Source organism: Panonychus citri, unplaced genomic scaffold (genome assembly GCF_014898815.1).
Source record: "Panonychus citri isolate SS breed McGregor unplaced genomic scaffold, ASM1489881v1 Contig00122, whole genome shotgun sequence".
Lineage (NCBI taxonomy): Eukaryota > Metazoa > Arthropoda > Arachnida > Trombidiformes > Tetranychidae > Panonychus > Panonychus citri.
The window spans coordinates 78,616-203,868 of NW_026515527.1; the positions used below are offsets into that span (position 1 = coordinate 78,616).

The 125,253-nt window shown below is 30.5% G+C and overlaps 11 protein-coding genes and 2 long non-coding RNA genes across 22 annotated transcripts in view; 6 read left to right on the plus strand and 7 right to left on the minus strand.

The window, feature by feature from the left end:
* LOC128390515 (peroxidase-like) overlaps positions 1-5,578 on the minus strand; it is a 10,487-nt gene extending 4,909 nt beyond the window's left edge. Inside the window, exons 1-4 of the mRNA XM_053350249.1 lie at positions 5,422-5,578; positions 4,839-5,321; positions 494-626; positions 3-409 (exon numbers count right to left, since the gene is read on the minus strand). Coding sequence (XP_053206224.1) covers positions 3-409; positions 494-626; positions 4,839-5,052 — 754 coding nt within the window. The 5' untranslated portion in view covers positions 5,053-5,321; positions 5,422-5,578. The remainder of the gene's footprint in view (positions 1-2; positions 410-493; positions 627-4,838; positions 5,322-5,421) is intronic.
* Positions 5,579-15,594: 10,016 nt separating this feature from the next.
* Positions 15,595-22,799, minus strand: LOC128390510 (C-Jun-amino-terminal kinase-interacting protein 4-like). Of its 3 annotated transcripts, XM_053350241.1 has the most exons (8): positions 21,771-22,799; positions 20,434-20,838; positions 20,215-20,250; positions 19,727-19,744; positions 19,347-19,609; positions 18,927-19,111; positions 18,779-18,796; positions 15,595-18,672 (listed from the first exon to the last, which is right to left on the minus strand). In XM_053350241.1, the coding sequence occupies exons 1-8, from the start codon at positions 22,297-22,299 to the stop codon at positions 16,509-16,511; spliced, it is 3,618 nt and encodes a 1,205-aa protein (XP_053206216.1). In that variant the 5' UTR covers positions 22,300-22,799; the 3' UTR covers positions 15,595-16,508. The 3 variants fall into 3 exon arrangements, with proteins under 3 accessions (XP_053206216.1, XP_053206218.1, XP_053206217.1); XM_053350243.1 differs by lacking the exon at positions 20,215-20,250; XM_053350242.1 differs by lacking the exon at positions 18,779-18,796 and having other exon boundaries at positions 21,771-22,798.
* Positions 22,800-23,627: 828 nt separating this feature from the next.
* LOC128390508 (26S proteasome regulatory subunit 10B-like) lies at positions 23,628-24,151 on the minus strand. Its single transcript, XM_053350239.1, has one exon. It carries the CDS (start codon positions 24,103-24,105, stop codon positions 23,707-23,709), a length of 399 nt encoding a protein of 132 aa, XP_053206214.1. The 5' UTR covers positions 24,106-24,151; the 3' UTR covers positions 23,628-23,706.
* A 276-nt stretch (positions 24,152-24,427) lies between these two features.
* LOC128390520 (bestrophin-2-like) lies at positions 24,428-30,713 on the minus strand. Of its 4 annotated transcripts, none has more exons than XM_053350254.1 (4): positions 29,722-30,713; positions 29,136-29,274; positions 28,042-28,363; positions 24,428-26,522 (listed from the first exon to the last, which is right to left on the minus strand). In XM_053350254.1, exons 1-4 carry the CDS (start codon positions 29,768-29,770, stop codon positions 24,732-24,734), a joined length of 2,301 nt encoding a protein of 766 aa, XP_053206229.1. In that variant the 5' UTR covers positions 29,771-30,713; the 3' UTR covers positions 24,428-24,731. The 4 variants fall into 4 exon arrangements, with proteins under 4 accessions (XP_053206229.1, XP_053206228.1, XP_053206232.1 ...); XM_053350253.1 differs by having other exon boundaries at positions 24,429-26,522; positions 29,140-29,274; XM_053350257.1 differs by lacking the exon at positions 29,722-30,713 and having other exon boundaries at positions 24,429-26,522; positions 28,042-28,343; positions 29,136-29,273.
* A 635-nt stretch (positions 30,714-31,348) lies between these two features.
* Positions 31,349-37,842, plus strand: LOC128390516 (ionotropic receptor 25a-like). Its single transcript, XM_053350250.1, has 9 exons — positions 31,349-31,434; positions 31,521-31,895; positions 31,981-32,156; positions 32,255-32,308; positions 32,375-32,902; positions 33,524-33,754; positions 33,870-34,744; positions 35,927-36,126; positions 37,003-37,842. The coding sequence occupies exons 1-9, from the start codon at positions 31,368-31,370 to the stop codon at positions 37,479-37,481; spliced, it is 2,985 nt and encodes a 994-aa protein (XP_053206225.1). The 5' UTR covers positions 31,349-31,367; the 3' UTR covers positions 37,482-37,842.
* Positions 37,843-48,951: 11,109 nt separating this feature from the next.
* Positions 48,952-88,228, plus strand: LOC128390537 (uncharacterized). The gene is made up of 8 exons (XM_053350273.1): positions 48,952-50,022; positions 50,303-50,433; positions 50,754-51,114; positions 52,581-52,696; positions 52,766-53,108; positions 68,020-68,081; positions 87,346-87,585; positions 88,105-88,228. Exons 1-8 carry the CDS (start codon positions 49,920-49,922, stop codon positions 88,138-88,140), a joined length of 1,392 nt encoding a protein of 463 aa, XP_053206248.1. The 5' UTR covers positions 48,952-49,919; the 3' UTR covers positions 88,141-88,228.
* Positions 88,229-91,045: 2,817 nt separating this feature from the next.
* On the plus strand, positions 91,046-91,630 carry LOC128390521 (receptor-type tyrosine-protein phosphatase N2-like). Its single transcript, XM_053350258.1, has one exon. It carries the CDS (start codon positions 91,046-91,048, stop codon positions 91,628-91,630), a length of 585 nt encoding a protein of 194 aa, XP_053206233.1.
* A 3,976-nt stretch (positions 91,631-95,606) lies between these two features.
* Positions 95,607-98,884, minus strand: LOC128390541 (uncharacterized). Of its 2 annotated transcripts, XR_008325648.1 has the most exons (4): positions 98,494-98,883; positions 98,064-98,106; positions 96,319-97,910; positions 95,607-95,849 (listed from the first exon to the last, which is right to left on the minus strand). It is a non-coding gene; the product is annotated as an uncharacterized LOC128390541 (long non-coding RNA). The 2 variants fall into 2 exon arrangements; XR_008325647.1 differs by having other exon boundaries at positions 96,319-98,106; positions 98,494-98,884.
* A 231-nt stretch (positions 98,885-99,115) lies between these two features.
* LOC128390540 (uncharacterized) lies at positions 99,116-101,929 on the minus strand. Of its 3 annotated transcripts, none has more exons than XR_008325646.1 (5): positions 101,371-101,929; positions 101,069-101,278; positions 100,573-100,820; positions 99,584-100,278; positions 99,116-99,498 (listed from the first exon to the last, which is right to left on the minus strand). It is a non-coding gene; the product is annotated as an uncharacterized LOC128390540 (long non-coding RNA). The 3 variants fall into 3 exon arrangements; XR_008325645.1 differs by having other exon boundaries at positions 99,601-100,278; positions 100,962-101,278; XR_008325644.1 differs by having other exon boundaries at positions 100,962-101,278.
* Positions 101,930-103,416: 1,487 nt separating this feature from the next.
* On the minus strand, positions 103,417-107,307 carry LOC128390535 (uncharacterized). The gene is made up of 4 exons (XM_053350270.1): positions 105,004-107,307; positions 104,417-104,591; positions 104,233-104,345; positions 103,417-104,156 (listed from the first exon to the last, which is right to left on the minus strand). The coding sequence occupies exons 1-4, from the start codon at positions 107,288-107,290 to the stop codon at positions 103,750-103,752; spliced, it is 2,982 nt and encodes a 993-aa protein (XP_053206245.1). The 5' UTR covers positions 107,291-107,307; the 3' UTR covers positions 103,417-103,749.
* Positions 107,308-108,124: 817 nt separating this feature from the next.
* Positions 108,125-111,865, plus strand: LOC128390536 (V-type proton ATPase 116 kDa subunit a 1-like). 2 transcript variants are annotated; one of them, XM_053350271.1, is made up of 5 exons: positions 108,125-108,806; positions 108,971-109,049; positions 109,161-109,387; positions 109,543-109,631; positions 109,849-111,865. In XM_053350271.1, exons 1-5 carry the CDS (start codon positions 108,690-108,692, stop codon positions 111,863-111,865), a joined length of 2,529 nt encoding a protein of 842 aa, XP_053206246.1. In that variant the 5' UTR covers positions 108,125-108,689. The 2 variants fall into 2 exon arrangements, with proteins under 2 accessions (XP_053206246.1, XP_053206247.1); XM_053350272.1 differs by lacking the exons at positions 108,125-108,806; positions 108,971-109,049 and having other exon boundaries at positions 109,161-109,290.
* A 171-nt stretch (positions 111,866-112,036) lies between these two features.
* On the plus strand, positions 112,037-114,212 carry LOC128390539 (methylenetetrahydrofolate reductase (NADPH)-like). Its single transcript, XM_053350274.1, has one exon. It carries the CDS (start codon positions 112,614-112,616, stop codon positions 113,763-113,765), a length of 1,152 nt encoding a protein of 383 aa, XP_053206249.1. The 5' UTR covers positions 112,037-112,613; the 3' UTR covers positions 113,766-114,212.
* A 6,282-nt stretch (positions 114,213-120,494) lies between these two features.
* On the plus strand, positions 120,495-121,223 carry LOC128390509 (methylenetetrahydrofolate reductase (NADPH)-like). Its single transcript, XM_053350240.1, has one exon. The coding sequence runs from the start codon at positions 120,702-120,704 to the stop codon at positions 121,206-121,208; it is 507 nt and encodes a 168-aa protein (XP_053206215.1). The 5' UTR covers positions 120,495-120,701; the 3' UTR covers positions 121,209-121,223.
* Positions 121,224-125,253: the final 4,030 nt, after the last annotated feature.

Genomic DNA, 125,253 nt, shown 5'->3' on the forward strand with positions numbered 1-125,253 from the left:
ACTTGTTCTTGAACTTGGAGTGAAGGCAATGTCATGGGAAAAAAATTGACCATATTGCATAGTCATGTGGGTGTAAGTTGCAGGGTAGTTTAGATCCCGATGAAGTACAGCTGATAAAACTCTTGGGTTGGGCAGTAAACTTCCGGTCACTGAGATACGAGGAGCTGATAGTCCATCGGCATATGATGGAGGAATCAATCGAGTGAAACAATTGAATGGTGTTCCCCAGCTTGGATTGTGAAGATTATTACATGAACCGTCAGAATTTCTGAATGGTTTATATGGATCACAATGGAAATGTTGATCTTCCTTACAATTGGCTATTGCTTGTCGTGTTTCGGGTGCCACTAGTTCAATACGTGCTAATGCAATTCCAGTTGCAGCGGGTACAATTGGATCATAGGACATACTTTAAATATAGAAAAAGTTATCCAGTTAATCATCTAATTGTGAATCAGAATGAATCGTTTTGAAACAGAACGGAAAAACTTACTTTCGAGCAAGAAGTTTACTCATTTCTTCAAAAACTTCTTGGCGCTTTTCTAAATCATTTCCTCGTTCTAACGTTGTAGTAACTGCTTGATGACGAGTAACAGCTGATTCTTTACTCATATCAGTTATCAAACCTGTTGGAAGAATTAAAAATTTATCATCAATAATCAAATCGAAAAACAAAATCGAAAGTTATTCATTAATAATAATCAAATTAATCAAATATCGAAGCGAAAAAAAAATCAATCCAAGAACCGGAACTACAAAGATTAACTTGATATATATATATCAAGAGATGAAAGATTAATTATCTAATCAGTTAATTATGATAACGATTCATTGAGAGTGAATAAATTTCATCAAATGATTGGAAAAAATTTCCAATCAAAAATGAAACTTGAATTTTCAAAGGTTAATCATGTTAATTAGTGAAACAATTATCCATCTATCTTTTAATTAAGGTGATAGCAAAGACGATGACATGATAATTACACAAGATAAAGGAGCCCACCCATACACGAATATGATTATTAATCAGATAATACAATTAATTAATTCGTGTTAATCCTTAATCCTGTTAATCGATTGAGTGAAAGAAATTGGAATCATTTGAATATAAGTGAAAAGATATTAAGTCGGCGGAGAGAAACAAAAAATCGAGGCCAAAATGTTTCTACTATTATGGTTGTTTGATTTGTATATTTGTTTGTGAATTAAAAATAGCCTCAAGAGGGTTAATCAAAAGTGACCATCATCATCTTGACCATTCACCTAATCAACAGGGCAACAACAATCACAATAACAAACTAATAACGTTGTAATAACATTATTAACTAATAATAGATTCATGATAACTTTGAATGTTTAACTGATGAGACAAGTTGTTTGTTGGACAATTAAATTTAGATGACAATCAATTTTACCAATACAAACCAATTGGTGCTGCTGTTGATTGTTAACAACAATTAACATTTGATAGGGTCAAGTTTAAGTTTATGTCAATTCAATGGATTTAATCAAGAGAGAGAGAGAGAGAGAGAGAGATTATTTAATTCTATTAATCAACAATTAACAATTGATTTAGTATTACAATAAACAAATTGTGTAACAATATAATAATGATAAATTTAAACAACATTTCAATGGTAATCAAATTTAATTGTTAACATTTCTCTCAATGAAATCGGTCAATTTATCAACTGCTATTATTATTTCAATCAATCAGTTCAACGATATTTTCATCATATTGATTGATTATTAATTAATCGAGATTAATTTCAATTACTATTTCATCATCTTTTAATTTTAAATAAATTGTAATATTGATTAAATTTCAATTTCTAATCCTGATTAACATTCTGAATTACAGAATTAAATCTCAATTCAATTTAGATTCTAAATACAAGTTGAATATCATCATCATCTTCATTTTTACATGATCATCATCAGGCTTAACATAATTATCATGATTATTATTACTTTTGATTGTGTTATTAAAATAACCATCATCATCATCATCATTATCATCATGATAATTTACATTAATAGTTAATCAGTTTCAGGTAAAGGTAAGAATTACAAAAAAAAAGTTCCGTTATCATTCATGTTGAATTTAAATGTTTACTTTTTTTCATATTGTTATCTTAATAATGTTGATTGTTGTACAGTTAATTTTAATCTTACCTGTTTATTTAATCAACATGAAAAATAATATGAATCATATGAGATTGGATTAGATTGACCATTGAACTTTTATATTATTATTATTATTACGTTAATATGGTTAATTTTGATTGTGAAAACAAGATCATGGGAAGTAAACATGAATCTTTATCAAAGTAAATTAAATGTAGCAAAAAAAACAATGATGAGGATGAAAAAGAGATGAAGACAAGTAATAATATCCCCACGCATCATCATCATCATCATCATCATCATCATTATCTGATTACACTGAGCAAATACTTGGACATGATGATGGTCCAAATGAGACTCATCTTTATGTTATATATTCAACGTTGAATAAGGTCAAAATTTGAGCATCTTTTTTTTTAATTGTTACCTGTAATTCACAATTTAGGATTAATTAACTGGACTGGACTGTTAATTGCAACTCAATTATCGAAGGTAAAATAATTATTCAATTAACTGGACAACGGAAATGGTTATTAGTTGGATACTTCTAGTTGATGATGAGCAACAATTAACTTTACTCTTTTTTTTATAATTAAACCTTCATTCACCTAAGGGTCAAAATTAATTGTTCTTGTCAAAAAAAATGATATTAATTAATAACCACTAAGGTCATTCAGTGAAAGTGACAATCCAACAGTTAATATCTTTACTAATTCTTTGTGTGTCCTCTATGGACTTGATTGACAATAACTACTAATTAAAGATTCAAGATCTATTAATTAGTATTTGGAAAACTTTGTCCAGTTTTGAGATTCAAGTTCTTGACCAATTGGATCAATTTATCATCTCACTGACCATCTAATGATAACACGTATTTAAATTACCTCTTTATACTTTTTGATATTAATTATTAAAGAATAGAAAAGTTTTAATCGGATTAACTGGATTAAATTTGTTAACGAAAAAAGTTATTCCAAGAAAAGTTAAATTGATACAAAGACAAACAGATTAACAGATTCAAAGGTTGTTGATTGATATTATTTTCTAAATCAAGATTAAGATTAGGATAACAACGATTGATTTACTAATCACTTTGCCAATTGTTTAAATTGTTGTGATTAGGTTTTCAATCACAAACAATGTTAAGTGAGAGACAAAATGATAATGATAATAATAGTGATGAAGATGAATCAAAAATAAACACCTAATACAAAAGAGAGAGAGAGAGAGGATGAAGAAGATGAAACTGAAAATGATGAGGATGAAGATGAAGATGAAGATGAAGATGATGAAAGTATGGCCTACTGTGATAGATTTGGCGAAATCAGTTTTCCAGGTCAATCGGTAGTTGGTACAAATGATTAACAAGGCGTCGATAAGTAATAACAATATTAAGATGGAAATGAGAATATAAAAAATGATGAGAGACTGTTAATACTTTGCCGTAGGAGCTTTAATCATAGGGAAATGATTAAGTAATAATCATGCTGATCAACATGATCAACCGATCAAAAGTGATATATTGACAGATTAATATAACAAGTTGGAAAAGTTAATGAGACACAATTAAAAAAAGTTGATTTTTGCTTTTCTCTTACACATAAGACTAATCGTAATAATTATCGTCGACATCATAATGTCCGAATCGTTTTTGTAGACTGACCTTTAAACCGATTTATATATATACTTATTAATATATATTCTTATTGGATATTATTATTATTATTACCATGATTACTGTTAATTGTAAACTGATTAACATGATTAAGTAATAATCATTTGCTCAAGGGTTTGATTAATTAAATCATTGGGATGATTTGTCTTAATCTTTTTTACTTTCTTTTAATATATTAATATGAATGGAAAAGTATAAAAAAAAAGTTGTTAGTAATTTAAGATTGTGTCTCAATGATTAGTTTTAATTGTGATGCTCATTTTGGATCAAATTAAAAGTTAATTGTGATATAAATTATTCAGACTTTGGGTGTAATTTATTTGATTTTAAAATTTTTTTCTCTCTCTCTCTCTTCAACTTTTCAATTACGATTTTTAACTTTTTAATTTGATTGTTGATTGTTTCAGTCTAGATTTATAATTAGTATGATGATTATGATATTAATTCCTGGTTGATAAACTTGTTGACTTTATTTAATTTGATTGCAATTGAAAAAAAAAAATCTTGAGAATACAATTAGTGGTTAGTTAATTGTTTATCTAAAATTAAATTATTGAGAAAGTTAATTTCTTTTCCCTTTGACATTGATTGATTTTCATTTTAATTGTTGATTAATTTTCCTTGTAATAACTCTTAACCAATTAATCTTGTAAGGTCAATTAGTCAATAAACTAATTGTTTATAATTTAATTGTAATAAAATGATGAAGGTTGTGAATCTTCAAAATGGATCAACAATTAGTAAATCAAATCAAATTAAATTTACAGGAAGAATAAACTTTTCTTCAACAATTAACACAAAATCATCTTTAATTCAAACACTCTTATGATGTATGAATTAATCAACGTAATTTAGCTAATTAATTAATCAACTTGCCATTTAATTTAATTGACACTGATTTTCTAGCTCTCTAATCATCATAATCAGTGAAATATTGAAATTTAATTGTTCTGATTAACGATTGATTTGATTTTCTTAAAATTGGATCAAACTCTTGGATTAAGGTGAGATTATCATGATAGATTAATAGTCTTACCGTCTCTTTCAAGATTGGCCTCGAGTTTACGTCGTTGAACGACAATGTCCTTGGCAAGGTGAAAAGTATCTTCGAGTTGAAGTGGACTGAAAACCGGCGATAAAATGGACTCATCATGATTCTCAGGTGATAATCGACGAGGAAGTAATATTCCGTTAGAAAGAGTAACAGTTAATATTAAACATATGAAACTTGGAGTAAATTGTTGGAACATGTTTGATGTTGGAATTGCACAAACACTTTAAATTGATTCGTAGAGATGTTGTTAATTGTTAGATTGTTATGATGATGATGATGATGGTGATGATGCTTATATGATCCGGCGAGAATTAAATTGAAACACAATTTCGTTGTTTGATTGTAATTAAGACAGAGAGCAAAGAGAGTTACAGTGAATCCTCAGAAGGGAAAAAAAAGATCCAGATTAAAATCTGGTTACAATTCCATAATTGGTCAACATTCACTGATACAATTGGTTAATCTCTATTGGATTAGGAGATAGATTAAAAGAAGAGATTAGAAAATTGTTTATATTAATAACAGAAAAGAACAATTTAATTTACAGTTATAAGTTTTTACTTACGTTTTCGATTCATACTAATGGTCAAACGGTAAAGTCGAAAGTGGACTTGATTCGCGATTGAGTCTGACTATTCTTACAGATCAGTGTGAGAAAGAGGGAGGGGATGATGAAGATGATGAAGATGAGAGAGAAAGAATAAGAAAGAAGAAGAAGAGAGAGAGAGAGAGAAAGGAAGATGACGAAGAGAGGGAGAGAGAGAAAGAGTTGCGGGAGTAAACCAAATTTAGGCTAATTCGAGATGAGGCCAAGAGAAAGCGAACATGATTTTTTTTTCTCTTGAAGGAAAGAGAAAAAGTAAGTAAAAAGATGATGACGAATATGAAGAGAGACTTGTCTTTCTTTTTGGCTCTTTCTTTTTCTCATCACGTGCTAACGAACATGAACCCGTTCGGACAACGAGTCCAACAACAATCATAATATGAACGCCTACTTATTATCTTTAACTTATCTCGTAACCTTTTATTGTTTCATTAATGTTATTCAATTTTGTGAATCACAAACAACAACAAACAACAATTAATAATCAATTCAAAATTAAAGGAAAGTGAAAATTAATCAACAATTAACTCACTTTATCTGATATCATCTTGGATACATTATCACTTGTCCTTTAATTATCATAATTTAATAGCAAATCTTTCGTTTAACTATTTCGAAACAATTTAAATCTCTTAGATAACTTTTCTAATATTATCGTTTAGTTAATCAAATTAACCAAATGATTACAATCAGTTGATAATTTTAAAGGTCTTTTCAGTCATTTAATTGCTCTTCATTAAGAAAACTGTAGCTCATTTGCTGTTCGTACAATCAGATACACTTAATTGTTACCAATTTTCACGAACTATTTCATATCTTAGTGATCAACTTTTCCCCGTTCGAATCTTGATCGAGACCAAGAAAGAAAATGAATTTAATTCCATTGAAATTTTACCATCTACAAGAATCATCGATCACCTTTTCGAACTCTCAATTCTCTGAGTCAACGAAAAGATCTTCTCACCATCATACCAATGGAAAGTTTCTCAATGATCTGAGGTCGAAATCTAATTGTTCATCTTTCCCCACGAATCTCAAACTCTCTCTCTCTCTCTCTGGTTCCTATTTTTACCTGAACTAAAGTTCAACGCAAATTCGATGTTCGGCCTAACGGAACTCGAACCAGGATTTCGAAACCAGCAATCAGATTGAAATTCTCGAAACAAAAAAAAGAAATTAACAATTAAGGAGTAAGTTACTTATTCTTTTTGCTAATTCTAATTTGATTAAGAGATAATCTAACTCATCACTCAGTTAATTATTTCCTTAAACCTTAAGCTCTATTGGACCTGAAGTATTACATACACATCCCAATTAATTAATTGTTACTTATTGTAACTGTTAATTTAAACTGATTACAATTTATTATATTTTCCTTGTTTTAACCCAAAATTAACATTAACATTGGGATATTAAAGGTGTGTGAGCTAAATAACATTCACTTTCACTTCATTAGTTGATTATCATGATAATTATAATAATTTTCAATCCAGTTCATCAATCATGTTCATAATGATAAACAGGTAAGAAACAAAAACTAATCAAAACTTTACAGAAACAAAACTAAATTAATGATGAAACTGATTGAATCTCAATACAGCTAATTGTAAACCCTTGCGGACACATTGAACTAAATTAATAAAAAGTGAAAATTATTTATTATAAATGAGTAAATTGTTGATAATTAACGTTTATCGATCGATATTAACAAATTAAATCAATTCATTATTTTCTTTCTTCTTTTTGATAAACAAGGAGAAAAAGTAATAATAATATTAATTGTAAATATCGATCTTGAACTTATCCACAATTTCACATTTATTTTCACCTTAATTTCTTGGCAACAATCAATCTAATCATCATCATCATCGACACAATCAGTAACCTGATCGTCATTATCGAACTTGTTTTCATCTTGTTCTAACTCGAACTTGACCTTATCCCTTATATATACAAACTAAATTTCCAGGATTAGGATAATCCGGTGTAAATCATTTTTCCTCATCCTCATCGACAATCAATATCCAATTGTAAACAATTAACATCCTAAGATAATAATAGATTGTTAGATAGAATCACCAATCACTTTGAAAATGGTTAATTGTTTCAAATCAAATTTTGATGGATAACTTTGCTTTTCTTGTTGTTGTTGTTGATTAAAACTCAAATCAAATCAAATCAAATTGAAATTGCAATTGATTTGCATTAAACTTCATTGATTTGATTCAGTTTTGATTTTTATCACTCACTTTTTTTTCCCAATCATTTGCTCAGAAGAAGCAAAAAAAATATAATATTAATCAACTACTTTGATCATCATGTTTACCATGAAAAAGTAAATCATTTTAATCATCATTTCATAAGACAATCAGTATGAAGAAAAAAGTTGTTAACATAAACCATGAAATGAATTGCAGGAAGTTTAACTAATCATCTTCATCATCACAATAATAATCATCTTCGAGATGATGATTTGATTTAAAACTTGTAACCAACTTAAATTACCCTAAATTTTTATCTTCATCATTCCTCATCATTTGACCCAATTTCAATTAATATTTTCTCTCCATTTCTATCATCATCATTTTCTCATCATTCACTTTCACCTGATCATCAGCAAGTTCCAATTATTAACCATCATGAAACTGAATTTAGTTACAATTGCAAAGAGAAAGATAGAAAATTATTATCAAATCATTTTCCTTTACAAGATGATAATCATCAATTAAGATTAAGATGCAAACTAATCCATAGACATAAAAAGGATTAACAGATTAACGGATTAAATGAGTTCTAATGAATTTTTTATCACACATCCAATCAAATGGTTTCCGTTGACAATAAGTGATGATGATGATGATTAAATGATGACTGAATCTATTGTTAATTGTTGTCAAATTTTACCTTTTGTTACCACATTAATTGTTAATCATTAAGCAGCTTTGGTTAATCAACAATTACCTTTTTCTCATTAAACTGGATTCCCAAAGGTAAATTAACCCAAATTTTTGACTAGATTATTTTTAACACTTTGTCCTGGTCACTCGGTAAGTTCATCACTGACCTAGCACGTTTTTAGCGTCCTAATCAGCCCAACAAAGTGGACAATTAATGTCACTTATCATGTCCCATATTCACCTTAATCTGTAAACATGAGATGCCCATTAATATGACAATTAACAAAACTCAGCTACAAATTAAATCTGCAACGTTAATTTCATTGAGACAAACAAATATTAATACAAACCTTATGATAAATTGTGTTGAAAAATGTTTAGAAACAATCACAATTAATCAGCTAATTAGATTACAATTAAGATCTTGTTTCCAACGGAAACCCAGCCTATCATCATCATTATCATCATGATTAAGATAATTAATGATAATTTCAATTCTAATTGTAAGCAACAATTTAAAAGGGTGAATCTGATAACCGTTAAGGTAAAACAAATTTCATCAAATTAAATGAAAGGAACAACAAATTTTTTCATTTCATCAAGTTGATCATTTGATTTGATTAATAATCAAATGTTTTGATTACGATTGATGATTGAAAATGACCATCAGCTGATGAGGAAGTTGATAATAAATATTGCATCACTATTTTCTTGACCAATATCTACTTTCATCATTTACAAGTAATCAAGTTAATTACTATCAACATGATGTTGTTGGTTTATGATGATTATCACTTTTGATTTAAATGGTTAAATTATCAAAAGAGTTGATCAAACATTTTTCGAGATTGTTACTTTGTTAATTGTAGCAATTTATTATTACCAATTGAATCTAATTACAATTTCTGATTGTTTTCTTGTTGATTGTTTGTTTGTTTATTTTTTGCTTTTGCCAATTTAAATTGTAAACAATTTAATCTAAATTAAAATTTAAATGGCCAATCAACAATTTAAACAACAATATATATCCAACCAATTAACTGATTGTTACTTTCAACAGTTTATGTAATGATAATATTATTATGGTAACCATTTTGTTTACGATAATTTAAATTGTTACGATAAATAAATCAAATGTCATGAGAAAAAATGATTTAATTGTGATTATATTTGCTCGAGGATAAGTTGATTTAATAACAATTAACGTATCGTATTAATTTTAAATCAACAATTTACCTGGAAGTTATTGATTAACGATTTTGTATCCAAATTAATTAAAACAAAATCCAAATAAAGTGAAAGAGAGAAACTCAATTCAATTGAATTGATTAATTTTGATAAATTTGTTCAGTTAATTAACGATTAGTTTGTTTAAATTCAATTCTCGGGACTTTCTCAACTGATTGTGTTGATTACCGATATGAACAATTAAAACTGCAATTTACTAATCAAGGTAAATGTCCAATATTTTGTATACTTGCTTTTTGATGGTTTTATCATTTTCTCACTTTAATTCAACAATTAATCATTTTATCAACTAATCCAATCAGTAAAATCGATATTGATTGTGATTAATTAATCACAATAATTGTTTTTGTCTCACAATAATTAACTTGAGGTTAATTATGAGAGGCGTTAATCCATCGCACCGATTGACCATGTAAACCTTTAATAATGCTGATCATAAATTCACAATTAAATCAATGAACTTGGTGATTTATCAGATAATTAGATTGAACAATTAACATTTAAATGGGGAAAAAGTTTCACTCGATTTTCAAGAGTACCTAAAGTTCAGGCCTCGAACTCAACGATTCGTGAGGATTTTTTTCCCTGTTGTAAAAAAGTTAAACGATCACAATTACAATTACAATCACAATTAGAATTGTAATTTGATAAATTGTTTCAATTTTTAGAATTAGAGTTTTTTTTCTTTAATTATAATCAAATTTGATTGTTTGAATTAAGATCAAGATTGAAGATTGTTAAATTCTTGTAGGAAAAACAGTATCATAAATGTTTCAGTTTCAACTGAATATTCATCATGTTTATCTCATTTGGAGTTTCAGATTACAATTATATCTTCATGATAATGATGATGAACATCATCATCCTGATTCCAACTTTTGAATCTATTCTTGAAAAGATAAATTATCTTCTCATTTCCTTTAATGATAATCATCTAAATCACAATAATCATCATCATCATCATCTTCATTTGATTCTGATTTTTTTTGTTGTTCAGGCTCATCTGAAACTCAATCCGTTTCCAATTTGCTAACAATTTAAATGATAACAATCAAATTAACCGTTAATTTTATACAAAAACAAAATGATTACAGGTAATCAATATTATCGTCAATGTTTCATTGATTAATTGTGATCTAGATTTTGTTTACCGTTTATTTTTCCCGCGATTTAAATTGTTGTTGTGAAACTTTTTCATTGAATAATCAGTTAGTTGATTGTTCAATTGATTGATTTTGATTAATTTTGTGATAATTATCACCTTTCCAAATCAAAATCTAACCTTAATTAACGACAAAATCAACAAGTTAATCCAATAGTAATTTATGATTTTAATGTTACAATTAACTTTTACTTTTTTCTCCTGATAGTTAATTATAATTTACCACTAGATTGGTTCAACTGTTAATCAACAATCAAAGTCCCAATAATATGATTTACTAATTGTCAGTTTACTACAATGTATACATAATACGTTAATCATGAAAACGGATCAGGTAAATTAACATAATCGCAATTAATTTATGACGATTAACAAAAAAATCATCAAATTAAGAAGAAAAATTTATTAATTTTATCGGAAAAATTGGAAATTAGTTAATCACTGATGGTTTCCTTTGCCTTATAAACACAATTTAGCCCTGGGATATATTGCTCTTAATCACAATTAACTGTTAATTTACATTAAATATTTTCTCTCTTCTACATTAGTTAATTTAATTGCCACTACAATTAACCAACAATTGGACAGTTAAAACATTTCCTTTCCGATGAAAATTTTTGATAAACTTTTCTTTTTTTTCTTACATTTGATTTGCTGTTAATTACAATCATTAAAAAACGTTGATTGTTTAACCCTAAATTAGTTAGTTGAGGCTCAAAGTTAATTGTGATCAAATACACAACCAAAATTTAACCTTCACAATTAAATAACAGTTATACAATTTGACCTTAATCTCCCTTTCAATTTTTTTACACCAAATAAATGTAATCAACAAATTGTGATCACAATGATTGTTGCAAAGTGAATTAAACACAATTAAATCTAATCATCATCGACATCATCATCATCATCATAGTCATTTACTTCATCTAATTGGTTTGGTAAATGATGTTATTATCACTGTTAACATGATTATTATTATTATCGTTGTTGTTATTAACTGTTGGTGACCAGAAGCAATTGGTCATTAATCATGTAACTGTCCAGTTTTCTGTAGTTAAATTGTTGTTAAATCCATTGATTGTTTACAATCAACAACATTGAAAGTTAATTAATCATTAATTTACTTTCCTCTCTCTCTCAATATCCTTATCTAGTTGCTGAATTAACTGAATTGAAATGAAAAGTTCAATCTTAATCTAATTGTTGATTAGCCTCAAGTCAGATTAATTTCAATTATCACAATCAAAATTTATTATCAAATAATTTTCTACTCCATTATATCAATATATTTAATCACGATTAAGTAATTTTAAATTTGATTAACCGGAAACAATAACAAAACTTTTAATTAATTAATATTTTCCCTAATTATCTTAAATTGTTGCTGTTCGTCAATTTAATTGTAATTAGCTGAACAATTTTAACTCTGATCAACTTTACGATATTTGAAATAATTGATTTTGATTTGTTTTTTCCTAATTCTAATTAATTATTACAATTCCATCTAGATTATTATTAATATGATTCGAGTTGATTAACTGCTTCACAATTTGATCTTAATTACATTTCTCTTTCTCAATTGATAAGGTTAATTGTAATCTCGATTTGTTTGTTAAAGTTTTTGTATTTTTCCAACAATTAGCATGATTAAATGATAGTGATTAAGATTAAGATAATCACATTGATCATGATACAGTTTTGTTTTTCATTAATTATTGTCTTATCATTGACTTGATGGTTAATTTGATTTGGTTATCTTGTTAATTGTTAATCAACCAGAAAAAAAAATCATGTAAACACTTTTTTTTGTTGTTGATCAACTATTGATATAATTAAACGATAATTAATCACAGACAATTACGGAAGTGTCTCTTTAATTTGATTTGATTAACACTGATTAGTTTTAGCCATCTAATCATCCCAATGATAATCAACCAATTTCAATATGAACCAAATTGTGACAAGTAAATTGATTAGAAATGGTGATCAGAGACCAACAACAACAATTAACTTTAACGATTAATCAAGATTTCTAGATTTGTTGAAAAACCATCAACAATTAACAAATTGCCATCTTATAATAATCTTTATGAGATGTTGAAATCTTAATTGTTATTCAAAAGAAAACAATTTTTTTTTTGTTACATTCAAATGATAACTGGATTAACTTAATTAAATTAATATAATTTAATGTTAACCTGTGAGCTGAATAATAAATTGTTGATTTTAAAGATTTGTTTCAAAGAGCCTTAATTGTTGATACAATTAAACATCTTACACTAAGATTATCTAACAATTAAAAATGATTACCTTGAATAGTTAACAGTTAACTTTAATTGTGACCATTTAAATTGTTCCCAATCAACATAATAATCTAATTTGTTTTCAATGAAATGTCATGAAAAAAAAAAAATTTGTAAACAGTTACGTTGATTGTTGGATTCAGACAAATCAATTGGATTGATCTAATTGTGAATTATTTTCTGTATTCAAATAAAGTTCATGTTAATCATTGAGTTTAACGATTAATGATTAATTATGTGTTGATTAGATTTCTCATCAGGATTTTGATTAACGTTGATTCAGTTAACACTAATCAACTCAGTTGGTTAGCAATTTAGTTTATCTTTTATTTAATTTTTTTTCTAATCTCACCAACAGTCAACAATCAGACAATTTACCATTTAAATCAATTGATTAACGGAATTGACAACTTGACCACAATTTCCGGTTGATCACAATTAGTTTCTGTTGGAAATTATTAATCATTCATGTTGAACAAACTTTTCAACTTAATTACTAAATCGAAGCTAATTAGTCAGGATATTAACTCAAGTAGTTCAGGGGAAATGGTTGAAAACTCAATGAGATGAAAGGTAAAGTTCATCAGACTAGTTTCTCATCTTCTAAGGTGAATGGTCAGTCAGCTCTTGACCCCCAGGAAATGATTCAGTGGACTGAAAAGTTCATATCTCTCAACTGAATTTACGAAAACTCGATTCCAATTGTACCGTTATTTTTATTTCGACCAATAAAAAAAATCGATCCTCATTATTATTGATCGAATATCAATTTGTCGACAAAAATTCTGTTAAAATAATTAATAATTCTGATGGAAATCAAGATGATTATCTAATCATGATTATATCAGTTAAATCATGATGATCATAAACTATTCAATTTTCACACAATTTAAACTAAATCAAATCGTTCGTATGCTTGAACATGAATCAACCATCTAATTATTATTTCCAATAAAATAATCTTAATCATGTTCATCTTAATGAGGATGATGATGATCATCTCAATGAATATTAATACAATTCATTTAATCAGTTAATTAAATTCACCAACAATCATTCATTTCTCATAATCATTAAAATGGATTTTTTTTTCTTCTTCTTTCAAGTAACTGGATCAATCTAATTATACATCTAATCTTAATCCAATTGAGTTAACCCGATAGATGTTTCAACTTTAAATCCAGTGCTGAGGTTTTATTGGATTATCATTGGTTTTAAAATGATAATATTATGTCTTGGAAACTTTTCTTAATCAGTTTTATTTGTTGTTGATTAACTGTTGATTGAAATTACTGATGACAATTAAACTTTATCATATCAACCATTTGATAAACATAACATTTGATTACCCGACAATATATAAGTTAACAATTAAGGTTAACCTCAAGAAAGTTAATTATTTACAGTTATCTTTAAATAACGGTAACGAAATGACAACATTGATTAATCAGAATGATAACAATATAATTAACTGATTTTCCATCATTTTGGAAACTTTGATTGTTTTTCTGTTAGTTAATCTTTTATTTTCTTCTAATTGTAATTATTTTCTTCTTATATTATTAATCGTGATGAATGGTGAACTATCAGAATAATAGAATTGTAATAAAAATATTTGTTATTATTTCGTTAACTTCGTGGTAACTATTTTTGGGAACAATTTAGTTATAACGGTAAATCCCTTTGACGAGAATTTGTTAATCGTTACTCTCCCTTGGAACTTGAGTTCTCATCATTATCATCATTATCATCATCATCATCATCATCTTGTTGATCACCTTTTCCACCTCAAGTAATTAAGTATCAACAGTAATTGATAGTTGATGTTCAAGTAAGAAGATGAAGATGATTGATCATGAATTTCATGGTAAAAGATAATCATACCAATCAAAGTTCATCTCTTTAATTGTTTTCTTCAGGGTATTCAAACTTTTCCACCTTTGGACATGACTGAATACATCGTTCTCTCGTTTGTCAACATCGCGAAAAAATTTCTAATGGTCAGTATATTTACGTAAATCAATCAGCTGGTCAGTGGTAATTGAGGAGAGGAAAAAAAAATGGAAAATTAATCAAGATGAAAAACTAAACTTTCTATTCATTAACATTGAACTTTTCAGTTGATATTCATCCTCTTTATTTCATCATTTCCGTCACCTTTTTCACCACGATGACCATTGTCCGAATCGCAATTAGTTAACTTGTAACAAATTAACGGTTTAATCAATGTCATAATGGTTCTCATTGACTCTATCATTTTAATAAGTTAATGGTTTTCACTTAAATCACTCTAAAGATATGGTTCATTTTCCCACAAGCTTTTCAGTTGCTTTGAGTATTAATTTGAGTGAGAAAACAAAAGTTTCTGATGAAAACATTGATATATGAAACTGACCATTAACTGACCATTAAAACGAGACTTGAATAACCATAGTTTCAAATTGTCCTCTAATCGTTTCAACGTTAATCATGAAGCGAAATCAAAGTTGTGATAAACAATCAAACAACAAACGCAAAACGATACAAAGTACATGTTAAAGTTTAATTGTTCTCGATGATTATTTAAATTGTAATTGAAAATGTTATCGTATTAAACATTGAATCAAAGTAATTTGATCAAGTTTAAATTTAACAATTGTCATTAACTTTTATCTTGTTGGCCTTAATCATATATATATAAATTAATAATCGTTAGAGTTAATATATAATCAATACAAACAATTATCATGCTTCTTTGGTGAAAATTGCACATTAATGTCGAGGATTAATTGTCCAGAAAAAAAAAGTTAATAACAATGTAAACAATTAAGAAAGGAAAAGTTTCCAATTGAATTAAACAATCAAAGGTAAAATTTTGATTAAAGAATAGAGAGAAATTAAGTTGTCGCTTTTTACAGTTAATTGTGTTTCTCTTTTTCTTTCAATTAGTTAAAACATGTTCAATTTATTTGTGATGTTTAATTGTCACATTTCAATCAATCATTTTAATCAGAATATGAGTCCAGTTCATATTTATGTATATTGTAATTACAACAATTATATTACTTTGAAGTAATTAGACTAATCTGTAAGATTAAAAGATTAGCCTATTATATTGTGTTTTGTTGTAATATTACAATTGTTGTTGATTGATTGGGAATGTGAATTAACTAATCACAATTACAATATATATGTATTTATATTAAATATGTATAAGCAAAAGGGATATTGGTTGAGAGGGTAAAGAGTAATTAAGATAAAATTAAATTTACATTCAATAGTCGTTAAGTTCAATTGTCTTGGTAATTGAATTTAACTCAATTAAGATTCTGTTTGATTTTTCTGTACAACAATTAAACAGAAAAAGAGAGTACAGTTAAGAGATGATGAAGGAAGAAAAAAAAGAAACAAATTATCATTTCTTCATGTGGAAATTGAATAAAAATTGTTTCAACTTCATGAGTTCAATTCCCAAACAATCAGGTGAGATCGATCACCTTTCGATAATGAACTTGCTTCATCTTCAGGATTCAATCGGAAATCAATGTAACCTTCACCTCCGCTCATGATTAAATTTTTGGACATTATGAAAAATTTAACTGAATCTTTGTGTCCATGGTAAGATAATTGATTTTGTGACGGATTACATTTGGGAATGAAAGTGGCAATCGAAATGGGACCAGAGTCACTTTCAGAGACTAGGGTGGTTGTAGATGATGTTGTTGTTGTACTCGAATCATTTTGACCACCACCAGTGGATTTATGTGAATTGCTGGTTAATCCATTACCAGAGGTACTTGAAATTGATCCACCGTTGGTTGAATTAACTTTATCACAGGGTATACTGAGGATAACACCGTTACCTGTTCCTATCCAGAGGCGATTGTTACTCGCTTTAAGTGCCGTTACTCTGATGAAACTGAAAGCTTTCGAGGATAACATTTTGGACACGTAGGGTTCAATATCGACATCTTGAAGATGCTGGTATGGTTTAAGTGCTGAATAAAGACGTAACGTTGAATCTAAACGGATACTGCACCAAACACCGTCACCCATTGCTGCAAGTTGACGGACTTGTGTTTCTTTACGAGGATGGACAGTTAAAGTGTGAATGATTTTCAATCCATTTGGGTCAAGAATATGAACCATGTTACGATATCCAAGCCATACACAAGTTTTAGTTACTTCCATACATCGGATGCTATAAGAAGCGGTGGTCGGAGGATTAGATGAACCAGGGGAAGAGGTTCCTGGAGTTGTATTCTTATTAGAGTTATCAGCTGATAGTTGATTTGTTTGACTCATATCGATAATCAGATATTTGGTAAAATCCCAATGACCATTCGTTGGTGAGCGTACAAATATACAACACTGACCATTAGCTAGGGCAACAAATACACGACCTCTAAAATGGACAATGTGAAGAATTGAATCAGGAAGTTTAACACTATAAATACAATGAGACCATTGAGCGAGACCTGAGTGAACATAAAGAACACAATTCTGTCCTCCAAGCCACATTGTCGGTAAACATGTTGACATTGGTTGGTAAACTGTCACAGTCGATGCTTGATTATCTCCAGGAGCGGATGGTGAAGGTGGTTCAGTATAAGCGACATAATCGGTTAACTTTTCGAGCTGTGGATTCTTAGAAATTTCCTCTTTGGGTAATAGATCATCTTTATCGTCTTCAAAGGTTACTTTTAATGCATCTTTCGCTTGTACTGTTTCAATCTTTTCGTTAAATTGAGATGATGATGATGATTGTTGTTGCTGAGGTGAATTTACCTCCACCAATTTAACATTGTCCAAATCAATTCCGTCAAATCCATAAAGGTCATTATTTTTAGCACCAGGAACCGATGCAACACAGAGTAGGTGAGTTTTCACAGTAAATGAGTCCAAAAATTCACTTGGATTATTTTTTATATTCACTATACTAACTTTACTCTTTGAATGGCTCACGCTACAGATCCAAGCAAAAGTCGATAACTTTTTGGCATCAGGAAAATCACCTTGTTCAATCATCGCTACACCCAACTCTTTTTCTAGGTCTGCGATTGCAGTTATTGAAACTTTCTCCTTGGGAATATCTTCACTTGTTGTTTGGTCACCTGATTGTGTTAAAGGGTTTTGGCTTTCGGTGAATCCCGCTTCACCTCCTGTTAGATCAACAGCAGCAGCGCACCAAATTTTCAGACCCACATCGTCATTGCTCAATGGTCGACAGTAAATTGGTACCGGAACCGAGGCATGTCGTAGTCCAAGGGTGGTTATATATGATCCACATTCGGTTGATCCTTCATTGGTACCTTCTTTACCGCTACCAGCGATAGACCAACCATATGCCATTATACGATCTCCGTTGGTTCGAGGAACATGAGCACGAACAGCTTTCAATGATCGAGCTCGTTCACTTGAAATATCCGAATCCATGAGAAGTAAAAAGTCACCCGAATGTTGTGCTCGTGATCGTCTTTTCATAGCCTCAAACGCGGGTGTAACTTGATCGGGATTAGAAGCACCATAACGAATAGCAGTCGATCGAATAGGACTTTTGTTACCTTCTTTAGTTAAATTTGAAGCACCAGAGTTATTGAAGATATTCAAACTACTAAAACTGTGAAAATAATTCAAAAAGAATAAGAAAAAAAAACAATTAGTCAATTGATCATAATATAAAATTAGAACACGATTTTGATTAGTAAGTTAAGACCAAGTGATACCTGGAAAAATTTCTTCCACTTTTTTTTGGCAGCGTTAATAGAGATTAAGAGTTAAGAATTAGATTATTATTCAAGAGGGTTAATTAGCGAGTTAACTGAACAGGGTTAATATCTTTGAGTTAATTGTTGAAATTCAAATTCTACTTACAATTTCCAAATGACAGACTTTTTCTCTCCCTCTGTTTTACTGGCTCTGATAAGTTCTGTCCATCTTATGGCTTCTTGTAGTTCGATGTATCTCTCTTTATATTGATTTCTTTCCATTAGAACTCGAGCCATTTCCATTCTAGTGAATCGCTTACGTTGAGCCAATGGAGTTCCCTCTTCATCATCCTGATAGAACAATAAAACAAACGATAAAACGAAAGATTAAATTTCCATTGGAATCAAAAAGTAAACTCAACAATTAGATAATGAAACACTGATGAAGTAATAGCTAATTATCACAACAGAATTGTTGTGATGAGAAACACTTATACTGTTTATGAGACAAAAGCTTGAGAGAAAAAATTCAGTTTCATTATCTAATATGTAAATTGATCCAATTATGACGAGCGTTGATATTGACCTGAGGTTGAGCGGCTGCCTTTTGTTTCATCTCAATCAATTCCTCTTTCGTTTTCTTCATCTCATCCTCTAATTGTGAAATACGAGATTTAAGTTTATCTTTAACCGCAGTTAATTGTTGAACCTCTTCTCTTGCCATAGTTAAATCACTTTGAAGTTCATCAACTTTGGCAATCAAATCATCTTTAACAATATTCAATGCATTCTTGGTTGCCAATAATTCATCATTCTCCCGGATAAGATTTTGAACTTCTTTCTCCATTCCTAATGAATAAACAATAAACAAAAACAATCAATTAGTGTCATGAAAGTTAATTAAAATGATTACAAGTCTACATTTGATTGTTTAAAATCAACAATTATATGAATTGAAACACTTACCAAAAAAGTTATCGGTAACTGTAAATCATGATTATATCAGAATCGATAAGAAAATAGAAAAGATATTAAAAATGATTAGTGATTGGTAAGAAAAAAAAATCAAGATCAATTGATTGTTAAGTGTGTATAATATTAGACTCGATGATTGACAAATAATATCATGAAAAAAATTCATTTCAAGATTAATTTAATCTCTAATCAGACAGAAAATTAGGTTAATCAACTGTAACCAGAGTTTGTCTGTAATTTAAGTTATCAAACTGATTGAAACAAATGAAGAGAAAATAATTTTCCTAATCTGTCATCGGATTAAATGTCAATAATTAGATTGAACAAAACAAAAACATGATAACGTGTAAAATTAAAAACAAAAAGCAAATCAAGAGAGATGATGATTAAGCTAATTGTTGTTAATAATAATTATATAGCATTTGATAACAAGCACAAGGGCAAATCAAGCTGAAAATGATAATAATAATCCATCATACCAGAAGATGCATATCTATCCTGATTTGAGAGTCGACCTGATGAAATTGTTATGAGAGAGAAAAAAAAAGTAAAATGAAAAAGAAAAACAAAAATATAAGTAATTATAAAAAACAATAGAACAATAATTAACGAGATATTGTATTGAGATGATGAATCGTTGGTGAGAGAGAGAGAGAGATGATGATAATGATGATGATTGGTTGCTATTTGTTAGATACCTGAGTGAGTGTCTCTTTCCTTTTCACGATCACGATCACGATCACGGGGAATTTCGTCAACCTCTTCGATAATGGAAGCATCTTCTAAGGAAAGGTCAGTGTCAACCCAAGCTTGTCGTGGAATAATCGTTGTTGAGGTCAAACTTTTGGTTGGAACATTTAATTCTACATCCTCACTTGGACTAGAATATGATTCAACGTCAGATTTTTTATTCATCGTTGCTTTATAATTAGTCGATGGTCCGATGTTGGTCGAACCAGAGGAATTAAGTCCATCATCGCTTCCGATTAGTATTTTCATTCTTTCCATAAGATCACAGTGACTTCGAAGTAGTTCATTATATCGAGTATGAACCTTGGTATTTTCTGTCTTCAATTCTTGTTCCTTTTCTTCCAACCTTGAGGCTAAAACGGAAATAAAGAGAAGAGAGAGAGAGAGAGAGAGAGAGAGATTAATTCAATTAGAAAAAATGTAGAATAAACAATTAGAGGAATGGTATTAATTTAGGGAAAACGATTCACTTCCGTTAAGAAAATAAAACGATCAGAGATGAATAATAATTGTGATCACAGAATCTGAACATCGATAACATGGTAAAGAACATGGTTGGAAAAAAGAATAATGATAAATGAAAATTCAGATGATGTTGAGCTTGAGAAAATCTGTTAAATTGATTGTCAACAACTCGAAGGTTGAACCTTGTCATTGTTAAATGGGTTCTTTCAACAATACCATTTGATTTCTTTTCTATTCTCAGAACATATTGAAATAGATAAATCAGTAACTGATACGAATTCTGTTTTTGTTTCTTCATCAGTTTATACTTGATTGTGTTCAGTTTCGAGAGAAAAATTCAACTCAACTAGAATAATAAAAGAATAGGTTATCTCATCTAAGGAGAGACAAATAAAAGTGATAGAAAAGAAAATGAGAAAGGAATAGAAAAGAAGTGCAAACTAATTGTCCTAATCAATGAAATAGTGTTCCAGGATCAAGAGTTGGTTGTATTCCATTAGAATTATCATCACTAAAGGATTGAGATCACTAAGAGAGGAAAAGGAGAGGGAGAGTTGACTAAAAACCTCCAGGCAAATTGTTGTTTACAATTTCGTTGGAAAAGTGTAGATACGAAAAACTATTGAACAAACAATTGATACGCAAAGTGAAGAGATTTGCATTAATGATCAGCCCGGGAACTTTGTCTATTCAAGAATTACTATGAAAACAATTGATCGAAATTCTGAAAACGATGAAGTGAATGATGAAAGTTGTGAGTAGGTCACAATAACCAGTTACAAGTGGGTGTTGGTCAAAGGCTTTTGGATGAAACTCTTACCATGATCTGATGAATTTTTTGATTTCAATTCCAACATTTTAACAATATTTTCAAGGGAATTGATCTTTTGAGCATATTGTTGTTTCTCCTCTTCCGATTGAAATTCATATTCCAGGAGCTTTTGTTCAATCCTTTTTTTGATTGCTTTTTCCTTGTCAAAAGCTGATACTAATTGTTCATTATCGTCTTTACATAATTCCAGTTCAACTTGTAATTGTTGTGATTCAATTATGGCAATATCCAATGATTCGAGAACATTAACAATTAATGGCATCAATCCACCAACAATTTCATCATCATCTGAAAATCTATTGATTATCTTTTGAAGTTCAGTATAAATTTGTGATGCTAAATTTTGTACTCTTTCAGAGACAACATGACTTGTAGGAGATTCTAATTGCCGTTGACCAGAAATTGGACCAAGAACCTCATAAATAGTCTCGCTGCAAATTGTATTTAAATTATCATCAGTCTTGGGATCAGGTCCATTAAAAGTTTCTTTATTATTAGAATTACTGTTTAAATCCATGGTGAAACTCCTTCTCCTTTACCAAATTAGCACCAAAACACAAACAGAAACATAGAAATTATCACCACAAGAGTAAAATGTCAAAATAGAAAAACAAAACAAAAAGAGTTTCAATAAAATCAATACAAAAGAGATAGAGAGGAAACAATCACAGTTTCAAAAAGAACAAGAAAATGTTTGCTAAAGGTGAAAGATTATTCCTTAATAAATTAGGCTTAAATTGTAGAAATTAAATACAATCATCATCAGAAAAGATTAAGATTAAGAAATGGAATTAAAAAAAAATTCAAATGAAATAAAAGATGACAATTTCTCATTGATGGTTACAGAAAACAAACTATAAGGGTCACAGTAATTATACTCTTGTATTGTAGTTACACCAAACAGTTACTCAGTAAACAAATAAATTAGATTAACAATAAAACAATTAAATCTATTGGCCTAATCACGATTAAAATAAATAAATAAACAATTAGATGAAATGAAAACAACAATTTTTTTGGTTCAATATTTTGATGAAATCATAAGATCAAACTAGTAACACCCCCTGAAGAATTGGCGCCAAATTTGAATATGAATTTTATTCCAAATTGAAATTGATTCAAACAAATGTAAACTTTTTACATTTCAGGTAATCAAAATCCGACAGGTAGCTAATTCAGTTGTTATACCAGAATTTGAGAAATAACAAATCAATAGGATTTAAAGAGCATTATTTTTAAGATCATCAAGGTTCAAGTTGAGTTAATCTCTATTTCTAATTCATAGCTTTTTTCACTAAATTAACCAAAGGTGAATTTGAAAATATCAAACATTCGTTTTGATATGACAAAGTTTATCTGAAAAGTGTCCAGTGGACACTGTCCAGCGATCGCTAATTAAACACAAACATTTGTCTGGTTATTTTTTACAGACTCAAAAACTTTTCCTTTTTCTTTTTCTTTTTATTATTATTATTATATTTTTTGCTCGATCCTGGACAAACCGAGAAACAAAAACGACTTTTCCTCATCACATCTTATCTCTTCTTCTTCTTCTTCTTCTTCTTCTTCTTCTTCTTCTTCTTCTTCTTCTTCTTCTTCTTCTTCTTCTTCATGTGTTGACCTTTTGTTTGACCAGAGGTCAGCTGTAGATACACAGATATAAACACATATTACAAACTGCCCACTTGTTCATACAAAACAGTTAATCTTTTCTACTTGACCATAAAAAAGGAATAGAAAATTCAAAACAAAACCGTAACAATTTCAACGATTGGATTTTAGAAAATTATTTGCTTCGAGTCGATTTGTTAGTTGAAAATTGTCCTAATCATTAAAGGACGATAATTAATCTTACCAAAAATTTTTATTTTCATATTGTTTTAGTATTATCCTTGGTTGGTACATAAAAAAAGTGTTAATATCTTTAGACTGGCTTATAGTCCAATTTTGTTTCGAGTTTCTTATTATCGGATATTTTACGAACGGCTTTCATAAAGTCTTCTTCAATTACGTATTCTCTTTCAGCTCGAATAGCGAAAAGACCTGCTTCAGTACAAATATTTCTCAGATCAGCACCATTGAATCCATCGGACAATTTAACTATAGCTTCCCAATCAATATCACCATGTTTGGCTATTGGACGAGCATGAATTTTCATAATCTCTAATCGACCTTGTTCATTTGGAAGAGGTATTTCAATTTTACGATCCAATCTTCCGGGACGAAGTAAAGCTGGATCCAAGGTATCAGGTCGATTTGTGGCCATAATGATTTTAACTTGGCCTAAGGCATCGAAACCATCCATTTGATTCAATAATTCCATCAATGTTCTTTGAATTTCTCGATCAGCTGAAGTACCTTCACTGAATTATCAATTTGACAATTAATCAAATCACTAACAATATAATCAAGTAATTTTTTATGATCATATGAAATTTTATATAAGTTCCAATGGTCACAATAATTGTAAAGTAAAAACTATTACAATTTGATTTGTGTGTTAATTGCTGTCTAATCATTTGGTTGATTAATTTTGCTTTTTTAATGGTTCTGATAATTTGAATGGAATTGAAATTTACAATAACAATTAATAATATTAAAATGATTTGGTATCGTTTTTTTTTGTTGTTTATAATAATATTTAATTACAGATTGAGTAAAATAAACAATCAAGATGATTAATATATTTACAATTTAGTTTGATGGTAAAGGGAGGGAAGGAGAAACAATCAAGTTAATTAGCAATTTGGTCAGAAAAGGAAACAATTTAAATGATTAACTTTGTTTAGTTGATAATAATTGTTTTTAAAACTGTTTAATCAATGAGAGGCAATTAATTAATTAATTATCACTTTGAACTTTTTGTTTTCTTATTGATTGAAAAGTAAAATCATCTTTCGATGAAAGAAATTAAAAAGTAAACAAAGAAAATTAACTAATTGTTAACGATTAGTTAATTTCTTTCCCTTTTGATTCTAACTTTTTTTCAGCAGCAATTAATTGAGTTATACTTGTAACGGTATTTTCATTTGATGCAAAAGGTGAGTATCCATCTTGGGATGATGAGGATGAGGATGAAGATGAAGATGAGCCGATGTTGATTGAGACTCGATTCCCAGAATTATTAATATTATTATTGTTCTCGGAGATATTATTTGTTGGGGTGAATTCATTGTTAATTATTTCTACCTTTAATGTATTATCTTCATCTTCATCATCTTCAGCATTTTCCTCTTCCATTTCTTCAGTAACTGAATGAACTTTTGAACTTCGACGAGAAAGTTCAGATGAAGGTGAATCCATATCGATATTTGATCTGTTAATTGGTGTTATCGAGGTTGGAGGAAGCGGAGATTCACTGGTCAGTTTATTAACAGTAATTTGATCAACCGGTGAATCTGGTTGAATGGGTAAACTCAGATGACCAGGAAAATAAGGGTTAACCGTTTGGGTTTTAGGTCCAAATGATTGATTAAATCTTGAACTTTCTTTAGCTTCAATTGATGATAAACGATAACGAGATGATGAAGCTGAAGTGGACAAATCGTTGAGATCTTCGTCTTTCATTGATCTTATATCAATTGAACCTGAATCTTTACGAGAAATGGCCGGAGATGGACGATAGATAAGATTAGCACTTGGAGGTCCATGGGATAGATCATGAGAACCAGGAATGGATAATCCAGTTGAACTGTGAACACCACCTCGAACTCCAATATCACTATGGACAATTGGAAGACCAGCACGTGACGATTGATGTAAATTAACTGGAGTATCAGTTCCCCCACCACCTCCACCAGCACTTACACCACCTCTACTAGTCCTACCATCAACACCACCCACCATATCGTGCATGTTGATACAATTACGATTCATTGATTCAGCCAATGAAATGGTTCTGTTGCGCTTTTGTGGTGGAGTTTCAAGTAGAAAGGGTGGAAAAAGTGAAAGAAATCCTCCCTTTTCCCCATGAATTCCAGGCCTATTGGACGGACCTTTCGAAATATTGTCACACGATTGACCTATTCTCATATTAATCAGTCTAGATGGACGTAAATCAGGTAAGAATCGATTCCTGGATGAAACTTCTTCCCCATTAATAGCACCAGAGATTCTTCCACCTCTTCTTCCTCCTCCTTCATCTCCACCACCACCTTCACTTGCATCAATCTCAATGAGATTCGGTGATGCTGGAGTCGATGTGTACAACTGTTCATCATCCTCTTCCTCATCAATCGGTGGCATTGTCACAATTTCCACCTCTTCAGGATCAAGATTCAAATTCATAGCTGATCCCAAAAATGGTTGTCGCCTAAACGACAATGATGATTTTGTATGAGGTAAAATGGGCTTTGGATCATCCCAGAATTTATCTCGAGTCATTATCGGATTATTTGAATACATATTATCAACTATATGATAAGAGAGGACAGTATTTCTCTCAAGGCACCAATGAAGATCAAAATCGTCATCATCTTCACCATAACCGTTAATCAATTGTTCAGCAACTTTAAGCCAACCCATGAAGAAAAAAAATTCCAACACTGTGAAAACTGGAACATAAAGGTCAACCTCATGACCCTGATAACCTTTCGCAGGGTCAAGATATTGTCGGCCCATAAGAGTAGCCAAAAAATAAGTGTAAGTGGCAATGGTGACAGTTTGAGTATAAACCAGAGGAATTGATATCCAATCGTAAGCAAACATCATACCACAATATCCTCGTTGAATATGAAGTTCCTGTTAATCAACAATTAAATCACTGATTATTATTCAATTAGAAGGATAAAAAAAAAGTTAATCTCTATAAATGTTGATAGTTTTATCATCAAATGTCAATAGTATTACAATCAATATCTTTCAGAGTCTTGACTTGATGTTATTTTAATATTTAGCATCATGATGAAACTTTGACAAGCTATCAAATGAAATTTTCTGTTTCTTCATCAATTTTTTTTTCTTTCCCATGATATTAATATTATCCAAGTAGCCTGAATTCTGAAATAACTCAGATTCAGTGAGAGTCTCAATCAGATTACATTGAGAATTTGAGTTAAACTGTCATTCATGATGAAAGTCACGTTGAATTGATTTATTTACACAAATCAATTTCTAAATAATAGTTTATCAAACTGAGGCAATAATTTAGGTTACGAAACATTTTCTGTATCAATTATTGAAACTCGATAACAGCTGATCAATTTGAATATCACAATTGTAATTTCGAACATGAAATTAATATTTTTTCTATTGATTAATATTAGTTCATTATCGTTCTAAGGATCAAATTGGCAAAAGTTTTTAACCTTAGACTGAGAAATAAATATCAGTTATTATCAAATTCTGAGGAAACTCTTAAGTTATAACATTTGATTTCTTTGTTGATATATTTAGCTGAATATCTAAAGGAAAAATCAATTGATCATAATTTTCAACTTGGAAAGATGATGGTTAAGAATAAGAATATAATAGTTCAAAAGGTGATAAAAGAATCGAAAGTTCAGATCATAATTCTGATTAATGAACAGAATTGATGGTTGAGGTAAAATCCTCGATTTCAGTACATTAAATGAAATACTTATCAGTTTATTTGATCCTATTTCTATTGATTATCTGATTGAAATGTCAACCCATTAATAGATTTCACAAATTCAGAGATAAAAAAAGGTAATACCAAAGATCATGAAATAAAAGTATTAGTTTTTCATGAGATTTACCCTGGAAAATATCATATGACCAAGTAAATATGAGACGGAAAGTTTATCAATAAATTATCAGAGTAAACAATTTAGTAATCAATTAGCATTTATAAGGATCCAACGTTGATCATTATCTGATTACTGTTTAATCAGTAGAATAATTAAAATTGATTAACTAAAGTTTTATTGTAATAATAAGATGAACTTATTGATAAACAAATCAACAGGCAACTAATTTGCATGAAATCCTAAAAATACACTGAATCCTTGGGATAGAATTACAATTAAATATGAATAACTGAATTTATCCAGTCAGAACTTGAACAATTCAGAATTGTGAGTAATCAATATCAAATAGAAATGGTGAATTAATGAATGAAAAGGAAATTCGATAAATAGTAAATATAAAAGTTCTTATGTACTTTCGAGTTTACTTTCTCTGTCTTATCGTTCACCCAAACCTATGATGTGAATTCAGTGATTATCATCATGATGACCGGAAGTTATTTAATGATCATCAGGTTATCAAGAAGAAGATTAAATTCTGTTGATCAACTTACCTCTAGAATTTGATAAAGAAAAATATCATGTTTTATTCGACCTTCTTTTCGAGCCTTAATGGCCAAGGTAGAAAACCATTGAGCTGGAACCCACCATTTACCATGGTCACTTGGAACTCGTTCATAAACCTCACGTTCTTCCGGTGTAATAAAACCCGCATCTTCGATGTGATCTAATGTCGGGAATCGTTTAAAAATCGCAATCGAAACTGCCTGACAGGTAAACACTTGCATCAACAGTAAATATCGAGCAAGTGTCCGTCTTATCATTCGTCCTCGCTCATCGGTACCATGAATATGACCTGAGATCAGGATTAAGCTTCTAAAGTGAAAAAACTATCAATATTTCTGAGTAATTAACAATCTGAATCAATTAATATCAACTATTCAATCTCAATTTCAGCTAACCATGAATGATGAAATTAGTATTTAATTATTGATCATGATAATCTAATTACAATCTATTCATAGGGATGAATTTAATTTCAACAAATCAGATTGGAAATTAAATCAATTTTTTATTATTCTAAATCAGGATTATTATAATTTCACCAATTTAACATGATCATCTGATTGATTGTCATGTATTAATAATATTCGTGATGAAAACTCATCAAGAATACCAATTAATCTTGTCCACTGTTGATTATTGATTAGTTGATGATTAAGAATTGACAAATGATTTATATATGATTTTTACTATTAGTACATGAATAAGTTAAATCATTGATAATTAACTTTGATTGATTCTTGGATATTTATTAATATATATATTTCATTAGTAATCACAATTAAGGAAATCATTTAGCAATCAAAGTACCGGATGGAAACCTTTAGTTAATCATATTAACTAAAGAAATAGATTTAATCTCAATTGTATCTAAATTTCTTCAAGTGAAATCTATTAATTGTTGACAATTAACTTGATCATTAATGACAATTAACCATTTGGACTTGAAAAGGTCCAGTTAGAGTTACTATCGATACAAGAAAAACATAAGCAATTTCCTAAACACTAGACCAATACAACTTTCCAAATAAATTGTTTGTTTTCTTTTGCTTCTTAATTGTTAACAATTAGCTTGATTACTAACTTACTTATCAGGCCAGGGTATTTGCATATACTGTTGCCACCATCGTCCAACCACCAGAGTGACATAAAACCCAAGTACAAATGAGAGTGGGATATAATGTGTGAATGCCTCACAATATAAAGATAATTTTTCAAAAAGTCTAATCAAAAAAAAGAAACACAATTAGCAACAATTAAGCTACTATAATATCTGTTTCAATTAACTGATTAAGTAATACAACTGATTATTTACAATTTTTTTTTCTCACCAACAATTTACTGATTCTCATCTTGACTTTTAATAGTAACTGACATGACAACTTTTCTCTGAAGAATCAATGATTTACCAATAGATTGTATTAATATATTGATATCATTTTTATTCTTGTTGATTTAATTGATTGAATTAAGAGTAATACATGATAACAATTAATACTGAACAATTAAAGAGCAAATTGAAAGCATGAGCAGTTACCATGAATTTCTGCTAATCAATAGTAACATGTAAACGAAACTCAGCTGATTGATGAGAAAAGAGCAAAATGAGAAATCATTTAAACTGATAAAACAATGATTCTAATTTGATTAGTTGATAATAATTCACTTACGTTCTCTGAGAATCTGATAACAAATAACGATAAGTTCCACTAAGGCCATAATATGCAGCACAGAAAATTGCCATCTCTCGATAAAGAAGCTTATAAATTGATCCTTTCCACCTTAATAACAATCGACTAAATCCCGTTAATCTTGCATTCGCAACCGATAATGAGTATGTGATGGTCATGATTGTGATTAATCACTTGGAGATAATAATACAGAATAGACCAGAAAATAGTCCAGGAAAAAAAGGTTCACTGGGTAATCTTGTTGTTGACACAAAAAGTAAACAACAATTTAAAATGTTATCAAAATGTTTGATTGTTTATCAATCGTTAAATCAGTGATATTGAAATGATGAAGAAACTGGATTAATATTGAGAGAGAGAGAGAGAGAGAGAGAGAGAGAGAGAGAAAATGTCCAACTGAGTGATAACTGTTGGGTCACTTTGATCCAATTCTTTTAACCCAAAAATGTGACTTGACTGTTTTCAAGAACTTGGCTCGATCAGAATTTATGAATTCACACAGAATTTCAACTGATTAAGGAAAATTGTTGAAATGGATAATCACAGCATCGACCATCTTAATCATTGTGGATTGTTTATGTTCACTTGGACATTAATGTTTTCTTTTGATTTCATTTTGATTGAAGAAAACAGATAAAAATCATTACAGAGAAATGGAGAGCTGGTTATTTACTTGGAGGTGGTAGAAAAGGGAGAGTGGGTGGATTGAGGGAGTGGGAGGAAAAGAGGTGAAGGTTGGAGTGTTTATTTGTTGGTGGTTATCCTTGAATTGGATAAGATGAGCAGGTTAAAATTGAGAGAAATCATCAGATTAAGTCAAGATTATGATGTTTTCTCTGTTAACATGATGATAATTTTTTACTTATTCTTAAAGATGGAGACACTGTTTGAATAGTCTATTTGCCTTTTCAACATTTTCCATGTCCAATGCTTGGAATTATTTTATTTTTCTCTTTTGTTTTGTTTTCCATTTCAAAATAATATTCATCAATTAAGGTGAGAACTCAGAGAGTAGCATGGTGACATCTATTGGCATCGAATAAAATTAATTCCTCTTAATCAATCATCAACAATCAACAATCAAAATTGATCATTTTTTATAATCGATTCTCGTTAACAGATTATCCAACCAATCCAATGATTAACAATTTTAAATCCTAATCAGCTGATTAAACTTTGAGAAATTTAAGTTCCTAATGTTATAATGTAGCACCATTAGGACCTTCAATAGATTATCTTGGATTATGTAGATTAATTAATCTCTAGTTTATTATTATTAAAAAAATTGAAAGAAAAAAAAATTATCTGATAATATTAATTGATAATTCATATCTTTTTTTGATAATAACTAATTGATTTTTGGACAAAACTAATTGAGATTTTGAGATTTCCAATCAATGAAAAGATTCAATCAGTTCCATACTGTTCCAATCGATTCAGATTGTTAATTATTTCCATGAAAATAACATGATGAAATCTCATCTCATCTCAATCTAATTTATTAATTAGAGACAAAAATTGATAGTAACAATCAAAAGAATCAGAAAAAAGGTTCAAATGTAATAACCTGAATTCATTTGAATTGTTTGTGAGTACAGATTAAGATTATAATCAGTTGGATTAAGATGCAATCTAATCAGATGATTATCATCATCTATCAATTGTTGGTACTAATTGAATCAACTCGAATTGGTAATTTTATCTTGTTGATTAAATAATTTGATTACTTTCAAACCAGTTATTAAGATTAACTAATGTTTCCCTTTAAAAATTTTCAGGTTTAATTGTTGATAAAAACAATTTGCTGGTTCGCCAATGTGTTCAACAATCAGTATCAGCTAATCACAATTTAATTGCTCTACCAAATTTAACGTTGGCAATTTACAACAATCAACAACTAATGGATCCATTAGACAGTTTTGACCTAATTCTTGATTATTCTGGTAACTGGATTAACTTTCAATCAAATATAACACAAGTTCCAATGGTTAAAATCAGTGATTCTAGAAAAGTTAATTACTTAATCAACAACAACAACAACAACAATGTTTTAATTGCTCGATCACCAAATTACATGTTAACTAAATCATATCACACGATTGTTAATCATTACAATTTAACCAACTTGTTTATCTTACATGACATCAAATTAGGTAAGTAATTAATGATTTAATTATAATCATCACAATTTAGGTGATTTGATTAACTTAAACTTTGATTGAACCCAACAATTAATAGAATTGGATGAAAATGATTTCATTGTTAATCATTCAACTTACAAATTGGATTCTAAGCAAATTAACATGAAACAATCAACCAATTTAACCCTGACGATGAAAAAATTAAGACTAATTGGATTCGATAACTTTTTAATTATCGGTGAATCATCAACAATTAACAATCTACTCAACACGGTAAATGAACTTGATGATAATTGGATTAATTGTGAAATTATTATCTATCTAATCAACGTTACAATTAATTAAATTGTTCTCATTACAATCAAATTTAGATTCAACAATCAGATCTATTCAGAAAACCTTATACTTGGTACGTTTTAACAAAGGTAATGATTAAGTTTATGATCTAATCACATGGTAACAATTGAACTGATTAATTAATTTAATTACAGAGTATGAACAAAATTAGTTGTACTTTATGTAAACATGGACAGTTCATTAAGATTCAACCAACACAATCAAATCTTCACGAGTATGAATACAAATTGAATTTAACAACAATTAGATCAGAAAATTTGATCGATGCTTTTTATTATTATGATTTAACCAATTTAATAATTAAATCGTTGGCTAATTATTATCAAGTCCTTGGAGAAACTAAATCAACGTTGGTAAACAATGGGACACAATCAAAGGTATCACAATTTACCAATTCAATTGTGACAACAATTAACTCTGGCAATTTAATGGGACAATTTGGCGATTGGATAATCACTAATCAGCTTGGTGATAATTTAAAGATTAACAATATAATCTATCAATCACTTACAATGCAATTAACTTTGAACGATAAATTGTTCAATCAAATTGACTCAAAGGTAATTGGTTACATGGATTTAACTGAATCAATCGGAACAATTTATTTCTCCTCACTATCAACCAATTCAGATGAATCAATTTTAAAGATAATAACAATTCTGGTAAGAAATTAAATTAATCATCAAATTTTCACAATTAGATCAACTTTATTATCCATATATTGATATATTTGAATTCTGATAATAATGATTAGTAAATGTTGATGGCTATTTATCATCATCTTGTTGCCGGAAATGTGAGTTCCCCTTAGTTTCCGTTTCCTTTTTCTTGTCCCTTGAAACAATTTGTTTTTAAATAGTTGATTGTCTAATCATCAACTGATTAACTAAATTGCGTGGGTGTTGAAAAGTTTAAAGGTCACTCTTTTTTACTCTAATTCATTTGGATTAAAGCACGAAAACTTCATGAGCTGAATCAGAATCGATCAGAACTTTGAGTGTAAAGTGATTAAAAGAAGTAGAAAAGTTTTTTCTATTCAATTATTTTCTCCTTCCTTAATAATGATAATCGTTACTAATGTTTCCTAAAATCAATCGATATAAATTCAATACAATCACATGAACAATTAACTTATAAGGTGTTACCATATAACTAAGGACAAAATCATGTAGAACTTAATTGTTTACAATAATAACAGATAATCTATTAGATTATCTGTTAGCTCTTTAACTATTCAGGTAAAGACGAGATTGATTAATTGTTACATTTTCGTTAATCATCAGCATCCTCCATTTATCATGAGACGAGCTTCAAACTCACCAAGTAATAATAATAACGATAGTGATTATTATGGATTCCTGATTGACATTTTCAATGAAATGAAACATGATTATGGTTCAAAGTTTCCAGAATATCAGATAATTCAAGCAACCGAAGGTCAGTATGGGATAAGAGTTATTTCATCAGATTCTGATGAGGTTACATGGACAGGAGCAGCTAAAGATTTTCATTCTGTAAGTTTCAATTTAGATATTTAGTTAAATATTTACCTTGATGGAGAAAATTAAATTTCAAATTCAGAATGAAATTCATCTGAAACTTTACTATTAACCGTTATTGATTATCAAGAATGAAGCTGATTTCGGTTTAATTGCAATGACAATTACTGATGCTCGTCAATTGGCCATGGATTTTACTGAACCAATTTTTGATTTGGTAGGATTATCGGTAATGATTAAGAAACCAGTTCCACAGGATTTTACCTTTGTCTATGTCTATGTATTGGAAAATGATGTTTGGTATTGTGTTTTATGCTCTTATCTGTTAACATCTATCATTATGTCAATATTTGATTACTACAATCCAAAGGATAGGAAGAAGAAGATGAAAAGCTTAAAGGTGAACACTGAAGATCATCAGAATGATGCGAATCAAATTAATGGTATCGAAGGGATGAGAAAAGTTTCCAATAGGAAAATATTGAATCAATTTGATGGTAACAACCAAAGGGGTGGAATTCATGGTCAGTATCCTCCGGATGATGATGAAGATGGTGATGGTGATGGTGATGAGAATACTGTTGATGGAGAAGATGTAATTACTATTGGTGAAGAGGAAAGTAAAGGTGATATTAGAGGAGGGCAAAAGAATATGAAAGAAAATGTCACCAAATCAACTGGTTCGATCACCAATGAACGAATTTTCAATCTTAAAGAGACACTTTGGTTCTGTTTAATTTCGTTGACACCTCAAGGAGGTGGTGAAGCTCCTTCAGCGCTTTCATGTCGCTTGGTGGCCGCTACTTGGTGGCTTTTCGGTTTCATCCTGGTTGCCTCGTACACGGCTAATTTGGCTGCCTTTTTAACCGTTTCAAGGTTGGATAAAAATCTCGAGACTTTCGAGCAACTTTCTCGACAATATAAAGTCCGATATTCGGGAATCTCGAACTCATTTACCGATGAATATTTCACTTTACTCGCTCAAAATGAAGATCGTTACTACAAGTAAGTGTCCATTGAACTATTTTAATGCTCCCTTTAAAATATCACACAGACCAACAAGAGAAAAAGTTTATCCAATTTCATTCTGATTGAAAATTGATATGAAAATTCTGGTCAGTTGATTGAATAGACTTTGAACTTGAATTTCTCTTTGAATACTTATCTGGATAGCTAAAGATAAATATTCTAAATCATGATCAAATGAAAATCTATGAATAAATAAATCTAACAACATCTACGAAATCGTAAAAACAACCTGAGATCAAATTTCAATTGTTAACGATAATTTTACATGGAAAATTGAATCAGAGTATGAAATGAAAAGAGTAACGGTTAATAAGCTCAAGTAAATCTAACAAGAAGAGATTAATTGTTGATTAGATAAACAATAAAGTTACTTGTAATGTTAATCTTTTGAATAACTTGTCACTATTTTGTCAGCACAAAAAAACCTTGATAAACATTGAGATAAAGTTCTGATTGAATGATTATTACGTAGTTTACATGACGTTTGAAAAACTGAACAGAGCAGTTTGTAGATGCGTATTCAATGAATATTATCGGAATCATGGTGATTGTGATTATTATTATTATTATTCTGAAACTGATTCCTTCCAATTCCCTGTCTTTGTCTGTTACCATCAAGAAAAATAAGATTACCTTTATAACAGTAAATTAAGTTTACCTTTATTTTTTTTGCTCCTAACTCAATGAGATAAACGGATAAATATAATATCCAGCATTTCCATGGCTGATAACTTGTAATTGTATCATGAATATACTTTGATTTAAATCGATAACTTTTCCTCTCAAAAATGATAATCAAATGTTAATCATTCAAGGTGAAAACAATTGAAATTACCATGAGGGTAACAATGATTTTATTTTTATCACTTTCACCCTGAAATCTATTGTTTTCATGTTAAGAATCATCATCTCATGTATTACATGAAAAGATTCATAGTATTATTGTTGTTCAGTCTCAGAACTTGATGTAATTGATTTAAACGTTTCTAACCTTTAACAGGAAATTGGCAAAAGAAATTCTCAAACTGAATAACCATGTTATCGAAACTTTTTTCTGGTCTTACCCTGAAAATCTTATACATATAAATAAACTACATGGTAATTTCATCTAATTTATTTTTCTTTCCTCTCTCTCTCTCTCTGCTTTTTCATCAACAGTATTTGGAAAGATCTGTCACTTAATGATGTCATCTCTGAACATGAACGAGCTCAATTCGCTGTTTGGGATTATCCGGTTAGCGATCGATACACTAAGATTAGAGCTCAAATGGATGAACTTGATATTCCTAAGAGTTTCGAAGCTGCTTTAAGGAAAGTTCGAAATTCAAATAGTTCTAAGGAAGGTTATGCTCTCATTGGTAAGTTGATGGAAAAATGATCAGCTCATCTTTAAAAAGCTATCATCAAATTATCACAAGATAATCTTTATTCAATTATCTCTCTGAGAAAAGTTGATTCTTTCCATTTAAATATATATATGAAATTGTGTTCGAAACACAAGGTCGATAATTCAAGAATAATTCATGATGGAAATAAGTTCTTAAAGTCCGAAAAATTGATCCATTTATCATATTCGTAAATCAACATGATAATATTTGAGTGTCATTCTATTGAATTTTGATAAAACTCTGATGAATATTTTACACATTTAGGTGTATTAGAACATTTGAAAAAGTCGAAAATAGATTCTCGGGTGTGTAACAGTTTCTATCTTGAAATTTTTTGCTTCTTTTTATTATATTTCCCTTTGATTCTTATTCTCAATTTAAACTTGCTTCCTCTGAAAAAATGGTCGATATCATGAAAATATTATCATGAACCCCACCTACGCTATATCAAAGTTACAACATGGTAATCCAACATTTACCCTGCAGTTTATCATGATCAAGATCACTAACTGAGATAATGAATATCAACTAAACACGAATGAACTTTAAGAACTTACAAATTTAAATGTTTTCCTCTCGGTTTTTAGTTCAAATTTCATAGTTGATGAACAGAATCAATAATAGAAACATTTTTCTCAGAATTCATAATATCTTCATAGCGAAAATGTTATGAGTTCATATTGTTTATGTGATGATTGTCGACGATAATTAATAATTATCATGATAATGAAAATCAAAATGTACCAATTGTAATTGGAAACTTGAGCTTAATTAACGTTCGTTGGTTATATCATTTCATGAAAGATTAGTAGCTAACGAACAGTTTTAATTGATCTCTTTCGAAAGGGGAAAGACTATCAATGGAATGGGCTTCGTTATTATATTGTGACATTCGAGTTCTCGAGTCAACATTTGCATATCATCCGATTGCATTTCCAATATCTATGAAAGATCCATTCAACTTGAAACCTTCTTTCGATAAAACTTTGAAGAGATTGAAAAGTTCTGGTAAACTTGATGAGCTTCGATACAAATACTGGGAAGGAGGATCAGGGGTTCGAACTTGTCCCGATTATCGTAATCCCAATGGAATAAGTGTACGAAACACTTACGGAATATTCATGATTATCGGACTTGGATTATTCTTTTCTCTATTAACTCTTTCCATTGAGAATTTCGTCTACACTAAAGTGAAAATTTCACAAATTATCAAGACTCGAGACTCGATAAGTTCTGAAACCGATTCGACTGCAAATCTCTTGACCGGCTCAAAATCAATTTCGATCAAATTTCTAAACTGGCTAGTAAATTCTCATCAACGGTAATTCACCAAGAGACAAATAAGTTTCAAGTGCTCATCCAGATTCTGAATGAATATACACTCATGATTATCTCATATTATTCATCAATTCTCATTCAAAATATGAATCTAATAAATTCAATTTGACATTTAAAATAATCTATTGATTGTTAATCCTCTTATATTATCCTATTGGCCTTATCGATTTACCTTTTAATTTTAATAATGATACGATAATATGATTAAACTAATTTGAAAAGTGAAAAAAATATCAATAATAATAATAATCAAATGTTAATATCATTACATGTAATTCAAATTTTCAACTCTGTAACTTTTAATGTTCAGCTCATGGTAAAAGTTGATGATATTAAATTGTAATTACAAATTATGATGACAATTAAAACTTATCTACATTTAATATCAGTTATAAGGATAAAATAATTATATAAAATTTAATTTTTAAAATCTTCCATCATGTGCATACTCAGAACTTGATAATATCATATAATTAGTTTCATTATGTATTCACATTGATAAGTTACTTACTGATTAGCTACAATTTAGATGAACAGGAGATTTAATTGAAAGACGATTTTGAATTGACTCACTAATCAATTGAGTAGTTATAAAAGTCTTCTCTGGCCCTTTTTCCTCTTTCTTTTCTCTTTCTTTTTAAACGAAATTTCTACCACTTTACCTCTTTCTTTTTCTCTTTCTTTTTCTCTTTCTTTTCTCTTTCTTTTCTCTTTTCTATTTAGTTAAAGGTCACAACCCATGTCAAAAGTTATAAATTCATTATATATATTTATCCATCATTTCCTTTTCTATTATATAAAGGATTGGATGTTTGAATCATTAACACATAATGTATTCTGTTTATTTAAAACACCCTTTTACCATGGTGGTCAGTGGACCAACTGGTTGTGGTAAAACATTTTGGGTACAACAACTTATCAAAAACGCTCTATTCGCTTCTCATCCATCACCACAACATATTTATTACTTATATGGAGAATACCAACCAACATTCGCTAGTATAGTTGGGGTAACATTCATTAAAGGCTTACAAGATAACCTTTTAGAAAACCTTAACCCTGATAATAATCCAATTTGGGTGATAATAGACGATTTAATGGACGAATCATCAAAAAGTCAATTAATCAGTCAACTTTTCACCAAAGGATCTCATCATCAAAACATATCAGTTATTCTCCTTGTCCAAAACTTTTTCAATAGAGGCAAGGAGATGAGAACTATAACCTTAAACGCTCATTATATAGTCATGTTTAAAAACCCACGTGATAAAACAATTATTCAACATCTAGCTCGTCAGATGTTTCCGAACAAAGTTAAATCATTTGTTCAAGTGTTTGAAAAAGTAACAGAAAAGCCCTACTCATACTTGTTTATTGATTGTAAACCTGATACAATTGAACAGTTGAGATTGTTATCAAATATTTGGTCCTCTCCTATTGATGTTTACCTTATATAAAGTCAACAAGCTTAACAACATTACAATAAATCACCAAGATGGAAGTCTATCTTTCAAACTATTCAAAAATATTGAATAAAATTGAATATAAAATTCATCTTGTTGGTAAAATCAAAGCAGGAGAAATGGAACTTCAAGTCGTGATAGAAACTTATTCGACTGAAACCCATTCACCTCACAATTCAAAAGTTTCATAAAAATCCCATTCAAAGTGTTCAATAAAGTCCGAACGTTTCTTCTAGATCATTATCAAGAAAAGATTGGAGACATCGAACATCAATTTCATAGAAATGGTGTATTATCATTCTCACACAAAAATATCAATTATATTTGGACGGCTGATCTACAATCCGTTGTCATGAGCAGAGACATTGATGATAAATTCATGAAAGCCTTACGAAAGTGTAACCACCCTTTCAGAGGTGTTCATAAAGAGAATGTTACTATATGGAATGATAAAATTACTGACCGTAAAGATTTGGGGACTACAAATATACCTGTTGAGAAATTTACAACCTCTAATGGTGATGAATTTTCAATATTTGTCAATACAGCCACTTCAACTGAAGAAGATAGGTGGTATATAAAAATTGAAATACGACTGATAACAAAAAGCCAAAATCCTGGTGGGAGTATTAAAGTTCATCCGATCGACTTTTTAGCCTTGAGAGACTACTTCATTCAATATAAAAAAGAACCCAGTTCTTTAGCTCCATTTTCCACACCAACTGGAAAAGCAGCCATTATTGTTGTCGACGAAAAACAAAAACTGATTGTGGATTTTGATGGTCAAATCTTGACTTTTGATGAAGAAACAATAAATCTAATAACTAAAGGTGATTATATGTACAAGTTGGACCACCTTTTCTCAGAACTTAACCACGAATTGACTCCACAACCAATCTATAGATGGTGGTTCAATAATGGAGTATTCATAACTGACAATATTATATATCAAAGTTCATTAATATAAAGTCAATCAACTTCCATAAATTCAATCAATATGACAATTGAAGGTGTCATCAGGTGTTTACCTGAACTTTCAAGGATAGCAAACGCTAAATCATTAAACGAACAACGATCTTTAATTTTAAACTCACCAACTTGTATAATTTACGCAATCAGTGAAATCTGTCGAAACATTTTAAACGGTACAATACACCTTTCAGAAACTGAAAAGGCCATTCTTACAAAGTACAAGAGCTCTCTTAGAGATTTAGCCCAAAAACAAGTAAATCTTGATAAAAGAAAAAAGAAAATAAATCAAATCGGAGGTGCACTTCCGGCTTTATTAATACCCGCTATAACATTACTTGGAACTATTATTGCCAACAAAATATGAACGCTTACACGAAAATGATACTTATTCCAGAAGATGAGTACAACAAGCTCAAGTCATCCACAAGAGATAAAATATCCTACATTTTGGACAGACCTTTACCACCTCAAATGATTGAAAATCAAGTCAATCGTCACTTAGATAGCCAACAATCTATGACACCACTTATCACACAACCAATCACACAAATAACACCCAGCGACTCAATTGATGAATACAAGGACTTTGACTCAGCAGATTTTTCATGGGATCCAGCTGTAATAGGTGTAACTCCTAAACGTCCACCTATTCTTCAACAATTGAAGGACAAATACACCCCAAGAGGAAGAGTTATCAACTCAAGTCAAAAACCAATTCCAGGGTCTAATATTAATACTGTGATGCAGTATCTAGAAAGTGATGATGTCGGACAGGCCCTTCTGGCTATAAAACTATCGCTCGCCTTACAAAATATTGGTGAAGCTGTTGTTGTTAATCCAAAAGGTAGAAGCAATGACTCCAAGTGAGGCGTTGAAAGAACTTTTACATAAAGCTGAAGAAAGACAAAAAACTAGATTCCAAAGTGGAAAAGGATGGAGCTCAATAAAGAAATTTTAGATTCAATCTATTATAATCCTAGCCAAGCCGCTAGTTTTAGCTCTCCTAGACAATTATACCTTGAAGCAAAAAAATACAACAATAAAATTACTCAAAAACAAGTAAATGATTGGCTTAAATCATCTGAAACTTATCAATTATTTAAACAAACTAGAAGAAACTTTCCGAGATTGAAAACACTAACAATTGAAATCGATGAACAGTGGCAAGCTGACCTTCTCGATGTATCTTGGTTCGCTAAATTCAACGAACAAGTTCGTTATCTTTTGGTTGTTATTGATATATTTAGCCGGTACGCCTGGGTTAAACCATTAAAAGATAAAAGTAGTCAGTCCGTTACAATGGCAATGAGAAAGATTCTCAGAGCGGGAAGAGTTCCTCAAAAGCTTCAAACAGATCAAGGAAAAGAGTTTAAAAACTTTTTATTTAAAAATCTAATGAATGAGTTTAAAATAAACTTTTTCACAACCACAGATGACGCAGTTAAATGTGCAGTTGTTGAAAGGTTCAACAGAACTTTACGTAGTAGGATGAATCGTTTCATGTATTTTAAAGGTAATTTTAGGTATTTAGATAATCTACAAGAAATTGTTGATGGATATAACAAAAGTTATCATCGTATCATCAAATCATCACCAAATGATGTGAAAGAAGATAACCAAGCCTCAATTATTCTAAACCAACTAGAAAAACATGAGAAAAATGTAAAAGACAAATTTACTAATAAGGAATTTGTTAGAATAGCGAAAAAGAAGAAAATTTTTGAGAAAGGGACCACTTCTAATTGGACAAATGAAATTTTCAGGATAGTGAGTCGTAAAAAAACTCCCACGACGTATATATATAAGCTTCAAGATATTGAAGGTAATGATATAACATCAATATTTTACCCTGATGAACTAAGTGCAGTAGATTATATAAAGAAACCTGAGATTGATATTAAAATAATTAAAAAAAGAGGACGCCCTCCAAATGTCAAACGTAAACCAGGTAGACCACGTAAAAATGAACAACAACAACAAATTAAAAGAAAACCTGGCCGTCCTCCAAAGCTCAGACCAACCGAGTCAACTCGCGGAAAAGCTGGTCGTCCCCCCAAAACAAGACAAACAGATGATCAAGTCAAAAGAAAACCTGGACGCCCAAGAAAAAGAGGTGTTCCATCCAGAAAATAAGTTTCAATTGGTACTACTTTCTTCTGAAGACTCGGATGGAGACGCTAGTTTCTTTACAAACAATTTAAATAGACCAATCAAACTTGATGGTGATTGGACAGTTGAGTTGAGTGATATCATCATACCATGTGTTGATGATGATGATGATTATGAAAATGAGCGAATAATTTTAGCTACTACTGACTGTACAAACGCTGAGAATAATGGTGACGTCATAGCCATTTTCAATAACTATTCTACATGGATTCCTACTCCCATTCCAATTAGACAAAGGGTCAATACTCAATTTCTGGATCATGTATCATTGAGAATACAATACATTGATGGAAGAGCCATTAAAATACCAAAGAATGAGATGGCAGTCTTAACATTTATCAAGTTGGAAAAAAGTAAAAAAACCAACTGGAGGTTCAAAAGTAAATCAACGTTCCGTCAAATAATAAGCTGTCTATTGACACTAACAATGAGCCTTCCTCAATTAAAAACCATCTTTCTTAATCTTTGAAACAATATAAAGACTTTATCAATAAATAAATTTATACAAAAAATGGATTCCTTTAATGACTCAATTCAAATTGACCTAGTATCAAACGCTAGTTTAAATACTTATCCTTCCAATACTTTATCTTCATTTACTAATGATTTACATAAGCCAATCAGACTTGAAGGTGAGTGGGAAGTAGCTCTTATCGAGATTTTTCATCCAACGTCAATTGAAAATGACCAAAATAAAATAGTCCACATATCAATAACACGTGATATTGGTGGTTTAGTTAGAACGAAAAAGATTCCTTTCGAATATAAGATTAATGAAAAAATAGAAGATATTATCAGTAGATTAAATAAAAAGCTAAAAGACATGAATATAAGTTACTTGGCTGATCCAACAGATTCTTTCAATGTTTCATCCAAAACTTCTCCAAAATTTAAACCAATCAAGATTGAAAAAGAAAAGATAAAAATAGATATACTATATCACCAGGCTCCTAGAAGGTTCTGGAATGTTTGATGAAGAGTTGAGTTTTACCAATATTTGATGATCCACAGTTTCTTAGATGTTTGGGATTTGATCATGTTAAATACGCAACTGAAGCTTTAAAGTTTATCCCAATCACTTCAGATTATACCAACTGATCCTTCACTTATCAATCTCCTTTTGTGTATACTGATATTGTTGAGAACATCATGTCGGCGACTCAATGTCAAATTGTTTACGAGCTATTCCTCTACGAGCTGGAGATGACGCAATGATATCTAGTCACGTTTTTCCTAATCCATATTATTTTCCAATCCGATATGGAGACATCAAAAACATTTCAATACTTTTGACTGACGAGACGGGAACCCCAATGAAATTTGTTAGGGGAAGAACTTATGTTACATTACATTTTCGAAGACGATTATATAAAGCGTCATTCAACTAAAAATGAAGAATTTAAATCATGAATCGTAAAAAATATTGTCCGGGTGAATGTAACTTTAAAAGTTACTATGCAACTCAAGCGGGTGGTGGGATAACGGATATAAATGTATTTAGAGGCTCACCATATCAAAGAGGATATGGTATTGGCTCTCTATTTGCTCGATTTGGGATACCCGTTTTAAAGTTCTTAGGAAAACATTTGTTGAGTACGGTGTAGCTGTTGGTTCAGATATTCTAGCTAAAAGAAACGCAAAGAAGCGTTTAAAGATAGGGCTAAACAAGGTGCTAAAACCGCTGCTAAAGAAGCTTTAGAAAATTTCTCAAAATTGATCAATCTGGGAAAGGTCTATATAAAGTAAAGAAAAAGAAAAAGAGAACAAGAAAAGATATTTTCACATAATGGACTATCTTCATTTCTCGTCTGTTCCCGCTACAAAAAGTGAGCTTGAACTCTTTCATATTCCTCCCACCCAGACTGCTATTGAATCATATTATGAGGTTGAATATAGACCAAGTTCAACATTGGATAATAAAAAATATTGACATTACTATTCCAGCCTCTGATGATTTTACAGACTTGGCAGAAACAATGGTTTACATTCGATTAAGTTTGAAAACATCTACTGACACTGAAATTGATGTATCAAGGTCAACATTTGTGATGGTTTTGCCACCACACTTTTGAACAAATTGATTTTATCTAGGTTCTATAAACATTGGTCAATCAAACAATCTATATCCTTACCAAGCTTGTATTGAAGATTTACTCTTTGGATTCCCATCAAAAATCGATGTTGGGGCAGGTTGGGATACTGCTGATAATAGAAAAGAACGTATAAAAAAGTCCTTTGATTTCTACTTTAGATTACATATTCCAATGTGTACTCAGGATAATCTTTTACTCAATGGTGTCCCCATCCTCGTCAAAATGAATAGAGCTAATCAACAATTTGGTCTTCTGAAAACTACACCTGGAGTTGGAGAATCAGCTATTAATTATAAATTAACTATTCAAGAGTTGGCTATTGTTATTCGACGAGTCAAATTATTTAGTAATGTTAGTGTTGGACTTCAGGAAGCTCTTGAAAAGGCTTCGGCCAAATACTTTGTTACTCGAAATGATATGAAGAGTTTCATTATTCCAAAGTCCAATTCATCAATTAGTTTTGAAAGTGTTTACAATGGGATATTACCTAGACGAATGATTATTGGTTTCGTTAAAGATGATAATATCAATGGAAACAGTTCTGACGGTCCCTTTAAATTTGGAAATCAAGGAATCAAAACAATATCATGTGCTGTCAATGGAACTTAATTCCTACTAATAACTACAATCCTGATTATGATAGTAACTTGTATATGAAAGAGTTTATTGGACTCTATAGATTTATCAATCAACACGAGGGTTCAATGTGTACAATATATATAAGACTTTAAAGATACATTTTGTCTTTACGCTTTTGATCTCTCTCCGGATGTTTCACTTGGTGGTGAAACTGGAACACTTAGTCTATTGAAAAGAGGGAATATAAAGATTGAAGTAAAATTTAAAGAAGCTACCCTTCACCAATTCATATGATTGTTTTTGCTCAATTTGATAATTTGATAGAAATTGATAAATACAGAAACGTATCTATTGATTGGTAATGGCTTTAACAAATTGGGATATTCACAAATATATGAAGAAGAATATTTACTTTGGAGGTGTTTTTCCTATCGATCATTTACCACTAACATTGATAGCTAAACCAAGATCATTTATTGTAAATCTTGATGAAAGCTGGAAGCCTGGTAGTCACTGGGTTGTAATATATTTCCCTGTCAATGGACCAGCCTATTATTTTGATTCTTATGGTCGTTACCCACCAGCCTCAATTATCACTTTTATGGAGAATTCCAAATTTGGTTGGAAATATAATATAAAGAAACTACAAGGTGATCTTTCAGTTAGATGTGGTTACTATTGTATCGTATTTCTCAAATTCACGCCTAACTATCAATCATTTTTTGAAAAGTTTTATGAATGTAATAATGATGACAAATTGTTCAAGTATTTGTGAAATAATTTGTATTTTATTAATAATTTTAATAACATATTTTCTTCTTATTTTAAAATATATTTTTGTAAAGAGTTCTGAGAACATTACATTATTTTAATAAAGGTTTTTTAAATTTAAATCAAAGTCTCCATATTTATTTTATAATTTCCATACGTATGTTTCAATTGGGTTGATAGCCACCGTTTATCATCAAAGGTGATAAGCTAACCTTCTCAGTCGACACAGCATAGATTTGATGCTCCTTACTTTGAAGACGATGCATTGTATGACGATAAGTAGTGTAATCATATAAACATGAAAAGAAATGGTTATATTTGATCTGTTGTTTCAACACTACTCGTTGAACCCCCTTGGCAGTCTTTTTCCCTTCGTCGCTTTTAATCAAGTACATCTTAGGTTTAATGGCTATTACTTCGTGTATTGGTTTCCATTCATCTCATCCTTGAGGTAACCAAGCATCTTTTATGACAATCTGACTGAAGAGGATGATTTTCAGGTAATCACAAAGTCCATAATATCCTTAAAGTTGATTAAATCGTGAGTGAAGTTGTTTGTTTGAATATGGTAGATGAATGAATCGGTATCAGTGTAGATTAGTTTTATCTTGTTTCCATAGTAAGATTTGATGTATCATAATGAAGTTGATACATTTTGAGCTTTACGTACTCAAGAACAGTGAAGCCAAAATGGATTGGTTTATCAATACAACAGAATTATTTCCTTACAAATGGCTTTATTTTCATCAAGAATCATGAATTGGTCAAATAATGGGTTTTTGTTAGTTTTGTATTTTTTCCTTGACATTGGTATCTCAACTTTGAATGTTTCCTCTTGTCTTCTATACTCTTGAAAAGATTTGTTGAACTAGAAATGGTAAACGATTTAACTCATCAAAAATATTGCCGCTGTATTGGTTCCTCGATAAAATTTTGAGTAAATGATTTCTCCATCAATTTACACAGACGATCCGAAGCTAGATGGTATGTGCGATATTCAAAAGTATTGGAATAATAATTGTCTATTGTTTTGGCTAATGTTTCAAAATCAGCAAAACAATAAACGGATACTTTTCAATGCCTTGAACTTAATAAATCATTTTTGTATTGGGTTGTGGAAGGAGAACAAGTTGTTTGGATTGACACGTTTGTTGATGTGATAGAAACTTATCAATGTTGGAAAAACCTTGAAGACACTTGTGACATCGCTTCAATGATTTTCCGGCCTTTGTATTGATTAAACGGTCAAAGCTTTTGATGTAGTAGTAATGTTCTTGAAGAAATAAGTTGACCACTTTCGAGAATTGGAATTTCGATAGTTGAAGTGGTATAATGTTTTCATCATAGTCCAATGAATAAATATTGATTGAAATTTTGTGTACTTTTTCGAATTTTGGAATCTCAAATTTCTAACACCTTTGAAATCATAGTACTTGTCAAGATACTTTTATATTTACTGACTTTTGTGCGTTTTCACTTGTGTTATAACCCCATCAACACACTGTAGATGAAACAATTTCTTTCACAGTTTGGTGAGATTATGGCTTTGTTATGAATCCAATCTGGTAATTTTGTTTATAACAACCACCAGAATCAGGACGATATTTGGCAACACGTATTTCAATTGTACAGATTTCATCTATGGCCCATCCACTCCTTTATTTGTAAATGAATCGATTGTTGCACTTATTTCAACTTGACACTCATTTAAAACATCCATTGAATTCCATGGAGTTGTTATAGTTTTCATAGATGAACAAATATAAGACGTTGTTGAATTTCCATCATTTGGTTTCACGAAATGGACAAATACACAGATTTGAAATTTGAAACATTTAGTTTCTCATTAATATAGAAAAAGGTTTTCAATTATGTTACGATGATCATTGAATAATTCATCCAGGTCATCGTATGTTAGATTATCTCGTTTATAGATCACCAAAATTGTTTGACACTAATCACCAAAACAAAGGGATCAAAGTCAGCTAGACCAAAAATTTCTTTGACTGACATTGGACTATATGATCATCAGTTTGATTCAATGAAGAATGTTCGTTTACACTCACTACATTTGTATTTGGTAGAACAATTATAACAATTTTTTCTCTTGGATAGTCTATTACACTTGTTACAAGAATACATTTTAATCAATCTGTTTCAGTTTTACTCCTTTTATACTAGTGGTAAACTCTTGAGAAACTCGTTGAAAAGACTATCTCTTCAACTGCTTTGAAACCAGTTAGGTTAACTTTCCTAGAACGGAAGAGTTGCAACATGTTTCCGTTTCCGGTATAATACCAGAAATAGTTCAGGCTCCATGAAAGTTCTCGTTATTATACACACTTGAAGTCAATTTCCGTAGTATTGAAGCTGTAGCTGTGATGTTTACAATTCTTGATGAAATAATATTGATATCCGGTAAGTTCCGATGTATTATCTGTTCCTTCAAAGTGACTTTACTCTGTTATATTGATTTTTGTTGAATGATATATTAGAAGACATGATTTATCATCTCTTAGTACTATTCCGGAAAATTTACATGGGTCATATTCACCATAATCACTTGGATTCAACTTTTTATCAAGAATACATGAGATCACAACATTAACCACTTCCGGTTCAGTCGATAATGTTTTATAATCCATATTGAACATTATACTTAATTTGAATATTAATATAATTATTTAAATTTCTTATATGAAAGTAATTATTTGAAAACTCTGACACGTAGTGTGACCTTTAACTAAATAGAAAGAGAAAAAGAAAGAAAAAGAAGAGAAAAAGAAAGGAAAAAGAAAGAGGTAAAAGTGGTAGAAATTCTCGTTTAAAAGAAGAAAGAAAAGGAAAAAGGGGCAGAAGACTTTTTATAACTACTAATTGAATTGTGAGCATGAAGATGATGAATAAAAGTAAAAATCTTTCAACCTTCGCTCACAAGTAAAAATAAACAGTTCAATTAATGGATAATCTTAATCAGGTGATTAGAATGATAAATTTTCATCAGAATTTTATCTTTTAGCTTTTAATCTTTCGGAATTTTTTTATTCTTTTTTCCCTTTTCTGTATTCACTCATCGAGAAAAAGAACAGAATTTGCGCCGTAATAATATTAAGATGAGTAGAAAGATGATGATGATAAAAGAGAGAACGAGATGAGAGAGAGAGAGAGAGAGAGAGAGAGAGAGAAACAAGTCTTCCAATGTTATTCGGTTCTATTTTCTTTCTCTCTTTTCATGATTCCAATATTCGAACCTACGCATTTCATGGATCGATAATATTCTGGTAGCCATTTTACTTTACTCTTTCTCTTTCTCTTTCTTCTCTTCCTTTCTCTCTCATGTTATTCCCAAATAAACAAGACGAAAGAAAGAAAAGAAAGAGACAGAATCATAATATCAAATTCCCTGTCTCCTAAATTCTCAATTCTCATTTTTTTTTCTCTTCTCCTTCTTTCCACCATAATCCAAACATATTCATCTGTTACTATTATTATTATTATTTATTGGAGTTAATTTTTATATCTATTTAATTGTAATCATGGTTGACAATACTTGATTTAGTTTTGTTACTTTCTTTATAATCCATTGGATAAAAAATTGTCTAATCAACCGGACAGAGATTAACCAAATCATCGGCTCACCAATATTTACCATCATGGTTAATTGTTGACCATAAGCAAAAGATAAAGTGAAATAAACAAACATTGGAATACACAATTTATTTTAATTGTCACCATATAAATATAAATAAACAACCAATCAAAGGCTAAATTGTTTACCTGATAATCTGGTTAATCTTTTAAAACTGTTCAAATCAAAATCAACCCAAAAATTTTCTGGTTACCTTTATATTATATATCTGATTATAAATTGTTGTGTTTACATATTGCTTGCAATTAAATCTGATAGTTAATCATCAACATTATCTGTGTTAATTGTTAATCACTTTTCTGGTTTATTAATTGTAATCTTTGGCTTATAACAATTGATCAGTTTTGTTGTTGTTGTTATTATTGTTCACTTTTCTTCATCTTAATCTTCCAGTGGAATATTTTTTGATTGTGATTAAATTGATTATCTAACGATCATTAGATTATTAAGAGTAAAGATACAAGATCTGATATTGGAAACAAATCACACAATCAAATGATTAACCAAGCTGATTGTTGACAGTGTGGCATTTGTGTCAAATATCACAGGTCAACAGGAAATTAATATTAACAAAATTTTTCCCTCATCACAAACAACTTAACCTTCATCACCTTCATCCTCATCCTCATCCTCATCTTCAACTCTGTCTCTCTATTGTCATCAACATAATCACCTTAATCCCCAGCATCATCATCATCATCATACTGTTTCCAAGTGAAAATCATCATAATGAAATCTCATCGAAATGTTTGTTTCCATTTTCGGCTTATTTGGTTACCTTTACTCTACATTTACCTGTTGGCAACCTTAAGTTATGCTGATCATTTACTAGGTAAGGTGACATTCTGGATACAGTTTAAGGTTAAAGGTTAACCAACATATTGACCTATTTTCCCAATCACCGACAAGAAGCCGGATTAATTTCATCTAATCAACTAATCCACTGAATCATATCTTACCTGACAATTTATGATTCTCACCTTTATATTGATGCGACAGTTTCATTTTTCCTCCATATGATTACTACATGAACAGAATTTTATCTGATTGATTATTCTGTTAATTGTTTATTATCTTTTCTCATTTTTTTTCTTCTTTTTTCTCTCTCTCAGGTAATCAAGATTTCGATGATTCAGATGACCAGTCATTACCTGGACGACGTTGGAGCTTTTATCGTCAACATCGTTACGATATCAAGAAACCAGGACCAACTTATTTTTTCCATGAACCTGATTCAAATGAGGTAAGAATCTGATGAATATATCATGTGATGGAAATAAATCATCTTAATGGTTAATAAATAATAATGGAAAACGTCAATAATATTAAATGAGATAAGTTGCTTAACCTATTCAAAGATTAGGATATTTTTGGACTGAGAAACAACAATCTCATGATAATCATTTCTCATTTTCTATTATGTAACATTTTCTGAACATCATCAATTCTCAACCTAAACTATTGATTGAACAATTTTCCAATCATTAAGCTATCAAGCCATCGTCGATTATAACAAATTGTATTACTAATGTTATCGTTTTTTTTTTGTATTTCATTGATCAGCTAAAAGATATACAATTGAACAATGATTTAGATCCACTTCGACCTGGTTACACCGAAGGTGTCATTCAATGGATTCCCATGGAGGATAATGCTAAGGAAAACAATGAGGATGAAAGATTTTCCTTTGATGATTCAGTTAATGGTGATAACTTTAAACTCCAAGAACCTCTGAGAGACTCTGGCACTGATTTGGGTTCGGTAGATGATTTAACGGAATCCAGGCCACTTTTAAGCCTTCTCGAAGATGTGGCTCGACTTATGTCACCACAATCCTCATCAACATCACGTTTTCAAGAGATGACTTTAAATAACGGTAAAGATGAACCTCTCCTTATGGGAACAATGGACAAGGATGAAAATGGTAAGTATTTTATTCATCGTCATGGTTACATGTTATCAGAACTTTACTCCCACTATCATTATTATTATCATCATCTAATGGTAATGCAATTATTTAATAGTTACCTTAACAATCAATTACGGTCTGATAGTTATTATATTCATGTTGTTACCTTTGTTTTTTTTTACCATGAAAAATGTCAACGATAATTTAGATTATAATCTCAGTGTAGAAACGATTAATGAATCAATTTTGAACGGATTCCATGTACTTTGGTCACTGGAAACATTAGTCAATTTAGTTATCAGATTTAATTATCAATTTAATTACCATATTAATCATATTATTATGTACAAATTAGGTTGTTAATTGTCAACCAAATATTAGGTAATAATCATGTCACTTACCTAATCACCTTTTCAATAGGTTTCCATTATCGTGTAATCCTTGGTATCATTGATAATATCTCGCAACTCGATAGTAATTAAGTTAATTGTGGTTTTATGTAAATAGTGACACTTAGGTTTTCAGGTAAATTAGAAGGAGGAAGAAAAAAATGTCAACAAAAACCGAGACTTAATTCAGAAAGATGAGTGAAAAAAAAAGTTCTGGTTTCTGAGATCTGAAAATAATACTTGAGATTGAAGATAAAAAAATGAACTTTTTTGTTTATTTTCTTAATAATAACCGAGAGTTAAATATGATTTCAACTGCTTGTAGCATCTTCATCATGAACCTGAACAATTGTGATGTATTTATAATTGAGTAATAATAAGCAGCAATCAACACAAACTATTGTAATATTAATATCTTGAGGGTAGATAATTATTATTATTGTTATCATTAGATAATCATAAGTTTCCCATTGGTGATAATTAGACTAATGATAATAATTTAGACCTGGATCATGGTATCTACTCAGATTCATGGTGAATATTTCACATTGATATTGACATATTAAGTTTCATATTAATTATTAGTTGTGATGATAATAAATATATGAAAAAAAAAGTTAATACAAAATGAAAGTAAATAAATCAATAAAGTTGAGTTTAGCATCCATGTAGTTCATGATATTAATTATTTACACTGAACAACACCAGATGGAACTGATTAGAAATTAATTGTCAATAAAATTTGATGATTAAATCTGACAACTTGAATGATGAGTTAGTTGATTGGTAGAGACCATTGATTGGTTAATATTTGGAAAGATAATCAGAATTGATTATAATTACTGTTACCATTATCACCGATAAATGTTGATGAATATTCATTGATATCAATTATTCAGTCTTTGAGAGATATAATAATTGATACATGGATTTCTGGTCTTGATGATGATTAATAATTGAATGATGATGAGAATTGGTGATTCCAAATTCTGATAATTTGAATAATCATGAATTCTCAGATTAATAATGATATTGTTTAGCTAATTGTTTATGTTTCTCTTTCTCTTCTAATTCTCTGATGATTTAATCCAGATAATTTACCGATTAATCAATTTCAAGATAATCCAAATCTTTGGAATGCTTATCAAGATAATCAACTGGAAATCAATGTACCTGTTTATTTATCTCAATTAGCAGCTAATGATTATGTGAGTGATAATTAGGTTACTTATAAATGAGTAATTATCTTTGCTAATCATTTTCTTAATTGTTAATAGTTATCTCCTGTTCAGGATTCATCATCTACATCAGATTTTAATCCTCGACCAATTTTCTCGGACAATCTACTCTCATGGGCTTCAGTACCTGATGAATCTGGTTCTAATCATCCAATTGATCAGCTAACTAATGATCAACAGCAACAGATTCAATCGGAATCATTAAAACAATTAACCGATAATGAAGATGATGATCAAAAAAGTGATACTATTGATAAGAAATTAGATAAAAATTTAAATGATGATAAAGTTAAAAGTTTACCCGATGAACCACAAGATGGAGTTGAAAGTTCTGACGATGAAAATGTTAATCATGAGGAAACTTTAAGTTCATTACCTTTGGGTAAGTTTAAAATCAATTCGATAACTTTTTCCATAATAACAATTAACCTAATCACCAGTTGAAAATCAATATCAATCAATCAACGTGACAAAAACAATACAATTATCGAGTAGCAATTAATACAACAACGATTGACTTGAAAGTTTAGAAACAAATCAAGAATTGAATCTAATTAGATTCTAAATGTTTAGCTAATTATCGGATAATTATATTATTGAAATCTGAATGAAATCATCTCAATGATTAGCTAATTGTCACCACAATTTAGTGACCAAATTGACTTGAACTTTGTATTGACTTCACTAGATGGCGATATGAGAAATGATCAACTTGTAAATCAACAAGTTTGAAACTGAATCAATTTCAACAAGTGGTTAATTATTGTATTGATTAACTTATTTGATTAAACAATCAAACGAAACTGTTTATATAGATAATTGTGAAGGAGAGATTATTACTTATTAATTTAGTTGAATGGTTAATAATAAGCAGAAATTGAAATAATGGTTCTGTGAGAATGATCAATAATCTGATTGTTGGCAGATTATTGTTGATAAATTGATTAATTATCATTATGGTGATGATGATAATGATAATACTTAATCATATTACCCTGGAAATGATATTATCTCTCAAGTGGACTATTGAATCGTTAGCAGTTTAATCCGTTATTTTGACTGAGAGACTCTTGAAACTTTTCAGTTGCCAATCTCTTTTGTTGAGATAATAATAATATCCATGATGATGAAGAAAATGAATAATAATAATTATATGAAAAGATATTGAAGATGACATGGTAAGTGGTTTGGTCGGAATTGTAAAGTTCTGATGAGAGGAGATAAACAAAAGAGAGAGAGTTCTGAGCTTATGATGAGAGTAGTTTAACCTAATTAACACCCGAAAAGGTTTTCATATTCATGGTAATTTATTATTATCGATAATTAGAAAGACAAAGAAAAAAATCAAACATTAAAATCTTGAAAATCTTTTCATCAATCAGACTAATTAGATTTAAATCTGTTATCTAATTTGAGAAACATGATGTACATCCAATTCTTTTTTTATTTCATTCTCATGAAACTCATTTACATATAATGAACATGGATCATGAACATCACACTAAATCTCTAGATAGAAAATGTAACAATTAAAATAAAGAATCATCAGTAGATTTGCAACATTTGATTCTAATTGAACCAATTATCGTTTTTTTGCAGAATAAACTTTATTCACCTTAATTGATGAAGAGAAAAATCTTCGCAATTCTCATTGGAATCAATTATCATGATGATTATTATTATTATCATTTCTTATTGTGGATCAAGTGAAAGACTATTTTTCCTCCTTCCAATTTGATAATAAATTTTCAGAACTATTATCATGAGATGGATAACCACAAAGCTATAACAAAATGTTGATAACATGTGATTAGAATTGATTGTTTTGTTAATATAAGTTAATTTCAGTGATTTAATAGTTTCTCTCTTTTTAAATGATGATAATCATCATTATCATCAATCGTAATACTTAGTTAACTCTCTCACTCTCTCTCTCTCTCTTTCTCTCTCTGCTCTATTTCTTAGTTGGAAAACTTTAAGCTTGTTTCTCTTATAATCTCATGTAATCTGGATAAGATCAGGATGAAATATCAGATAAAAAGACGAAGGAATCAGAAAAGTTTTTACCAATAAATTGTAAACTTGTAATTAGTCTCATGAGACTGAATTGGAATGAAAAAGTAACATAGTTACATGAGAAAAGTTGATGAGGAAGGAAAAAAAAAAGTTAGAAACAAGGTTCAAATTCAATTGAGCTAATGTGAAAGATGAACAAGATTAACTGATTCTTATTAACATTACATGAGATTTACAGTCAATTGCTGAATATCTTTATCCTTTTTGCCTCATCTTGATCACTTGAACTCCTCAACCTCTACCTCCCAACCCAATTTCAACTCTAATTCCAGTTTCACTTGTTTTAGATAAAAAATTTAAATTGTTGTTAATTTGACGAAGAAAAAAAAAGTTCTAACAATTTCAATAACATCTCCTAATGAAGATAATTCTTACCAGTTTGAAACTTTTCTCAATCACATGCAATATTCAAGATTTTCCGCTCAAATCAAATGAAAATGAAACTTTTTAAAACTTTTTCGATAACAAATTGATGATATTTTGTTTCCTTATCCATCAGATTGTTTAAGGTTTTGTTTGTTGGATGAAAAAAAGGGATAAGATAAAATGAAAATAAACCTTAATCTGAATAAAGTAAATCAAGTTCATTGAAAGAAAAACAAAGAGTAACCCTAATCCCTTCAATATATTAAGTCTAAAGTAAAGCAACAACAATGAGATGAGTAAAAAAAAGTGAATGGAGGTTGGATGATGAAGAAGAAGAAGAAAAAACCGTTAAGATTTAGGAGGATGAGGAAGATGGATAAGATGGATATTGAAGAGATGAGGAAGATGCTATTCTGTTGTTTGATTCTGTTTGTTACCCAAGCAACAAAATAGCAAATGAATACAATGGGAATAAGTAACATGAATTTGTAGCATTTGAAGATAACTATTATTTTTTTTCTTCTATTTGTTTATTAATATTAAAAGAACCCAATCAATGAGACTGACAGTTCCCAGATGATTTTCGATAGTAAATCTCTCCCTCCACCCACCATTACCTACCTACCTACCTTTGTTCATACTCTTACAATTGAGTCTCTTCTTCATCTCTTTTTTTACTTAATATTGTATATTACTTATCAATCCCTTTATCTTCATCCCTTAGAATTTACTTGAGAATCAAAGTTTTTTTTTCTCAGAACTTTTTCTTGTTCCTCTTGTCTTTTTCCCATTCTTTGTCTTTCTCAAAAAGTTCAATACATTTTCACCTGAGTTTTCAGTTTTCAGTTTTCTCTCCCTCTCTACACTTGTAATTTGATCAAAATTATTTTTTTCCATCAAAAAGAAAAGTTAATCAAAATTACAATTTGATTGTATAACAATCAAAGTAATCAAACTTTTCTAGATTCCTTTTTATTAGCTAATCCTCTGTTTTAAAGGCTATTAACAGTTACGATATTTTCATGAGATCACCTCCAACTCATATTGATCTGAACAAATTAATTCATCTCTAATAAAATATTAGATAATTAGAGGGAAACAATTGACTGTTGACAATAAATTAGTGTAAATGATGATCAGCATATAAAAGATACGAATAGAAAAGTTGATCATATTTTTTTTCGGTGATAGGAATTGAGCTCAGCTTTCGATTTCCTGTTGATTATCAGAACTTTTTCTGTTTGTTTTGCTTTTATTCATCATTCATTCAGTTATCATTTTAGTTCTCTTTTTTCATATTTCACTAAAACCTTGCATCTTGTGGGAATTATTAGCATGTAACCAGAACTTTTTATGAACATTTTTCGTTGCTGATGATAAGCATGACGGTTATGATGATTATCGTTAAATCCAAAGATACATGTATTATTTTACTTTTTTTTCTCTTCTCATCATTCTAATAAGATTTTCTCATGATAATCTCAAGACGAAAGAAAGAGAAAATCATTTTTCAATCTATTGCAAGAATATACATACAATATCAACATAAGATGATTCTTATTACATGGAAAATTAATCATCAACATGATTTGTTTTTTTCCTAATCATAATCAAGGGAACAGATTAATCTCATTTCCATTCTATCTGTCAGATTATCATTATTTCAATATCACTATCATGAAGAAATGTCAAGATGAAATACAGAGAAAGGGGAAGAAATCACAGAATCGATTCAAAGAGCTAATAGAGAATCGAAAATGAGAAAAGTTTTTGATTGGAAAATAAAGTTTTACCTGAGAAAAAGTTCATCGGATTTTCATGATTACCTGATGCAAGTTATGATTCAAACTTCAATTCTATTCAAATATTGACCTCCCTATTCAATAGCACAATCACCTTGGTAGGAAAATATAACCATGAAAACTCTGGAAATTCTGAAAAAGGAAATCATTGAAATTCTGTTTGATTCATTTGATCATTTCTTTCATTTTTTTTCCATGAGATTTAAATGTAATATCTCATGATACATTCAAATGAGTTTATCTTCAATCTGAAATGATGATGAAAAAAAAGGAAGATATAAATTTATCCTTATCTTAAAATGAGATAAATATTGATTTATATCTGTTGGTTTTTCCCCTTCATACTCACAATACCCTTAGGGTATATAACGATATCCAAAATAAGGTTAAGGTAAGATGAGTAAATACTAGTAGATATATAATAATATATATCTATTGGAGTTTTCTGTTAGCTTAAGAATTTATTGAACTTTCCCCACCCAACTTGCAATTGGCAAAGGTATCAGAATATTCTGAAGTAATATGATGATAATCAGAGGAAAATGAAGATGAAAATGATAAATTGTACTCGAAAGGTATAAACTAAAATACTATCATGTTGTTTGCATGGGATTCCTAGTTCATTTTATTTCTGTTGAATTCTTCATTTTCTCCCTGTAGTTTTTCAGTAGGAAGTGAATTTAAGCCTTTAAATTATCTTATCATCATGAGCATCACGATAACAATAAGTTCAGGCTGGTGAGTTGAAATCTCCTGCTGGCTAAGTTCAGGTAAATTCATGGGAAAAGAGAGCAAAGTTTTTTTTCCCCTCTTTTATTGTTTCCCCATCAACAAGTTTCAGATTTTCACTGTTTCAATTAATTAATGATAATCTTTTTTAATAATTAACGTTAATTTAATTGATAATTAAGGTTTTCTTTTGTTTACTAATATTATCAAAGAAGAAGAAGAAAAAAACTTTCACTTTAATAAGATAATGAAAGTTCATTTGGAGGATGTTTAAGTTTTGGAGAGAAATTTTTTCCAAAAACTCATGAAGGGATAAATCGATAAGTGGATATAATATAAATGAAGACAATGATTAAAACGATGGTGAGAAGATGATGATGAGCAAGAAACATGAGGATAAGAAGTGATGAATTTTGAGAAGTAGAATTAGAATGAAGAAGAAGATGATGAAAGAGGAAAATCGTTACAAGAGATGTCAATGAATGAAGAAAAAAAAATAGATGAGAATCATGATGATGACGAATAATTTTGACAGGGGAAATTCTGAGTTTCCAGGTAAAAGGTTTAATCTTCCATTACCACTTTGCAGAGTTTCAAGTGTTCATTACATTTAGTATAACAAAATGTATCTTGCAACTTCATAATTCATAATTTTCTCATCCTAATCTTTATCTTTTCTCCCTCAGTCTCTTCATCAATGTTGATTCATTTCTCTCTCTCTCTCTCTCTCTCTTTTCATCTCCCGCTGAATTTTTGTAACAAATTGAATCGAATTGAACTTAACTGTACTTCATTTACCATGTAATCTAATTTGCTTTTAACAGGGAGAACTTTTTTCATCTCTCTCATTCATTTTTCTTTATTAAGCAAATAGTCTCATCCTGTTGAGCCATTTAGTTACATGGGATGAGATGAGAAGATGAAAAAATCAAGAATCAAGAGTAAATGATTACACTGACAATTAAAAAATTGAATTTTAATTGTTGATGTTTTAATATTAGTGCTCTTACCTTTTTTTTACTCATTCACTATTTTTAATGGTTTGGAGTAATTTTTTAATTTAATCAACACAGTTTAACCAACTCAATCAGGAATATGATTATTTTGAAATTTCAAAATGACGATAAAAATATCATCAGACTTTTTTTTTCATCTTCATCAGTATTTTCATGATATCTTTTTAAAAGCATTAGAGTGCAGTTGATCATCTTGATCATTATTATTAATGTGATTTTGATTCCTCTCTCTCTCTCATACAGATTATTCTGATTGATTCGTCTATCGATGGACAGTAGTCACTATGAATTAGAAGTAAAAATGAATTATTCTCATGAGGATTTTTCGGACTCTCTTGAAATCATGAGAATTCATTTCACTCTCTCTCTCTCTCTCTCTCTCTCTCTCTCTCTCTCTCTCTCTCTCTGGCTCTTCATGATCATGATTTCAAAAGGTGCCAAAAGGTTATCATATCTTTTATCTGTCCATCTACTCAGTTATTTGCTTAAATTTCATGATGAAAATTGTTAATGGATTTTTGCTTCTCTTCCTGATTTCATGGTGAAAGAAAAAAAAGCAAATTATTATCATGAGAACTTATCGACAATATGATATCTCGAACCAAAAAAAAACATAACAACATTTCAGGTTCATCATGTATTATATTTACTTGGTGATTTATTAATATTTAATCATGATCATTATGAATCCATTTGAATGACAATTTTTCATCCTCATCTCGTGTTACTCATCAAAATTTCAATCTCATTTCAACATTTAAGTATCAATTTAATTATTGTATTTTTACATGAAATTCAAATTTGCAATATATACTTTTGATTATCTCTCTCATTTTTTTCTGCCTCTAAATTTAAATTGAACTGAATTTTTGATCAGACAGAATATTATTCAACCTTTTAATCATTCTTTTATTGCTAGAGTCACATGTAGAGTTCATAGTTATCTTCAGGAACCATGAATCAAGTTCTGTCAATAATTATCATTTCAAAACAATGATAATGCTCCCCTGCTTATTTTGATTCATTAAACTTTTTGCTGACATTAATCTGTTGAGAAAGTTTTTGTTTCTTTCCAGAATTCATGAGATTTGATATCATGTTTCTTTCATTAGATCTGAAATAATTTTTCATAATCATATAATCTGGATTAAACAGCCTGAGGCAGTCACGTGATTTATCAAAAATTTGCTTGTTTTATGAAAAAAACACAGCAACAAACTTAATCTCAACCACTTATCACCCTGATCATGATAATGACTATTGATCTTGGTAATGGTTAATATGGATCATTATCAGAGTAAGATGTTGATTTAATGGATCACATTTAAATGAATTAGCAGCAAATCAGTTTGTAATAATTTTTTTTTTCAGGCAATTTGATTGGGAAACAATTTGTTGATTAGATAAGGTATTCATGGTATTGATAATTCAAAGATAATGCTCTAATTCTGGGAGAATAAAAAACATTAATTCCATGATAATCAGCTGAAGTATCAATTAAATGATCTTTCTCTCATTATCTGAAAAGTATCTGGATTATATGAATTTAGTGAAGATTTTTCAACTGATTTATATTATCGATGAACTCGAGTATATATAATCAACAGTTGACGATTTCATGGTGATGATGAGTAAGATGATTGAGAACTTATGTTATTTGGTAGGATGGATTCAGGGGGAATTCACGTGTAACGAAAAGTTTGATGAAAGAAATTCCTTTTTCTAGAAAGAGAGAGAGAGAGATGATGCTGATGATGAGAATTCTGAGAGAAAGATCGATTGAAGAGATGATGATTATAACGGTAATCTGGGAAAAGATAAAAGGATAGACAAGCAATCATGATGGAAGAGAAAAAGAAAAAAGCTAATGCAAATAGAATGATGAAGAAGAAGATGATGATGGTGATGATAAACTCCTTGGAGGCATCAAGGAAGCAATTAGAAGTAACTGTAAACTAATCAAAGCCTCCCAGCATTGACTTATGAGATTCGAGTGTAAATTTGATTCAATCCACAAAAACTTGACAGAATCTAATTTCCATCTCCATCATTATCATTATAATACATAAATATAATATATATATGAATGAATTATTATCACTTTATGTATATAATCAAGTTCTCTCTCCAAAGTTTTGGTGATCATGAAATCCATTCATCCCATTCCCCGAATCTTTACTCTCTCATTGATAAAATGAAAACATTTTGAGTCTTTTTTTTTATTCTTTCATGTTGATCTTTATTTGTCATGATTATATGAGATGAAAAGTGTTTCCAGTGAAAATGATTTTTTTTAGCTGTTCATCAGATTTAATCATGAACCATGATAAAAGTGAGTATCAAAGTATTACCATGAACAATATTTCATTTCTGTTTATCGTAAATTGATTGAAAAATTTTGAAACTTCTCTCTCTCTCTTTCTTTCTTTCTTTCTTTTTCTCTTTCATTGTTTTATTTTACTTTTTTTTCTCAGCTCAAGTTTTCCTACTCAAGATGAGTTATCATGGATTGAGTTGAATTGAAACAATGTGAATACATATTTACCTTTCATCATTTTTTATACTCAGGTAACAATGATGAGGAAAATAGTTGAAGATGGATCAACAAAAGTGTACAAACAAATAGTTACAGTATCATTGATGTTATTATCATCATTACATCAAAGTGAGAATCAGGTTAACAAGAACTGAAAAGAAAAGGTGAAAAGGTATTCACATGGTGAATTCATGGAATGAAATATATCTGTATAACTTTTTTTTCACTTCTCTCTCGTTCTAACTCAGAATTGTGAATAAAACCATAGAGGAGAAAAAGATATTACCATCTTAGTGTAATAAAAAGCATTGTTAAAGGATCTATTGGATTGGAATAGCTCTGAAAGAGAGACACATTGAAGAGAGAGAATGATGAAAAGTGGAAGAGGAATTATTATTATTTTCTTTATGAAGAAAAGTGGATAAAGATCCTAACAGTTAAGGTGTAAATGCAATTATCTCTTTGGAGTGAGCACTCAAAATACAATGAGAATGTCGAGTTTATATAATTTTTTTATTCTCTTGTTAGATAATTTCTCATGATTGAGGTGAAAAAAGGGTAAGGTGAGTTTCTTGATGATCGAAACAAGATGAAGTGACACTGAATGGAGATTCTTTCATCAGAATCATTGAGCTTATCCAATGAGAAGATGAAAATGATCAGTAAAGTTTTTATATTCTCGTTCTTATTATCATTCGATTTTTTTATTTCGATAATCAATTTCTCTCTCTCTCTCTCTCTCTCTGCCCATTGTCCATTCTAATATTTTCTTGATTGTTTATGTGACTCATTGATTGTTATCAAGATTTTTCTCGTTCTTATGTTTCATTGAATCAATTGAATTCTAGGACAAAAAAAACTATCATTTGATTTCTCTCTATTGTTGATTAGCAAAATAAAAAACTTCAGGTTTAACTGTTATTAATAAATCACCGATTCTTGTGATATGTTAACTCACTCAACTGAGTTAATTGTTACAATTTTATCACATGGAAAACCATATAATTAGTATCTAATTAACAATCTGATTCACAAATTGAATCTATTGATGTTTTCCTTGTCTCCCAATTACTTAAATACCCACATAATTTGATCAACTGATACAAATCCTGTGCTGTTTAATTAAATCGTATTCAATTTAAACTCGACATTAAATCAACATTTTCCAATTATTTATTCAATTTAATCAGTTGACCATCAGAAAATCAACTGTTGATTTAATATAAAAGAGGAAAAATATATAGAGGCGGGAAAAAAGTTTCTCTTTGCAATTTAAATCTATTCATCGGTTAATCAAGTCTAATTGTTACAATTAAATCCAATATTAAACTTTCCTCGCAGTTATGAACCAAAATGAACACTAATTATGCTCAATTATCGTATTCTTGAAATAAATTTGCTTTTGTTGATCTGTTGCAAATTGAATTGCAAACAATTAGGATATTTTAAGCAAAGGCTAATTGTTAGGGTAATGATAAGTTTAACTGAGGATTATACAGTTAATTAACTGTAAAAATAATGATTAAATTTCCAATTATGTCTTGACTAATATCAATATGGTTGAAATTGTAAATGATTGTTTGATTGTAGGTTGAGTTGTATTTTCATCAATGAAAACAAATCAAATTTCATGTAATGAAAATGTAATATTATCATTAAAGGTGAGGGTCAATCTGATAATACAATTAGTGTAACTTGATTTCAGTTAAATTGTATCATAAAGTTGCATGTAAATTATGATAAAATAAGATAATCTTTCAGGTATTGGAAAGAAAAGTCAAGTTAATGGCGATTCTTTCAAGCTAATTATAGTTTTTTTCCTTCCAGAGGTTATCAGATTTCTTTTGGATAGTTTAACATGTAACATGGGAATTTATCGGTGCAATGAATTGATTTCAATAAGAAATAAATTTAAATGTATTATAAGTGAAGGAAAAAGTGAGGGAGTTTCAATGAGAAATAAGAAGAAGAGAAAAAGTTGAGAGAGAGAGAGAGAGAGAATTGAATTCATGATAAAAGGTATTATAAGAGGCTCAATAGTGTAAGAGAGTAAATGATAATGTAGGAAGAGAAAAAAATAATTTCTTTTCGAATAATTTTTTCACTTCTATTCTGAACAAAGAAAACAATATGAATATGAAACCTATGAAATGCTCTTTATCAGGTAAAAAGAATAGTAAATTGTGACAAGGTTTCTTTTCCTTATTTTCTCTCATGATTGTCGCATTTTCTGTCATCTTCAACATTTACCTTTTCTTTTCGAATATTTTTTTCTTTGGTACTTTAACCCTATCTCTCTCTCTCTCTCTCACTCACTCACTCTATTCTCCGCATCCATTTGAGCTTCTTAAAGAATTTCTTCCACTCTTAAAGCAGAAATGTTCTACTTTCTCTTCCCATTTAACCTTTTCTTATTCTTCTTCTCCAGAAAATCAGCTAATTAGAATTGGAACAATTTACCTTTTCTCTTTTCATTAGCTCAACTTGGAGAAAAAAAGAAAAAGATGAAGATGAAGATGAAGTTTCCATCTATAAGAATTGATTCATATTTACATATATCAGAATTATTTTCATTTTCTACATCATTATAACTCATCTCTCTCTCTCTCTCACCCCAATTCTGTGTGACTTTCATGTTTCCATCATGAGAAAAGATTAACATTGCAACCATGATAACAATCATCATGTTCATCATTTTATCTGTTATTTGTTTTCTCATTTTAATATACCGATCAACAGATTATCATCATCATCATATCACCATGATTATTAGTTTGATTATTTGTCTTCTGTTGATTTATTATCATCTTATTAACCAACAACAACTTCAAATATGATAATTAACTGCCAATAATAATCCATAAACATAATGGTAATCATGTATTATCATAATGCTACATTTTCAAGATAATTAAAACCCTTGAATCTGATATTTTCATATCGTACAATTAGTTGATCATTTACAAGATAATCTTAATAATACATTCAGATTAATAATCTAACCAAAAACTTGATCATCTAAATCATTTCTTGTTTTCTAATCTATTGATTAAATGTAATTGATTAAACTCTTGTATAATATTTACAATCAACAATTAGATTACGATTGTATCATCGCTAACATAAATGTAATTGTAATTGTTGATCCTAAAAATTAATCATCATTTGATTGTTTAATTTAAATGAAACATAATCAAATTGAATGTCAAGAAAATGATAAAATCAAAAGTAACTTAATCAATGTGACAATTTAGTTTTTCAGTTAAAATTGGATCACTTTGATTTAGGTTTAAAGATATTGTTCAATTGATTATATTTGGTACATATACCAAATTGATTGTATTAATTAACTGTACTAATACAATTAGTACAGTAACTGTAGTAGCGAGATTAAATTGATTAATTCAATATTGATCAAAGTATCTTAATTTAATTCTCATTGAATTTTATATTAGATTGAATTGATTCCTATTTTTCCCTGGACTTTTCATTGACTCCCTGAGGATAAATATTACATTTTATCATTTAAACACTTTTCTGGTTCATCATCATTTCAACTGATTATTTTACCATCATCAATGTGATTATATCTTCATCTTTTACTGAGTTTCTATTGATTTTTGTTCAATCTGCAACATTATCTTATGTTGTCATCCTTGTTTTTTTTTGTCATCAAGAAGATGAAGAAGAAAAAAAAAATAGTAAAAGTAAAAGATAAAATTGTCAAAATAAATTGGCTCCTAATGAACCGTTATCCAGTATAATCTGTATAATCTCATGAGGATTCATAAGAAACTGAATCAAATGTTCACTCATATATCTATACAAAAAGGTGGATATTTCAATGAACGATTACAAAAGGTAACATTCATTTACCATTGTAAATGTTAAATCAGAGAAAAATATTAGATTCGAACCTCAAAATCTTTACAATTGATCAATCAATGAGAACGTAACATTTTTCTCAATACAAATTACATATTAGAATGAGAATGCTAATAATTATCACTGCTCGAAAGTAGTAAAATGTTCAGATCGACTTTTTAATTTTCGAAACAATATAAACTGACCCAATTGTCCACCAACATACAACATAATGTGACCATATTATTTACTTATAATTGACACTTAATTATTACAATCAGAATAATCGAGACTTATGTTAATCAGTTTCGATTGATTTTCGTTCTCGTTTTTTTCCAAATTCAATTTCAACGATTTAATTGATTGAAATTATCATAACAATGATATATAAATGATACATGATCTTCCCATTGAAAGGATGATATTATTATCACATCATTTTCTCAGTCAAATGTTACAATATTTACACAATTTCATCAAAGGTTAATACATTCAGAAGCAAATTATCACTTCATTTCAATTCTGTCTCTAGTTATTATTATGATAATCAAATTGTATCATTTTCGATTTAATTAACTTCAACTTGTAACATTTTCTTTAGCATTGGTAGAATTGTAGATATTAAAATTATCTCTTTCTGGTTACCTTGGTTAAGATATTAATCTATTATGGATTACAGGTATTAAAGGTAATCTTTATCATTGTAATATCATGGATTTTAATGATTATTAATCTGATTTAATGGTTGGCCCATTGGATTGGAAAAAAAGTGATTAATTTATTAGATTAAAATGTTGAAGAGAAGAAGGAAAAAAGTTTATTCTATCAATTGAATTTAATTCAAATTGGTAACATGAAACAAAATGTGATTTATATATCTACAAATTGATATCATTCTGAAATTCATACATGAAAATTTTTCCAAATCAATTTGATCCAAAATTTTTCGTAACTTATCAATCTTTCAATTCTAAAAATGAGAATCAGAATCAACCATGAAGATGGAACAAAAAATATAATGAGAAAAAGAAACAATCAAATGATCTGAAAAGATTCTCTTGCTGGTGAAAATTCAGTGTATCATCATCATCAGAATCTTCGTTATACATAAAAATCCATGATTTACCATGAGTCTCGAATTTCATTTAAATCCCATTAACTTAATGAAAATAACATCGAGAATATTTTCCTTGATAAGAATGGAGAATTTTATCAGAATTTTGGTAAAATATTTTCTACCTCTTCTTTTCCTTTGCTTTTTTTTGTACAGAATAATATCAAAATACTCTGAGAGAATTTGAGAAAAGTTTCACATTGCGAAATTGAAGAAATATTTCAATTCTGTAGAAAATGAAAAGATGATTCTATCCAGTGTAGAATTATGATTCGATAATGAATATCTCTCTTTCTCTCTCTCTTGCTCTCTAATTCCAAATATATTTCCACAGGTAAGAACGAGGTTTATACTTGGAGGAAAAGACAAAAATTATTCCTCATCATTTATCATCATCATGTTATCATCGGTTATTGTTAAACTATTATAAAGGTAAAAACATGAACATGATGAGCACAATGGATGAAATTTGATATTTATCAAAATAATAATTTTGTTTCATGTTACCTGGGAAACTATTGATATATTTTATTATCATCATGATTATGAATCAAGTTGGTCTGAGCGAAAATATTAAATAACAGAAATGCTCCGATAATTAGCTGAGTAATTTAAATAACATGGAATAGGAAATTTTCTATTCTTCTCCAAGCAAACAATCAGATTCATCCAATGAAAATATTTTCATTTTCTTTTCTCAACTCGTAACTTCAGGGTGAGAATATCCTAGTGATACCCTTTTCATGGGTGATTGGAATAGTTAATTGTTGAGTTAATCAATTTGATTAATTGCATGAGATTTTTTTTCCATTTATCTCAAAGTGATTAGTTAATTTTTAGCCAAAAAACTTGTTGATTTATGATATTAACAACAACAGAATCGATAATCAGTTGGGACCAGAACGAAATTAATAATCTGAGCATGAATTTATATTCATAGACTTTGAAGTTTTTCCATGAAATTTTCATCTAGACTTTCATGATCATCGACTCAGTTGATGTTCTTTCATAAGAGTTTATCAATTCAACTCAATTGATTATCTTTTTCCACTTAATTCTGAATTTCTCTAGAAATCTGAATATTTATTTCTTGTCATTATTAATTATAAACCGTTAAGATTTTCATGTTAATCAACATTCACCATGAACAAAAGAACGATAAAAATCACCAAGAGAAATTGAGGAAAAAGATATTGTATCAGTTCAAGTTGACAGATTAAATTGAATGAAACACTGAATTCAGAACTTTTTTGTTCGACATTGAAAAATTGTTCTGGCAAAAAAAAACAATATCATGTATGAAAGTGTCAATAATTTCATGAGAAAATAATTTCAATAAACTTGTCAGAACTTTTCTTTACTTTTTCTCAATTGATGACATTCTTACTCGATGTTCATCATGTTTTCCAATGAAAATATTATTATTACTGAATCATGATAATAATATCAATCAACATGAGCTTTTTACCCTGCTAAAGGGGAGAATACACAATGAAAAATAACATGATGTTTGATCAATTATTTAGTTGCCATGATACTTGATATGTGAAAATGAAATAGGAACTGAGGGAAATTGTTTCAAGAAAAAAAAATCAGGATAAAATTCAATTGGATTGATAAAAGTGAATGAGAAAGAAATAATTTCAAACTGTCAATCATCATGTTAATCTCAAGGAACATTGTGATTGAGAAATTCAATTGGGCGATTAGGTGATTGATTCAATTGAGAAAATTTGATGACTCTTATTGATTTGTTATTCTATTAATCGCTTTTCTTCCAATTTAAATAGTTCCAACAAAGTTAATTGTTCCAAAGGAATTAAATTTAATCCAAGATCGACCTGATCATATGGTAAGTAGATTTATTCATTCGTGTTTCATGATAACCTTTAAATTGGATTCTGAATTTCATGTCACTCTTTGGAATCAAATTGTTATGAATATCTCAACATTTTCCAAGTTTAACTTTAGTAGCTAAGAATAGATATTGAAAGATATTGATAGGAAATCGATATGAATCGAAATTCTGTTTCTGAAAAGTTCCAAGTAACAATTGAAATTCATTTTCATACTTATTTTCACCTAAAATGTTATGAATTTAAGTTCCAATAGCAACATTTTTGTGCAGCAGAGAAATGAAGAAATATAAAAAGCACCAACAAGTTACAATTTATTGGTTCATGTAAATTCAGCAGAACTGTTGATAACCATGAAGCTCACATCTCAGCATTTTGGGGGGAAAAGGCTGAACCAAAATCTTTGTCTTAGTAAACATTATTTACCAGAGATTTTATATCATAATAGATGGAAATACTTAGATAATTTTGTATTTTCTTTTTCTTTTTGTTCGAATTTTTTATATTCGAGCTTGTTTCTTTTTCGTATCTTGAACATTGTATTTTCATCTTCTTATGTTTACAAATATAAATATGGAAAAAAGAATAATAATAAGAGAATGTTAAAAAATCTCAGTTTAGTTCTCATTTTTGAGAGAAATGTTTTCTCCAGTCACTAGAGCATTTGAGAGCTTACTCATTAATCTTATCGACATTCACTCATGTAATGATTAGAATTCATTGGAAAGAAATTATTTACCTTTCGACTCTATCTTGTAATATTTTTCATCTTTATACAGAATAGAAAAATTTCCACAATCATAATGTCTAATGTATTCGCATGCATAGTAATAGTAGCAGGGTATTCAGTCTCTATAAATAGAGTATGAATTTTATTCATTTAGTTAAGCTCAATATTCATACACTCAGAATATGAATTATCTGTTTTTCTTGTGTAACCTGTTGAAAATATAAGATGAATTAGAGACAATATTCAGTTGATAAGATAATTTTGTGGATACAAAGTCCCTGAAGGTAAGGATATTTCTCTCTCTCTCTCTCTCTCTCTCTCTCTCTCTCTCTTCATGATAATGAAAGTTTTCCTTTGCTCTAGAATTGCAAAAAAGCGATGAAATAATAAATTACTATCAAAGGTCTCAGCTGAATTCATTTTCAGGTCTTTTGTGCAGCAATCAGTTTTAAATTGTCACAATTATATAACAACAGGTAATAGTGTTAATGACGAGTAAACAATAAAAATTTATTTCAGTTTCAAATGAATTCTGATTATACAATATTTTCATGTAACTTTAAAAAAAATTTTTCTGTCAACCAATTGACACAGAAAATAAAAATAGCTTCCTTTTGGATACCATTAATATTATTAACCCTTCAGGGTGATGATTCCAAACCTTGAATCTTAATTCACATTCAATTTTAGTCCAGATAAAGCAAATGAATAAAAAATAATTTAGATAATCAGTCATAAACCGAATCAATGAATTAACATTTTTTTTCTTAAAAATTTGAAGAAAAAAACTTTCCCCTAGTTGAATGAATCCCATGTATTCATTTTAACTCTCATGGTAAACTATTCATTAACTTGTCATGTAATTAATTGTGTAGGGTAGAAATTCTGACTCCCTCAGCTTTTCTCTGCCTATTCTTTAAGAATATCTCCCGAATAGATTTTCAATCTATTCTTTTTTAATAATTAACTTTCATTAATTTCATTTGATTTTCAATCTTTAAAATTATGTAAACCTTTTTCATTTATCTTTATTTGATTTAATTAATCATTTTATCTATGCTTCTAAAAGCTACTTTTGTAAACCTTTGATACATCTTCAAGATGATCTTATGGTCAATATTTAATCTTTCTTTTGATAAGAACCATTGTGTTCAGTTACCATGGTAACCACAGTTACCATTATCATTAATCTTTAATCTTTAAGATTAGTTAACTTTTTACTTTCATTAGATTAACATCTATGTTTTAAAGTTCTCTTTTCATTACAATAAAAATTCAGTTTCATTCTTGATGAACAATTGTAATCTCTTTGTTAACTCAGTTAAGTCGAAAGACTTTCATCTTTAAGTCCATTTAACCAGTTAATTAGTTACATCTAACACGAGTCAAATCCTAGATCGAATTTTAATATCAAGTGAAGGTGATAGCTTCTTCTCTTTCGGTTTCAACCTTCCGTTGTATTACTGTTCAGAGTCTCTCTTTCGAAAGTCTCGGGATAGAGCTCCTTTTTTTTATATTTTAAATATAAGACCCGTTCTTATAGAAATTCCTTCATATTTGGCGACCCAGGCAGGATTTGCCTAGTGTTCTTGGTGTGATTAACTCTAACTATACTTTCGTATATTGTGAATCGATAAATTATTTATCTCTTCTTATATTTGGCGTGAAAGTGCTTTGTTTATGATGCCGCGAGGAAAAGCTAGAGTTGTTAGACGGAAGAAAACCGTTAATCTTTCAGAGATACCAAATGAATTGGATCATCTTCCAATTGGTGAAAGAAATAAACCCATTGCTGAAATTTCCATAGCATCTGCGGAACTTTGTTTAGGCTTTTGGAAAGTCGTTGTTCCTGTTTCAACTTTCGTCGATAAGAAATTCAGAGAGGCCGTAAGGAATAATTTATATTTGGATTCCATTGAAATATCGGAAGATGATATGGACGAAATTTGTTAGGAAGTGGTGGACAAAGTCCCACCCTTCTGGTTAACCAAATTAAGAGAATTGAAACTCTCAGAAAATGAGATTCATTCTATTTTAAGAGAGTCTGGAAGGACCCTCGATGCTTTCATGGCGTTAGAAGCAGCCGATATTCAAGGTTTGTCTTTAGGACAAGGTACCAAGAAGTTGCTCATTCAATTACTCCAGGAAATGAAAGCAAGTGATGAAGATGACCAGCCTGAATCTCATGAAGATGAAAGGCCAGAGGTGAGTACTGTTGTTGAAACAGTTACTGTCCCTCAAAGGGAAACACGTTCTTGTTCCCCTGTTGTCGCCCCGAGCGTAAGCTCAAACATGGTTTTACCTAATACTTTAGGTAACCAACCTTTACGAATTCTGCTACAAGATCCATCGATTCCTGTCTTTAAGAAAGGAGATGATCCTCATGAGTGGGTAACTCAAGCAGAAAGGCTTTTGGATTTGGAACCCGTAGATGATGAGATTAGACTTCGTTGTCTAAAAAGAGGATTTGCTCATCAAATTCTACACATTTCTGAAATGGTGGATAAAAACATCCAAGACTATCGAGAGTATCTGATGGCTCTGAAAAGGTTCAAGGACCCTTCAAGATCCAATGCTCTTCATAAGCTGATGTCTTATCAATATAAGTTTGAATGTCCCCTGAAGATTTCATATCTAAAATGCGTGAATTGGTTTATAAAAGCCAAGGTAATGTTTCTAAAGAAACTTTTTGATTTTTGTCTTGAATCATTTACCAGACAATATAAAACAAAAGGTTTTTCATCAAAGAGCTAACAAAAGCTTAGAAGACGTAAATGAACTTTTGCTCACCTATTATTATGAAAGTCTTGCAACAAAAGAAAAGGATGCAAAGAAAAGATGAAAATGAAGACTAAACTTCAAAAGTCTTCTGATGAATCATCTGAAAACAAAATCTATCCAAAGAGAAGAGATAGAAAAGACGTTACTTGTGTTAAGTGTGGTAATAAAGGTCATTACGCGAATGAGTGTGATAAGCCAAGGTCTTCAAGACCAACAACCACTGTTAAGCCTTCACCCGATGAAGCACCGGTAAAAATTGCTACTGAAGCAAAAATACTTTATCATTTCTTTCGTGACAAGAAAGAAGAAGTCCTGACTAGACTTGATGATGATATGATTGAAGAAATGCCTTTAATTAAGGTACGATTACGAAAATCAGACAAAACTTTGGTAAAACGAGGAATGGTCCTTGCAGACACTGGCGCCTCATTGTCGGTAATAGATTTTGATTTGGCAAAATCTCTTGGAGCTGATGTAATCGAAGACAATAAACCTTTGGCAGGTATTGTCCCTGGTTCAATTATTCGGTCAATTGGTTATTGTTTCCTTTTGGTTAAACACCCGAAAATTGAAGATGTCCGAATCTTAAAGGTTCAAGTCGTGGAAAATTTTGAGACCAAAATTATTTTTGGTTGTCCCTTTTTACATTCGTTTTATACGAATATGGATTCAGATGGAGAATCTTATAATGTATCTGTGAAAGATACACCTGATGGACAATCATTTAGTGCTGAATTTGATGTTCGTGTTTGCACTATCGATGAAAGTAATCGAATCATGGATTGTCGCCCTTCTTCTCCTAAAAAGAAGAAAACTTTTCTTGAAGAAAAGAAAATTGAAAAAGAGAACTTAAATTCTAATATTCCAGTTGAAGATAGATCAACGAGAATCTTCAAAATGGTAAAAGCTCCTGAAAATCTTTATCATGATAAAGAATTGGAAAAAATTGGTTCGTTCACGATCAAGGTTGGTGACGATAAACCCAAAGTTGCTGAAAAGTTAATGGTCATTGCTGAACCTGATGATTTTGAAGAAAAAATCAAATCAAGGATAAACCCAAAATTAACTTCTGACCAGAAACAAAGTTTAACGGAGTTACTGCTTCGTTATAAAGACGTGTTTAGTAAACATCGTCATGATTTAGGTTTAGTTCCACACGAAGTGTGTAACATTAAAATTGATATGGGTAATAACTCTGTTCCCTATCAGAAACCTTACCCTTGTTCCGTTGAAAAACGAAAAGCATTTACTGAATTGGTAAATAAACTAATTGCTGCCAAAATCGTACAACCTTCAGAAGAAGATGGTGGAAGTCCAGCCTTATTGGTTGAAAACCAGGTAAACAATATCGATTGGTTTGTGATTATCGTGCTGTTAATAAATTAACAAACGTTCCAAATTATCCTATGCAAGGATAGACGACTGCTTGGAAGCAGTAAAGGTACACAGTTTTTCAACATGTTTGACTTATGTCAAGGGTACCATCAGATCGAGTTACCTCCCAACGAAAGGAAGAAGACAGTTTTTGTAACTCCCGATGGTAAATATGAGTATTTACGCTTACCCATGGGACTAAGTGGAGCCCCATTCATCTTTCAACGATTGGTCAACAAAGTCCTTAAAGGATTACAGTACCAAGAGTGTCTAGGGTACTTCGATGATGTACCTGTTATGGGTAAAACATGGAACGAACTACTCCACAATACCGAGTTGGTCTTGCAACGATTTCGAGACTTTAATCTTAAAGTTCGAACGGAAAAGTGTTCATTTGGGAACACTCAACTTCTATTACTTGGACATATTGTGAGTGGAGAAGGAATCCAACCGGATCCAGAAAAAGTTCGTGCTCTCAAACAATTACCTTACCCACGCTCTTTAAAAGAGCTTCAAAGTCAATTAGGTTGCTATAATTATTTTTCGAGATACATCGAAAATTTTTCGAAATTAGCACGACCTTTATATCGTCTTATCAATAAAGAAAGACGATTCCAATTGAATCATGAAGATCGATTGGCTCTTGATCAGCTTAAAGCTGCTCTAATAGAGAAAACAATGTTGGTACATTTTGATGTCGAATTGAGACACAAACTCTCTGTAGATGCTTCTGATTTTGCAGTAGGAGGCATTCTTCTTCAAGAAGATCCCAATGCACCTCTTCCTGGTTCATTTAAAAATTTTAAAGAAGTACCAATTGAGAAAATTTTGGCCTGGAGACCAATTAGTTTCTTTTCTCAAACTTTGTTAAAACATCAACTGGCTTATACTGTGAGTGAAAAGGAGTTACTCGCAATTTTGGTTGGAGTTTCCAAATTCCGTCATTACCTTGAGGGTAAAGAGTTCATGGTGGAAACAGACCACCATGCCTTGTGCCAGTTGCCGAAATTGAAATTTAAAATCCAAGGTTAACTCGTTGGAGTGTTTCCCTTGAAGGATTACAATATAAAGTTCTTTATAAAGAAGGCAAACAACATCCCGCTGATTGTTTTTCTCGAAACCCATGCGAGTGGGATCACCGTAAGATACTCGACGTTGAGAAAGAATATCTTGACAGTTTACTTTGTGCTTATCATTGTCGCGAAGACAAAGTTTCTTTGGTAAATCAAGATTATGATGTTGGCCTTAACGTTATTCTACTTGCCCTGGAAAGAACTAATAATATTAGTGATCGGCCTCGTGTTCTCTTCACAAAAGAGAAAATTCCCTTAAAGGAAGAAATCGAAGATTTCCAACAAAATGATCCTTACTTTCGTAAGATCATGGATCGAATGATTGAAGATCCAAGTTCACCAGCGATTCAAACTTTCTCTTTAAGAGAAGGACTTTTATATCGTCAATTATTTAAACAACGTGCCCCACGATTGGTAATCGGAGAACCGATTCTAAAGAAAATCTTTGAGATTGAACATTCATCTCCTATTGGTGGACATTTTGGTCTAGATAAAACTTATCTAGAAATTTCCCGAAAATATTGGATGCCCTATTTATATGATGAAATTCAAGCTCTGTCGAAATTGCATTAATTGTCAAAATCGAAGCCAAAGCTTAATTTTTTCGAAGCTCATCAAAACCTTTACCAAAAGACATCTTTCAACGTCTTGAATTGGATGTTGCTGGTCCAATTCAACTTGATGGAAAAGAAAAAGTTCATTTTAGTCTTGGTAGACTCTCTTTCACGATATGTTTATGCTAAGGTTACACCTAATCAAGAAGCAAAAACAGTTATCGAATTTTTGAAAACTTTTTTCTCAATTTTCTCTTATCCTTCTGTGATCCAAACGGATCGAGGATCAAATTTTATGAGCCAAGAATTTGAAACTTTTCTTAAAGAAAATGGTATTCTACATGCTGTGTCTACCCCGTATCATCCACAGAGCCAAGGATTAGTCGAAAGGACTAATAGGACCATTGGAGATCGCTTAAGAACTTTTCTAGCTCAAGATGATGAGAAAAACTTAGCTGATGGATTACAAAATTCAGTGTTAGCCATCAACTCATCGGTGCACAAAATCACAAGATTTTCACCTTATTTTATTGTTTTTGGAAAACATGCAAGAAAACCATTGGACAATGATCTCAATTTACCTGAAGGAAAGTTTGATAACATTGATGCCAGGAAAATTGTCCATGCTCGATTGCTTGCACAACAAGTTCATTATATTACCTCAAGGCAAAAGGTAGAAAGACCTTCACCTTACACCATTGGTGATGCTGTCTGGATAAAGAGACATGTACCAAGAAGTGGTACAAGTTCAAAACTTTTGGACAAAAATTATGGCCCCTTTGTTGTTATTGGACAACATAAAGGAAGTGTTTTGTTGTTGGATATCTTTTATGAGATAAAAACTGCCAACCTCATGGAAACGAAACCATTTCATGGAGAGTTACCTTTTAAACTTCAACAAGTAAGAGATGAGTTCTTTCGAACTGAATCTGACGATTGGCTTTCAAACGCAGATAATTGTGATGCTCTTAAAGACATTGAAAAATGGTCTAGTGATGTTTCTGAAATTGAAACAAATTCTGAGCCTAATTTGTTAGAAAATCTTGATTCTCTTTATGAGAATGATGAAGTTGAAAATTCCGTTCAGTTACCTGAACCTCTTCCAGCAGATAAAGTTAGAAAACGAATCTCTGCTGATCAATCAATTGTGAATGAAAGTTCTAACATTTTACCTAATGATGATCTTGATGATCATGAAAATCTGAAAAGATTAACAAGACAATCAGTTAGAACAAAATTTAATTACTTTGCTGGAATTAAATTAGAAGAAAAAGAGACAAGTTTTAAAAACTTAAGTGTTTATTGTGCTTTCTTTAAATATGATAATCATCATAATAAGAAAGTCAAATATGCAAATCGATTTAACCGCTTAATTAATCCAAAACTTAAAGAAAGGGTAATTAGTTTCTATGGTAAATCTGATCTCTCTGTGTCTACAAAGTGCGACAGAGATGATTCACTTCTCTTTGTTTTTACAACAAAGTTAATTTGTCTTTGCTTAATCAAGCAATCAATTCGCTTTTTAAATCGTCTTGATGACGAATGTGATCTCGTGATTTTAATTAGATCTATAATCGAAAAAGATCAAATCAACTATAAAAGTAAAGTTGATCGACTTCTTTGTCTCAGTTTCATTTTGATTAATCTTGCGACTAGTTGTCAAAATTTTCTAAAACTTTACTTTGTGTCAATCATGGATCAATTAGACGTTTCGTCTTCTACAAGTGAAAATGTTCCTCAAGAAACTACATCACCACCCACAGTTCCTAAAGATACTGATTTCTGGGGTGAAATTGTTTCAGTTATCGGTAACCCTGGTCCATCTCAACGAGTACCTTCAAGTCCGGTACAACCGATGGAAGTTATTGAAGAAGTGAAGGAAAGTGATGAGCCTTGCAGCTCAAATTCAGTTGTTGTTCTTGATGAACAAAATTCTCTTCCTGCTGCTGTTCGCGAAGAACAAGATTGTGAATCTTCAGACTCAATCATCATTGACGAAAATGAAGAAATCCCTGATGCCAAGGAAGAAGAAGAAAAATATCCGGATCCATCGTTATTCGTTGAAAACGAATATCCAGTTCCTTTACCTACTCGACCTCTTCCTAAACGAGTTTCTTTCGAAACATTTGAGGCAACTAAAGAATTAGTTCCTATTTTGGCGAGTAAGGAAAAAGAGAAAAAGGAAAAATTTATTTCCATGATCCGAGAAAAGATCAAGTTGAACGTCATCTCAAGTTCCATTGTTGATCAACTTGAATTGGATGATGTCCCTAAAGGAATCAATTGGTTTCAATTTATCCACGAAGATCTTCAAGATCTGATTCCTAAAATCTCCTGTTTGTTTTGTGAACACATCGCTATGGTTCCCACCATTTGTGAAGAATGCAATAACTGGTATTGCTTACGATGTAATGTGGTTACAAAACTCATTTCGATTCTGAATTTGGAATCAATCAAATCCATTAAGGAGTTTTGTGTGTTAACCCAAAGTGCTTAATCAAAACTGGTCATGATGACCAATACAGTTTATGTAAGCAGCCCTCCTTCGAAGCCTTAAGTGCTTACCTTGAAGGTAAAGTTTTGTGCCGCCGACAATTTTGTTCAATTAAAGCGCCCCTTATGATTATTATCATCATGAGAAAACTTGTCGTGCTGGATTTGTTAAAGAAGAAATCGATTTCTTTAAGAATTCAATCTTCAAAAGTGGTCCTGTTAAGGCTGAAATAAGCCAAAGAGCTGTTAGACTTTTCTCTTTACCAGCTCATCTTAAGGATAAGCTGCTGCCAAAACCCATGACGAATATTGGCTTAAAAATGCAACTCTTTATGCTTGTTTGCTCTACCAAAAAGATCAAAATCCTGATGATCGTCAACTTGGAGCTGTTGCAATTCGTAAACATACGAATTTGAGCCTTGGATTTTGGACCAATTATCATCGATCGAAAGATTCTTCGTTCCCCATTTATGAGGGTGAACAGTTTTTCCAGGATCTTGGTTTTGAACCAACAATTGGAAAGAAAAATCCCCCTGGTACTTACGTACGTCCCGAAACCATCAAATGGAACCGAGTTCCAAGTTACCTTACAACTTCGTCCTTAAAATGGTTCACTTATGCCAAGGAACTTGAAGTTAAAAGAGGAAGAATCTATGATGAAAAAGATTCAGATACTGTTAGTATTTGTTCAGATTCTTTAACTGGTTTCGCCTTTTTAAAAATTGATCCATTTCAACGAGTTCCAGAAAAGGAACATAATGAACTTAGAAAGATCCTTGCAGATCATTTTCCCAGTGTAATGGATCCCTTTGACAATTATGTACATCCACCGAAAACCAGTGTTAGTGTCCGTAATCAGATTTCAAGAGAATCTAAAAAGAAAGTTCTGAAAAGATTTTTCGAACAACGACCTAAAGCTGTTGTACCTGCCCTTGACCCTGAATTTGTCAAATGTCTTGAACTTAATGCTAATGAGCATCCAGATAAGTCAAGAATTTACTCATTGAACATGGCTTGTGTTCGAGTAAGTGGTCATGGTGGTAAACAGGTCTTACGACCTTGTTGGATTGTTTTAATTGATGGAAATCAAGAAATTGTTTATGAAACTTTCATTAAACAAAAGAACATTGAAAATATGGATACCAAAATTCATGGTTTGGTATATGACCATATTAAATATGCAAAATCTCTTGACACCGCTCGAGACCAAGTACTCAAGTACTTCATCACGGCCAAAGCCATAATCGGTGCTGGTCTGGTCAATCAATTCCGAGCCCTTGATCTGAAAGATCAAGAGATAAATCAACTTCTCCCAAAGTGCAGAGAAGTTACCCAATATTATTCCCCTTACAAGGAAAGTGCTGCTAGTTTAGCTTTAATTAGCTACTTGGTATTCACAGGATACACTTTGCCTCGAAGGATTAATCCACCTTCAGTGCCCGCTCGATTAGCCTTACAGCTATACTTAGTCGATTGGCAAGGAATCGAGAATAAAGTCGAAATGATCGGAGATGGAATTCATCATAAAAATGCCGTCATAACCTGTGGAAACGAATGTGTTTCAGCCCTTCTCTACATTCTCAATGATAGAGTTGTAAAAGGAAAAGCCCGTTGGCCATCAAATTGGCTCCATTATGGACATTTTGGAAATCGTTCCAGTCCTGAATTCGATGAAATGAATTGTGCTCCCCCTCAGTGCTCTATTCTTCAAGAATATCACGAATATCTTCAAAGGAAGATCAAGAAAATGAGGATGAACCTCAAGATAAAGTTGGGAGTGAACATGAACTTTCGTCCAGTGAATCCGAAGATCAAGAGACTTCGTCAAGTGGTTCTGAGGATCAAGAAAATTCGTCAGGCGAATCCGACGAACAAGAAGAAAAGAGAAACCACCGGCCAAGAAGATTCCCGGATCGGAAACCAATACTAAGAATCAGCAAAGAAAATCTGTTGAAGTGTCTTAGTCAAAGTTGGGAGACATGTAGGGTAGAAATTCTGACCTCAGCTTTTCTCTGCCTATTCTTTAAGAATATCTCCCGAATAGATTTTCAATCTATTCTTTTTTAATAATTAACTTTCATTAATTTCATTTGATTTTCAATCTTTAAAATTATGTAAACCTTTTTCATTTATCTTTATTTGATTTAATTAATCATTTTATCTATGCTTCTAAAAGCTACTTTTGTAAACCTTTGATACATCTTCAAGATGATCTTATGGTCAATATTTAATCTTTCTTTTGATAAGAACCATTGTGTTCAGTTACCATGGTAACCACAGTTACCATTATCATTAATCTTTAATCTTTAAGATTAGTTAACTTTTACTTTCATTAGATTAACATCTATGTTTTAAAGTTTCTTTCATTACAATAAAAATTCAGTTTCATTCTTGATGAACAATTGTAATCTCTTTGTTAACTCAGTTAAGTCGAAAGACTTTCATCTTTAAGTCCATTTAACCAGTTAATTAGTTACATCTAACACGAGTCAAATCCTAGATCGAATTTTAATATCAAGTGAAGGTGATAGCTTCTTCTCTTTCGGTTTCAACCTTCCGTTGTATTACTGTTCAGAGTCTCTCTTTCGAAAGTCTCGGGATAGAGCTCCTTTTTTTTATATTTTAAATATAAGACCCGTTCTTATAGAAATTCCTTCAATTGAAATGTTAATACTTTAATCTGAATCCAGTTTGAAATCATAAACTTGTAATAAAAAGCTTTGTAGTCATTTGGAATGGTCAATCAAATAAAATGTAAGGTGACCATTGGGAATTACCTTTCTGTCCTCTCTCTCTCTCTTCCCTGTCACAATCAATCACAATTGGTTGGCTCACGATTTCAATTAATGGTCAGTTTTTTGATAACTTTTAATAAAAACAAAATCTAACATTATAGTTGAATGAAATCAGATTGACCATTAAATTGTCTCCAAAAGTGATCATGAGCTGATATAAATTAGGAAATTGATAATATATAACCATTAGAACCCAAAATTGAGCTGTGAATGATAATCAAGGAGTGTTTTATATTTACCTTGTTGAAGATTTTTTTGTATCATCTATTCATCATGTAACTTACCTTCGTTCACCTGATTATGATCCACTTGCAATGTCAACCTTAAGGCAATGAAAACAAGGTAAATGATTAGACTCAATGATGATCTGGAAGAAGGAAAAAAAAATTCATTCCTCTCATGGGTAAAATTGCTCCGAGCTTGAAAATAGAAGCCGATTAATCGTTGACAATTTAAATTGATAATTTCACCTCGTCACATACTAGATTATATGCTCATGATGATAATTCAATGAGTATCCATTGAATAGATAATCATTTACTGAAACTTTTTCGTACATTGAACAATATTGAAGAAAGAAAAAAACATTCTCATAATCTCAAGTGAAATCTAAAGTGAATCTCGTTAAACTGTCAACGATTCCATGATGTTCATGGAAATGCTCTGGAATTATCTAAATATTATCCAGCAAAAAAAAGGCGAAAACAAAGATTATAATTAGATGAGTTATCCAATTTAACTTGAATATATTTTTTATCCAATCGATGATGAACGAGAACTGGATCAATCCTTAATTGGTTACAATTAATCATTCATTAACTGTTATTTAATATTATTACGATCACATGTTAATAGCTTTCAAATTAATCAGTAATTAAGATGATCATGTTATCAGGAAATGATAGTGAACAACAATGTTACTACAGAAAGGGATAAATTAACATTTCTTTTATCTAATCAGATTTGTAAGTCATCACAATTAATTGATTAACCGATAAAAGTTTACGAAATATTTAATTTGATGATATTGGAATTTAATTCTAATCAATAATCTGTGTGGGAAGAAAAGTTAATTAATAATAATATTTACCAATCAACTTTTGTCTGCCTGTTCAATATTTGCTGATTTATTCTGATAGATTTTGATATTTATCATATTTACTAATGTTAATCGTTACTTATTATCAGATAAATGGTCAGTTAATCAATCAAATGTCTTTGAATGTAATCAACCGGTCATTCTTGGTGAAAACTATCAGTCTCTGAGTATTAGTAACTTTTAATATTTCATCTTTTAGATGAATACTCATCAAGTTTTCATGAAGAATGAAAGAAACCACTTATCCCTTTCATCCAGAACATTCAGCGAAATTCCTTGAGCATTCTGATTCTAACAATTCTTATTATTAACCATGAATAATGTGCGAAGATGTAACAACAATAATATGAAAGAACGCTGAATATGATATGATTAAAGAAGATGAAGAAGAAAAATTATTCTCTTTAGTCAACATTATCATCATGTTGAGAGATATTCTTTGTAATATTTGGAATGATTTCTCTTCTTGCTCATCTCCATGTTAATCCTCAAGTACAATGAATCCTCAAATCTGATCAAATTTTGTTTCTTCTCATCTTTTTAACAGTTTTAATATTATCAAGGATCAAATTATTATTAAACAATTCACCGGTTGAAAGATATAACTCTCAACATATTCAGTATCTATCTACATGTGTATACAACTGAAAATTCTGTGAATATTCCCTGAAGCATTTAGAATTAGATTCACAAGTTGAATGTTGAATTATATCCTTTCTTTTCCAATCTCTCTCATTGAGATGATAGATGAAGAAGATATTGTTGCTCATGGAAATGCTGAAAGAATGAACGACGAATTGAGTTTGAATTAGGTTGATGAAGAAAAAGAGATGAAGATAAAATATATTGATATTATTGAGGTGGAAGCTCAAGGGTAATTTCTCTCTCTCTCTCTCTCTCTCTGAGTAAATTTTTTGTTCTGGTTAACATGATGAAAGATGATTTTAAATGGAATGAAATTTACTTGAAAATTTGCAACCAAAACTTTTTTTTCCTTCAGTTTTCTGTCTCTGCTTTCTATGATGTTGAGATGGTTGGAAAGTGTTTACTTAAGGGTTACTTTGCCTCAGGGTGAATAATACAATCCATCAAGTTTTCAGGTTGATCCTTGCAATCATACTCATCTTCATCACCATCACCATCATCATCATGGTAAAAAGGTTCATCTGATAATCGTAATATAATTTGAGGTGAAATTGTTTTCTCGCAACATTTTCTCATCCTATTCTAATTCAGCTTTGCTTACCTTTACTCCATTATAAAGGTATCACTGATTTCCATCATCGATTAATGATCATCAACCTTCATGAAAATCAAATTAATTGTTTATTCAATTGAATTAAAATCTCATCAATATTGATATTTATCCAGAAGAGAAACAAGTAAAGTTGATGAAAACTTTTAACTCTTTTCGAATGGGGAAAAAAAGTTTCGAGTTCTACAAAATGTATCGATTTTCTCTCTCTCTCTCTATCCATGATCAAAGTGAAAACGATAAAAGTTCTGACATTTGAGTAAAGAATTTCTCCTTTTTTTCTGAAAAAAATTTCAACTCAAACTGAAGCGATAATTAAACAATGGTTACCTGTTGATAACCTGTTGAATAGTGACAATGAACTTTTGCAATTTAATTTTGATTAATCATCATGGTGATATAATTAATCATAAAATTGAGTAACATCAAGCAAGTGTATATACAAATCATCATGTATATTATCAGATATCTAACATAACTTTTTATATAATAACTTGATGGTGATGATATTGATTCTGAAATTTTCACCTTGCTACTTACTGGATGTCTAAAATGTTTATATTATGCACTTATTATTATTATTATACAATAAGCATATAAATGTTTATACAAGTCGAAATCTTATCATGTCAACAACAGAGAATGAAAAAAAGTGTCGATTTAACTGAAGAGAGAAAATGAAAAGATGCAAAAAAAAAGATGAGGATGATGAAGAGATCTGTCATTTGCCTCAATCCACGTGACCTTTATCCTCCTTGAAATCAATTTCTTCATCCATCTCATCATCATATAGATTTAGTCTCAATCAGAATGATAATCTCTTCAATGTGTCACATTTTCTTGGTCAATTCCGACATCTTTTTATACTTTTCTTCCTCATCTCTCTCTCTCTCCCTCTCCCTCTTCTACCTTCATCTCACCCTCTTTGTAATTGAACAACCAATTGATGAAACAAAATCATCTAGTGTTGATCAATTGATTGACTAATTTCATGTCCATTCATACAGGTTGATCGGCGATTGTATTACAATTAGGTGATGACCATTGAGATTTAGCTTTGTAAGGAGGATTATATCATGCTGAAAATAGAGAGAGAGAGAGAGAGAGAGAGAGAGAGAGAGAGAAATTAATTGTTATTGTCATATTATTTATTTCAAATTAACTTCAATTCTAATCATGATCATGTTAAATATTGTTGATATTTCTCATGATAATTATAATGATAATACTCAACAGATTACAATTTGATTGATTGTTTGGCTACATCGAGTTGACATTTTCCCGTTTAACAGATTAACTGTATATATACATACCCAAAGAATTAGATTATTAAATTATATCATCATTAGTAATCATCAATTACTTGATTCCATAATGATAATGTCATTCTAACGGTAAATTAAACAATTAATAATCAGACATTGATCATGATTAATAGTAATAACCATGATGATAAAAACTTTTCAGTTTTCACCTTAAAACCTTGCAAACCTTTAATTATAATTAGCAATTGATTGTTGCTTTATTTTTATTTTTACTGTGGGTGAACAAATTAAATACAATCACTGAAAATCAGTGATTTTAATCATGATGATGGTCACAATTAAATTGAATCCTCTAAATTAACGGTTTAATCATAAGTTCCTAATAAAGTTAATCATGAAACCAAATAAACAAGACACACATTGCAAATGAACAGTATAATAATATGTTAACCTAATCAACTGTTAATGAACAATTTAAATCTAACCAATAGAGATTCACATTGAATTAATCTATTGAATTAGTTGATTGTAACAATCTTGAAAATCCACGTGACTTAATCTAGAAGTAAATTCTTAATCCATTTCTCATCTTTCTTTAACAAATTATCTTCATCAAGAACAATAATATTAAACCAACATCATCATTCAATTTACTGTATTAGTTTATCTCATATTGAAGTTGCTTCCATTTTCCACCTTCCATTTACTCATTTCTACCTCTTCTCATCCTCATCCTCTTCTGGTCATCGTCATCACCATGATAACTTCATTTAAGAGATGGACACACAACTAAATATAAATATTATTATCGAATAAAATTGGACTTTCCATCTCTTGTTGACAGGATAAATAAAATCTCCAGAGATGATCATCTCCCTGGTAACTGATGATTTTGTCTCTTTCATCTTCAACTTCATCTCTCTCTCTCTCAGTTTTGATTCCTGAGTGAAAATAAAAATGGATTCCAGATAAATGATTGAGTGTAATTTACATTGAGCATAATGATAACCATGGTCATGATAATGATCATGCTACTCTCTCTCTCTCTCTCTCTCTCTATCATCATCAGTTATTTCAAGTCAATCAGTAAAATCGATCACTAGTTCTGTATTCAGCTGAGAAGAGGAAGAAAAATTATTTACTCTTTACAACATTTTCCTTATTCATCTATTTGTGCGTTCTCATCAATTTCTTGGTAGAATACAATGTCTAATATACTTCACATGATAGAACTGTGAAAATATCTCATGTAAAAATATTGCAACTCATTGAATGAACTTCAGAGCTTCAAGACTTCTTAGGTGATAAAGATGTAAAAGATGAAGACGAAAATGATTACTCGGAAGAGGAAGAGGAAGAAAAGAGAGAGAGTATCTCGCATGTGTGGCAAGTTCATTTAACCATAAACATGTAAAATGCGAATTAGATGATGAAAAATATCCAACTAATATCATGGAAAAGATAAAGTTCAATATCATTTCGATAATCATCATTTTCCTCTTCCTTCTTCAAACGTATCTAATGTTTTTATTGGTGATGAGGATGATGATATGAAGTACTGTTATCATTATCAAAGTCTTATATTAGATTTATATATCTAATATATAAAATGAAGATTGAGAGTTTCCATCAAGTATCTTCATCTTTATTTATCACATTTGAACATATGATCAACTCACTTATCATTATTTTCATGAGTCAACATTTACTGATCCATTTTCATGGGAATACTCATCATCCGTTATATTGAAAATTCATTGACTATCTTGATAATTATCATACTTTTCATATTATTATTAATTTTTGAACATAATGAAAGATTGAAAATAATTTTATTGTGAGTCTATGGATAGGAAAAAATAACAAGAGATGAGATTAGATGAATAAAATTAGATGAAAAAAAGCAGAAAATGCTAAGGATGAGGATGGAGTTGGTATTGGGAATATAGATGATGATGATTAAGAAAATGAAGAAGATGAAACATGTAAGACCAATATGTAAGAGGAAGAAAAAATCAGAGACAGAATCAAAGAGCAACAAGAGAAGATGTAGAGAAAAAAAAATAGAAACTTAAGTCTCCCAAAAGGGAAGAGTAAAGAAGAAAAAGAAAGCAAAAAAGAAAGAGAATAAGTAAGAAAAAGAAAGAGGGAGATAAGTAAGAGACTACGAAGATGAAGATAAGAGAAAAGAAGATGTTGATGAAGATGACGAGAAGAAATATGAAGAAGGTGGAATAGAAGAAGAGAAGAGAAGGAAAAAGCAAAAAGGAAAATAAAGATTAGAATGAGAACCTGTAGCATTTTATATCCTTTCGAGTTCCAAGCAGGAGGTTGAAGGTGGGGTTGTGAAGGATGAAAGAGAGAGAGAGAGAGAGAGAGTATCTCGCATGTGTGGCAAGTTCATTTAACCATAAACATGTAAAATGCGAATTAGATGATGAAAATATCCAACTAATATCATGGAAAAGATAAAGTTCAATATCATTTCGATAATCATCATTTTCTCTTCCTTCTTCAAACGTATCTAATGTTTTATTGGTGATGAGGATGATGATATGAAGTACTGTTATCATTATCAAAGTCTTATATTAGATTTATATATCTAATATATAAAATGAAGATTGAGAGTTTCCATCAAGTATCTTCATCTTTATTTATCACATTTGAACATATGATCAACTCACTTATCATTATTTTCATGAGTCAACATTTACTGATTCATTTGACTCATCATCCGTTATATTGAAAATTCATTGACTATCTTGATAATTATCATACTTTTCATATTATTATTAATTTTTGAACATAATGAAAGATTGAAAATAATTTTATTGTGAGTCTATGGATAGGAAAAAATAACAAGAGATGAGATTAGATGAATAAAATTAGATGAAAAAAAGCAGAAAATGCTAAGGATGAGGATGGAGTTGGTATTGGGAATATAGATGATGATGATTAAGAAAATGAAGAAGATGAAACATGTAAGACCAATATGTAAGAGGAAGAAAAAATCAGAGACAGAATCAAAGAGCAACAAGAGAAGATGTAGAGAAAAAAAAATAGAAACTTAAGTCTCCCAAAAGGGAAGAGTAAAGAAGAAAAAGAAAGCAAAAAAGAAAGAGAATAAGTAAGAAAAAGAAAGAGGGAGATAAGTAAGAGACTACGAAGATGAAGATAAGAGAAAAGAAGATGTTGATGAAGATGACGAGAAGAAATATGAAGAAGGTGGAATAGAAGAAGAGAAGAGAAGGAAAAAGCAAAAAGGAAAATAAAGATTAGAATGAGAACCTGTAGCATTTTTATATCCTTTCGAGTTCCAAGCAGGGAGGTTGAAGGTGGGGTTGTGAAGGATGAAAGAGAGAAGAGAGAGAGAGAGAGAGAGAGATCGAAAGAGAGGGTAGAAGCTGAAAAGAAAGATTCAAAGAGAGTATGATTGATTCTATGTAACCAAGGGTTACAGTTGAAATTTGTATTGGTTTTTATAACATAGGAAAAAAGAAGAAGATGAAAAGGGAAGATGAGAGAGAGAGAGAGAGAGAGAGTAGATGATAAGGAAGAGAAAGATGATGATAAGTTGATGATGTTTTCTTGTTTTTGTTGAAAAGGCATAAAGAGACTTGCAAGTTGCTTATATGAAGCAATATGTTGGTAGCTCTCAACCAGAAAACAACATAACCTTTTTTTATATTATTAATCAATCTGATTTCTTGATTCTTGTTGTTATTCAATTTATCATTTTATCAACTGGGTATTATCATGAAACCATTATCATCGCCAATCATGTTTTATCTTGAATCTAATTTTAAACTGTATCCATTTATTTATCCATTTTATAATCCAGGCTAAGCGATTCATCAAAACAAGTTCATCATCAGGTTTACCTAATCTTGAATCATCATCAAGCCAACAATCATTAACTGTTTTAACTGTATCCTTATGTTTCACTGTGTTTGCTGCTTTAATTGCTGGATTGGTTTTATTTGTAATCAAACGTAATCAAAATTTACGAAATAAATTACGTAATTTAATTGGTTCCATCGGTTCAGCTGAAGAAGGTACCGAAGCAGCTTCAGATTATGAGGTAAGATTTTCATTGATGGAAACATTTATTCCCATCAATTCATTTCATTTTCACTCTCTCACTCTCTCACTCTCTCAGTGAATAATTTATTCATTGATAACTCATTAATAACCATGATAACAAGGTGGGAGTGAAAAAACTCCCACAATAGGAAGTTTTTGAATATCAACATAATAACAATAAACAAAAGTTACATCTATATATGAATTTACCGTTATTATTATTATTTTATCATTTATCAGAATTGGCTCAGTAACAGTTACCATTAAATAGTGAGAACTGTGAAATTAAATTCATTGTTTTTGTTTTCGCACTTAGATATATTCAATTACTCCCAGAGAAAACTACATGAGTATTATTGATTTTATTCTGATGATTAAATTGTGTTTCTCCATATGGAAAGATTTATATAATTATTAATCAGAATTTCATCAGAATTTTTCTTTAATAAAAGTTTTCTTACTTTTCTTTTGTTTTCTCATTCATGGAAATAATTATTTTCTTTTGTTGACTTTTCAGGATCTTTGTCGTCAACGGATGCAGGTAAAATCGTAAGAAATCCGATAAAGATGAAGTTAAATCTCCAAAGGGTAAAGTGACTTCTCTTGGAAGTGGAGTGGTTGGAGTTATTGGAAGTGGCGGTGGAAGTGATTCCAAGACAGGAAAAACTGGAACTGACAGTAAATCAGTTGACTCTGGACCTGAACCATCACCACCATCAAGATCATCAACCTCATCATGGTAAGAACTTTATTTTATTTTTCTTCTTACCATTCATCACAACTGAGAGAGAGAGAGAAAAAATTGTATCAATTTAAAAGGGAATCATCAACAGTCACGAATCAAAGTAAACATTTAAAAAGGTAAACAAAGAAAAGATAATAAAACTTTGTAACTTTTTTCCTCTGAACAAAAGTTCATAACAATAGCCCATCATGTGGATGATGGTGAAAGTTATAATATTATAATTTCATTTTTCCATGATAATAAATAAATATGGATATTAATCAGTTTCTTTCACCAGAGTAAGAGGAGAAAAAGGGAATATTTCTCTTGAGAATTGGTGATCAATTTCTCGTTCTATTTTCATCAAATAAACATATTAATCTGATTCTGAGTTGAAACTTTTCTGTTGAATGTTCACTCAGATTAATCCATCGAACCATCATCATCATCAGCATCCTCATCATCGCCTATTTTACATTAAAACTTGTCAGAGATTGAAAAAGATACAAACACTCTGTTTGTTTGTATCACACCTTTGGTTGTGGTTTAAACATGAAAATAATGCAAAACTCAATTTCCCTCATCTTCATCATCTTCATCTCTCCCTGAGCATTATCCTCATCAGCATCGTTATCATGATAAACTTACTTTACTCAAGAGGATTAAAAATTCCGAGACTCTGATTAACTCTCATTCTTTTTCCTTATCATCTTACATGCTTTTCAGTGTCACACTTTCCACTCTTTAGCATCCTCATCTTTTCCATCCTTCATCATCATTTCTCTCTCTCTCTCTCTCTCTCTCTCTCTCTCTTCTCTCCTTCTTTCTTCATTTGACATTCTTTCTCCTTCCAAACTCTCAGTTCTTTCAAATCCTATTCATGGTTGACTGAAGAAATTTACTCAGGCTTCAATGAAACTATTTTCTCTCTCACTCTTCTTCTCTTCATCTTCACCCTCATTCTTATCACCATCTTCATCACTACCCAGTTATAGGATTTTCATTCTTATCACCAATTTTATTCCATCGAATTTACTTCATCAGTTGTACCTTTTTTTATATATTCTTTTTAAGCTTTTGCATCATCATCATCATCATTCTCATCTTGATCATCTCTTGAAAAAAAGCATCCAGGAAGAAAAATCTCTCAACTTTTTTGACACTGGAAAAAATTCTCATCAAGCGATAAAATATCTATACCGATTTCCGTTTCCTGTGCTAGAGAAAAAAAAGAGGGAGAGAGACTTAGAAGCAGAGATTTTCTTTTCTCTCATTTTTCTCAACTAACGCACATCATTTGATTCATTCAAAAATCATCATTATCATCATCATGAAATTCAGTCAACAAATTTTGATGAGTTTCCTTTTTTCGATAGAATAACATAAAAAAAAATAATGATCATGATGAAATTCATTAACCATTGAATATGAATAACATTTAACTCATTGTATCAATTTAATCATGAAACTGATTCCATGATGACTCTTAAACCATTGAGCAATTTACTGACTATTTATAGTAGAAAACAAATTGAACACCAATTGAGTTTAATCCTGAAGAAAAATCCGAACAGAAAAATAATCGAGAAAAAAAAACAGAACCAATAGTTTCAATGGACAAATGACAATTCTGATGAAACGAAGACATAAATGTAATAAGTATCAAGTATTAGATGAGAGATGATATCGAGATGATGGAAATGATAATGATGATGATGATGGAAGACAAAAAAAGAAACAGAACTTTCCATGAATAAAATATAGATTGAAAATGGATTCATGATATTTAGAAGAAGAAGAAAAAAAAAGAAGATGATTATGATTGAAGAGAATAAGCATATGGCTCTTTATATAAAAGAATATTTTATCTTCATCATCATCATCATCATCTTTTTCTTCTTCTGTCCTCATCTTCTTTCAGTTCTGTCCCCATGAGATTCAGGAGATAAAACCTTTTGTTCCAAACTCAGAACTGTAATAATGATAATTCTGTTGATACAAATGCTCTCATATTTTCATTCACTTTCATTAAAATTGTTCTCAATGATGAATAGTTTTTCTCTTCCTGTTTTCTATTGCAACTTGATAACTTTTACCTTTCTGTTTCTCGAGATGAGAATCAGTTAATTGTTCAATCTATTTACATTGTTTCCAACTAAATTGATTAGCTGATTGTCCGCCAATCTTTAATTCAATTAATAAATTGTTCACAAACTGTTATTCATTATAATTGTTAATTGTTTACATGTGTGTTTGTGTGGTCATTTATGATCAAATCATTTGATCACTTTAACCTTTACATTTAGATTGAGCTTTTTTTTTGTTTGATCTCTTAATTTGATTGTAATTGTTTTCCACTTGGACAATTTAATCTTTGCGTGAATAAAACAGCAGAAACAACCAAACAAGAGTCACTTTGTCAACAATTTAAATATTGTTGAACAATATTGGTAAACTGATTACGTCCATTGGTTAATTATTGATCAAGTTTCTTATATAACATTGATTGAAATTAAAGTTATCATGATTGGTGATTGTTTCAGGTTGATGGTTACAACTTTTACTATTGCCATGAGTTAAGAATTGTTCAGTTCAGAGTGTTGATGAATTGAAAGTGAAAGAAATACTTTGATTCATTGATTGTTGTCTAATTGTTTGTTTACTTATCATCAGGAGCGAGGAACCGATCACTTCAAATCTTGACATATCAACTGGACACATGATATTAAGCTACATGGAAGATCATATGAAAAATAAGGACCGACTTGCAAAGGAGTGGGAAGCCCTTTGTGCATACGAGGTTGACCCTTGTTCAACAACCGCCGCCATGTTACCTCAAAATGGATCAAAGAACCGTTACTCTGATGTACTTCCCTTTGACCATTCCCGAGTAATTCTCAATGATTTAGCTAATCCAAACCGTTCTGATTATATTAACGCCTCCACCATCACAGACCATGATCCTCGGTCACCGGTTTACATTGTCACCCAAGGACCATTACCTTCAACCGTAGCTGATTTCTGGCAAATGGTTTGGGAGCAAGGATCGGTTATTATTGTTATGCTAACCCGACTCTTGGAAAATGGTGTTGGCTCATCGGCAAGATACTGGCCTGAAGAAGGTTCCGCTTTACACTCAAATTTTGAGGTTCATCTTGTCTCAGAGCACATTTGGTGCGATGATTATCTGGTTCGATCTTTCTTCCTAAAGAATATAAAAACTAATGAAACCCGAACAGTGACACAATTCCACTATCTATCTTGGCCTGAGAATGGTGTTCCACCCAATCCAAGATCACTATTGGAATTCCGAAGGTAAGAATCAATATCGAAAATATACAAAAAAAAAAGTTCATTCCAACAAGAAATGAACAATTGTTCAACTTTGAATACACAAAACAAGTGAGAAAATAAGATCAGAATAAAATTCATTCTCATCAATTTTCACCATAAATCACTTTTCTCTCATCATTTTTGTGATTGGTGCAATTTTAATTAAACCTTTTAATTGCATAGTCACAAAAGTGATGGAAGCGAAATGATCACATCATCATCATCACCATGAACATCATTCTAATCTTATTCATAACCTTGTTTCTCACAAGCTAAATAATAATAATAAAATTCTGAATCCGGAAACATGAATATAAATACATATAAAAATCCGACTAATAATAAACATCAACACATTGAATAAGTTTCGATTACCAAACCATTATCATTATTAAACATGATAATTATGATATTATTATCTGATAGAGAAATCTATTCATTATCATGAAGGAAAAAGAAGACAAAAGTTATTTAGTTTATATTCATATCAATGTCATGAGTCAACTCATGATAGTTCAGTATACAGTTTCAGATGAGCAGGAATAGGAAGAGAGAGAGAGAGGAATTATTAATGTTATGATAATCATCTGGGAGAAACTAATCTGTTGGTGAAACTGAATTGAACAGTTGAGATGTAACTGTCAATCATGGGAAGAGGAAAAAAAAGTTCTGTAAGAAAAACAAAAAAGCGAACGGAAAATGATCCGAGAACTCTAGAAGTTTATTATATTATTCATCCAATGAATATCTTGCATGTGTCCAAAGATATCACAGAAATATCTTAATATGATTTTCGGTTCAATTAATAGATTATAATAATAACAATATGATAATTATATTGAAGAGGAAGAAAAAAAATAAAGAGAAAACATTTTCTACTCTTACCTGGAAATTTGCTTCCCTCTTCCTAGTACAATGTTATTATTGATATTATTTGTTCACAGAATGATTCAGATCATATTATCATTATACTGTTACTTTATTATCATAACTAAACTAATAGTGATAAACAAAATGAGATAAATTATATTAATATGATACAATGTGATGATAATAAACCTAAAACTTTTTTCTCTTTTTCTTTTTTCTCTCCATTTCTCTCTTCCTTATCTTCCCCAATATTTTATCTTCATGGGCCCAATGAACTCACTCGATATATTCCTTGAAATCTTCATCCTATCTGTACCTTTATCTCTCTCTCTCTCTCTTTCTCTTCGGTGCCATATCGACAACAAAATGCTAACAATTTCTTCAGGAAGGTCAACAAGTCATATCGAGGTCGATCCTGTCCAATTGTTGTTCACTGCAGGTAAGATTATCATTTATCCTGGAATAAAATTCTGTCAGAATTTTCAAAACAAAAAAAAAATGATACAAAACTGAATATATATATATGAAAAGAATAGAGAATAATACATAATATTATCAAAAAGAATAAAGAAATTATTTCTCTTCGATATGTATTATAACAATCGATTAATGTTAATATTGATTTTCTTTCTCTTCTTATTATATCTCCTGGCTCCTATTCTTATTCCCCTTCCTCTTTCTCTCTCTCATTTAATCTTCTCTATCATGGAATTAATTACCAATCTAATCGAAAATAACAATGATAATAAATAACCAGCGATGGAATAGGTCGAACGGGCACTTATTGTCTAATTGACATGGTCCTAAATCGATTAGCCAAAGGTAGGTAATCTTTATTAACTCTTACTGATTGTATTCTCATTTTTTTCTCCCTCTGATTATCATTAATTTATCATAATAATCATTACGATAACATTTTGATCAACAACAATCATATAAACACAATAATAACATGAAAAAATCCATCAGGTAAAACTATCAAATGAGAGTAACAATTTGATCAGATTAATGTTGATCATGATGATAATATAAATCATCTAATCATTCCCATGATATTGCTTGATGATCAATTCGTATTGTATTTAATTTTATCAACAAGAAAATAATGAAAATGATTCAGTTATCTTGGTGGGAACACAATTAACTTTACCTTTTAACATTTAAATATCTAATTTGATTCAATTGTGTTTATCTTTACTGTTGATTGACTTTTTCTATGGTAATTCAATTGTACCGTTATTTTGTTTTCCTTTTACTCTTTCACTTTTTCTTGTTCATTCACAGTTTCATTTGCTTGTTGATCAAATTTCAAGAACAATGAAACAAAAAGGTAAATTCTAGCAAATCAACAAAAAGAAGCAAAAATTGATACAAATAGAAAATAAATAACATTGAATCAACATCGAAATCATCTGATTGTTGTTCCAATTCTAGTTATCATCATCATCATCTCTCTTATTGTTTGATAATTTAAATTGATGAAAACATCAAACTTCACCATGGAAACACAATCATGTAAATTGTTTGAGTTGTAAATTAGTTTGAAATGAAAAAAATTGATTCCAAACTCAGTGTTGATACATTTAAGTTCAATTCTCCCTGTTAACCTGATTTCATATTCAATGTTGATGATTTAAGTTAGTGAATAAAATTACAAATCATCTGAATGAATTCATATACTTCATGGTAAAGTTGAGTATCCCTTTTTTGCTCTTAAGACCATAAAATGAATTTCCTTCCTAGTGTTGAGTATATTTTCACATTTCTCTACACTCTTTGTTCATGGTTCCATTGGTTTTCATGATGCTGATAAGATGGAAAACTGTTAACATCTTATATATATACTTAATTCAGTCTATTTGATACAATTTAATTTAATCAACATGAAACTTTTACCACTTCCAGAGTTACCTTACATTAGTTAACATGTAACTAAATACATGTACATCTAAATATATGAGGTTTACCATCAGGTTATTTGATGAGAAATTTTCAGAATTACAAAGATTAGGTAAACACATACACTGGATCTTATATATTGGAAACAGTAATTGTAAGTACATCATGTTAGTCTTGATAATATCAATCATGAAGCAAACTGAATTTATATTATAAATATTATCGAATCGGTTTAATCCTCCTTCCTTTTCCTGTTTGAGTAACAGTTTCTTTTTCATTTTCGTCATTTTTTCTCTCTTCTTCTTCTTCATCATCATGATAATGTCAATAATGTTCAGAATTTTGTGTCCTTGGTGTCTCTCCATTTATCCTTTGGAAAACAAAATGAACCAAGAAAAAAATAACAATGAGTTCAAATAGATTGATGAAATTATTGATTTTCAGTAGATTGACCATGAAGAAATCAACAGGATAATAGTTACTCAGCAAAAAGATGATGTTATTTATAAAAAAAAAGACTCATTTTCCAACGATAATAATAATAAACTGATCCTATTGAATACCAGAATTGAGAAGCAGATAAATAACTAAGTTAAATCAAAATCTGAAAGAAACTTTTTCATGATCATGATGATGATGATGATAAACATCATGGTACTTGATCATTTCCACTCTCCTTGTTGGCTTCACTTTTTGTTTTCTCCATCATTCTTATCCTTATTACTGAATTTGTCAATCTTAATGTTACTTGTAACTGAGCAGCTAAAATACAGAATTGACTTCATTATTAGCTAATGAGAATATAAGATTTCTCAATGAATAAGTGATTGGACTTCAGTAGTTTTTTTTTTCTCAAACAATTTCCAAGTGAATTGAATAAAGTAAAATGTGATAGTAACACAAATTAGATTAACTCGTGATCATAGTTTCAGTACTTTCCAATGAAAGATTTGATAGGTTTGAATTATTTAACAGGATCATCAAATTGACGTGAGTTTATTTATTGGTTAACACCAGTCAACCTAGCATCCAACTTATATATACTGTTGTTCAATCTCATCATCACTGAATATTAAACAGTTCAGGTCAGAATGATCCAAGTGTTCATCATCATCACCATCATCATCCTCTCCATCCTCATCCCTAACCTTAAATCAAGGAAGAAACAAAAAAAAAGCCCATAGGATGAAAGGTTATCATGGGAAAGGGAGTGAAAACCCATTTAATATTATTATCGTTCCATAATATTGGTGATATTTGTTGATATTAATGATTTTCCTTCAATCTCGACTTTGGATTCAATAAAAAGCCAATGTTGTTAAACACTATGTTTAACACCATAAAAAAAGGATAGATAACCAATCATTCACGTTTTAATGGTTCCTCAGGAGTAAATCTTTAGGTATTATCGTGATATTATCGTTTCATGTTAGAATCTGTAAATGATGATGAGAAGAGAAAGAGAAAATCAATATTAAATCAAGTCAATCAAATTAAAGTTTATGTGGTAATATAAGTTTTTCCTCATTCTTTCAGGGTCTTTTGTTTCCAGAAATTCAGGGAATTCAAACTAATCACAGAATATAAATAAAAACTAAACTCATTTGATTGGGGAAAACACAAAAACTATCCAAATGTTTCAATGTTAATCAATACAATTTACTATCATTAAACAATAACAATTGGTAATTGTGACAAAACAAAAACAAATCAAGAAGCAAGAAATTACAATTACTAAAGGATTAAGAAGACTATCAATTTAATTGTTGCACTGATTAATTAATTTTACCAATACAGCTAAAAGTTTGTTGATAATAATTAATTGATAATAGTTTCTCATACTAATAATAATAAGATTAGTAATAACTTTGTAACAGTAAATACAGATAATAAAAGTGTAATTACCTGATTAATGTTAACACAATAGCAATCAAATGATAATAATTAATATCTTTTATCAATGTCAATGTGTAATTTTAACACTGATTACATGATGATGATGACAAGACAATTGATATTAAGCGATATTAATTAGCTAATAATTAAAATCAGATTTACTTAAGGAGCTTATCCTTGTTATGATTACTGTCTATCCACAGGTTCATTTGGTTTAAATCGATACAGTAGTTTGTCAAACTCTTTGTTGAATGAAATTCAGAGGAAAGAGGAATAAAATTCATTAGCTTTTATCATGTGAATCCCCCTGAGTTGTTCATTCATTTTCAACAACAAGATGAGTAACTTTAATATGAATGAATGGATTATCTTCATAATCATCAACATTGTTCATCATTTTTGCTCGTTTTTCTTTCCTTTGTCTTCCATGAAAATCTTCAATCTCCTCGTTGTTCTTGGTTCCTTTGCACCATAAAACACCAAAAGGATTGTCTCTTTGTCCAAAAAAAAACAACTGAGAGAGAGAGAGAAGAAAAAAATTGTTCCATTCTATATGGTGGCTTAGGTTTTCCTGGAGAACTGATTTAATTCCTAGTTAACAAGTCTCCCTGTTTTTCCTGCTGCTTAACTTATAACAATGAACGTGGAGGGAATGATGTAGAAAAATGGGAAGATGAAGATCATGAGAAGGATGAAGAGATGAGAAGATGAGAAGATGAGAAGGAAAATGATAAAAGCGAAATGAGAAGGTAGGGAGAGAGAAAAATCATCTTATTGTCATTCTGTTTCTTTTACATTGAACAATTGTCGACATTTTGTCTAACCTCCTATGAGATTTTCATGGTCGGTTTCAACAGAATTTTCAGATTTTCCATTTTTCTCTCACTCATCTTCACAATGATCATCTTATTCCCTCATTCATACAATGGCTAATTTACTCTTAATCATATTATTGATCATTATGATTACAAGTATTACTGAATCCATGGTTTCGTATTTTTGTCAAGACTTCACGATTCTGAACAATATTTCCAACTTGTTGATTGTGTTTTCCATGTCAACAGGTAGATTTTTATAACAATTTTCATAGCTTATAATCTTTAATCATCTCTTTAAATGAAAAGATAATAATCATATGAAAAGGACCGTAATTGGATCAATTAAATTTCGTTCTGCAAACAAATTGTTCTTGATTAATAATTTTTCCGTAAATTCTGATAGCATATCAACAGTATTTACGTTGATGATGTTGAAAGCTCATCATTCATTAAAGATAAAAGGAAAAGTCGAATCGAAATTTATTAATGGAAACTTAACTTAAATTTCTACTATTAGATACTAATATCAGGGAATTGATTATTAATCACCTTGGGTCAACTCATGGAAAGAGAGAGAGGAAAAAAACCTTCAATCAACTAAATTCATAAGTATTCTAACTAATAACATACAAGTGATTCTGATGATGAGTATAATTGATGATCATGATCATGATGACTCAGTTACCAGAGTTCTGTTAAATTCAATGAAGTAAATTGAGATATAGGTTAACCTTAGTGAATATCGTTGATTGAGAAGCTCAATTGTGGATCCATTAGTTGTCTCTAAATTATGTCAATAGATGAAAGAAAAAGATACATTTGATAATCAATATAATCATCCAGAGTGTTTCATGGTATTAATAGTTCCATTTGAAACAATATCAGGTTTCCAAATCTTCTATTGTCTTTTCTCATAATTACTACAAGAGAACTTACCAAACTATAAGAGAAAAAAAAACTTTACCATATTCTTATTAACCTAAATATGAATAGAAAAAAAGAAACAGAGAAAAAAACGTTATAATTCACACTAATAACATTCCAAGTACAATGTTGTTTTTTCTTCTTCTTCTTCATTTGTCTCTTGAGGTTCAATTGATATAAAAGGAAAAAGATCACAGAATAATCATCTAATGAAGATGTTAACATTTGTAGCTTCTTCTTTCTCCTATTTCTTTCAACAATTCACTAATCATACAATGAAATAGAGATAAAAGAAGAAGAAGAATGTTAATTGTTAACATTAGTCAAAGTAATTTGAGTAAAATATATTAGAATACATTAGATGGTGAGGGAGAGAAGAAGAAGAAGAAGAAGAAGAAGAAGAGGTTAAAGAGATGAAGAAAATGCAATTTATTTGGCTTACCACTTTCCTCTATTCTCTTTACCATGTTATAAGCAATTCAATCCTCTGAATGTTACACACAAAGAAAGAAAAGAAAAAAGGTAAACTTGAACTTGATAAATTAACGAAAACAACAAGCAACAAGATAATTTCACTTCCATATGTTTTCAGGTATTAATATCATGTAGTCTTTATCCTCTTCCTGGTTCCTTTTTGTGTCACCGAAAAAAAATAATAACCTGATGAGGAAAATGATGAAAAGAAAGATGAGTTAGAAATGATAATAAAACCTTAATATTACATTATAATATCAAGTGAGAGAGAGAGAGAGAGGGAGTAGGAAACTAAAGGGAAATTATGTAATATTGAAGCTATATAATCAATGCTAAGAGGCTTACTCAATGCATACAATAACATTTATATGTATATTATTAATACCTGAGAAATATATATTTGCAGGTATATCTTTTTCTCAAGTAAAATATACATACAAATGGATAAAAAAAAATACGCAACAGTGAATACTTATTATGAATACATAATATGAACACCATAATGTATTAATAATAATATCAAAATAGTCATATCTATATTTATGAGATGATAACTTGGTGGATATGCTTTACCTTTTTTTCATATATCGTAACATTTAAAGCTTTAACTTCTCTTCAATTAAAGCATAATTCTTATTCTTCCAGCATCAATTGTACTTTTTTGATCCTTCTTTTTTTTCATCTTCCTTTACAATAGTGTCTTCCTTTCCTTGCCTGCGGCCAATCTGATTCTGTTGAATTGATTCTATTATTCATTCGGTCCATTAGCACTTGAAACTGAATTATCATCATTTGACGCTCTATTATATATGCTTAACATTCACTTCCATCTCTCTTTTTTGTTGGTGTTGTTGTTGTTGTGTGGATAGAATGTAACATTTCAATAATATGGTGATGGATTAACTCGATTCTATTGTAATTCTTTTCTCCTTCTTTGCTCTATCCTTTGGCCAGAGTAGATTTCACTTGTTACCTATGAGAGGAAAGAAAAAAGATAAAATTCTCAATATAAGCAGAAAACAAAATCCAAGAGACTTTTGTTTTGTTTTTCTCCTTACGAAGGTTTTATATTTACATGTACATGTAATCATCTGATAGTTGATTCCTCGATTCCAAATACAACCATGTGATGGAAAAATAAGGAAACAAAAGAACTTTCTTATGAATATTTCATTGATCAACTAAATGGAAAAGTGAATTTTGAGAGGAAAAAAAGAGATCTTTTCCTCTCTATTCTCCAAGTCACAAATAGATGTTTTCCTTTCATGACTTTCTTTCAATATTCTCTCTTTTGTTCCTTTTTTTTGTTCCTTCTCCGAGTTGTTGATTCCATTATAAATATCTAAACAAAACAATCTCCAGGTTTGAGTTAATACCTTTACAATGATAATTATTATTATTATTTGATCGGTTGTCATTCCTTCCATTCTTGGTGATAATGTTCTTGGTGTTGTTGGCATGAAGCTCTTCAGAATCATTGATCCACTTTTATCCTTCTTCTTTATCCTCTTCTTCATCGTGAGTAATTTCTTTCAACAGGGGGAATATGTAAAAATCATAATTCATGATTGGTTTCATCATCAACTTTTCTTTCATTATCTCATCTTTACTCTGGCTTCTTATTCATCACCAATCACCAATGATACACTTTCTTGTTGCTTCCATACATTCAACTGGTAGTTTCTCCTTTTTTTCTCATACTAATTCCATGTTCACCTCTCTGGTAATGTTTTCCAAGCTTAGCCAACCATTTCTAGGAGAATGAAGGAAATAAAAATGTAGAGTTACTTATTATTATTAATAGAATGTGAATTCAAAGATTCAGAAAATTTCAATTTCTGTCAAATCGCTTATGAAAAACCATATGAATTTCTGAATAGTGTTTTTGTCTCATCTCTTTCTCTTTTCATATAATTTTCATTTACCTCAACTTCATTAATCAAACAAGACATTAGATGAAGAGATTTGTTCAATTTCAAGCAATCGGTTGACATTTGAATTTGCTTTCTTCCATTGCAAACGACAATCAAATTGTTTAATTACTCACCTTTGGGTTAATTTTTATCGAGTATCAATGGTTGTATTAATAGTTGATTCATAACAAGGTACTAGATTCTTTATGATCAATCAGGAAATTACTTAAAGTATTTCAATAGGTCAGATTGGTAAGTAGGTTTGAGACTTTTCGATGACCAGAAATGATAGAAAGAAAGTTGCTTCTTGGGCCTAAGAAAATGAATTAATGGTAAATTGTAGGATAGAAAACACCATAGCCAATGGTTAAATTAGAATTAACTGTAAAAGAGAAGAAAAAGTCATTCAGATGGTAAATAGTTAAATAGTTAATTAGTGGATGTAATCAAATATACGGAATAAAATCAAACTGTAAATGCACTTAATTGCGTTTCACACAAAATAGAAGGAAAGAAAAACTACCAATGTTATCCATTGTTTGATAACCTTTCACAACAATTAGCCAACATAATTCGATTGAATTGACATCAATTGGAAGCAAATCGATTGCCAATGACTTTACCACTTACACAGAAAATTAAGTTACCGACTTTTTTTTTAGTTTTTGCTTATCCAGGAAAATAAAGAAAAGAGGAAACAAAAAAGAAACACAAATTCTGAATTAAATGGGTTTTCTCTTCTTCCCAAAGCCAATCAGCTTTCGTTCAAATGAACATGGAAAATGTTGATGGTGATTAACACATCCAAGTGATAAAGATGGAAAACTGTTGATAGAAAAGCTAAAAAAGAAAAAGAACAAAAAAAAAACAATAAAAAATGGCGAACCAATAACATAGAGAAAAAAATATAGACAAAGGATAATTTAACTGACCTTTTAAGAGAGTTGATTAAATAACAGCACTTAACCAAAGTTAATCAGTTAAAATAGAGAAAATATTTCACTTGTTAGATGTTCAGGTGATCATCAGGTTATCGTAAATTTAATGATAAATATAAATGAAACAAGAGATAATTAAATATTAATGAGAAAACGAAGAGAATTTAATTAATTACAGAAAAGAAAAGAAGAAAATTTTTTTTCTGATTCTCTTTAAATTGAAAGAATCTCAAATTACCACAAGAGAGAAAGTCACATGATCGAGTTACATGTGATTCTCCCCCGAATATATTAATTTACATTCGCTAATAGAGAGACAAAATTAATGAGAACAATTTGTTTTCTATTCTTTTTTATTATCTGGAATTGAATTCGATTAGTTAATTGATTGTTTTTGTTTTCGTTTCAGGAGCCAAAGAGATCGACATCGCTGCTACACTGGAACACATTAGAGACCAACGAGGAGGAAGCGTCAAGTCAAAGGCCCAATTTGAGTTCGTTCTCGAGGCCATTGCCGAGGAGGTTTCGGCCATTCTCAAGACACTTAAGCCCAATTGATGGAGGAGATAAATTGATTACTGTTGGTAGATTTGAACAATCAAATCGATTCACCTTCATGTTTACCAGATATTCACTGATTATGATTATTATCACCACCACAACAACACCGACATCATCATCCTGATCATCACAATCATTAATAATTCATCAACAGAGTCTTTGGTTAAAGTAAATGTTGGATTTACATTATGACCGATGGAAGGAGTTTAATAACAATTTTCCCTGTTCAACAATTAATCAACAAACAGAATTGTCATCAGTCATCATTTGTCTACCTTTGGAAGCTTTTAATGAAACATCCCGAAAGGAACATCAGTTAATCGGATTTGGAAAAGTCAACAAGCATCATCATCATTTTCATCATCGTCGTCAACAAAATGAAACAACAATCATCAGAAAATTGCTAATTAGCGATCATATGATTTAACTCCTTTTATCTTTATTGTTTTATCTTATTTCTTGTGTTCCTTTAATTTCCTCATTAATCTCATTGATTATCTATGGTGACAAATTTTACCTTTTACCTGATTTAATGTAAAAAACAAAACAAAACAAAAGAAACAAAATGTCAATGAGTTAATGAAACTTAATCTAAATCATCAAATGTCTGTGTTGAGATGTTTAATTAACATTCTTCTTAAAGTTTCCCTTTTATCGTTAATTGTTTAAGGTCAAAATCATTTCGTCTTCTTTTCTGTTCTCCTCTTTTAGTGATTATGAGAAACATTAATCTTCATCTTCTATTCGCAATCCTCATCCTAATCCATCGCACAACACAAAACACACATACGAAAAAAAGACACTCACAATTAAAAGAAATTAGCTGATTACTCAGTAACTTTCCGAATAAAATATTTATGTTTCACTCGGAAATTAAGATGAAATTACAAACCAATTCAGTGAATTCGGAAAGATTTTGATTAGTTAATCATTAAGATTATTTACATTAAATCGACGATCGAAACGAGTTTAGAAAAGGTACTTGTACCATTCGAGCTTGAGATTCAGATCGATATCGAATAGGCTCAATACTAACATTCTAAATCATTTCAAAATAAGATTTAATAATTAGAACGAATTAATTGAAAAAGAAGCTTTCGATTATTGTTATTCAAGTTTTCTTTTTCATGATTAGATGATTGATAATTGAAGTGATTACAATTCCTCCAACGAAAGCCCCCAGGCCACATGAAACTGTCGGAAAAGAGCTTGGACCTTTTCTATCACGTTATATGTTCGAGATTGATGATTACAGGCTGATTCATGATTCCTCAATGAGCTCTCGATAATTGTGATAATTTTAGAAATTTAAACAACAATGATAATCAATTTTCTATTTATATTTTCATCTGATCATCACTTTAATTATCTGATAGTGACTCGATAAAAAGTCAATCAATTAGATAGAAATTGGCTATTAGATTTGATTGTGACTCATGAATTCAAGAAAAGTGATAATTTTAAAGATTATTGATTCTTATGGAAATAAAATTTAATTACAATTATGATTGTGATTAAGCGAATCGCCGTGTTGATCATGTAATGATCAACAATTTAACATGGATTATCATGAGATGAATATCATCTTTCACTTTAGAGGGAAAAACAGTAATTTGAGATTAATTATGAACAATTCTCAATCAAGCATCAGATAATTAAGGAAACACGGAAATGTATGTTTACAATTGATTAAAGATTTCTACAGATCTTTATAAGTTAATTAGGCTATCAAATCAAATCACAATGATTGTTGTACTTTTTCATCTGAATATTTTACACGAAGATTAATAAATTAATAGTAATTAAACTTGATTAACGTTTATAATAATATCGAGCAGCAACCAAACCAATAGTGAAAGCGATGATAAATGTGAAGAAACTCAATGAAATGAGAAGCCAAGCTTTCGAATGAGATTTTGATGAATTAATTGTATTCGGATCAACATAAGTGGTAACATAGATTGAACATCTTTCTATTGAACTTTCTAAGGATTTACTTGATTTTGCATCAGGTTTAATTGAAGAAAGACGACATTTAGAGGTAATCATTCCTGATTGTGATTGATTTTCACAATAATCAAATGATTTGCAATTACCAGTAGTTATACAGCTTCCAGCGCAATTTTCAAGGGAAACATCGGAAGTTTGTAAGATCATTGATTCCTCATTAAGATTAAACTTGTAACCAACAAGTTGCTTGTAATCTTTTGATAGTATTTCTAAATTGATTGTAAAGGGGAAAGAGATCAATGAAAATTAAGAATAATCAATCAAATGTATGAATTGTAGACTCACTTGCATAATGATCGCATTGGGTTTCGGTGAAATTCCAGATTTTACCATCAATGGCACTTGCTGAGTCTTTGGCAAGATGAAAAGTGTGAAGGAAACAAGCTTTGATTTTAGTTCTGCAATTAGGAATAGAGATTGATTTTAATTGTGAGAATTGAAAGTTAATCATAATCTAAATCACTCTTACTTTGAGTTCTGAACCATTCCAGCCTCAGGGCAGTAATCAAATGCTTCACATGATTTAGATGATGATTGGACACAAGCTCGAGCACAGTCTTCGACGCTAATGTTTTCCAAAGTTTGCTCAGCATCAAAGATCAAACTTCGACCCGGAAGTTTCTTAAAGAAAGATGAATATGATCCTGAAAAGAAAACAAATCATAATTACTATTTAAATTCACATTGATTGTTTGTATTAGACTAACTACATCAAACAATTTACAAGATTTGTTGATAATCTTTTCGAAAAGCAAAAAAAACATCAAATATCTTATGAGTTTAAAGATTGACAATTGCGATTAGTTTGTAATCAAGCCAATTAAGTTCAGTTGAAAATAAAACAATAATCAAGTACATGTAATGTAAACAACAATTATGTAATATATTCAAGTGAAAGCAAAACGATTTGGCAACACAAACATTAATAACAAGAATCATTAACCATTGCAATCAACATAATTTACTTGAATAACAATTAAATTAGTGGTAACTAATTATTTCTGCCAAAAATCAATTTCCTTTTTCCTATTTGAAAATGTTACAAATTTAACTCACTTGATAATATATTACATCCTTCACTGGAATAAGTTGATTCTTGGTTGATATTTTCTGTCGAATTGCCTAAAATACATTCACCTTTTCGTGATGAACAAAATGACACAATTAAACAATTATCATCGTTGTCACACTCGTTTAAACAAGATGAATAATCTAAGCCAAGCATCGAGTTTCCTTGGGACAATCGACGGCCCGACAAAAAGACTTGATAATGATCGGCGATATTAGTTAGTCCAACATCGTCATCTTGGAAAAGTTTATCTGGATCACCAAGTTCATCTGGACCCGAAACAATGAACAAATCTAATGCCGAAAGATTTGGATCTTTTACATTTAATTCTCCTTTGGAGATTTTCGCCTTAATCTCATGGATTAAACTCTTGGACGATTTAAGGAAATTCGCTTCCACTTGAGTTTTCGGTGAAACGAAATAATTATTACGACTAAATCCATCACAATCAGTTGATTCCTCGATGAAAGGATAAGTTGTTCCCTTTGTTGAACTGAATAAACGACACTCGAGATTATTACAATACGCAAAGTTGGTACAAAATTCATCTTCGGAACAAATTTCACCACAATCTTGTTCGTGATCTCGCTGGATAATTTTGGTTGGATTCTCGACTGTGAAACCAGGAGTCTTGTAGAAATCGTATTGATAACTTGGTCTTTCCAATAGTTTACACGAAATGTAAACGACACTTCCAAGGTACGAAACTTGTATATCTGGTATTCGAATCTCGGGAATAAATGAAAGAACTTTTCTGGTTATCGATTTTAATACTTCGTCTTGATCTTTCCAAGATTCAAGGTCGTCTTTTTTACCAGAGAAAACGATTTGAAACCAAGTATAGTCTTCAGGTTTATCGAAACATTCAGAGATGTCAAATCTGTCCTCGAAATCGATTGCTTTTTCTTGGTATTCGATCACTTTAATATCTATTTTTTCAACAACTTTAACTGCATAAATTTCAGTCAATTCACGGGAAGGTTTGATTACCATTCTTAATGGAGCTTGATTGCGAACTGATTGTCTTTTGTCGTATATGGCAGGGAAAAAGTAGGTCACAAGTCCATCGAATTTGGCATCATCGGGAAAAGCGAAAAAAGAGTTCAATTTTGCTTCGAAAATATCCAAACGTTTATTTTCTTCGACAATTTGTCCCATGTAATTTAATTTTTTACTCTCCAAATTAAGAACCGAATCATCTAGAAGATTGTAGGCTTCATTTTCAGCATAAGGCCACCGAAGGTAAGTGAATCCATAACCCGCTCCATTAGAAGCTTGATCTTCAAAACATGAACCCGAAATTGGATCAATTTGAAAATCAATCAAAAGTTTAGGGTCATGAACGATTCGCTTTGATAATCCATTCTCTTTAAGATCATATGAATAGATTCCTTGGTATCGAGCTATTCGTGCTGTAGTAACGGCCGATCGATCAGGTTGGGTGAAAAAGAGAGCAGCTTCCATGTCCAAGGTAAAAGTATCGGCCTGAGCAAATTGCGGGATCACAATAGTCGAGGGGTTGAGTCGTTCGCAACCATAACCATAAGGGTAAGTAATCAAATCGTTAAGTTGATTAGTTAAAGGTTCAAATGTGATTACATTTAGAGTAGTGGTAAGGGTTGGATCATCAGGATAAGTGGCAACCAAACGGACTGGAAAATTATTATTCGAGTCAAAGTAAACATCGATATAAGGTCCGTCGTCTTTTAAACAGTAAAACCATTGATAAACTTGACGACCATCGAGATTAACTTTATCCAAATATCTTAGATTATCCAATTTGCTTCTCATATAAGTAAATAAAAGCATTGGACCTAAGACTTGAGGGTCATTTGAAATGTCCGTTTCATCTGATAATCTACTATATGCTAGCCAATCATTGATAATTGATTTTTTAACATTATCAGTTAAATTTTTGGCAGAACAAGATTGATCAATACCAACGAAAAATGATTCTTTGGCTTCTAGATGGTACCAGAAAAATTTATGTTGATAACCAGCTCCATCATTAACCTTAACGTTTCCCACGAAATTCAGTTGATTAAAAGTCTCATCGATGGTAAATAAATGACCAGAACCAGTGACCAATTCAATTTTAGTTTGATATCCAGTTTGATGGGCAACAAGTGATGTTATAAGAGGAACTTGAGATGCTCCAGTTTTACCTTTATCGGGACAGGTAAAAGCTTCACATGAATGGAAAATAATAAAAGAAATTGAGAAAAGAAATTGTAAAAACATTGAGAACACAATAGATCCGGAAAATTGTAACATGATAATTACTAATTATTATTCACCTGGATTAACAATAGACTATCAAGGAACTAATTATTTCCTCGACTACTGTGTATTCTTTGTCGATATCAGCAAGATCCAGTTAATCATGGGCGTAATTAAAGTATTAAAACACACAGAGAGATAATCTTTGATCCAAGATTAAATCAGGTCATATCTTCAAAATCATTTTCCATTGGAAAGATAATCCAAGATTATTAATATTATTCATCGTTTCCAATCAGTGAGTGAGGTGTTTTCAATGAATCAATCAACTGCGGGGAAAAAGTGATCAACACCAACACTCATTGTTAGAAAACGCCTGCATCTTCATCATGGGTTGATTGGAAATTCCATCCATCTAATAACTTAGAATATGGAGATTTTAATCCAATATGATCCAATTAGAAAAACAAAAGATTCTAACAAAAGAAACAGAATAGAAAGAAAAATTAACTCAGAGTAATTAGAAAACGGTGTTTATAGGCCAGTGGAATAAGTGACCAACAATCAGAAGGATTATTGGTACCATTAGAATTAGAAATGAAAGACAATTGAAAACAATGTAACGGTTAATCAGATGAAGACAAAAAGAACAAGAGATTTAGGAATAGAAGAAAAAAAAACAAACCCATGGTGGTGATAGAAAATTATCATGTTGAGATTGACAGAGAAGAAGAAAATTCAATTCCAATGTTCCATCCAGAGATTTTATCTTCAGGGGTACACCCATTTTCCAACCTTGGTGTTTTTACCTAATCACAGTTGATCAAGTAAATGATTGTTACCTGGATAGAGAGACACACAGAGAGAGAAAAGGGTGAAAACAGTTATAATTGTTGTTATTGTTTCGATAAGAAAACAAAAGCAATTGAAACAAACAAAAAGGAGAGAGAAAAAAAAAGACAAAGAGAAAATAATTTCTTCCTGTTTATCCATCACAATCGCCAAGATCCATTACCTGGAAAAATGAATTGTAATTAAAAGTGAAAACATTTACCTGTGATTTTGAGACCAGATGATTAGTTTAATTGTCCATCAACTGTCGAGTGTTTTGCATAATCATCCCAATAATCTAATCGTTTGGTAACCTCATCAATCTCTCACTTTCTCACTTTTCTCTTTTCTCTCTAATTTTCTCTCTCACTTTTCTCCCTTTTTCTCTCTTTCCCTCACTTTCTATTTCTCTTCTTTGTCAAATTCTCATTCACTTTGATTGTTTATTTTTCTTCCTTTTTCATTCTCTTAACAATTTAAATTATTTTTCTCTCTAATTACATTTATTGTTGTTATTTTTTTCTCTCTCCAAGTGAAATCAACTCTCTCCAAATTAGTGTTTTTGTTTTGTTTTAGAATTTTTATCTTCTGGATAATCCCAAATATCCGTTAATCTGCAACCATGGGAAGTTTATTGAGAGGTGAAGAGATGTCTCTTTGTCAATTGTTTCTTCAATCCGAAGCTGCTTATTTTTGTGTCGCTGAATTGGGTGAACTTGGTCTGGTTCAATTTCGTGATGTAAATTGATTATTAATTTTACCTCTTCCATTTTTCCGGTTTATTTTAGAATTTCTATTTCCTTCTTAATCTCAATCTCTTTTCTTTTTTTTTCCAATTTTCTCTCAAACACTTTTCTCTCTTGGTGAAAACAATTGAACTAATCTAAGAATTGTCTTCTTTAGCTTAATCCTGATGTGTATCTATTTCAACGGAAATTCATCAGTGAAGTCATGAGATGCCAGGAAATGGAGCGAAAGATAAGTATGTACATCTTAACCTTTACCCTCTCAATTGATAGAGTCGAGAAACATGTTATTATTATTATTTCATTTCTTCGTAATTCTATTCTGTATTTTCATTTTCTTTTTCCAGATATTCTTGAGAAAGAGATCAAGAGAGATGAGATACCAATCTGTGATAACAGCGATGTACCAGAAGCACCACCACCAAGAGAAATGATCGATTTAGAGACCACCCTGGCCAAACTGGACAACGAATTGAAGCAAGTTAATTTCAACATGGATGCTTTAAAGAAAACATTCTCAGAATTATGTGAATTCCGTCATATTCTCGAGAAAACTCATGCATTTTTTCTTGAGGTTATTAGTCCATTTCCATATTCTGCCACCCTGTTGTTTCATGCTCTCTAATTTTTCTCCATCCAATCTAATCAATTCTCAATTTTCCGTTCATCTCTTTACCGTTAATCTTATAATCTTTAGTTTCCATTTTTGTTTTCTCCTTCCTCCAATAGATGCAAGGAACTGGACTAGGTGAAGATTGGACCCAATTAGCTGGAGATGATGCCATAAACCTCTCAATCCATGCTCACGTTAAATTGAAGTGAGTTTGTTTTAATAACGATTGGTAGTTTTACCTTTATTTACCTTGTTTATCATCCAATAATCTTTTGATAGTTGATATTATAATCCAACAAAAAGACCAACAGCAACTTGTTGATTCTGTAATCTATTGCTATACATACGTATAACTGTTAATTGTCAATATCTAATCTAATTTTTTTTACTCTCTTTCTCTTCCTCTTCGACTTTTCTTTTAGCTTTGTAACTGGTGTAATTCGTCGAGATCGATTGCATTCGTTTGAACGAATGCTTTGGCGCGTTTGTATGGGCAATGTCTTTTTACGTCAAGCCTTTATCGACGAACCCATTGAAGATCCAATTTCCGGTGATCACGATTTCAAATCAGTATTTATCATCTTCTTCCAAGGAGAACAATTAATGACTCGAGTGAAAAAGATTTGTGAAGGTTTTCGAGCATCACTTTACCCTTGCCCGGAAACTGCTATTGCCCGGAAAGAAATGATCACCAATTTAACCTCAAGGGTTGATGAATTGAAAATTGTTCTTAAACAGACAACTGAACATCGTTATCGAGTATTAGCCGCGGCTGCTAAACATTTGAACACATGGAAGGTTAAGGTTCGAAAAATAAAAGCGATCTATCTTTCGCTTAACATGTTCAATTTAGATCTTACTAGGAAATGTTTAATCGCTGAATGTTGGTGTCCCAATAATGACCTGGAAAGAGTTCATATTGCATTGAGAAGAGGAAAAGATCGAAGTGGATCATCCGTACCTTCAATTTTAAATTGTATCGAAACTAAGGAAATACCGCCAACATTTCATCGGAATAATAAATTTACTCAAGGATTTCAGAATTTGGTTGATTCATATGGTGTTGCTTCCTATCGAGAAATTAATCCAGCCATTTTTACAATAATCACTTTCCCTTTTCTATTTGCCGTTATGTTTGGAGATGCAGGTCATGGCTTATTGATGACACTTTTCGGCCTTTGGATGGTTATGAAAGAGAATTTCATTCAATCGAAAAAGTCAACAAATGAAATATTTCTTACCTTTTTCGGTGGAAGATATTTAATCCTATTGATGGGACTTTTCTCCATCTACACGGGTTTCATTTATAATGATATCTTCTCTAAATCATTTAACATTTTCGGCTCATCATGGGTCTCATCTCATCCACCCGACAAAGGTTTATACCCTGAGGTGATGATGTTAGAACCTGGTAAAGAGTATTCAGGATCACCATATTGGTTTGGAATGGATCCTGTTTGGCAAGTTGCCGAGAATAAAATTCTCTTCCTCAATTCATATAAGATGAAACTTTCAGTTCTTCTTGGAGTTGGTCAAATGCTGTTCGGTATTATCCTTAGTTTGTACAATCATCGATATTTTAACAATCAATTGAATATCTACTGTGAATTTCTTCCTCAGATAATTTTCACAATCTCCATTTTCGGTTATCTAAATATTCTCATCTTGGCAAAATGGATTTTCTATGATTCTTCTGGCTCTTCATGTGCTCCATCAGTTTTGATTATTCTAATCAACATGTTCCTCTACAAGTACGAAGATACTCCATGTTCATTAGCACCAATGTATTGGGGTCAACAGTTTATTCAAACAGTTTTGTTGATAATCGCTCTCTCCTGCATACCCTGGATGCTCTGTGTTAAACCTTACTTTCTAAAAAAGGCCAACGATGAGCGTAAACAAATGACCTCTAGACCAACGAACAATAATAACATTATAATCGAGAATGAAGTTGGCATTCCTATGGAAATTTTAAACGATGAAGTACCCAAAGAACAAGAGAAAGTAACGGTTAACAGTGTCGATAATCATGAGAACCATGAAGAATTTGATCTTGGAGAGATAATCATTCACCAGGTAATCCATACAATTGAATCTTGCCTCGGGTCGATTTCACATACAGCATCGTACCTTAGATTATGGGCATTGAGCTTAGCTCACGCTCAATTAAGTGAAGTTTTATGGAATATGGTTCTCAGAATTGGGCTAACAACGTTCAACGGTTTCGCTGGTGGACTATTAATGTTTTTCATTTTCGCATTTTGGGCTTGCTTAACAGTGGCCGTTCTACTTTTAATGGAAGGTCTGAGCGCTTTTCTTCACGCCCTAAGGTTACATTGGATTGAGTTTCAAAGTAAATTCTACGCCGGAACCGGTTACAGTTTTCAACCATTCTCATTTGAAGTAATTCTTAAACAAGAATATGAAGAACTTAATTGAATGATGGTTTGCCAAGAATAAAGAGAAAAGTTCAAATTCGTAGTCTGCGTAGTTTGGGTGATTCTATTTTCTTTTTGCAACAACCAATCCAAATTGCAGCATAAAAAAAGAAATGAAAATCAGCTGATCACAGAAAAGGACCTAAAGATAATCACATCATTCCAGGCATCATGTTGCTTGTTGACAGAGAAAGTGCCTTTATTGACATTGTTTTTCCTTCTCTTTCCACAATTTAAAACAAAAGTGTAATTATGTTTCTACTTACAAATGAGATAAGATGAAAATCTAATTTGATTTCTTCAAACAATTAACTGTTAACTTGGACTCTCTCTCTCTCCAATTGATGTTTAGTCTCCACGTGATTGTTTCTTGTTTGATTAAACATCAAGATCAAATCTTCAACAACAACAACATCATCATCATCTTCGTCACGATCGTCAACTCAATTAACTATTTTGGTTAATTTTCTTTTTTTTGTTAACTATGAAATTTTCATCACCAGCAAGTGAACAACAGTAATTGCAATCTAATTGCTACATTTTCTGCATCTTATCAACTCAATTATCAGCTTAATTGGTTTCCAATAACATTCATAAAACTAGAATTGATTATATTGGAAGATAATCAACTTCATCTATGTGATCATATTTAATACAATCCATATCTTTATCCTCCTTCTCATCATCATCATCATCATCACTATTATCTTAATTTTATCATGATAATCACTTTTTGTTAGTTCTTTTTCATGTTTTCACATTTATTACCTCGACAATTAACTGGGTTTCACTTCAACTCTTCAGTTTCCATTCTGAAAACAAAGAATATCATCAAAATGTCAACATCAACATCGATCAAATCATCATCTCGTGTCACCAAATTTTCACAATTAATTGAAAGTTCCAAGTTACCCTTCTATTCAATTGAAATATTTCCACCATCGAGTAAATCATTGAATGATTTGAAAAATCTACTCAGTGATTTAAGAAAATATCGACCCTTATTCTGTGCCATCACATCTAAAAGTACTTCCCGAACATCGAACACTGAATCATTATCTCGATTTGATTTGGCCCGTCTGATAATCACCAACTATGGATTCGATATTCTCCTTCATGTGACCTGTTCAGATTTAATGGATTCCGATCAGGGTAGAAAATTCCTACAAGAAGCTAAAAACTGTGGAATCAAGTATATTTTTGCTTTGCGAGGTGACGATTTAGATGAATCAACGGAACGGGAATTCAATCATGCCATTGATATCGTTAGATTTATTCGAGCCGAGTTTCCAAACGATTTTGTCGTCGCGGTCGCTGGTTATCCTAATGGTCATCCATCGGTATCATCCCTTGCTGAAGATGTTAAATACTTAAAGGCCAAAGTTGACGCTGGTGCTGATCTAATAATAAGCCAATTTTTTTTCAATGTTGATGTTTTTGCCCAATGGGTTAGACTCTGTCGATCAGCTGATATAAAAGCTCCCATTTTACCGGGAATATTTACCTTTCCATCTTATCGATCTTTTACCCGAATGATGAAAACAACCCAAGTTCCGATCTGTAATCAACTGGAATCGAAAATTGAAAATATTTCAAATTGTGATCAACAAATTAAACAATTTGCCATCGAACAATCAACACAATTGTGCCTTAATCTAGTTAATCAAGGACTTTGTCCTGGACTACATTTCTTTTCCCTCAATAAAGATTCAACGTTACAAGTTATCGAGATGATTGAGCCCAAGATACCGAGGACAACAATTAACCAACAATTATTACGATTATCGGCACAATTAGAGGAATTTACTCTTGATTCTGGTTCAGAAACATTGGAAAAGAATCAACCATCAGTGAAAAGCGGTGATAAAACACCAGAATCATCCAATTATCATCAGAATTAATCAATTGATCAGTAACCAACTTTTTCCTTAAACATCCTACAGAAATCAAACTTCATCCCACCGAAAGTCATATTATTTTTCCTGATAAATCAAACATCATTTATGAGATCAAACAAGTGGATCTTAATCACAAATCTCATCAAAAATCATAATCATAATCATCAACCACAAACATCATTAATTGATTTCAAATGATTATCAACCACCTCAAAGATCTGATTAGAGATGTGATCAGATTTCGTGTTGATGACTTGAAGTTAATTGTTTTCTTTTCTCCCTTTACGTTAATGATTAAACCCAAAGTTATCATTAAATCAATTCACTTATCATTACAAACGATAAGTAATGCAAACGAAAAACAATCATGTGTAATGACGTATACATATTGATAGATTCCAAGTTATCTTTTTGTCTGTTTTTTTGTAAATAAAACTTTTTCTTCAAGAATATTGTATATTAATTGTTACTTTTTAATCAACATGATCAGACTTAATTGTTTGATTCAAAGTGAATCATAAATCACGTTTACAATGACAATTAAGTAAACAGATCACGCATTCAAAGTGTAACATTTAAATTTTCCCATTAATGTCTTATGATTAACTTCAAACAAGAGTTTGATTAATGATGAAAACAAATACATTTAAGATAAGCTAAATTAGATCAACACATTTATGAAGCAAATCAAAGTCAATTTGTGGTTATTTTAACTACAAACACAACAATAATTAAGATTTACTGGTAAACATTAGTATCACGTCCTCATGGCTATTGACAGTTGAAAATTTCTGATTGAAACGATGAGATTTTATATCGAGCTGAACATTGGAAATGTTCAAGCTAAATTAAAGATGAGTGATCTTGAATATGATGATCAATTGAATGCTGTTCCCAAAGCTAATCCAAGAGTAAGGGAAATTGTCGCTAATGATGAGACGAAATTCGGAGTAATAACAATTAAATGAGCGAAAGAGAATCCAATATCTTGACGATTAATTCTCAATAAGAATAAGTTTATCTGAAAGAGGAAAAAGAAACAAAAAACATTATAACAATTTCAAAATGTTCGTGAGGTTCAACGAACCTCGTCCGTGTACTCGACAGATTTTGAGTCGAACGAAAGAAGATAAACATCGTTGAACACTCCGGCCGCAGATCTATTAACACGAATCAGATGATAGGTGATCAATGAGACGAAAGCCATTTGTTTGGTGAATATGGCGAGAATATAAATCAGTCCATAAACCGTGTGCTCTATTGAGAAAAGATTACTAAAAACGAGTAAACAATTGGCAACTGCGAATGTGTAGAAACCAAATATTACGAGAGTCATGGTCCCGTCGATTATTGTTATTGCCTCTAAACCTTTCAGATAATTCAAACGAATCGATTTGATCGCGTTATACTGAAGCCTCGGGTTTTCCAATGAAATGCATTTTCTCTGAATCAGTAAATTAAGGCGATAGGATATTACAACGAAAATTGATTCCAATATGATACAGTTTTCGACAATAAAGTATAGATAGTTTATGAAAGCGGTTCGCGATAAGATGAGTATTGTCACTCTTCCAACTTGTACTGAGAAAATGCTACTTTTCGTTATTCCAAAGTTAAAATATGTCGGTTTTCCTGTAATATCGATGGCAAATTCATTGATCACAAACAATAGAATAACAAAAAGTGACCTTCGTCTCTGTTTATAAATGTACTCATCAGACATCTCTTTGTGATCAGTAACCAAATCCAGTTGACAATTGATAAACTTTTGGTAGTTTTTTCGAGTAAATAATAAAAGTCCACACGATAGACCAATAACGAATACATATAGTGAATATGCGAGTGACTGATAAAGAGCCGATTTCGGTATATTTTTTGCAAAGATTAAATAATTAATATTCTTGTAAGTTCCTATCGTTCCTTTAATTAATAATCCGAATGAAAGAACGAGATGAAGTAATTGGTAGACTAGACCTTTTCTCAGAATTGACTTTGAGATTAAATTGGTAGGCTCAGAAGCTTTGATATAATTTTTCACAATTTGAATCAGCGATAGAACCATCATGACTTAATTATACGAACTAAATAAATTCGATATGATTATATCTAAATGCGCAAATTTATTAATGAATAACGGTTTAGTTAAAGGTTATTTAGACAATCAATCATTTAAATATGAATTGAAAGTAAAATTATTACTTTGGTCATTTAGGCATTTAGCAATCAATCATTCTGAACTTTTATCGAAATAAAAAAAAAAGATATTCAATTAATTGTTATCTTTTATTTTTCTAATTATTTATACAACATTGTGATAAACTTTTGTTCGACTCTTAAAATATTGATGAACAACATTGGTTTAGAAGTTGTATTAATAACTTATGAGCCTTTCTGGTCAAAAATTCATGGAACTGCATTGCTATCAATATAATCCTGAAATTTTAAATCCTCTTGGCCATTGAGAGTTCAGATTTCTAATTGGAAAGCTGAGATTTCATATTGAGCTGAACATGGGTAAATCTACAGTTACTATTGAATTTAAGGTACGCGATCTTGAATATGATGATCAGTTGAATGCTGTTGCCAAGGCTAATCCAAGAGTAAGGGAAATTGTTGCTAGTGATGAGACGAAATTCGGTGTTATAACAATTAAACGAGCGAAAGAGAATCCAATGTCTTGCTGATTTATTCGCAGTAAGAATAAATTTATCTGATAGAAGAGAAAAAGGGATAAAGGTAACAACTATTAGTGTTAATATTATAATAGTTTCATTGAGGAGTAGGTGTGAATCTGTTAATGAAGAAAAGGTCGATCAAGTTAAATTCGAAATGTGTATGATATTAAACTAACCTCAAGAGTGTATTCTACCGACTTTGAATCGAATGAAAGGTGATAGATACTTTTAAATATTCTAACAGCCGATCGATTGACGCGAATTAGATAATAGGTAATCATGGAAATGAAAGCCAAATGTTTAATGAAAATCGCGAGAATATATGTTAGCCCTTGGCCCATTTGTATATAAGAAAATATTACTCGAAATACGAGTAAACAATTGGATACTGCGAATATGTAGAAACCCATAATAACGATAGTCATAGTTAGGTCGATTATATTTATCACTTCTATTGACTTTAGATAAGTCAAACGAATCGATTTAATTGCCTTGTACTGAAGCCTTGGATTTTCCAACGAAGTAAATTTTCCCTCAACCAATGAATTAAGACGATAACTAAAGGGTGTAGCGCTTAACAAGTTAAAAAATGGGAGGTTCTAATGTAGCTTAATCTTTACATTTTTGTCAACCTTATCTTCATTTTTAGTTAAGGTTAAGCTACATAAGCACCTCCCATTTTTTAACTTGTTAAGCGCTACACCCTTTAATTATCTTGAAAATAGATTCCAAGGTGATACAATTTTCTACTATAAAATAAACGTAATTTACGAAACAAAGTCTCGATGTCAACATAATCAGAAAGTAAAAAGCTTTTGACATAATCGGGTCATCTATGAGGTCAAAGTTAAAGAATTGCTCGTTGGCAAGGTCCAATATAATGTCATAGATAATATATAATGGAATCAACCAAAAGGATTTTCGTTTCTCTATTTGAATATACTCATCTGCCATCTCTCTATGATCAATAACCAAGTCCTGTTGACAATTGTGAAACTTTTGATAACTTGCTCGAGTAAATAATAGAAATAAACATGAAAGAGCGATAACAAATATGTAGAGTGAGAATGAAAGTGACTGGTAAATGTTAGCATCAGTTAAGCTCTTGACAGAAATAATTAGACGACAATTGTAAATTCCAATTGCTCCTCTAGCCAATAGTCCAAAGGATAGAATTATATGAACTAATCGGTAGATTAATCCTTTTTCTAGAATTGAATTTGAGATAATATTCGTGGGCTGAGAAGAGTCAAAATTTTTTTTCACAATTTCAATTAGCGATAGAACCATTATTCCGATGATTATAACAATACTTAATTCCAATTGGTTAAATTCAGATTATACCGTTGATCACCAAGACAATTGTGGTGTTGACCCTCAACAATTAACTCATGATAAGTAGAGTTAGTTACTACCATTTATGGGTATAGAAAAAATTGATTAATGTGTAAACATTTATAACTGATTTTTGAGGTTTATCGGTTAAGTAATAATATTACATCAATCAAATAATTTGATTGTTCGAAGGTTTTATTGGTCAGTTTTAAGAGTCTGTTATTATGTTAATAATGTTTTATACATGTTTAAAAAGTCCAAATTATTGACTTGATTAAAACGAAGATCTTTTATTTGATGCTGAGCAACGATTAATATTTTGATTGTTACAGTTCAGATCTTTGACAGCCAAAAATTTCGAGTTTGCAACCAGTTTTTAAATTATTCACGCAGTAGAATATAATCAATGAGAGATAAAGTTAACCCAAAGATATGATAATGAAATTTGTCCACTCATTTAACCAATGTAGTCTTAAAATGGTCAACTGATTGGATATCAAATCACTTCACTTGATTATCATCAATATATTATAAAAAAATTTTCAATGGAAAACAAAAAATGTTAGAACAAGTTGATCATTTTGGTACAAATGATGTTGAGATTCTCAACGAGCATCATATGTCTTTCTTATATTAAGGAACGGGGAAAAACGATGCAAATCTAATACTTCAGCTTCAGTTAATAAAAGTATCTATGAAACATCCAATCAACAAATTACTGATTTAATTTAGATATTTCAGTGCAGAAAATTCAATCGCAAATTTATCTGATCCAGTATAACGAATAAACAAAGTTCTTATATCGCTGACATGTCAGTATTGTCAATGCAATTCACAAATGTGAATTGCAAATTTTGTATTCAATGAGTTTTAGATCCTGAAAATGTTTATTAGTAGAATGACGCAACCGAAGCTAATCTAAGAGTAGAAGAAATTGTCGCTAAAGATGTGACGAAATTTGGTGTTATAACAAATAGACGAGCGAAAGAAAATCCGATATCTTGCTGTTTTATCCGCAATAAAAATAACTTTACCTATTGAAAAAATACGTAAAATCCTAAAAGTTACGAATATTAGTATTTTCTGGTTGTTCAACAAACCTCATCTGTGTATTCTAATGATTTCGAATTGAATGAGCTTTGATAGACACTTTTGAAAATTCCTATTGCCAATCGATTAACTCGAATCAGGTGATAAGTGATTAATGGAATAAAAGCTGCTTGTTTATTGAGAATTGCAAATGTGTAAGAGAATCCGTAACCCAATTGTTTGAACGAAAATACGATGTGAAATACAGCCACGAAAAATGAGATGAGAACAAAAATTGTGACTTATAATCAAAGAGTAATAGCAAGAGAGAGAGAGAGAGAGAGCAGTTGATACCTCTTACGATTTATTGTCCTCCTAAGGTCGGAGGTAATGCATTAGGCATTTAGCACCCGAGAGGGTGGCCCTTGTGGGCACTGAGCTAGACGCTCAGTTTGTACAATTTTTGCTTCTATTATTTTTAAATTTGAGTTTGAAAAGTTTAAATTTGATTAAAGTTTAAATTTGAAAGACATCTAAGGCCTTGGGTGTTTTTTGGTTTCTTTTTTGGGTGAAAATCAGGTCCAAGGATAGTTTAACTCATTAGGTTTTTCATGAAAAAAAGGAGAAAATAAAGTTAGAGTTTCAATCTTTTCAGAGAATAAGTCTGAGATAGAGAAAAGAAAGTTGTATCAAATTATCAACAAAACTTACCAAGAAAAACAAAATGGTTGAAGTTATTAAGACGCAATAACAGCTCAGTTTTGGGAGTAACAAAAACAACTAAAGTAACTGTTGAACTATCATAATTTTGTTATCAACTTGATCCTTGTGATGAAATGAACAATAATAACATAAAATTTAATTTTAAATTCACAGGTAAAGTTAATTAAATTAAAAATTATTAGGAGCGAAAAAAGTTAATCTTTCACATTTTATTACGATAAAATTAGTTCACACCGATGAACCAGGTGGAGGCACAAGTCAATAGTAAGAATGGTCAATACGCTGAAAAAATGGACTTTTGAGTTAAGAATTGAAACTTTGTAGTTTTGTATGGACATAAGAACGACCCCGTTTGTTAAAAATTCCATTGTGATCTGATCGTTAGTTTTCGAGTGAATTGCGTTCAAAGTCCAAACTTTAGATCACTTTTTCTCAGTATTGGTAGACTTTTTAGGAATGAAATTAAGAGTGTAAGGACAACTTTTTAGCGCTTGCAAAAAATCAGACTTTTACAGACTAGAAATATCTACAACTATCAGGCCAAAGCGATGTTAAGTCCAGATAAGTCGAACGATTTAGGTATTTTGTTACGAATTCTAAACGAATTTTTGGACTAAATGATTGTAAGGAAGTAAGCTCAGTATCTATTTCGCAAAAAAAATCATAAAAATAATCATTAGAATAATAATTAATTAGAAAAATTGATTAATTAAATCTTCATTGACTTGCTGCAGTTTTTGCTATTTACTTGGGCTCCACCTGGTTCATCGGTGTGAACTAATTTTATCGTAATAAAATGTGAAAGATTAACTTTTTTCGCTCCTAATAATTTTTAATTTAATTAACTTTACCTGTGTTTTTTGTAGTCTGCAGTCTCTTCCTATTACTCTGCTTATAAGCATAGAGAGATAATTTTTTTCTAATTGTGATTACATTTTTCTATTACTTTCCATCTAAATCAATACAATTTTTCTTTTAAATTTGATTAAATCTCTTGAATGATTTGTAAAATCTACTCAGTGATTTAAGAAAATATCGACCCTTATTCTGTGCCATCACATCTAAAAGTACTTCCCGAACATCGAACACTGAATCATTATCTCGATTTGATTTGGCCCGTTTGATAATCACCAACTATGGATTCGATATTCTCCTCCATGTGACCTGTTCAGATTTAATGGATTCCGATCAGGGTAGAAAATTCCTACAAGAAGCTAAAAACTGTGGAATCAAGTATATTTTTGCTTTGCGAGGTGACGATTTAGATGAATCAACGGAACGGGAATTCAATCATGCCATTGATATCGTTAGATTTATTCGAGCCGAGTTTCCAAACGATTTTGTCGTCGCGGTCGCTGGTTATCCAAATGGTCATCCATCGGTATCATCCCTTACTGAAGATGTTAAATACTTAAAGGCCAAAGTTGACGCTGGTGCTGATCTAATAATAAGCCAATTTTTTTTCAATGTTGATGTTTTTGCCCAATGGGTTAGACTCTGTCGATCAGCTGATATAAAAGCTCCCATTTTACCGGAAATATTTACCTTTCCATCTTATCGATCTTTTACCCGAATGATGAAAACAATCCAAGTTCCGATCTGTAATCAACTGGAATCGAAAATTGAAAATATTTCAAATTGTGATCAACAAATTAAACAATTAATTAGAGCAACACATTTATGAAGCAAATCAAATCCAAATGTGTGGATATTACAACTAAAAACATTCAACAATAGTTAAGATGTATTGGTAAAATCAATACTCCATTTTCATTGATTATGATCAACCAAATACATTCAATGAATACAAGAGTCAATCAAAGAAATTGTCAATAATAGTGAGATGAAATGTAGTGACAATTTCACGAACACAAGAAATCCAATGTCTTGACGATTTCTACACAATAAGAGATCATGGTTCTGCAAGCTTTGTAAGCAAGGTTATTTATTCAGATTAATTGCCACAAAGATTAGGATTGTGAAAAGAAAATGACGAAACATTATTACGAAACCCTTTACCACTGAGAACATTGAGACCAATTTTTAGTGAAAATGATCCTTTTTACAATCAAAATCTTCCGACGATGTTTATGAATGAGGTTGATACAGCCACAGAAACTGGGTTGAGAACAGAACTAATACCAATCTGAAAGTATCTGTTGCGATGAAAAGATTAGGATACAATTTTGAATTAAATTGTTCCTTCAGGACATTAATCAAAGCGATGAATTAGATTAAATCGGTTAATGGATTTTCTTCTCAGGATTTGATCGAGATGATATTCGTAAAATAAACATAAATAAGATCGTTCCGCATCATCCAGATACTTCATAATAGATTTCGATAGAAGTTGTTAAGGTTCTATTCTTTGTGCAAATGCCAATGCAAACGACACAGCAACTGTTACTGTGGATGTGATAAATCCAGGTGTTATAATAAACGAGTTTGCGAAAGAAAATCCAATGTCTTGGCGATTTAATTTCGAGAAGAATAAGTTTATCTACATGATAAGAGAATGTAAAGTCAGTTAAATTTTTGAAAAAACGTAGTTATTTAACATCGAATTTGCGTATAAACTTAATATTAAAAACTGTACGAACCTCATGACAGTAATCCATTGCTTTTGAATCAAACGAAATTTGATAGACCTTATCAAAGATCGCTGAAGCTGTTCGATTAACACGAACTAAATGATAAGCAATAAGCATGACCAAACCTCCATATCTGACTGAAATAACTGAGAAAGAAATCATAAATTTGTAATTTAATACAACTTTAAGCACTATTATGATTTCTACTACTGCTAATACATAACAAGTCGATAAAAGTGAATAAACTACACTGTCGATAAGCCTCATGGCCTCTGCTGATTGTTCATGAGTAGAGCGAACTGATTTTATTGATTCAGCCTGCTCTTCATAATTAACTGAAAGCAAAGAATTGTCGATTCCAATGTTCTCAAGACGATGGTGTATCACAACGAAGATTGATTCAATGATAGCACAGTTCTCAATGATAAAATACGCAGCATCACTCAAAGAAATTGCTTCTAACAAAATTGTTATACTTGAAATAATTGTTGCTATAGCTTTGTTATCAATAACATAACTGAACAGAGCTGATTCTATACTAGATTGATGTATTCGATATATAACGGTTGCGAAAAAACTAGCCTCTATTGATACGATCCAATAGAATGCCAACTTTCGCTGGCGAATGATGTGTCCATAAGCAATATCTTCGTGAGAGCTTACCAGTTTTTTGTGTAATCTTAGAAACTCATTATATTTTTTGCGAGTGAATGGCATCAGTGCAAATGACATAGAGAACATTAATGAAACTAGCTCAAGAATTACTACGATTTGAGAATGAGAGAGAAAGTATTTATCTTTTTCACTAATAGCACCTTTTACGATTTTGACTACGTAATAAATGCCTTCAAGTCCTCTTACTATTGAACCAAAAGATATAATTGCACGCAGAAAGCAGTAGATTTGATTTTCTCGCAAAACCGCCCTCGCAGTCAGATTTATAGGACTGCGGGAAGCTAAATAATCATTAAAATCTTCTATAATGATGAAGACATTTAATATGGGCATAATCTCAGTGAGTTCAATCGTAAGAGAATTTATGTGAATAAATATGAATAACACACAGCTGTCAGAATTAGATTTTCGATTGAGAAATCAAAAGAGTATACACATGGAACATGTAGAAGATTACCGAGAAGATCATAGATAAATGTATAAACGTAATATTCAGAAATGAATCAAATACATAATCAATATAACTTGGAATGAAATGTCCATTGATACTTCACTCCAAATGATGAGCTTTATATCATCTTTAATCGGGGTGATAACTTTATAATAGATAATAACTTTAAGAATGATTAGACTTTATAGTTAGAGTTTGTTGTTTGTACTAAATAGTTGAGAACAAAGACAAAATTTAGAAACAATAGTAAATTAATAGTAAAATAATACAGCAATCTTTAATGTGCTGATATATCTAAAATTTCGAATAATTTAAGCATGATGACTAGCACATCCACAATTCACTGAACTATCTAGCAACTTGGTTTCTCCACTCGGATATTTAAATCTTTCGTTATTCTCATCCAACAATGAATTGATTTAACATGCGCATTTTCATGATTTTATGAATTCTTCAAAAAAAACTTCTTGAGTTTTTTTCTCAAACCTTGAGAAAATGGACATTACCAAGATTTTATGAAATTCATCAGCTTGATATTATTTACTAATATGCATTGATATATTAAATAACGATCATGATATCGGATTTCTTGAGTATAGATTCATAAAACTAGATAATATGGGTTTAGTTTTAGCTTTGAGTTGATTGGATAAAATATCTTTAAAAGTTGTTGAGTGCATTACTGAAACTTTTAAAGTTTCAAATAGTTTTCTTGTTACAGGAATCTTCAGTTTAATATCACCAGGAAAACCTATCAGTGCATACATGCACATGTATTTATCACTCTGAGGAATTAATTTCTATAAGGCTTGCGGGTAGTATTGAATGTGTTGATGTATTCATTATTAAACTGAGAACGATATATGATGAAATCATTAATTTAATGTATTTATAGTTCAAAATAATTAACTGATTATGATTAGCTAAATACATTAGTTTTCGAATCCAAGAGTAAGAGAAATTGTAACTAAAACGAGACGAAATTCGATTTGCTAACTATTTAACGAGCAAAAGAAAGTCCAATATTGACAATTTATTTTAAATGTTAACAAAATAAGATTTAACATTAAAAGTTATCCAGATGATTGAGCCCAACATGATCAAATAAATAGGACTGTGTAACACTTTAAAGAACAATGGACAAAAATTGAGTCCTTTTGCTTGCAACTTGCAAGTATTTAATATTTTCAGCAAGATACTAGAAGATAATACCAATAGATGGCCATCAGTATAGTCAACAAAATCCACGAAGAAATCGTTTGGAAACTCGGCTCGAATAAATCTAACGATATCAATGGCATGATTAAATTCCCGTTCCGTTGATTCATCTAAATCGTCACCTCATAAGCAAAATATACTTGATTCCACAGTTTTAGCTTCTTGTAGAATTTTCTACCCTGATCGGAATCCATTAAATCTGAACAGGTCACATGGAGGAGAATATCGAATCCATAGTTGGTGATTATCAGACGGGCCAAATCAAATCGAGATAATGACTGTTCGGAAAGTACTTTTAGATGTGATAGAACAGAATAAGGGTCGATATTTTATCTGAAATGAACATTGTAAGACCAGCAACTCCTATTACCTACTTATGGATGATAGAAATCAGAAATGATGAATGAAAATTCTAATGAACTTAACTAACAGATTAGAGACTACTATTTTCAAGATACAGTAAACTACCAGATAATGAGACAAATTTTTTCAACGGTCCCTAATCACGACTTTTGTCTTTCTTTTTCCTCTTTCTTTTCCGTTGTCATCACAATTACGACAACGTCGTCACGGCAATGGTCATTTCGTAAGAATAGCTTATTTACGCAGCAGTCTCATTATCTGGTAGTTTACTGTATTCACTTTAGACATTTTAGATTTTCAATCTTAGCAACCAAATATTACGATAGTCATGGTCCCGTCGATTATTGTTATTGCCTCTAAACTCTTCAGATACTTCAAGCGAATCGATTTGATCGCGTTATACTGAAGCCTCGGGTTTTCCAATCAAAGCG

Coding starts and splice junctions, on each gene's coding strand:
- LOC128390535 (XM_053350270.1), bottom strand. CDS start 107,290: ATGTTACAATTTTCCGGATCTATTGTGTTCTCAATGTTTTTACAATTT. Junction 104,592..105,003: donor AGGATGTAATATATTATCAA/GTGAGTTAAATT, acceptor TTTTCTTTTCAG/GATCATATTCATCTTTCTTT. Junction 104,157..104,232: donor CCAATGCGATCATTATGCAA/GTGAGTCTACAA, acceptor CAATCAATTTAG/AAATACTATCAAAAGATTAC.
- LOC128390536 (XM_053350271.1), top strand. CDS start 108,690: ATGGGAAGTTTATTGAGAGGTGAAGAGATGTCTCTTTGTCAATTGTTT. Junction 109,050..109,160: donor GGAAATGGAGCGAAAGATAA/GTATGTACATCT, acceptor TTCTTTTTCCAG/ATATTCTTGAGAAAGAGATC. Junction 109,632..109,848: donor CATGCTCACGTTAAATTGAA/GTGAGTTTGTTT, acceptor CTTTTCTTTTAG/CTTTGTAACTGGTGTAATTC.
- LOC128390509 (XM_053350240.1), top strand. CDS start 120,702: ATGGATTCCGATCAGGGTAGAAAATTCCTACAAGAAGCTAAAAACTGT.
- LOC128390521 (XM_053350258.1), top strand. CDS start 91,046: ATGGAAGATCATATGAAAAATAAGGACCGACTTGCAAAGGAGTGGGAA.
- LOC128390516 (XM_053350250.1), top strand. CDS start 31,368: ATGCAATCTAATCAGATGATTATCATCATCTATCAATTGTTGGTACTA. Junction 32,309..32,374: donor CTTGGTACGTTTTAACAAAG/GTAATGATTAAG, acceptor ATTTAATTACAG/AGTATGAACAAAATTAGTTG. Junction 34,745..35,926: donor AATGAAGATCGTTACTACAA/GTAAGTGTCCAT, acceptor TTTCATCAACAG/TATTTGGAAAGATCTGTCAC.
- LOC128390520 (XM_053350253.1), bottom strand. CDS start 29,900: ATGACCATCACATACTCATTATCGGTTGCGAATGCAAGATTAACGGGA. Junction 29,275..29,721: donor TTATCAGATTCTCAGAGAAC/GTAAGTGAATTA, acceptor TTTTTTGATTAG/ACTTTTTGAAAAATTATCTT. Junction 26,523..28,041: donor TTCTTTATCAAATTCTAGAG/GTAAGTTGATCA, acceptor GTTGATTAACAG/GAACTTCATATTCAACGAGG.
- LOC128390537 (XM_053350273.1), top strand. CDS start 49,920: ATGAAATCTCATCGAAATGTTTGTTTCCATTTTCGGCTTATTTGGTTA. Junction 50,434..50,753: donor ATGAACCTGATTCAAATGAG/GTAAGAATCTGA, acceptor TTCATTGATCAG/CTAAAAGATATACAATTGAA. Junction 51,115..52,580: donor AATGGACAAGGATGAAAATG/GTAAGTATTTTA, acceptor GATTTAATCCAG/ATAATTTACCGATTAATCAA.
- LOC128390539 (XM_053350274.1), top strand. CDS start 112,614: ATGTTTTCACATTTATTACCTCGACAATTAACTGGGTTTCACTTCAAC.
- LOC128390510 (XM_053350241.1), bottom strand. CDS start 22,299: ATGGATTTAAACAGTAATTCTAATAATAAAGAAACTTTTAATGGACCT. Junction 20,251..20,433: donor GGAAAGAGACACTCACTCAG/GTATCTAACAAA, acceptor CAATTTCATCAG/GTCGACTCTCAAATCAGGAT. Junction 19,112..19,346: donor AGGCAGCCGCTCAACCTCAG/GTCAATATCAAC, acceptor TTGTTCTATCAG/GATGATGAAGAGGGAACTCC.
- LOC128390508 (XM_053350239.1), bottom strand. CDS start 24,105: ATGGAATTATTGAATCAAATGGATGGTTTCGATGCCTTAGGCCAAGTT.